Consider the following 144179-nt stretch of genomic DNA (forward strand, 5'->3'; position numbering starts at 1 on the left):
GAATCAGGCGCAGGACAAAGGAGAGGAGAAAAGGGCTTCACATCAGCGACTTAAACCTGCTGGTCCTCGACCTGAAGCCACTGACGTCTGAAAGCAGAGAGAAGACTTAAAACGGCAAATAAACTCAAACGCCTGTCGTTATAAATGGCTAACATTGAACGCATTGAAAGCACTGCTGATATGCAGTGTAATTCACATTCAGCTGATGGCCACTCAGTCTCTAATTTTGTCATGCAGTAAGTCTTATTTTCCGCCATCCATCTGAATTTAAATTAATTTACTTCAAAATTTCAAGCATGTGAATTTATTACTTCTCTCTGGTGTTGAACTGAGGATGCATTTTAAACCTCAGTTCTGTTGCTGAATTTGAAGTGAGTTTGTAGCTTGAATGGAATCAACAATCAATTAATTGAATGTAATAAAAAGTGATTAAAGCATAAAATGATGACAGAACAATAAAGAGACAGAATGATATATAGAATAGACTGAACAATAGATAAAAAGAACAATAGAACAACAATCAACATAGAACAATGACCAAGATGTCAACAATCTCTTTGTTTGGGTCTTTTTTTGTTTGTTTCCTAAATACCTGGCATCCCACAACGGTTCTCATTGTGAATCCCCCAATGAGTGAACATCATAGTTGAGGTCATCTGATAGAGTAGACATGAATAACAAAAACCCCAGCTCTTCACTGATTAAAATGTGATTTTAAAAGTATGTATTTTTTGGTTTTTAATATGGTTAGTTGGACTTGTTTTATCTAAAAAGAAAAGAAAAAAGCCTACCTGTTACCATGTCAATGCATAACATATATGCGATCTGATTTCTGATTTCATTTTAAACATTAGGCTGCTTAATAAAAGCAGCTTTTATTAAAAGTATTAATAAAAATATTGACAGACCTGTGTTACGCATCATTAGTCCATTGTCTGTTCTTCCTTGGGTCTGCCGCAAACGCACAACTTGATTGGATTTTTATTATGTCAGGAATCGTTCATCCATACAGACAGACAGAGATACCTGCTTTTAATAGAGATGAGAACAGGGCTCGCAAAACTACAAGCCAAACGTCCTAGGGCTATTATGTTTTTCCAGTCAGGGTACTACAAATTGTTCCACTTTGCCTGTTGGGCTATCTTAATGAGAGGAAAAATATTGCCTATTTCAATAACTTTGCATCCTCTCAGAAATTGGGTAACTGTGTTGTATAAAATTTTTATGTTTAAGGAGCCTTTAATATATGTCTGAATTTGAGTTAACTGTTGTTGTCAAAAGAACTGGTACAAAGTTGATAAATGTAAATAAATCAATACAATAAAGGTAGGCTTTAAATGAAAAATGCTAAAAAAAATTATAAATAAAATAAAATGATAATTAAATAAATGTATAAATATAAAGCAATTAAAATAAATAAGTAAATGTAGGCTATTTTTTTACAAAATAAAAAAATATAACCAACAATGAATGCTATTATAACTTTTTAATTCTGTAAATGTATTTCTTTTTAGTAAGTAAATAATGTATTTTCTATTCGGGGCACTTGAATTTATTTAGGGCTACCAAAAGCTTAAACAAGCCTGCCCAAAAGCCTACCAGGGATTTAGAAATGTTACAAGCCCTGAAAATATTCAGACCCTTTCCAAGCTTAGAATAATCACTATTGATTACTACACTGCAAAATTGCTTTTCTAACTTAGATTTTTTGTCTTGTTTCTAGTCCAAATATCAAAAAATTCTTAGATCAAGAAGAATTCTGTAGACAAGCAAAACATATTGTCTTGTTTTAAAAAATAATATGCCAAAATGAAGTGAGTTTTTTCCTTGACACAAGCTAAATAATCTGTCAATGGGGTAAGCTTAATAATCTTATGTAAAAAGGAAAAACACGATTATTTTGCTTGTATTAAGGAAAAGCTCACTTAATTTTGGCGTATTATTTCTGAAAACAAGACGATATGTTTTACTTGCCTAAAAAATGCTCCTTGATATAAGAAGTTTTAGATATTTAGACTAGAATTAAATATATATATATATATATATATATATATATATATATATATATATATATATATATATATATATATATATATATATATATATATATATATATTTGGACCACCCCTATGGTTTTCACTGCTCAAGTCATTGAAACAGGTTAGATCTGAGGGAGGTTGACAAAGTTCATATAGTCAGCACTATTTGATTTTGAAAAGAAGCAACAAAAAGCAGCCAGAAGGAGAAAGACAGAAATCCCAGTGATTACAGTAAATCACAAGCAGCCTTTCTTCCTCTGGAGAACAATGGAACATCAACAAAACCAAAATTTCCAGACTCTCCTCTGCTGTCCTCTTGTTCAGACGGTGAGCGGTTTCTCAGTAATGAGGCTCATTTACATGGCAGTCACAGCAGCCCCAGAGGACCCATACCACACACACACACACGCACAAGGTCTCTCCTATGATTGTGCCCTTTGAGTTCTCTCATAAATGAGTTAAAAGGACACCGAAAGGAATCAGATTGTACTGTACAGTCAGTATAATAACGCCTCCTGAATTTGTACTTTTCAAATGATCAAATGATGGTCAGATCTCCGCCATCTAAATGCTGGTATTTTTAACTCTGTCTGAAAAATGATTGATTATAACATTCAAAATTCAATATCATGATATGCATCCAAGTCAAATATGGATTCATGTCATTATAATGTATGTATATAATGTATACAACACAAACTAGGGGGGGGAAACACCTGATTTTCCCAGATGTTTGTCCTGCTGTAACCTCACCTCTACTTGTCCAGCTCTACCATTTCATTCCCATCAGCCCTTGGGAAGGATAGTCAATCCTTCACTGTTAAAGTAACAACTTGACAAGGTCAGATTTCTTTCCTCTGTCATGGTTTCCCATTAAATCTGGAAGTTGGGGCAAAACATTTTGACAGACGAATCATCAAAAGTTTTTGTTCAGTTTTCTCAACTGTGAATTTTAAAAGTGTAAATGTGCTCCGAAATAATCTTGCTAATGTATGAGCGCACTAGCATACAAATTAACTTAAATAAAATGGATTCAATTACAACCAAAAAGAGTTCTGACACCCATCTATGTATTAGTGCTAAAAAGACATTACTTGCACCAAATGAGCACGTGTGAATATAAAAGCCTAATTGTCAATAGTGTCCATACCTGTGTAACTGTAACTGTACTGATAGTAGTTCGGCTTTTAAATTAATAATAAATTAATAATAAATATATAATATAATATAATATAATATAATATAATATAATATAATATAATATAATATAATATAAAATATTTCCCAGAGATGGGTTGCGGCTGGAAGGGCATCCATGGCATAAAAACGTGCTGGATAAGTTGGCGGTTCATTCCGCTATGGCAACCCCAGTCTAATAAAGGGACCAAGCCGAAAAGAAAATGAATGAATGAATAATATAATATACTATAATATTGTATAATATAAAATAATATATAATATAATATAATATAATATAATATAATATAATATAATATAATATAATATAATATAATATAATATAATATAATATAAAATAAAAGGTAGACGCTTCATGCAAATGTTCAACTTAGCAGAATAAACACAAAACATACATACAGCAGGGTTGCACGATATCGAAAAAATAGAACATTGCCATAGTTTGTTATTCTGTGATATATATATTGCCATATGAATACAAATGATGACTTGAATATCTCTATTTGGAAATAATTTATAATTTTAGATGCATAAATTGGCGGTTCATACCACTGTGTTGACCCCTGATTGATAAAGAGACTATGCAAAAGGAAAATTAATGAATAAATGAATGAAAGATTGCATAGATTATAATAAACAGTCTACAAGCATGAATAAATACAATTTAAAAAATCTAAACTTAACACACAATGTTCTGTTGCAAAACCGCCCAGATTTTCTATACCCGCCTATGTCATTTAATACCCGCACAATCGTGTTCAAAACTGCCCAATTTTGTGGGAAACTGCACAATCTGGCAACACTGCTTAACCCTTGGTTTCGAGTGTGGTCCTGAAAAATCTTTGTTCAAAGGGGTTTTCTACCCCTTCCCCATAGCCCTACACCTTCAAGCTAAAGAAAATTGGGACACCCCAACCCCTTTATGGGAATGCACAAAACGAGGGATAGGGCTAATGGGAAGGGCTAAGGGGTAGAATTGGGATTGGGCCTAATAAGTATTTTACTAGATCATTTTCAAGACACTTCTGTACAGCTTAAAGTGGCATTTAAAGGCTTAACTAGTTTAATTAGGTTAACTGGGCAGGTTAGGGTAAGTTATTGTATAATGAGGGTTTGTTCTGTAGACTATCGAAAAAAATATATAGCTTAAAGGGGCTAATAATTTTGACCTTAATAAATTTTTTTTTTATTATAAACTGCTTTTATTCTAACCGAAATAAAACAAATAAGACTCTCCAGAAGAACAAATATTATCAGACCTACTGTGAAAATTTCCTTGCTCTGTTAAACATCATTTGGGAAATATTTTAAAAAGAAAAAAAAAATGGGAGGCAAATATTTCTGCCTTCAGCTGAATATATATACACATGCAATGTTAATGTGTTAATATTAATTTACCAAAAATAAATCATTTGATAAGGATTGACCCCAACTTCTTGCCATCATCATAATATGTGATAATATAATGCCAGTAATATTATCGATAAAGACAACTCCTAATGTGCTGAATATTTTTTGTCATAAAAAGCTTCCAGATGGACATTTGTGTGCACTTCTCTTAGTGATGAACTGAAGTACAAGTTTGAAGTGGCATCTTCGAGCCAAACATATTATTGCAGATGTATCAGCAAAGACACCAGTGACAAACCATCCCAAATGGCACCCACCCAACACACACACACAAACCCACATCACACCCGCATCACTAAAGAACCATAATATTGTTCTTCATTAAAAGGTTCTTTGCCTTCTTCAATCAAGCAGCCAAGTGAATGAAAAAGCATTGCTAAGGCCAAAGCATTGCATTAGCCAAGCCTACACAGATTTCACAACGACCTTTAAAACGACCACTAATTTCAGGCTTTAGACTGTTACTGGAACAGAAAGTCTTCTGAAATGTGTGTGTGTGTGTGTGTGTGTGTGTGTGTGTGTGTGTGTGTGTGTGTGTGTGTGTGTGTGTGTGTGTGTGTGTGTGTGTGTGTGTGTTTAAAATATGTCTCTCTGTGCTAGATCCTCAGGAAACCTACAGTTTAAAGCTTTTAAACCGTGGACTCAAGACTACCTGTCATCTCTCGCCCTGACAGACTGATGGAGCTTGTGGAGTTATTACACAAACTCACACCACACACACTTCCGAGTACACAACTACAGAGATAATTAAGGCTGAGCGATGTGACGTATATATCGCACAACAGCAGGAATGTGTGGCTATACCATTTACTTGCTGTATACATTAAGGTGGCAGTGTTTATTGTTGTATTTTTGCTAGAATGCTACACAAGAACCATTTTTGGTTCCCCCAAATAAGCATTTGTAAAAATGTTCTTCAACACTCAAAAAATGACTATTGCTACTTATTCAAGCTACTTAATTAATATGAGATGAACCAACACAATTCTTAAGGTTTGTTTGGGACAACTTCATTGTTTTATGTTCAATCCACTTTAATCTGTAATAAACAAAATAAACACTGTGGAACCCAGCATTTTTAAGAACCACCAAAGAACATTTAAAGAATCTTTTTCCACTAAAATAACCTTTTGTTGAATGAGGGGTTCTTTGGCTGTGAACGAATCTTTGTGGAACCTTCAATGACAATAAAGAACATCTTTTTTAAGAATACATATTAATTAAAGATTAATTTACAATTATTTAATTCAATTCAATTCAGCTTTATTTGTATAGCACTTTTACAATGTAGATTGTGTCAAAGCAGCTTCACATAAATGGTCATAGTAACTGGAACAGTGTAGTTCAGTTTTTAGTGTTTAAGTTCAGTTCAGTTCAGTTTAGCTCAGTTCAGTGTGATTTAATCATTACTGAGAGTTCAAACACTGAAGAGCAAATTCATCGATGCGTAGCTCTACCAATCCTGAACCATGTGAGCCAGTGGCGACAGCGGAGAGGGAAAAAAAACTTCCCCTGATGGGAGTGAAGAAAAAAAACCTTGAGAGAACCAGACTCAGTTGGGCACGACCATTTTAATTTCTCCGCTGGCCAAAAGTCTTGTGCAGAGCTTCAGTCACCGCGGTGGTATTTACGCGGTGGTATTGACACATAACTAAAAAATGACACAGGAGTTGATTTACAACTGGTTTGTGCATTCAGAATTAAATTGAGAATAAATATTGCTCCTCTTATGCTTTTTCAAATAATACCTTTTAGGGCTTAAAAAACATATCGTTTGAGCATTAATATCGCAATGTGTGTATTCGCAACAGTCACATTGCAGGTTTCGATTAAAGATTCAAAAAATAAAAATATTGTAATATATGTTTTTAAACTATTTATACAATGATGATCATGTTATTTTACATTTGATTGTTCAATTTATGTACTTGAATACTGTTAGACTCCGAATAAAACCATAAAGCACTGTTTACTTCACTTTTTTTTTAGTTCTTTCATATTTATTTGCTTGTTGTTTATTATGTTTTATCCAGATGCACTACATAGAAAAAGACTTGACCATCCCAGTTGACCTAAATGAATGAAATCATCCCAAAAAGAGCTATTCAGATCATCTATTATATTCGTATTGCTATATATCTCTACAAAACAAAATAACATAATGTCAGATTTTTCCAATATAAAGCAGCCCTAATAGCTTTCTTGCAGTGGGTAATGCAGATGTCTTTCTGCAAAGTAAAACAATAAATAAATAAATAAATCAATTGTAAGTTTTACACAACAAAGTTATTGTCTCCTGAAGTGAAGTTTTACAAACTAATTCCGAGAGGAGCACGTGATATGATTGATCGCAGCTGGTCTCTCATCCATTCTCTCTCATTGCATCAGATTGATGCAAGCCTACAATAAATAGACCGATTTCACCCTACTGCCTTTCTTCATTTTGGAAGAATCCCCCCTTCCGCCCCATCTCCTCCTTTTCCACCAAGGGGAGCTCTCAAGACCAGATCTCAGACCGACTTATACGCTTATTGACGAGGTGGGAATCCTGGGCTAAATTATCTCCGAGCTCAGGGTTCTATACCAGGACAGCATGCCAAAACCAGCTAATAACTTCAAATCTTATCTAAGTGTGAACTCTTGAAATAAATAATTAATTCTAAACTGTCAAAAAAGTTGTGAGCAATTACAGTAGTTTCATTCTTTAACTGATCTACATAGATCTGTAACATATTAGCACAATGCCAGCCTAGTCTTCACTGGCTGCTCATGAACACCTACTCAAACACTTCAGCTGTCCAGAAGATGAATTTACTGTCAGGGTAAAACATTTATTCTAGTGTGACTTATGCACCTAAAAAGTCCTTGTTGTTTATAACGAGAGAAACTCTGGCATTTTATGATTGGCCGTTACATTCATAAGCTCTACAGAAACATGTAATTGGTTATTATTCGCAGCCCTAGAAGAAATATGTGCAATTTTTACCTTTCACTTTAATCACAACAGTCATGATACATATCTTTAATTGCACAGAGACATGTTTGCCCTTTATCCTACAGCAGGTTATTTTCGTTTTAGTGGCATTTTTTATTCAGTAACTCTGATTCTGTTCATTTTCAATACTGATAATCATTCCTTTATAGCAGGGGTTCTCAACTGGTTTGGCCATGGGACCCACAATTTTACATGGTCATCAAGCCGCGACCTACATTTTTAGGAACTATAATACAATTTTAGGAATTATACTTAATTTGTATTTATTTGTTAACATACACAAGTAGTGACAGATACATCATAAGAAATTCACCAAGACTTACAAGTAAACACAATTTTATTGCTGTCATTTAACAAAAAGGATCAAATTATAGAAATATTACAAAGTAAAAATGACAAATACTGTTAATTATAAACTTAATAAAACATGTTTTCTGGTTTCTAAATGTCGTTTTAATTTAGAGAGTTTAATGCTCTTATGAGAGCACCTCAGTACATATGACACTGAGGCTTTAAGTCTTTTTTGTCTTCAATACTGTATATATATATATATATATATATATATATATATATATATATATATATATATATATATATATATATATATATATATATATATATATGTATATATATCCATACTTTACATATTAGGAGTCATACTTGCGCGTTGACATATTTGTTGCAATAATTAGATGAAATTTCACATGTCAAACAGTAGGGTTGTTGCACGCATTTCAAAATAAAAGTCCGGTACAAGCAAAATAAGTAAAAAACATAACTTATGTTGTTTTTTTGACCACACACTCCGTGAACCACTTAAAATGTTCCAGTGGGTCGCGACCCACCAGTTGAGAAACACTGCTTTATAGTGTATGTAGAGGAATTGCACATACCTTATAAGTTATAAACATTTTATTTCCAAGAATCCCATTACTTGTTGAATTACTTTATATATTAGTGATTATTTTAATTCACTGAATTCCATTTCCCATTCAATGTTTCCTACAATGTTGCCGTTTCAATTCAAACTCCAACTCGAATAAATTTTAATGTTCATTATTTTTCACCTGCTGATAATTTAATCAGTTTTTTCAACCTATTTTTTGCTCTCATACTACTTAAATTATGATTAATCTAATATTTATCAGCACTTCCTCGTCCTCCAAATAAAAAGATAAAAAGACATGAAGTGTTTTTCATTTTCATGTACAGCCTTGTCTAAAAATACCATTGCCAGATAGTTATTTAATATACAAAACATTTGCATTGAATTTCCAGTCAAAATGACAACATTGTGACCTATACACATACCAAGACGCAAGATGTCGGTCACTCTGCCCACGCCTAATGATTTTTTCCAGAATTGGCGGTTGTTCAGATAGAACCATACGAGCGTGTGTGTTCGTTTATGTGCTAATGTCCTTGTCACCTTCCCTTTCAATGCTTCTCCTACTGCATCAGCATTCATAATATCACCTCTCATTAACACAGAAAAATTACTGACAGAGAGAAAGAGAGCGAGAAAGGTACAGAAAAAGAACGAGAGGAAAGAGAGATGCATAGCGAAAGAGAGAAGGACCGAGAGGCATGAAGAGACTCTTCATCTTCACCTCCTGCAATCACTTCATCCATATAAAGAGCCTCCGATCCCACTCTCATCTAGATCCCACAGCTGAGACCCTCTGAACTTATAGACAGGTGCTTCATTTCGAGATCTCAATCTCTCCATTGCGGATTACACAACACGTGTACAAGACCACACACACGCTGCATCCCAATTGGCTTACTTTGACTGCATACTAAAACTATGCACATTATTAAAGTCAGTATGGCAACTTTTGGGAGAAACCACAACTGTAATGGAATATTCTGGATTTAGGAGTCAATTGTGCTTGTTTAAAAATGAGCTAAACTATCTAAACATCAAATTTCTCTATATTTAAGGCAATATTTCACCATAAAATAAAAATGTGCTCTTGAAACTCTTGATCTTCAGAGTTTGTTTCTTTAGCAGAACAATATAGATTTTGAGCTCATTCACAATAGTATGGAGTGATTCATAATGCTGTGCACGTGTGCAAACTCGCACACAAGCTGTTACTATTTGTTTACAACTTTAATAAAGGTTGCAGCTTCCGCGATAAACAAAAGTTTACTTGAGTCCCATACAATCATTACACAACAGTAAGCTTGTGCTCAAGACTTGTGAATGCTCTCAGGACTGTGCGGATTACTATTAATATTTGTGTTTAGCTTTTTGCACAGATTAACTGTTTCAAGTATTTAAGATCTCAAAGTATCATTAGGAGCAACTGGCATCCATTTTGTAAAAAAAAAAAAAAAAGCTAAATTACCTAAGATTAGATAATTTATCATGAAATATTGATGTTTTGGTGAACTATAATTTTAAGGGTATTATGACAATGGTAATAAATAAATAAATAAATAAATAAATAAATAAACAACTTAATACCAATAACTTTAAATTCTGAAGTGAGCAATTCCATGCAAATGTCAACCTTTGTCAAACCGTTTCTGCATTTTTTTGTGCAAGCAAGTATTTTACAGTGCTTTAAAATGCTCAAAAATGTCTCCGTTAATGTTTTCAAACAACTATATTTGATTTACCAAAAGTTCCACATCGGTCACATCCTTAACGGAGCTTTTTCCTCTTAATGCAAAACATGTCAAATAAACTAAAATCAATCATTTTGGTTCTATAGTGAACCATCTCTTTTCCTTTTGATAAGCATTATTTATTTCGGGTTGTGCAGTTGAATTCACAGAATTTCTACAAAGTCTGTTGTATACTGTAAACTCGCAGACATCTTTCTGATCCCATACTTCTTTGGTTAGTTGTTTTGAAAACTATAAACAGATGTTTGAATATAAATATTAACAAATACTTTCTCTGTGAATTTATGTTTTGAGATTTTACTGTAAATGTCACATCCATAACGCTGGAAGAGCTCAAATGTGTTGCCATTTTTTCAGCATTATTTCTAAAATAACTTTAAGGCATCATGTACTGTAATTATAGATGCACTGATCATATGTGGAATGGATTGAGGTAAAGTTGGTTTATATTCACACATTCATTTATTCATTTTAACTCCATGCTGTTTACAATGCTACTTTAAATATTCAACCTGAAATCTTATGTAATTGTGACTTTGAAACAACATTAGCTCTATTCAAATGACTGTAAACAATGTTGTACTTTAACAGTCATCGGCTGCTAACGATTTCCTTTTTCAGAATTTGCAAAGAATACTTTTCTGAAATAATATTATTAAGGAGAAAGTCAGAATGTGCGAATATAAGACCATATTTACCTCAATTATATAGTATATGAACACTAAATTAATAAAAAAAAACAGCCACATACAAGCTCATGAATATATCCATTGAGGTATTATAAAGACTAATTAACTACTAACACTAAATTATACCTTTTAAGATGTTATATTTTTAATGAATACATTATTTAATGAAGCTTTTATATCATAGGAAAGGCAACAAAAGAAGCTCCATGCAGCTTTTGGTGTTCTTCAGAGGATACTTAGGGAACTCCCAAGGAGGCTAACAAAACAAAGACCTTCCTCTGACTTTTTATGCTAAATGAAGCTAATTAAAATGACTACAGACCTTTGAGGGAACATTTGGTCCTTATGAGGAAAGCCAAAACCTGCCTCACACACACACACATTGCGTCCCAGCAGCAAAAGAAAAGAGTGCAAAACTCACGTCGCGGAATTTGTTCCAGTATTTGCTCTTGTCGTACTGGGACACGGTGCTCATCCACTTATCATTGTCCAGCGGGTTCCCGTCACTGCTGCCGGTAACGGACACCGTCAAACCCACCAGAGACACGAACAAACCTAGACTCAACATCATCTGAGAAAGACAGAGAGAGGACAGCGGGTAAAATTAGACAGACAGGGCGCCTGAGGTAAAGACGCCAACAACCCTTTCGAGACGACTTCCGTTTAAACACGCCCAATAATATTAAATATTAAAAAGCTCACGTTAGTTCTTATCCAATAAACAACTCCAAAGCGTCACGGGCACAGGGTGAGGATTATTGCTGGATTATAAATCCGCTGAATATGTTTATCTGATATAATTAATCGTCCCCGAGGAGAAAATCCTGAGGCTGACTGACAACAAGCGAATAATAATAACGGACTTTAACGGCCACTCTCCTCGGGCACGAGCTGGCGTCTGCTTTAATTAGCTTCGACTGTTTGTTTGCTTCACTCACCTTAAAACGTGGGAGAGTCCTCGGTTCCAAACGGAACGAGTGATTGGAGCTCCGTCTGTGGGACCGTAAAGTATCCGAGACACGGGAGAGTACCGAGAGTTTCCTCAGATCCTGCTGCACTGAGCGCGACCGGGAGAAACGGAGCCGTGTAATTGAACGGTGCGCGTGTCCGCCCACTCTCAACCGTAACTCCGCCCACTTCCCTCGATTTCTCTCTCCCTCTCCTTTTCAAGTGACGAAATATTAAACTGTTTATATATATATATATATATTTGATCACATGATGTAAGTTAACTAAACAAACCAAAGCACAACCGAAGTTTATTTATATTTTTAGATGTCTATTATAACCTGAGCTTGTAGTTTTGCTTTCGCTCGCATCACACACACTTTTTCCACTCAGAACAAAGGGAGTGGTGGTGCATTCACTGGGGGATAAACGGTGTGCTGGAGGTGATACGCAGGTGTTGACTTTAAGCTGTAAAACATCCTGTGCGGTGCGGAGGGAATCAATACCGGGCCCTCACTCCCCCTGATCACTCCTAACAAATTAAAAGCAGCCCCGGTTTTCATTTGGAATCAGCCTGTAATGGCTCTAAACTGCCGGCTGTCCACTGCGGTGATTTCAGCTGCAGGGGGAGACTGATGGGAATATCGGCTCATTTTTAATTAAACGGAATAAATAAGTCAATAGATTAACTTCATTAGTAAACATAGCGCGGAGGAAGCATATTTGTAAGGTGTTCTCTCTCTGTGTGTGTAGTGCAGTGGTTCAGGACCTGTGTGTGTGGGGAGGGGGAGCTGTCCGTTCAGCACCACACACGCAACGCCTCTTTACATTGCACATAAGAAGTCGCTTGAGATGTGTACACGCCACAAATATGAGTCTAGACATGCTTTTAAATGCTGCAAAGGCGGCATAATTGCATTTATGAAGACATTATATGGCAGGAATAACGTTGTGAGACTCATTGCACAAAGCGAGAGACCAATATGAACAAATAAAGTGCTGTAAAATACAGCATAATATAATAGTGATGAAAAGAATACGCACGTGCTCGTCCTTGAAGAGTTCACAGTCTGAAAGGAGTGTTATTAATGTTATTACAGTTTGTTTAACACACACACACACACACACACACACACACACACACACACACACACACACACACACACACACACACACACACACACACACACACACAATAGTTAACATTTAAAGCAGATTAAACACCCATTCTTGTCTTCATTTTGTCTTAATCAATTTTTTTCATCTACACTTACTGGCCTCTTTGTTAGGTACACCTGTCCAACTGTTCTTTAACGCAAATTTCTAATCAGCCAATCACATGGCAGCATTTCAATGCATTTAGGAATGTAAACATGGTCAAGACCATCTGCTGCAGTTCAAACCGAGCATCAGAATGGGGAAGAAAGGGGATCTAAGTGACTTTGAACCTGGCATGGTTGTTGGTGCCAGAAGGGCTGGTCTGAGTATTTCAGTAATTGCTGATCTGCTGGAATTTTCCACGCACAACCATTTCTAGGGTTTACAGAGAATGATTCGAAAATGAAAAGGTAATATCCAGTGAGTGGCAGTTCAGTGGGCGCAAATGCCTTGTTGATGAGGTCAGAGGAGAATGGCCTGACTGGTTCCAGCTAATAGAAAGGTAAAAGTAACTCAAATAAGCGCTTGTTACAACTGAGGTCTGCAGAAGAGCATCTCTAAACACACAACACGTCCAACCTTGAAGCAGATGGGCTACAGCAGCAGAAGACCACACCGGGTGCCACTCCTGTCAGCTAAAAACAGGAAAATGAGGCTACAATTCACACAGGCTCACCAAAACTGGACAATAGAAGATTGGAGAAATGTTACCTGGTCTGATGAGTCTCCATTTCTGCTGTGACATTCGGATGTTCGGGTCAGAATTTGGCGTTAACAACATGAAAGCATGGATCCATCCTGCCTTGTATCAATGGCTTTGGCTGGTGATGGTGTCATGGTGTGAGGGCATTTTCTTTGCACACTTTGGGCCCATTAGTACCAATTGATCATCATGTCAACGCCACAACCTACCTGAGTATTGTTGCTGACCATGTCCATCCCTTTATGACCACAGTGTCTCCATCTTCCGATGGCTACTTCCAGCAGGAAAACGCACCATGTCAAAAAGCGAAAATCATCTCAGACTGGTTTCTTAAACATGACAAGGAGTTCACTGTACCTAAATGGCCTCCACACTGACTAGAACTCAATCCAAGAGAGCACCTTTGAGATGTGGTGGAACGGGAGATTGGCATCATGGATGTGCAGCCGACAAATCTGCAGCAACTGCGTGGTGCTATCATGTCAATATGGAGCAAAATCTCTGAGGAATATTTCCAGTATCTTCTTGAATCTATGCCATGAAGGATTAAGGCAGTTCTGAGAGCAAAAACGGGGTCCAACCTGGTACTTGCATGGTATACCTAATAAAGTGGCCGGTGAGTGTACTTTAAATGTTGACTACTGTATGCGTGTAACCCAGTATAATACATTCTACAGGTATATTAATCTTGTGAAATTATCTTAAGGTTATTTATTTAGTTATTTATTTTACTTCTAAAACAGAATTAAATCTAAAATGAGATTTGTGTCCATTTGTGAATGAATATGTTAAATAAATATGTCAAGTTTTTCCCAATCTTTACATTTCTATTCTAATCAAATCCATTGTATTTTCTGATTTATCTAAGAATTCATTTCTGGTAATTTATTCAAACTTGGGAAAGATTTATATTCAGATTTACCTTATTTTAACAGAGAATAACCTCACTGAATTATATCAGAGGGGCCTACCTCAGCATATCTGTGGGCATTTATTTTATTGAACCTGAATCGTAAACTTAATACACATAGGTTGCACAACATGAGGTTTACAGGGACACAAAGTTGTATAATGACATGGGTATGAACTAGTTGCACTCTATTAAGGTGGTTTACAGGGTCACACTTCATGTCCCTGCAATTCAACTCCTTAAAACTCATACTTAAAGCATTCTTTTGAAAATAAAATAAAGCAGTTTTACAGAATTAAACATATAACACCTAAGAAGTGTCCCCGTCAACCATGTCTTCTAGTGTGTGTATGTAATTGCATTATGAAAATAGGCTTAACATGTATACCTGAGAAATAAAATCATAAAGTCTTACTAGGTTGAAATACTAGCTCTCATTTACATTTTTGTTACATAAGATGCATGTTCATACATATAAATACACTAATGTTAAGATCCAATCACAAGTTGCAACAGCCTAAAAGTCATTCTAGAGAGAAAAAAAAGGAAAGAAAATGAAGTGACACACAAAACAAACATTAATAATAATAATGAAATTAAAATGAAACTGTATTACTGATAAGCCAAACAGCATCAGAGTCTGACACTACATGTAGGTGGGTCAGGATTCTGCTTTTATGCAGCCTCGATATATAACAGCTTTGACTCAATTGTGTAAAGACACCTTTAGAGAGGTCCACATTAATGCATTACGGCAGACGTTTTAAACTACTTAATGTAACAGTTTATCACTAGATGCATTGAAATGGAACTAATGCCCTTGGTGCATCATGCTTTATCAGCGGAGTCACAGTTCTGTGTGCATTAATGCATCTACAGCGAAGTCACAGGAACTGAAAGTGACTTTAATGTAGAGTCATGTTGACCCGGTGTGACTCAATGGTTAAATATTTGTGCTGGTGGCAGACTACAGAGCATCCGCGAGTCAAATTCAACACTTTTAAAGACCATTGTGAATTCAATTTTAGACTTATACAAGGCTAAACACTCAGCGTAGAACATATTTTACTTGCCCCATCAACAAAATTTAAATTAGTTTGTTTCCTAGCCACATATTTTAAATAATGTCTCAAAACATGCAAACTCCGGTTGTATATACCGGCCACTTTATTAGGTACACCTGTCCAACTGCTCATTAATGCAAAATTTTTAATCAGCCAATCACATCTCAATGCATTTAGGCATGAAGACATGGTCAAGACAATAAGGGATATTCTTCGGCGCACTTTGGGCTTATTAGTACCAATTGAGCATCGTATCAACACCACGGCCTATCTGAGTATTGTTGCTGACCATGTGCATCCCTTTATGACCACGGTGTACCCATCTTCTGATGTCATACAGTGTGAATCATCTCAGACTGGTTTCTTGAACATGACAATGAGTTCACTGTACTTAAATGGCCTCCACAGTCACCAGAACTCAATCCAATAGAGCACCTTTGGGATGTGGTGGAAGGGGGGATTCGCATTATGGGTGTGCAGCCTTCATGCAGCAACTGCATGATGCTATCATGTCAAATTAGAACAAAACCTCAGAGGAATATTTCCAGTATATTGTTAAAACTATGCCATGAAGGATTAAGGCAGTTCTGAAGGAAAAAGTGGGTCCAACCTGGTTCCAATAAGGTGTACCTAATAAACTGGCCTGTGAGTATACATGATCTGGCAAATCTACTATTATTCATTCATTTTCTTTTCAGCTTAGTCCCATTATTAATCTAGGGTTGCCACAGCAGAATGAACCGCCAACTTATCCAGCATATGTTTTACGTAGCGGATGCCCTTCCAGCCACAACCCAACACTGGGAAACATCCATACACACTCATTCCCACTCATACACCATGCACAATTTAGCCTACCCAAATCACCTGTACCACATGTACCAGAGCACTTGGAGGAAACCCACACGAACGCAGGGAGAACATGCAAACTCCACACAGAAATGCCAACTGACCCAGCCGTGGCTTGAACCAGCGACCTTCTTGCTTTGAAGCGACAGCACTACCTACTGCACCACTGCGTTGCCCAAATCTACTATCTATAAAAGTTTATTTATTTACATATAGATATGTATACATAAAGATATATCCATGTGTACGCATACATATATACTTGTTTTTATATCCTCCTGGGGACTTAAAACTGAATTAAGGCAGTTCTGAAGACAAAATGGTCCAACCTGGTATTACTTAGGTGTACCTAATAAAGTGACCGGTTAGTGTGTATGTGTGTATATATATATATATATATATATATATATATATATATATATATATATATATATATATATATATATATATATATATATATATATATATATATATATATATATATATATATATATGTGTGTGTGTGTGTGTGTGTGTGTGTGTGTGTGTGTGTGTATTTAGTTATTCATAATATTATTATTATTATTTTATTAATTCTGTCTAGGTCAGTGTCCTCAACAGGTACCTATAAACACAATAACATTTTAAACAAATGTTATTTTAAGCAAGAAATTAAAACCATATTAACATGGTAAATAACTAATAAATGAATAAAAGTTAATGAATTGAGATGTATTATTGGTGATTGGATGGATTTTGTCTCGATTTACCATGAACATGGGAAAGTTAAGACCTGTTTAAAATTAATTAAGGGTGAATTTAATACTTTTATGACCTAAAATTCTGTTTTTGTAATGTAAGACCCCACAGACATCCTAGATTAAAAGTAGACAGTTCTAACTATGCGATGGCTGATTAATCACCATTAAAACACTGAACTTCTAGCTACAAGGCACAAGACATGAAGCAAACGCTATAGACATCCATCATGCTCTGTGTGCAGCAACAGTTTCTCACTGGCAGGTAGTCTTGTATATGAAGGTGTGTGTGTGTGTGTGTGAGTGTGTGCGTTGTTGGTTTGCGTGTTTCATTTATTTGGTTCCACTCCATTGGCTTAATGCTGTTAATGTTGAGTGGCAATATTTTACCGTGGGTAATGCAGGTCAATGCGGTTTCTGATTATGTGCTGTTAACATTTTACTCTTTCAGAGTGTGGAAATTCCCATCAGCCAGAGCCCCAGATATTGACACAGCTAAAATCCGCATGATGTATTCCCGAAATCCGTCTGAATGACATGCATATGAGAGATGCATTAAAGTGTAAATGAGGCAAACGCTGAGCACACTCAGAACAGATAATTTTAATTGAAAACTTTGGCTTGTGCGCTGGGGTGAAACGACAAAAATATTGAGAGCCGTTTCATATTTTTCTCTGCTGAATAAAAGCAGCTAATTATTCATTTAGCACACAATATATTTATTTAACAAGGAGCTGTGCGGGGCTGGTAATTTTCAAGGCTATGAAATTACATCATTTGTTCATTTTCCAGGAAAAAATTATTCCAAGAAAGTCTTTCAATGCACAAACTTAAAGCTCTCATACAGGCACACACAGTGACAGGTCGCCCCCTATTGGATAAAGGTGTTGTGCCTTTCCTACTACGTACAGTTGAAGTCAGAATTATTAGCCTTCTTGAATTATGAGCCCCCTGTACAGTATAACTTTCTCCAATTTCTGTTTAACAGAGAATTTTTCAGCACATTTTTAAACATAATAGTTTTAATAACTCATTTCTAATTTATAACTGATTTATTTTATCTTTGCCATGATGACAGTAAATAATATTTAACTAGAATTTTTTTTAAGATGCTAGTATTCAGCTTAAAGTGACATTTAAAGTCTTAACTAGGTTAATTAGAGCAATTAGGCAAGTCATTTTATAACAGTGGTTTGTTTAGTAGACTATAGAAAACAGATGTTGCTTAAGGGGCTAATAATATTGACCTTAAAATGATTTTTTAAAAACTGTATTTTAGCCAAAATAAAACAAATAAGGCTTTCAGAAAAAACTATATATTATTATATATTATAGGAAATACTGTGGAAAGTTTCTTGCTTTGTTAATCATTGTTTGGGAAATATAAAAAGTGCTAATGATTTTGATACAACTGTATTTTATATTTAATTATTATATCTTATTACTTATTATGCTGCATTTCTTAATTATCAGTTAGGTTAAAGTAAATATTTATAATTTAATAAAAGCATGCTTATAGCAATTAAATATTTGTTGTTTGTATTTTAATTATTGGTTATGGATATCAGGATTTTTGATAGACTGGACTTGTGCACATAAAGCTGTAAACAAAAATGCATGTATTATTAGATTATTGGTGTACAAAACCCTATTTTAGTACAAATTTAAATCTGTTAAATATTATTAAATTTAACCAATTTTATACTTATTTCTTTCTAATTGTTTAATTGTTATTTTTTATTATTATTTTATCACAAAAAAAATTCTTGTTTCTAGTCCAAATATCTAACAATTCTTACATTAAGAAGCATTTTCTAGACCAGCAAAAAGTACGGTCTTGTTTTTTTTAGAAATAGTGAGTCAAAATTAAGTCAGTTTCTTCTTAAAATATGCAAAATAATCTGCCAGCAGGGTAAAGTAAAATCATTTACTTTAAACTTTAATTACATTGTTCCATTAAAATATATTTACTATTAATAACAGCACGTTTTTTAAATAATAGTTTTAATAACTCATTTCTAATAACTGACTTCTTTTATCTTTGCCGTGATGACAGTAAATAATATTTGACTAGATATTTTTAAGATGCTAGTATTCAGCTTAAAGTGACATTTATAGGCTTAAATTGGTTAATTAGGGTAATTAGGCAAGTAATTTTATAACAGTGGTTAACAAATATTGCTTAAGGGGGCTAATAATATTGACCTTAAAATGTTTTTTTAAAAGAAAATGTATTCTAGCTGAAATAAAACAAATGAAACTGTCTTCAGAAAAACAATATATTATAGGAAATACTGTAAAAAAGTTTCTTGCTTTGTTAATCATTGTTTGGGAAATATAAAAAGTCCTAATGATTTTGACTTCAACTGTATTTTATATTTATTTCTTATATCTTATTACTTATTATGCTGCATTTCTTAATTATTAGTTAGGTTAAAGTAAATAATTTGATAAAAGCATGCTTATAGCAATTAAATATTTGATGTTTTTATTTTAATTGTTATTGATGGATATCTGGATTTTTGATAGACTGGACTTGTGTCCACTCTAAATTATGATTTTGCACATGAAGCTGTAAACAAAAATGCATGTATTATTAGATTATTGGTGTACAAAACCCTATTTTAGTACACATTTAAATCTGTTACTTATTTCTTTCTTACTTTAACCTAACTAATAATTAAGTAATGCAGCAAAATAAGTAATAAGATATAATAATTAAATATAAAATACAGTTGAAGTCAAAATCTTTAGCACTTTTTAGATTTGCCAAACAATGATTAACAAAGCAAGAAACTTTTCACAGTATTTCCTATAATATATAGTTTTTCTGAAGAAAGTCTTATTTGTTTTATTTCAGCTAGAATACATTTTCTTTAAAAAAAAACATTTTAAGGTCTATATTATTAGCCCCCTTAATAAATATTTGTTAACCACTGTTATAAAATGACTTGCCTAATTACCCTAATTAACCTGGTTAAGCCTTTAAATGTCACTTTAAGCTGAATACTAGCATCTTAAAAATATCTATTCAAATATTATTTACTGTCATCATGGCAAAGATAAAAGAAATCAGTCTAAATATCTAACAAGTCTTACATTAAGAAGCATTTTCTAGACCAGCAAAAAATACGGTCTTGTTTTCAGAAATAATGAGTCAAAATTAAGTCAGTTTCTTCTTAAAATATACAAAATAATCTGCCAAGGTAGTAAGCAAAATCATTTACTTTAAACTTTACTTATATTGTTCTATTAAAATATATTTACTATTAATATATATAATTTTGTGGCTCAGAAGTATCGGTTTAGGCACCGGTACTGTTTTAAAATATCGATTTAGCACCGGTATCGAAATAACCCCAAACGATACCCAACCCTAGTGTGTGTATATGTGTGTAATAAGCAATTAAGCAATGCACCACAACTGTTATGTAACGTGAATAAAAGCAAAGTGTTTCTCATTTAATAGAAGATCTGAAGTGTAACTGACGTTTCAACAAAGTCTGAAAGCTTTCTCATATTTGAACATCACACAAAAAGAGAGAAAAACTTATAGAACAGAGGCAGACAGAGAAACGGAGGTAGAGACAGTCGGAGAGACAGACTTGCATACTAAGTGTTGCTGCCGGACAGCCAGTGGGTTCACGCTGAAGGTCACGCTTCTCTGCATGTTTCCTCTGAGAGTCACAGCACATCTGTCCTCTCTGTCTTATATGGAAATCATCTATCATGTCATACTTTGATTGGTCCCTGAGGGCCACATGACAGGAAGCACAGCCTGGCCCCGGGTGCCTTATAGGATATAACAAAGGAGTGTTTGCAGTCATGTCTCATCACCAGCGGTTGCTTTTTGCAGCCACGTCCTCGTCCATGATTCGTGGAAGCCGGCCGCTGGCTCCGCCCTCCAGGTATCCGGACTTCACAACAAACGCTTCTGGAATTTTCCTCTTTTTACTTAAATCTGATATGAGGGAAAGAGTTTCAAAAGAAAAAGGCGTCAAGCGTTTAGATTTATACACCATATGTCGGAATATTTTCATGCATGGTTTGTTCAGCGAATAAAAGTGACCTGCGATGGCGAGAAGCATCTTCCGGCGAGCTCCAAATGTGCTCACACCCACTTCCTTCAAATCCTCATCCGAGAGCGTGAGGAACGTCTGATAATCGATCTGACAGATGGGAGAACATGATTAATCTGTCTTTTAGGTGGGAAATAGATAGCTTCATCCAAATTATATAAAATAATACCAACAACAGTGTTAGTTATAAATAAATCGAGACCGATAATTCTAAAGAAACGCATCTTTGTTGATATTAAAGGAGTTATGAATATATGAGTTATACCTGTTTAAAATATATAAGGTCACTGTGCTGTTCACCTTATGTTTCGAGTTAAAGAACTATTCAAAATAACTTGTAAATTAGTATTGAACAAGTCACCATTTTTCTCAGAAAACATTTCTGAAGGTGCTGTTGACTTGAAATTCAACATACATCGGATGTTGGTAACAACCAAAGAAATCCATATATGCAAAGAAAACAAATCTAATTAGTTTAGAAATTAGGTTATGTGTAATAAAATGAAATGACACAGGGAAAAAGTATTGAACACATGAAGAAAGGAAGGTGTAGTTTGACAGAGAAAGCCCAGACAGCAGCTGAAATCTCTCAGTAGTTCTTCAGCAACCCTCTGCCCTTCCTCAGTGTAAATGAATATCAGCTGCTTCAGTCCAACATCTACATTAGCAGGAGGATGAAGATGAAACCAGGGTGGACATTTCAGCAAGACAATGATCCAAAACACAGCCGAGGAATCTCTCAGATGCTTTCAGAGAAAGAAAATCAAGCTGTGGAATGGCCCAGCCAATCACCTGACTTAAATCCAATAGGAAACACAAAATAAAGCTCAAATTTGATATGCCAGACCCACAGAATCATCAAGATTTTGACACTCTGTTGAAGTCTGAAAATCTCACACCTGGGGTCCGTTCTTCGTACCTCGCTTAAATGATCTAAGATGATTTGGCAGATCCTGGATCTTTTAATCTTGATAACTGATCTCTCGCTAATTTGGTTCTCCAAACAAGTTCGCGAATCAGATTAGAATGTCTGGATGAACTGATCTGAGATCACTGCGTGTGTTGTGGACAGATCTATCAATCCTCGAAATCATGATCAGCAATGCAACGATTGGCTGACGGCACAGCTGCGTAATGACATCATCTGATTAATATTCAATTATCCATGTGAGCAAAATTACATCAAATTAGCAGTAAACGGCTTGTTAAATATGACACGCAATAACTTTCCACATTTGTTGTGAGCTGCAGGCTTTACACTTTCATTTGTCAAGACAAGAGTATTCATCATGTATTTCAATGCAAATCAGTGTATTTAGTTCTACATTTAGAAAAGATTTTCTTTATTATTGTAGCCGTTTTTTAATCGGTGTAAAGAATAACTGGTTGTTTACAAAAGCATTTTCATATTGGTAAAGGTGTCTGCAACTTTTGTGAAGCATCAAATCACCGGCATATTAACTATCAAAACATGTTTATGACTACATAAATGTATTATTGCTTTAAAAAAAGTCACATATTGTGCATTTCTATTATTATTAATTTGTACTAAAGCGATCTAAAAAGTTCATGTCAATAAGTTTTCTCTTTGCACCAGATGGCAGTCTTTGTACTTTCATTTTGAGAGTGCAGATTGTATACGTTTTATTAATATGTATAACTTTATTTATTTTATTAATGACTATAACTTTATATATATAGTTAAAAAATATGTACCATTTTCCCAAGTGTATATAACTACTACTGTAAGAAAATATCAGAATTCGGAACATACTTTCTGTATTATCTTTGCTTGAACTGAGCTGATCTAATCCTGTTTATATGAATTGAACCTGCTCCCGATCAGGTTTGACCTAGCAGAACTGTTGCCATGACAACAACTCTCGGATCAGCTTTGAAGAACGAAACGATCCTGGATCGTGTCAAATCGTCAACATCCAAATCCAGCTAACTGAGTAATCCACGTACGAAGAACGGACCCCAGAGCAACACATGTGACTTTATTTATTTGTTATTTATTTTTAATTATTTTAATAGAAAAACAAGAAAATAAAGTGGGACACATGTTTTAGTCTTTTTCATTATTTTCAATCATTTTTATTTTAATTACTACACTTACAATTGACTTATTTTTATTTACTTGCAAGTAAATGTACGTTAATTTAAGAATGTTTAGGTATTTTAAAAACAAAACATAAATACTCAGGAAAAAAACTCTGTCATTGCACATAGTTATTTAGTTTAAAAAAAAAGAAACAGTTCTGCACAAAGAAATCTAAGTTTCTTGCTAAATTTCAAAGATCTGATGCCAGCTTTGCCTAATCCAGTTGACTAGTAGGCATAAGCCAGTATAAGATTCTGACATTATGATAACTGTGGATAAAAATATCTCAGTTTCACAGTATTGTGGTTACTGCTCTAAAATGGAGCAGTGCCAATAAGTTTAGGGTGTAAGTTTGTCATTTCCAATGGAGGCATGCGACTTGCACGATGACCACATGGTGTGCAAGCTGCGTACACGTGACACATGTGTATTTTCCAGGTGCACCTAGTTGAAAAACATCTGAACTTTTCCAAATATTGCCAGTGCAACATGATTCATGTAGGGAGAACTAACCAATCTGCTTCACACATTGTATGGAATATAAATATTTCAGTAATGACGGCAGACTAATTACCTCAGACAAACACAGCGCATCCAAACACTGCAATGCTTTTTACTTTTCTCCATGAACTTTAGCTGCAGCAATTGTTTGTCCGTTTGTCATCCTCTAAAAGAATGGTTGAGGATCGCCTGGTTATGAAAAACACCAGGCACGAGGGCAAAGCCCATTTAAAATGGTGAAGGAAACCACATGCTCGCGCTTGTCACTTCAGGTCAAAATAACAACATGTGAAAATGAGTGCGTGTGAGGAGGTTGCAAATAAAAAAGGATGTGAGGATGTTGCCAGAGCCACAAGTTTTCTTGTGCATCCCAGCCACTAGCTTCCCATCTGAAAGATTGTTAAGCATCCCACGTCAACACGTGGAGAACATGCAAACTACACACAGAAATGCCAACTGACCCAGTCGAGGCTCGAACCAGCGACCTTTTTGCTTTAAGGTGAATGTCCTACCCACTGCACCACTGCGTCGCCTATTTGCCTTAGTAATGTTGGTAAATCAAATTTTACATTTAAAAATCCTATTATTCCTAAATGTATTGTTAAAAATATTCAATAATTAACAATACCGCATTATATGAAACATGATTTTGTGATAATTTTTTTGGCAATATCGCCCAGCCATAACAGTATACATAATAGTTGGCGGTTCATTCCGCTGTAGCAAACCCTGATAAATAAGTAACTAAGCCAAAGGAAAATGAATAATTGAACCAATAATATTTGATTTTTTCTTTTATTTACAAGAAAATAAAGTGAGTCACAGATATCCAGACCTTTTTTAAATTAATTTCTGAATACTAATATTTTCATTTATTTGCAAGTAAATGTATGTTGATTTACGAATGTTTAGATTTTTTATTTAAAAACTGTAATACTAAGTGTCTCTCAACTCTTTCGATGCACTTTAAAAACCAACTCTTCGTTTAAAAGAAACAGTTCTGCACAAAGAAATCTAGGTTTCTCGCTAGCAGCTAACTTTCAAAGAGCTGATGCCAACTTTGACAAATCCAGTTGACTAGTTCAATCTCAAACTTTTAAGCCGTGCCTTTGTTGCCAGGGAGACTAAAATACTTCAGTTCATCCTCATTCCTAAAGGTGCTCAGAAGCGTTCGGATCCAGCAGGTTTGTGTGTAATCAGACAATAGCGCTGCGTGTGTGGGTGTGTATGTGTGGGTGTGCCGTCTGGGACGTGTGTGTGTGTGTGTGTGGGCAGTGTATTTACCTCCTGTTGTTGGAAAATATCGATGTATTTCTCCAGCCCCAGCTGTGCCAGTAACTCAATAAGATCGTCAGCGTGGGCGGGACTGGGAGACCTGCCAATCAAATGTCTGGATACCGTAGCCCCGCCCTCGGTCAGAAAGACATCCGCTGCAAAAGGTCAAAGGTCACAAATTAGACGCTCATAACGCAGGTGTGACGGTTTAATTTCCCAGAAGGATCCGGATCACCTCTACAGGCATAAGTGATTGTTTCACCTTGAAATGAAGCTGCTGGCTGAATGAAATTGCGTAATGAGCAGCTAAACTAATTTAATTGTTACTGTTAATTAAACAAGGTATGCCAGGGCCTGTGTAATTAGGGAGTTGAGCAGCACACGTACATGATCGGGATGCTGACAAACTGTAGGAGGAGGAGGAAGGAGGAGGAGATGAAGATGCAGATCCACGTCTTTCTCTCCAGTTCTCAGAGTCGCTTCCGGTCCAGCCGTGTTCCTTCCCACTCCACGACTACAAGACAAATGTTAAAGTTAAAGTTCTCATATTCATGACGCACACTGAATTGAAAGAGTACTGAAATGTGATTAAAATGTAGGGTGGTGCATGATTTTATTCTCATCTTGTTTAAAAATATAATGATTATTTGCAATATTACTGTCTAACTTTGCAATATTATTACACTAACCGGCCTCTATATTAGGTACACCTGTCCAACTGCTCGCAAATTCAAATCACATGGCAGCATCTTCATGCATTTAGGCATGTAGACATGATCAAGACGAGCTGCTGCAGTTCAAACTGAGCATCAGAATGGGAAAGAAAGGGGATTTAAGTGGCTGTGAACGTGGCATGGTTGTTGGTGCCAGACGGGCTGAGTATTTCAGAAACTGCTGATCTACTGGGATTTTCATGCACAACCATCTCTAGGGTTTACAGAGAATGGCCCGAAAAAAAAAGAAATATACAGTTCTATGGGAGCAAATGCTTTGTTGATGCCAGAGGTCAGAGGAGAATGGCCAGACTGGTTCCACCTGATAGAAAGGTAACAGTAACTCAAATAAGCGCTTGTTACAACTGAAGTCTGCAGAAGAGCATCTCTGAACACACAGCACGTCCAGCCTTGAAGCAGATGGGCTACAGCAGCAGAAGACTACACCGGGTGCCCCTCCTGTCAGCTAAAAACAGGAAACTGAGGCTACAATTCACACAGGCTCAGCAAAACTGGACAATAGAAGATTGGGGAAACGTTGCCTGGTCTGATGAGTCTCCATTTCTGCTGCAACATTCGGATGGTCGGGTCAGAATTTGGCGTTAACAAAATATAAGCATGGATCCATCCTGCCTAGTATCAACAGTTTAGGCTGCTGGTGGTGGTGTAATGGTGTGGGGGAGATTTTCTTGGCACACTTTGGGCCCATTAGTACCAATTGATCATCATGTCAACGCCACAGCCTACCTGAGTATTGTTGCTAACCATGTTCATCCCTTTATGAGCACAGTGTCTCCATCTTCTGATGGCTACTTCCAGCAGGATAACGCGCCATGTCAAAAAGCGCCAATCATCTCAGACTGGTTTCCTGAACATATCAATGAGTTCACTGTACTCAAATGGCCTCCACAGTCACCAGATCGCAATCCAATAGAGCACCTTTGGGATGTGGTGGAACGGGAGATTCGCATAGTGGATGCGCAGCCGACAAATCTGGAGCAACTGCGTGATGCTATCAAGTCAACATGGAGCAAAATCTCTGAGGATTATGTCCAGTATCTTGTTGAATCTATGCCACAAAGGATTAAGGCAAAAGGGGGTACTAGTAAGGTGTACCTAATAAAGTGGCCATTGAGTGTATAATACATTTACTTGAATTAAAAAGTAGCATTTTTATCAAATAAATGCATTCTTGGTAAACATAAGAGACTTATTTTTTTCTATAATACAGAAAGCAGCAGCATGAACATTCAGCAAAACGTCTGCTTTTGTGCTCTACAGAAAAAAAAAGAGAAATCCTGGAGGTTTGAATGATGACAAAAGTTTCATTTTAGACTGAACCACCGCTGAAGAAGCGAAGTGGGAGAAACACAAACAGATTTCAATAACTTTTCAATTTGAATCCTTCACGGGGGTTTCACTTATTCTCAGAAATAATGCGATTCGAACAGCAGTAACAATCAAAAACAGATTCAATCAGTGCTGCAGAGCGGCGCTAAACTGCTTCCATTGAGCTCTTTAATTGAGAGAGTCTCATTATCCCAGCGGAGAGGAAATGAGGGAGGAAGTGAAGGAAACGGTGATGTGCGGCTCACCGTGTGCTCAAACACTTCTCTGATTGGAGCTCCGAGTCTTTTCTCTATGATTACACCGCTTTGAATGAAAGGCCCACTGTATTCAACACATCACAAATCAATCCCTTTAGAAAGCCTCGCACTCTAGTTTCCAAACACAGGTGGGGGATTGTGTGGTCTGTCAGTCAGAAAACACACATCTGGGTTTAATATGTTTACAATCAGCACATTAGCATACGCTCAGGTGAATGCAACCTGATGAATTTATTTCAATGCTGCATTGACAACATTAAAATGACTGTTTAATAGTTTGGGGTTGCTGAGAAGAAGACATATATTCTGTTTACTAAAGCTGCATTTATTTTATTAAGAATACAGCGTAAATATGTAAATTGCAATGTGTAAAATATGTACAAATGTATTTTAATATAGATGCAAAGCTGAATATTCAGCATCAATACTCCAGTCTAAAGTGACTTCATATTGCGATTTGATGCGCAAGAAGCATTAGACATTAGAACTACCAGAATTCTATACTAATTACCATACACTCTCAGAAAAAATTTTACATGATGGTACAAATAATGTTGCTTAAGTAACAGTTTTGTACTTCTGTAAAAGTTGTACCTTATATGTTGCAGAAAGACCTCTTATGATACTGTTCTGTACCTTTTATGGTACAATTGAAATGAAGGTGCACAATTGCTCTAAAAAAAAAGTGACTACGTGTTAGACAGCTCCTTGTTTGGGAACAGAGATGAGGTTCTCAAGGTGAATGCGTACCTTGGCTCTAAAGGTCAAACGACAAAAAATAAGGTCAAGAATCTTGGTGTGACTCTGGAGTCAGATCTGAGTTTCAACAGTCATGTCAAAGCAGTCAGTAAATCAGCACACTATCATCTCAAAAATATTGCAAGAATCAGATGCTTTGTTTCCAGTGAAGACTTAGAGAAACTTGTTCATGCTTTTATCAGCAGCAGGGTGGATTACTGTAATGGACTCCTCACTGGCCTTCCCAAAAAGACAGTCAGACACTTGCAGCTCATCCAGAATGCTGCAGCCAGAATTCTGACCAGAAGCAGGAAATCAGAGCACATCACACCTGTCCTCAGGTCTCTACACTGGCTGCCAGTTACATTCAGAATAGATTTTAAAGTATTATTACTGGTCTATAAATCACTAAATGGCCAAGGACCTCAATACATTACAGATATGCTGACTGAATACAAACCTAACAGATCACTCAGATCTTTAGGATCATATAAACTAGAAGTTCCAAGAGCTCAATCAAAGCAGGGTAAATCTGCCTTCAGCCACTATGCCCCTCGCTGCTGGAATCAGCTTCCAGAAATGATCAGATGTGCTCCAACATTAGGCACATTCAAATCAAGACTGAAAACACATCTGTTTAGCTGTGCCTTTACTGAATGAGCACTGCTACTGTACGTCCAACAGATCGCACTATTATGTTTTTCGTTTTCTTTTTCATTCTTTTATAACCTATTTTAACTCATTTTAATTTGTTTTTATCTGTTTTTATTAATTTTTATTGCCTGCATTTTATTTTCCTAAACTTGTCTTTTTTATTCCTGTTTATGTAAAGCACTTTGAATTGCCACTGTGTATGAAATGTGCTATATAAATAAACTTGCCTTGCCTTGCCTTGCCTTGCCTTCTTTATTACAATATCTATGAAATTAAATATTACTGGAAAGGCAAAGTGATTTGTGAATAATATCCATGCTAAAACAGATCATTTAAAAGCATGTTTAAAGAAACTCATAAACATTAATTATTAGGTTTATAATACAAAACAACTGGTAATACAAAGCTATAGGTTTAAACTTCACATTTAAGGCATTTTTGGTAAGCTTGGTAAGCATCTTTTGATAAATACAGCTTCATTATTGATATCTGCACCTTTTGGCATTTGCTTTCCACTTCGCACATGAGTAGGGTTGTAACAATATACCGGTATGACGGTTTACCACGATTTGAACGTGCACGATTATCATACCATGAACAATTGCATATCAACGGTTTTAACCCTTAAAGACAGAGACAGCCGCCTGCGGCTAAAAATAAGTATTGCTCTTAAATGTTTAATAACTTTTGATCCGCTGATCCGATTCATACAATTCAAAGATTGGCATAAAGAAGAGAATCTCAGCTTTCCAGTGCTGTATCACATAACATTCGCGGACTTTCAGAGGCTCTGGAATCAGTGCGGTTACATCATCAAAATTTGACCACGCTGATTTGACAAAGAAACGCTCGTCACTGTGTCTCCGGACAAATCAGACATGATACATTGATGCATTGTCCCTACTCCATGCCCAGATTGGTTCAAACTCGCTATATCACAACCAATAAGCATAGGTTTCGCTTTTGTTTGTGGACCAAGCTTTTTGAACAACACGGAATGAGAGATAGGCATACATTTATGCGCGGCTAAATAAAACGCAAAAAAAAAGTTTTGCATGAAATTATTCTCATACTAAGTACTTTTGCATGCACAGCAGCACAGAAACATGACAAAACAGTGACACAGCAAAGACGAACTGCTGCTCTTGCTGTTTTCAAAAGACGCAAATGAAGATGCAGCTGTTTGTCTGCATTGCAGACAACCATATCCTTGCTGGCACATAAAATCTAGGGATGTTCCATATTGAATCTAGTTTCGTTATGTAACTATTTATAGTATAGTAAATATTTATATCTATTTTTTACTGAGGATTTGCACCATGTTTATTTGGACTTTATTTGGACTTTGACACATTATTTATTATTTTTCTTTTTTTTATTTGTTCATTGTAAGTGGTGTTGTTTATAGTAACTAAAAATATATTATTTGGAAAAAGTCAAATTTGCTTCACTGTTCTATTATTTTGTAACATACCGTATACCGCGAAACCGTCAAACCGTGGTATTGTTTTAGACGATTATCATACCGTGAAAAATTCATACCGTTACAACCCTACACATGAGCTTGCAAAAGTCCTGCATGTGTGAACGGTTCATGAAGACATTTTAATATTGTAAAACTAATCAAACATTGTGCATATCTCATTACAATATTTATTTATTTATTTATTTATTTATTTATTTATTTATTTATTTATTTGACATGAACATCACAATTACACTGGACAACCACATGCATTTGTTTAAAAGTTATAGTAAACTTGCTAATTCTCAACACCAGTCCACAGGAGGCTTGAAAAAAAAGGACAAAATGGAAATATAATAAATACATATGCACAACATTATAATTCTTTATATAAAATTACTGAAGGCAAAAGCAAAGGCGGCATTTTCCATCAAAATAATAGTAGATTATTTGTGCAAACACTGTTGTTTTGTTTTCAACCACTTTTTAGGAACACTACTAAAAATATTTATATTGCTTTCTGATTTTAGGCTTCAGAAAGCCTAAATAATTCCTGCATAAAGCCTGCATAATTCTATTTCTATTTTAAAAATGAAGCAAATTAAATAAACATTTAAGTGATTACAAAAATATTGTGTGAAAACTAAAGAAAAAAAAATGTGTTAGATTTTAGATGGGAGAATGAAGTTCTGTAACATTTTTGTGAAAGTGTTGTGAAATGTGTAGCCAAAAAAATAGATCTTTTGATTTATGTTAAAGCATTTTTTTTATTCTTTATTGTAAATAAAGGTGCATTTACACAAAAATAAACTTTAAAAATGTCTTTGATGTTTTATATTTACTAAAAATAAATTGACCCATTTTGAATAAAGCAAAATGCCTTTAAATAGTTCTTGATGGAACACATTTGACACTGTTAAGGTACAAAGTGTCTTTTTTGATTTGCACCTTTGATGAAGGTATAATATTGTATCTGCAGGTTTTAAAAACCAAAGGTTTTTCATGTCCTTAAAGATTAAAACTGCAAAGTTTTAAGGTACAATTCTGTTCCATAAAAAGGTACTGCCCCAGTGACAATGGGTTGTACCTTCTTTCGTATAACATTGTATGATTTTTTTCTGAGAGTGTAGTGACCATTCTTATAAAAGATGCCATAATGTCACGTCATATTTACATTAAAAGTTTCTATTGAGATACAGCAGGACTTTCAGAGGCTCTGGAATCAGTGCGGTTACATCATCAAAATTTGACCACGCTGATTTGACAAAGAAACGCTCGTCACTGTGTCTCCGGACAAATCAGACATGATACATTGATGCATTGTCCCTACTCCATGCCCAGATTGGTTCAAACTCGCTATATCACAACCAATAAGCATAGGTTTCGCTTTTGTTTGTGGACCAAGCTTTTTGAATAACACGGATTGAGAGATAGGCATACATTTATGCGCGGCTAAATAAAACGCAAAAAAAAAGTTTTGCATGAAATTATTCTCATACTAAGTACTTTTGCATGCACAGCAGCACAGAAACATGACAAAACAGTGACACAGCAAAGACGAACTGCTGCTCTTGCTGTTTTCAAAAGACGCAAATGAAGATGCAGCTGTTTGTCTGCATTGCAGACAACCATATCCTTGCTGGCACATAAAATCTAGGGATGTTCCATATTGAATCTAGTTTCGTTATGTAACTATTTATAGTATAGTAAATATTTATATCTATTTTTTACTGAGGATTTGCACCATGTTTATTTGGACTTTATTTGGACTTTGACACATTATTTATTATTTTTCTTTTTTTTATTTGTTCATTGTAAGTGGTGTTGTTTATAGTAACTAAAAATATATTATTTGGAAAAAGTCAAATTTGCTTCACTGTTCTATTATTTTGTAACATACCGTATACCGCGAAACCGTCAAACCGTGGTATTGTTTTAGACGATTATCATACCGTGAAAAATTCATACCGTTACAACCCTACACATGAGCTTGCAAAAGTCCTGCATGTGTGAACGGTTCATAAAGACATTTTAATATTGTAAAACTAATCAAACATTGTGCATATCTCATTACAATATTTATTTATTTATTTATTTATTTATTTATTTATTTATTTATTTGACATGAACATCACAATTACACTGGACAACCACATGCATTTGTTTAAAAGTTATAGTAAACTTGCTAATTCTCAACACCAGTCCACAGGAGGCTTGAAAAAAAAGGACAAAATGGAAATATAATAAATACATATGCACAACATTATAATTCTTTATATAAAATTACTGAAGGCAAAAGCAAAGGCGGCATTTTCCATCAAAATAATAGTAGATTATTTGTGCAAACACTGTTGTTTTGTTTTCAACCACTTTTTAGGAACACTACTAAAAATATTTATATTGCTTTCTGATTTTAGGCTTCAGAAAGCCTAAATAATTCCTGCATACAGTCTGCATAATTCTATTTCTATTTTAAAAATGAAGCAAATAAAATGAACATTTAAGTGATTACAAAAATATTGTGTGAAAACTAAAGAAAAAAAAATGTGTTAGATTTTAGATGGGAGAATGAATTTCTGTAACATTTTTGTGAAAGTGTTGTGAAATGTGTAGCCAAAAAAATAGATCTTTTGATTTATGTTAAAGCATTTTTTTTATTCTTTATTGTAAATAAAGGTGCATTTACACAAAAATAAACTTTAAAAATGTCTTTGATGTTTTATATTTACTAAAAATAAATTGACCCATTTTGAATAAAGCAAAATGCCTTTAAATAGTTCTTGATGGAACACATTTGACACTGTTAAGGTACAAAGTGTCTTTTTTGATTTGCACCTTTGATGAAGGTATAATATTGTATCTGCAGGTTTTAAAAACCAAAGGTTTTTCATGTCCTTAAAGATTAAAACTGCAAAGTTTTAAGGTACAATTCTGTTCCATAAAAAGGTACTGCCCCAGTGACAATGGGTTGTACCTTCTTTCGTATAACATTGTATGATTTTTTTCTGAGAGTGTAGTGACCATTCTTATAAAAGATGCCATAATGTCACGTCATATTTACATTAAAAGTTTCTATTGAGATACAGCAGGGAAAATAAGTATCGAACACGTCAACATTTTTCTCAAAAAACATATTTTTAAAGGTGCTGTTGATATTTATTTATTTATTATAATTTTTAATTATTATTATTTATTTATTTATTTTATTTTATTATTATTGTATTTGTTTTATTATTTATTTTCTTTTTGAATTGTTTTTTTTTGTAATAATCTATTATCACTATACTTCTGTATGGATTGTTTGTATATTGCATGTTAAATTGTCAATTGTGGTGTGAATGTTTGTTAAACTAGATTTGTAAGTCGTTGTATTTAAATTTCTAAAAAAAAAAAAAATTGAGAAAGTTTAAAAAATAAATAAAGGAAGGTGCTGTGACTTAAAATTTTCCCTGGATGTTGGTAACAACCAAAGAAATCCATAAATGCAAAGAAAACAAAACTAATTAATTTACAAATCAAGTTATGAGTAATGAAATTAAAAATAATACAGGGAAAAATATCGAACACATAAAGAACTGAAGGTGTAGTTTGGCAGTGAAAGCCCAGACAGCAGCTGAAATCTCTCAGTAGTCCTCAGTGTATAATAATATAACTTAAATTAATATACATAATGTATTTCTTATCGAAATAGCTTTAATTTTCTCAGAGAAAAACATGTGTAGTGTTTGTTCCTGCAAAACTCATTTTCATGATGCTGCAGTGTCTGTCGCTGAACTTTGATTTGAGCTTTAGAAAGTCTCCAGATTAGCAGTGTTGGATGTGTGCGAGCACCTGCTGCTGCTGCTGGCTGTGGTGGTTGTTGTTGTTGTTATTGTTGCTGTTGTTGTAGGGTCTGTAACAGCGCCGGCTCACGGCTCGCAGCTCTTTCACAGCGTCAGTAGGCATCGATTTAGAGAAACCCAGACCACTCCAGGTGTCTGTAGGGGTTCGAACCTCCGTCACCACGGGCTTCTGCTGCATAGCTGAAACACACACATTTACACAGATTAAATCGCACACAGGCCCGTCTGCACGCCTGGAACATATACTCAGAACCAGCTCCAGATTTACACTGGCACACAACTGCCGCTCTAATTAAACTCTGTCTGTGTGTGCCTATGTGTGTGTGTATTTGAGTCCTCCTGCATTATTAAACACCTGCCACCTAATTAAACAACTTAATCAAGAGCAGTCATGCAGAAGAATATGCTGCTACTTTCACATCTCTTTCTCTCCGTGTGAAGGAAGTACATTAAATGGTTGTGTCTTTTAAAGTCTATTAAAGTCTATTGGATTTCCCCAATATACTTTATGGTGTCGATATAATTTTAATAGCATCATATTTAGGGGTGTGTGATATTTATAATCAACAATAATTTTGTAATTGTTGTGACTGAGCACACATTATACATTATACACCTTGCAATAAACAAACAGAAACCCAAGTCAGAGTCCAGAACTATTGACTGTTTGAGGCCTATTAGAATATTATTTGTTCATTCATTTATTTTTCTTAGGCTTATTCCCTTATTTATCAGGCAACCCAGGCTCATTGTGGATACGTAGCCCCGCGGACGTTTCTGGAAACCGCGAAATACGTCACGGGAGGTACATATTTGAGCAGTTTTTGTTTTTGCGCGAATCCGCGAGAGGCCGCTGTGCGTGCTTTTTCGCGTCTCGAACGCCTCTCGTTCGCGCGCTGTTCTCGCGTGAAAAGCCGCCGGAGGCCGCTGTGGAGCGACCGTCTGTCCGGCTGACTGGCTAAATGACTGAATGATCGACTGGGCGGCCGATTGGCCGACCCAGCAGCCGCCCTCCTCCTCCTTCCCTAAACCCAAGCGATTTGCAAAAGCCGTCCAGAAAAAAAAAAGGAAAAGCCCTCGTCCGATTTTGACCGCGTTTTCGGATCTTATCCCGTCGCAACTCGTTCGCTTTTATTTTTTGGATTCTGTTTTTCATCTTACAAGATTTCAGGAACCTCTCTTCCCCGGACTCGATCCCGGTCGTCGCTGTGGCCGGCTCCTCCTCCTCCGGGCCTCCGCTCCGCCGACTAAACACTGCGAGCTAAGCGGACAAACTGGTTACGGCGGGAAAGCCCTGGAGGTGAGCCGGCGAGCGCGAAGAGGAGGAGCGGCGTCACACCGCCCCGTAGCGTTCGCTCGATAAAAAACAAAATGCGGCCATACGTACCTCCGGCCACGTAAATTGTGGACTCCAGAAACATCCGCGAGGTTACGTTTCCAGAATGAGCTTGGGTTGTTATCAGGGGTCCCTACAGTGGAATGAACTCCCAACTATTATGGCATGTGTTTTACGCAGCGGATGCCCTTCCAGCCACAACCCAGTACTGGAAAACACCCATACACACTCATTCACACACACACTCATACACTATGGGCAGTTTAGCTTATCCAATTCACCTATAGCGCATGTGTTTGGACTGTGGGGGAAACTGGAGCACCCGGAGGAAACCCACACCAACACGTTGTGAAAATGGAAACTGGCAGAAATGCCAAATGTCCCAGCCGGGACTCGAACCAGTGACCTTCTTGCAGTGAGGCGACAGTGCTAACCACTAAGCCACCCCCATATTATCATTTATTTAAGCCAAAAAAGTCCCTGCATGGGTTTGTGCTTTTTATATTATAAGATAAGATGTATTTCAGCAATACCACATAAGAAAATTGCTGTCTTGCTGAATATCAGCATGAGAGTACGGTCAAGAATGAAATATCAATATTACACAAAAGTGCAACAAACAAGTTCATATTGAGTGAGCTCCATTTCAGACACAACACCGTCTGGGTTTTTTGGGGCCAACGAGAATTGTTTCAAACAAACTGAAGCAGAACATTAGAGCATAAACAATAAGTACTCCTGAATTAATCAGGGACCATTCAAATCAAATAATCAAATCAAATATAAAATATACATAAATAATGCAGTGATAATAAAAAAAAAAATAATGGCATATAATGAATTTTACAAGAAAGTTTATCTACTTCAAAGTTTTATGTTTCAACCTGTTGCTCTTTATTTTGTAATTATTAATGAAATTTACTTGTATTTTTATTGCATAATGTTTAAATGTTGCCTAATATTTGTAATTATTAGTAAATTTGTTAAACCATACATCTTTGAAAAGCCCCTATTATGCATTTAAAAAGGTCATATTTTGGTTTTAGGGGTCTCCAACAGGTCAAAAAACACTTTCATTGTCTTATAATATGCATTCATTTTTATCGAATTATTCCAACGATTCCCATATGATTCGTTAAGCGATTCATTTGTTTCCAAACCTCTCTTTAACTGTTCTTATCATTTTGGTACGGTCTGTAAAACTCTCAGGTCACCAACATTGGAGTAGGATCTGATCGCAGCGGCGGCCTGAAACACGCTTCATACTAGTTATAACACCACAGTACCTGGTTCTCAGCAGTGTTATTCAGACACCTCACCCCCGAACCTGTTATTCTAAACACCCCCCAGCATTTTCCCTGGTTTATCACAGCGGAATGAACCGAACTGCATGGTTGGTGGTTTGTGTAATGTGTTTTATGTTTGGTAAAACAATTTCTAATGGCATCTTCATTTTCAACTAATTACATTGTCTTGTTCCAATAGGTGGATTTAGAGGGTTTTGAATAAAAAGCAGATGTGGATTTAGTTGGTTTTGAAGCAAAACAAAATACATCTAAAAAACAAAGTATTGTCTAAAGTGACATGTAAAAAAAAAAAAAAAAAAAAAAGGTATTTTACTCGCTAGCTAATAACCTTATCATTACCTATAAAATAAAACTTCTGAACCTAATCAGAGGAGACGGACAGAAAAAGCTCATTTACAAGAAAAGGGGTTTGATGGATTAAGAGGGTTTTGCATCTGAACTCTTCATATACAGCTAACCAGACACACTACATGCGATTACAAGTAACAAAACACATTTAAATACATAATTTACAAGCTAGAGAAAACAAGGAGGCAGCCATTTTAATCGCACTTACTAACACTTGTGAAATGGAAGAAGAAACTGATCTATGACCTGCACTCTAAAAAATATTGTTTAGACAAAACAAAAAAAATTAACGCAACAGTTTGCATTAATATATTCAAGTTACGACAACATCTGATAAAATGAGGTTCAGACAACAAACTTTATTTTGTTAGCCAAATCTTTTCCTCTTCAATCAGAGGCATTTTTACTTAGCATAAACTCCATTTTTTTAAGTTGAGAACTCAAAAAAATAAGTTGTTTCAAATAGTTTTTTCAAATTAAAATTGAAAACAAATCCAGTGTTATGTGCGTAATTGCATTTTTTTAAGTTTAGAACCTTAAATAAATTAAGTAGCTGTAATTGTTTAATTTTATTTTATTTTTTTGGCAAATTTACTGTTCATGCTTGTATGAAATACATTTCACAACAGGATTTTTGTTTTTCAGTATTTTTTTTTTTTAAACAGGTTTTTATTGTTTTACAAAACAAAAACATGTAGTGTTCCATATTATCAGTATAAAAACAGCAAAAAACATCAGTGTGTGGAAAAATACAAAACAACTCCATTAACGTGGAAAAATTGAGTTATCAACCCAATTTCTTTGGGTTGCTACAAGTTAAATATTGTTTAAAAGTAATTGACATTTTTGTTTACTTTTAAAATAGCCGAATTTTTAAATTGATGTAATTTTCAATATTTTCCTGTTTTGAAAACTTAATAAAAATATTCTGGCAATTTAAAAGTTTTAATTTAATCAGCATTTTAGAATTTTTAAAGTTACAATAATGTATTAAACTATGTAGTGGTAACAGACCTCTTGAGTTATTTTTCAGAGTGTGTGTACTGAAAAGTTCCTGTCGAGCTCGGCAACGTCCCTTACATCAATAGTCTTTTCTAAACATTCCTTTAACAAACAGCCGACGAATGCCGTGTTGTAAGCGTGTAGATTCCAGAAGCACTCGTCAGAAAAAATGAGGGGAACACAGCACAAGGCTGGGGCTATAATGCTGAGGTATTTGTGCAATAATAAACCTCAACCACTGACTCTTCACAGCTTCATCTTTGGGGTAGAGAAAATAACTCTTTCCCCCCACACTTCCAATAATATCCAGCTGAGCACAGCGTCTTCATAAGTTGATTTAACCAGGATCTCCTACAATGCTTGTCTTCCTCTTTTTCTTAGCCACTGTGTTTTTGGGCGGGGCTGGGGGTTTCAATTGTCCCGGGTTTGACCGTGCAACAATTGGGCGGAGCTTAAGTTTTGTATCGACGTCACGCCAAAACGGCTAAAGACTCGTTATCAAGACGATTCATTTGAAGCACTATGAGTTGACTCTTTTATAGATGAATCAATAGTTTTAAACACTGTGCACTTTCAGACTTAAGCCTTAGCTGGATATTTCACTTCACTTAGAGCTGCGTTGCACACTACATAGAAGATCCTTTTCAAAAACCCATAATAGGGGCTCTCCTTGAAAATATTTCTTCATCTTGTATTAAATAATATATTGACACAACTCTAATAAATATGAATAAGCAATTAAAATAATAATGCTAAGCTATGGATAAAAGGTCAACCAGGTGGTTATGATGCCTGTTAAAAGGTTAATTAAGCCCAGTACATGTAAAACTGTAGTAGAATTAAAGTAGAAATCTTTGTTTATCACTTAGCATGAGCTAATGAGAGAGTTTCAGAACAGATGAATGTAAACGTCACACCTCATAACTCCATGTGTCTATATGACTGTGTATGTGTGTGTGTTCATTTGCATATTCAGTGGGTGGAGTGGCTTCAGTCCATTATAAATCTGGCAGCGTGTTACCCTGAAATGGCTCCCCTCTATCACCCTCCCTGGCACTGCGTAACGCTTAAATGGCTCCCCTATATCACCTCTCTGGCACACTCAAGCTCTTTAATCCATTTTGAGCTTTATACAGCATGATGAATGCCAAATAGATGGAGCCGGCGGCGGGTCGTCACACAGAGCACGAGTCCATCCAGCCGCGGCCCAGAATAACAATCTCAACCTCCACTGGCACACACAGGCGACTGCTAATCCACACTTTTGATCACACTATGAGAGACGCTGCGAATATGTCAGTCGAGTCTTGCTCTAGAGTAAATATGAGAGCAAAGGACTCTGAAATAGTGTCCATATTGGACAAAAACATTTCCATCACAGAATCCTCAGTCGCACCGCCATCTGCATCATGTTCAGCTATAGTAAGAATTATTACCCGGTTAAATGTATTATTTTATATATTTTTTCCACACAATTAGTTAGTTTCTTCAACACATTTTTAAACATAATAGTTTTAATAACTCATTTTTAATCACTGATATCTTTTAGGTTAATTAGGATAAAGTTGGGGTAATTAGGCAATTCGTTGTATGACTGTGGTTTGTTCTGTAGAAAATCGAAACAAATATTGTTTAAGGGGGCTAATAATATTGACCTTAAAATTGTTTTCAAAAAATTAAAATTGCTTTTATTCTAGCCGAATTAAAACAAGCAAGACTTTCTCCAGAAGATAAAATATTATCAGAAATACTGTGAAAAATTCCTTAATCCTTTAAATTGAAAAAGAATTAATATTGCACAGGACGCCTCAACTGTATATCAGCCACATCAGTCGCTGGTCTTATTGAATGAAACCAAACAGTAATTTAAAATTAAATAAAATATAATAGGTAAATTATTACAAAACTATTATTATTGTTGTTATTATTATTATTAGCAATTATAAGAAAAACACTACCGGTCAAACGTTTGGGGTTAGTAGGATTTTTAAATGTTTTAAAATAAGCTTCTCCTGCTCGCCAAGACTGCATTTATTTCATCTAAAAATACAGTAAACTTGAAAAAATGTGAAATTTTATTGTACCATAAAATAACTGTTCAAAAGTAGTTTAGAATTTAATTTAATCAGTGATTCCAGATATTTAAATGATGCATTTTCAGCTTTATTACTCCAGTCTTCAGTCACATGATTCTTCAGAAATCCCTCTAATATTAGTTGTTGTTATTATTATTATTATTATTATTATTAAGATTAATAAGGGTAATAGTAATAAAAGCAATAATGACTAGAGTAATAATTTCATTGTTGACAAAATTCCTACATACAAAATTCCTACATACAAAATTAACTACATACAATAGGAATTAATTACAATTTTAATAAATATTTAATGTTTTTTTTTTCATTTAATAAATGCCACCTTGATGAACAGAATAATTTTCTTTTAAAAAAAAAGGAAAAAAAAAAAACTGACCCCAAACTTTTGACCGGTAGAGTATATGTATAAAAAAATAAATAAATAAACTACTTTTCTAAACTTTACTTTCAGTGTTTAAAAACAAACACACTTTTTTCTTTTTTTTCCCATCACAACCCATCACACGGTACATACACATTTTTTTCAATTTAATAATAATAATAATAATATTTAAAAGCAGTATATTATATTAATAATATAGTTTCAGACACTTATTTCTCTTAAGTTAAAAATTTAGATAAATACCACAATATCTAAAAACATACAAAAAATCAGAAAGAAACCTAATTTTCTATGAACAACATATATAATATTTTATATATTACATACATACTGGATTTTAACATTGTTTGGATTATGGGGTAAATTATGAAAAATAAAATAAAATAAAATAAAATAAAATAAAATAAAATAAAATAAAATAAAATAAAATAAAATAAAATAAGATAAAATAAAATAAAATAACATAAAATAAAATAAAATAAAATAAACAAACCTTGATTGGCCAGTAGCTTCTTTCTTTCATACTCATGATCCTGTTCAAATAAACAGCAAAAAAATTAGGTTTTAATAAAACAGTGAGAGAAATGATTTCAGATGTCTAAAACTAAGAGAAAAAATATGAGGTGATGTACCTCATTATTAATGTCCATGGAGGGGAATATTCTCAGACTACAGCGTCTGTCTCTATTCAGATAAACACTCTCCACATCCGCTCTCACTAACCTGAAACACACACTTTTACTCCTTCAATCCATTAAACATTTTAGATCTTCTACATTCCAGACTGTAAACCACAGCCTATTCTGAATGTACAGTTGAAGTCAGAATTATTAGCCCTCCTGAATTATTAGCCCTCCTGTATTTTTTCCCCTAATTTCTGTTTAACTGAGAGCAGATTTGTTCAACACATTTCTAAACATAATAGTTTTGTTAACTCATTTCTAATTATTTATTTTGTCTTTGCCATGATGACAGTAAATAATATTTAACTAGATATTTTTAAGATACTACTATTCAGCTTAAAGTGACATTTAAAGGCTTAACTGGGTTAATTAAGCAAGTCATTGTATAACAGTGATTTGTTCTGTAGACTATAAAACACAAATATAGCTTAAAGGGGCTAATAATATTAACTTTAAAATGGTTTAAAAAAAAATTTTAAACTGCTTTTCTTCTTACCGAAATAAAACAAATAAGACTTTCTCCAGAAGAAAAAACATTATCAGACATACTGTGAAAATTACATTGCTGTGTTAAACATCAATAGGGAAATATTTGAATAAGAAAAATCAATTCACAGGAGGGTGAATCAATTTGACCTCAACTGTATGTCTAAATGCGTGTCTCGGTCCAGGTTTTACCTCTCGGACGTGATTGGCTGGTTGAACTCCCTCGAGGACTCTGATTGGCTGCCTCTCCTTGATGATGGTGTTGGCTTGACAATGACTTCTCTGACGTCGGTCACCTCTGAATGTGACATGCTACAGGTCTCAGACTCTGCTTGTGTCTGCTGATCCTCGTTCTCCAGAATCTGATTTAATTAAATTAATAGAGTTTTTAAAGTTTGTTTACGCAAAAATATGTTTACAGTCAGGCGGCAGAGTGGCTCAGTGGGTAGCACAGTCGCCTCACAGCAAGGAGGTCGCTGGTTCGAGTTCAACTTAGTCAGTTGGCATTTCTGTGTGGAGTTTGCTTGTTCTGCCCGTGTTGGTGTGGGTTTCCTCCGGGTGCTCCGGTTTCCCCAAAGTCCAAACACATGCGGTACAGGTGAATTGAATAAACTAGATTGGCCACAGTGTACGAGTGTGTGTGTGTGAATGTGAGAGTGTATGGGTGTTTCTCAGTACTGGGTTGCAGCTGGAAGGGCATCCGCTGTGGTATACATATGCTGGAATAGTTGGCAGTTCATTCCGCCATGGTGACCCCTGATGAATAAGGGACTAAGCCAAAGGAAAATGAATGAAGGAACTTACTGATGTGTTAAATGAATACTTATGCATATTATAATATCACATTATAAAACACTTCATGATGCATAAAATTACTTCTAAAAAAAAACTTATTTATGATACCTGTTTTCGGGATCATTGAATTTTATCCATTGTGACATTATTTTCATAGTATTGATTCATTTATTTTCTTTTCGGCCTAGTCCCTTTATTAATCAGGGGTCGCCACAGTGGAATAAACCGCCAACTTATCCAGTATATGTTTTGAGCAGAGCATGCCCTTCCACCTGCAACCTATCACAGGGAAACACCCATGCACTCTAATTCACATTCACACACTACGGACAATTTAGCCTACCCAATTCACCTATACCACATGTGTTTAGACTTCTGGGGGAAACCGGAGCACCCAGAGAAAACCCACGCCAACACGGGAAGAACATGCAAACTCCACACTGAAATGCAAACTGACACAGCCGAGGCTTGAACCAGCAACCTGCATAATGCAGTTGGAAATCATAAGTTTACTGAACTTTTGGGGTGTAAATTCAATCAATAAAGGTAAAAATACACTGCAGAATTCTTTTTGCTAACACTTTAGTTTAGGTCACAACTCATGCTATTAACTACTGGCTTATTACCTAACTATTAATAAGATAATAACTGTTCATTAGTAGCTATAAAGTATGATCTTATTCTGCATTCCTAATCCTACCCAAAACCTAAACCCAACTTCTACCTTACTAAATATTAATAAACAGTAAATTAGTAGTTTATTAAGCTAGTAGTGCTCGTTGGTTTGTTAATTCTGTTAATTGTGACCTAAACTGAAGTGTTACCCTCTTTTTTGATTGAAATCAGCATTAAAATTAAAGGCACCATAAGAAATACATACATTTATTTTGATTATGGGTTGTGAGATACAGTACATACAGTAGATTCAGTACTAAGTAAAAGAATATATCCCAAACATGATAATTCAGATCATTCAAACCTTCTCTAACTTAGACTCCACTCCTTTGAGTCCAATTCGTCCATCCTCTGAGGAAACAGCTAATCCGGGTGGGGGTGGAGGAGTGGGGCGGGGCTTCCCAGACAGAGAGCCAATCACTGCATCCGGAATGGACACAGAACCTAAGAAGGGACATATAATCACTATTCATTAGCACCACAGGTGAGCATCAGGGAATATACAATATACTCAATATACAATATAACATATAAAGTTGAAGTTAAAAGGATTCAAAAAAGTTAATGTTAAGCCCTGTATGTGTGTGTGTATATATATATATATATATATATATATATATATATATATATATATATATATATATATATATATATATATATATATATATATATATATATATATATATATATATATATATATATATATAATAAAAAATTCTGAGTCCAACTGTATATAAAGCACTGGCATATGCAAACACACACACACACACACACCTGTGTCAGTGAGGCGCAGTTGTTGCATGAGCACATTGAGCCAGTAGCCTGTGATGCCGTTATTGGCCAGCAGAGGGTCCACTGAATGTTTGCTCATCACTGAGACCTCACACACGCTCTTGGTGGACACAGAGACCTCCGTGGAGTCCAGGCCGAGCAGCAGACGTCTGGCCTCATACACATTGACAATATTTCTCTCCAAACCTTTCACCACCACTGACTTAAAAACACAAAATAAAGATAAAAACACAACACAGTTACTCTGTAACAATATTACGGAGATTCCCAAACTAGGGCCTGTGGGTCAAAGTTGCCCCATGGTGATCTTTGATTTGGCCGGCTATCCCATCTGAGAAGAGGGAGAATTATGGGGATTGTTTAGATGGGGTCTGTCAATTCAAATTTAATGTAACACTTTATTTATTTTTTTTTTGTTAAACTCCAAACACATGTGCTAGACGATAGCTGAATAAGCTAAATTGTCCATAGTGTCTGTGTGTGAATGAGAGTGTATGGGTGTTTCCCAGTGATGGGTTGTGGCTGGAAGGGCATCCGCTGCTTAAAACATGTGCTGGAATAGTTAGCAGTTCATTCAGTTGGTGATTAATAGACTAAGCCGAAAGTCAGTGAATGAATGAATGAATTGAGGATGGACAGTACGAGAATTGAGATGCAGCATGTGAGTTTGCAAGTGTGTGTGAGAGGTGCGTGCAGTACCTTTGCTGTCTGCTTGACCTTGGGTTTGACGCTGATGAAAACGCCCAGGTTCTGCATCATCTGGGTAAATCTGCGAGGGTCCGACTCTCCCTCGTCCTTCAAATCAAACATCAGGCAGACGGGCAGACAGTCCTGTACCACAGACAGACAATCAGAGAGACGAGACCAGCTTACGGATATCATCACAATCCACATTCATTAGCATCTGAGTCATTATGCTTTCTCTCAGATGTTGTTTGATGATTATTTCATGCATACTACAAATACTGAGCAGCCCATATGTTGCGAACGGTGTGTTTATGCATCAGTTTGCATATCAAATAATGATCTGAAACTTCCAAATGCAGCGTATGACATGTATGTGTACAATGACTGAATGTGAATTGTAAGCATTTCAGTAAGAAGTGATGTGGTAATATGATTTTGTTTGGCTTATTATTGGACAAAATGCATTTGAATTGAAATGAATAAAATTTCTGAATGTGAAATAGGAAATTCGGGAGAAATAAACATTTAATTATGACTACAAACTGGCTCTGTTTATTTGAATATCCTCAATATCAAATATTACTGAAATTTCTCCATTCATTTTCTTTTCGGCTTAGTCCCTTTATTAATCTGGGGTCGCCACAGCGGAATGAACCACTGACTTATCCAGCACATGTTTTACGCAGCGGATGACCTTTCAGCTGCAACCCATCACTGGGAAACACCCATTTACACTCTTCCACACACATACACTACAGACAATTTAGCTTACTCAATTCACTTATAGCGCATGTATTTAGACTGTAGGGAAACCAGAGCACATGGAGGAAACCCACGCCAACACGGGGAGAACAAACAGTAAACAAATATTTTAATGAAATGCTAACAGTAAATCACCCTACTGTTATTTTATGATTTTAAAAGGTGCAGTACATTCAGAGAGGCCTCACTGACGTACTACAAGTGAGGTTTTACCCATATTATCATTCATATTTGTACAGTACACAAATATTTTGAAGTAATATTTACAGTAAATCACCCTAATTTTAGGTTTTTAAAGGGTGTAATACATTCCCAAAGACTTCACTGACCACAGGTATGATTTTACCTAGATTTTCATTCATATTTTTACCGTACATAAATATTGATAAATAATGTTTACAGTAAATCAACGTACTGTAATTTTATGATTTTAAAGGTTTTGACACTCTTACAGTAGTCAAGTAGATAAATAAAAACACTACTGTACTTCACCAAAGACTTTTATTCATATTTTAAAGGTAATAACTTCACAGAGACCAGACCAACTTACTAAGTGTGATATTTTGTCCAAACCCCCTTTACTGTACATACAGTATTAAATAGATAGATAAATAGATAAATAAAGATAAATAAAAACACTACTGTACTTCATTAAAGATTTTTATTCATATTTTGAAGATTTTAGTAACTTTACGGAGACCAGACCAACTTACTACAGGTGACATTTTGTCAAAACCACCCTTACTGTACATACAGTAGAAACTAGATATTTAAAAACACTACTGTACTTCACTAAAGATTTTTATTCATATTTTGAAGGTTGTAGTAACTTTAAGGAGACCAGACCAACTTGTTACATGTGATATTTTGTCAAAACCGGCCTTACTGTACATACAGTAGTCAAATAGATAAATAAAAACACTACTGTACTTCATTAAAGACTTTTATTCATATTTTGAAGGTTGTAGTAACTTTACGGAGACCAGACCAACTTGCTACAGGGGATATTTTGTCAAAACCACCCTTACTGTACATACAGTAGTCAAATAGATAAATAAAAACACTACTGTACTTCATTAAAGACTTTTATTCATATTTTGAAGGTTGTAGTAACTTTACGGAGACCAGACCAACTTGCTACAGGGGATATTTTGTCAAAACCACCCTTACTGTACATACAGTGGTCAAATTGATAAAAAAAACACTACTGTACTTCATTAAAAAATTTACGTTTTTTGAAGGTTGTAATAACTATACAGAGACCAGAACAAGTTGCTACAGGAGATTATTTGTCAATATTTTCATTCATGTTTGTACAGTACACAAATATTTCAAATAAATATTCACAGTAAATCACCCTACTGCAATTTTATGATTTTAAAAGGTGTAATGCATTCAGAGAGGCCTCTCTGACTTACTACAGGTGAGGTTTTACACATATTTCATTCATAATTGTACAGTACACAACATTTTTTAAAGAAATGTTTACAGTAAATCACCCTACTGTAATTTTATGATTTTAAAGGGTGTAGTACATTCAGAGAGGCCTCACTGACTTACTACAAGTGAGGTTTTACCCATATCTTCATTCATATTTGTGTTTCCTCCGGGTGCTCCAGTTTCCCTCACAGTACAAAGACACGTGGTTCAGGTGAATTGGGTAAGCTAAATTGTCCGTAGTATATGTGTGTGAATGAGTGTGTATAGATGTTTCCCAGAGATGGGTTGCAGCTGGAACGGCATCCGCTGTATAAAACATGTGCTGGATAAGTTGGCAGTTCATTCCACTGTGGCAACCCCGAATTAATAAAGGGACTAAGCCGAAAAGAAAATGAATCAATTAATAAACAAATGTTTTAGTTTTACTTTAATTAATTGTATTAATTATTGTCATTTAATCATTTTGCTCAATTATTATAAATATTTTACTTTAATTAATTGTAATAATTATTGTGACTTTTGATCATTTTGTTTCAATACCAAAAACCCAACAAGTCTAAACCATTACAAAAATTAAAATCAAATAAAAAATGCAATAAATATTTCAAAACGTGAATTTTAAAATTCAAAGACACGGGTAATGGGGTGACACAGTGGCACAGTGGTTAGCACTGTCGCCTCACAACAAGAAGGTAGCTGGTTCAAGTCCCGGCTGGGTCAGATGGCATTTCTGTGCGGAGTTTGCATGTTCTCCACCATGTTGGCGTGGGTTTCCTCTGTGTGCTCCAGTTTCCCCCACAAGTCCAAAACACAAGCGCTATAGGTGAATTGGATGAACTAAATAGGCTGTAGTGTACGAATGAGTGTGTATGCGTGTTTCCCAGTACTGGGTTGCAGCTGGAAGCGCATCCGCTGTGTAAAACATATGAGGGATAAGTTGGCGGTTCATTCCGCTGTATCGACCCCTGATGAATAAAGGGACTAAACCGAAGGAGAATGAATGAATGATTTAAAGACAGGTGTTTTTACCATGAGCTGCTGTCGCGCGAGACACACTCCGTCAGCCGTGCCCTGGATCAGCAGTGAGGGTGTGTGTTGCGGAGAGCTGAGGTCAGGCAGGATGATCTGTGTGTGTGTCTGGTGCATCACTGTCAGGAAATTTGCTCCGTTTTGCCCCAACAGGAACAAGTGTTGTTGAGAAGTAACATCCAGCTGTGTGCTCACCATCACCCCGTTCACTCCTGACCCCAGCAGCAGCTCCATCAGCACACAGATGGCCTTCTGCACAACATAAAACCATAACACAACACTGTTAACACTGCAAACACACTATTTGATTTAAAATACCTAATCATTTGGGCCGCTGAGTTTTTTAGCCATGCTAAAACTGTCTTACAAAATATTATGTAAATTTTTAGCTTTTTTGTTTTTGACTACCATTTATGAATTCAGTATGTGACTATGTGGGTGAATATGCCTTGTATTGTCTTTTAGGATATACAGTGCATCCGGAAAGTATTGATAGCGCTTCATTTTTTTCCACGTTACAGCCTTATTCCAAAATGGATTCAATTCTGTTTATTTCCTCAACATTCTACACACAATAATGACAATGTGACAAACAAGTTTTTGAAATTGTTGCAAATTTATTACAAAAAAAAAAGCTGAAAGCTCACATGTACATCGGTATTCACAGCCTTTGCAGTGAAGCTCTAGATTGAGCTCAGCTACATTCTGTTTCCACTGATCATTCTTGAGCTTCATTAGAGATCACCTGTGCTCAATTCAGCTGATTGGACATGATTTGAAAAGGCATACACCTGTCTATATAAGCTCCCAGTGCATGTCAAAGCACAAACCAAGCATGAAGACAAAGGAATTGTCTGTAGACCTCCGAGAAAGGATTGTCTCGAGGCACAAGGCTGGGGAAGGTTACAGAAAAAATTCTGCTGCACTGAAAGTTCCAATGTGCACAGCGGCCTCCATCATCCTTAAGTGGAAGATGTTTAACCACCAGGACTCTTCCTAGAGCTGGCCGGCCATCTAAGCTGAGTGATCGGGGGAGAAGGGCCTTAGTCAGGGAGGTGATCAATAACCTGATGGTCACTCTGTCTGAGCTCCAGCGTTCTTCTGTGGAGGGAGGAGAAACTTACAGAAGCACAACCATCTGTGCAGCAATCCACCAATCAGGCCTGTATGGTAGAGTGGCCAGACGGAAGCCACTCCAGCCTGGAGATTGCCAAAAGGCATCTGAAGGACTCTCAGACCATCAGAAACTAAATCCTCTGGTCTGTTGAGACTCAAATTGAACTCTTTGGAGTGAATGTCAACTGTTACGTTTGGAGAAAACCAGGCATCGGTGATCATCATGCTAACAGCATCTCTACAGTGAAGCATGGTGGTGTTGGCATCATGCTGTGGGGATGTTTTTCAGCAGCAGGAACTGGAAGACATGTCAGGATAGAGGGAAAGATGAATGCAGCAATGTGCAGAGACATCCTGAATGAAGACCTGCTTCAGAGTGCTCTTGACCTCAGACTGGGGCGATTGTTAATCTTCCAGCAGGACAATGACCCAAAGCACACTGCCAAAATATCAATGGAGTGGCTTCACAACAACTCGGTGATGTCTTTAAGTGGCCCAGCCAGAGCCCAGACCTAAATCCTATTGAACATCTCTGGAGAGATCTGAAAATAGCTGTACACCGTTGCTTCACATCCAACCTGATAGAGCATGAGAGGTACTGCAAGGAGGAATGGGCCAAAATTCCCAAAGACAGGTGTGCCAAGATTGTGGCATCATATTCAAAAAGACTTGAGGCTGTTATCGCTGCCAAAGGTGCATCAACAAAGTATTGAGGAAAGGCTGCGAATACTGATGTACATGTGATTTTTCAGTTTTTTGTTTTTTTTTTTTTTATAAATTTGCAACAATTACAAAAACTCTTTTTTCACATTGTCAGTATGGGGTATTGTGTGTAGAATGTTGAAGAAATAAATTAATTTAATCCATTGTGGAATAATAACAATTTAACAATAAATTCCAATAATTTTGGAATAATCCATTTTGGGCTCTAACATAAAAAATGTGGAAAAAATGAAGCGCTATGAATACTTTCTGGACCCACTGTAAATATCTATATAATATCCAGGCAATATTTTATTGAGTTATTATGTGTGCATAATTTTTATTTTGTGAAAAATGCATAAGATTATTGATTAACTTATTTTTAACAACACCGTCAAATAAAACATAATTTGATCAATTTGTAGATCATCAGACCGCAATGTAATTGAGGTTTTGGTTTGTGTGTGTGTGTGTGTGTGTCTGTGCATGTGTGTGTGCTGCATCACCTTGAGTGCAGCAGTGTTGGCTGTGACTCCTCTGACACTGCAGGTGCTGCAGTAGAGTTTGGGCTGTGTCCTGAAGCTCACGGTGACTCCAAACGCCTGCGCCACATGCTGGATCACCGGAGAGCTCGTATCTGCAACCACACCCCCCGCCAGTGTCACCGGGAGGTCAAAGGTCAGCACCAGGGGCTGCAGGTCCTGCGAGTCACAAACACAAATGACAACACAAACCTGTGAGAACTAGGGATGGGAAGATTAACCGATATGTATCGATACGCGGTCGTGCGCGTGCATGATGCGAGTGCATCGGTAGAGCAGCAGAGGATGAATGAAATTTTGGAAGCAAATCAAGATGCATCGGTTTTTGCGAGATGCATCGGTTTTTCCAAGATACAACTTATATTTTTAATATAGAATGTATTTTTTATTTATTAACAAGTGTTGTCAACCTGTTTTTGGCGCATAATTTTATCGACCTACATAAAGTATGCATTAGCAACGGACTTGCGGATGTGTACACTTACACTACAACTCAGTGTATCAGGTGTGCGGATGAAGCTAGTGGTGCGCCATAGATAGTGCTGAATTATCGCATTTTATCGTGATATGGGTGTGAATCATATAGTATTGCATCGCAATATGTCACAAATGTATCGTTAATATATCGAATCGTATTCTTTGAATCGAGATGCGTATCGGATCGGCATTATAGCTTAGATGCCCAACCCTAGTGAGAACACATTTAATCAGAGTATAACAGAACTGGATACAGTCAAAAATAATATTGATCCTATTTCTAATTGTTACAAGCACTCTGCTGGTCCTCATTATAATGATGTCATCACTGACCCGGATCTGTTTCCGTGCAGACTCCACCCCTTCAACCGGTCCAGCGATTGACACCTGCAGGTACATACACACATTTACTCACATTTTTACCTAAAAATCTTGTAGAAGTAACAGCAGTGCGTAAAAATGAACAGTGTGTTTTTCATCTCCATCACCTGGTTGCTCTTCTCTCCTGAACTGTTGCTCCGGTTGGAGTCTGGGAAGTGAATGTGACAGGAAGTTTCCTCCATGACCTTCTTAATGTTTCCTCCTCCTTTTCCAATGACATGCGAGTGCTCCGTGTGTGTGACATCCATCTTCAGCGTCACTTTATTTACCTTTTAACACCAATGATCAGATTTTAATAGGATTAAGACAATACTCTGATTAGGAGTCTACCATGTAAACAGCGATTTTTGATTACCTTAATCTGACTAAAGTCATAATCGAACTACATAGAAATTGGATTAAGACATGTGAAGTATTTCTATTTTAGTGGCATTACTGAAGTGCAGTACAAACAGGTTAACACCGCAATCAAACTATTACCATCGTGTAAGACGTTTCACTACATTTTACGACAGGACACAAGACGGCAGTTGTCAAACGTTTGACAACAAACAAAGGAGAATGGGCCCTATCATACACCCGGCGCAGTGTGGTGCAAGGCGTGACGCAGTAGTCTTTTGGTAGTTTAAGCTTGGCGCAAGAGTCGTTTTGAGGCGTTTCGCTACGCTGTTTAAATAGCAAATGCATTAGCGCTCATATGTGCGCCCATAGGTGTTCTGGTCTAAAAAGGAAGGCGTTCTGAGGCGGACCGCTGGCCCGTTGCTATTTTGAGAAACTATAATAGATTTTTCATTAAACCAAAACTAACCCGGTCTAAACTCCGGCGCAGAGTTGTGCCTCGCTTACACACTGCTTAATACACACAAGAGAGCAATAGGCAAATATCTTTACATGTGAAAAAATTTAAATATTAAGGATATATATAGGATATAATAAGAATAGATATAGGATATAAATATAAAGGATTAAAATATTACAAACAAATTATTTTCTAGCCTACATAAATATGAAAAATCACTGCTTTTATGTCTTCTTCATCTCGGGAGGCTTTTTCAGTTCATTCATAACAATTTGATTTTGAATAATATTATTATTATTAGCAGTATTATTTATTATATCCATATTTATATTTGTTTTATTAAAAATAAGCTTAGATTTGTCCACCTGTCAGGTTTTAGACCATATGAGGCACAGCATGTGTTTTAGGATATAACTCAGGTTTTTGAGCACATTTTGTTATTATTGTTCATTTATTCGTTTGCTGGAAATTAGAACTGAATTTAGAAATAGTTTTGAAACGAATATTTGCACTTAACAAACAAAAGTATTTATTTATAGACTAACTGATGTCTGTGCGTAAAGGTTTCCCTATCCAAAAGCGACAGTGAAAGTAGTTCCATTATCTCTCATTCTCACGCAGTAGATGCTCTGTTTAACTGTTTTCTGTTAAATAAACTGTTAACTGTTTGCTTGTGAAATGCTAATTTCTTTTTACTTAGACTTACTTTGCGTCCTGTAAATAGTGAATGCGCTCTTGGCGCGACGCAGCTGACTCTTAAAGGGAATGGGAGATGAGACTCTATTTGGTTTATTCTCAAAACACACCTATAACTCATTAAGAAAATAAACTCAACCCTTTTAGACCATGCGCCATGGCATTTCTACATTCCTACATTTCACTACTGGTCATACTTTGTATAACTATGTATGTATCTTGAACTTGAACTTGAAGCAGATTTCCCGTCCTTAAATTAGCAAAAACGCGTCCTGACACGCCCTGAAAGCGTTTACGCCCTGTGTTTTGCGCTCTGCGCATGGACCGTCAAACTAGAGCCCTAAATGGCTAAAGTCACATATAATACCGTGATGAACACCAACTGTTGTTGCATGAAAAGTTGAAGGAAACTAGCATTGAATGCTGACGCATTGACGTTAATCGAACAGTGTGACAACATGTAAAACAGTAACATGAAAGGAAACATTCACAAAGACACTCATGTAAACAACTAAATCACATTATTGTCTTATTTAGATTAAGGCAAATAATAAGATTAGTGATGTCCATGTAATTGTAGTCTATGAGAGATCTCCACAATACTGATCAAACAAGCAGATGTTGCAGGGTAAATTCTTACCTTAGTCTCTAAAAGCTCCAGAATCTTGCGTTTGGCCTCCAGAACGTTTGCTCTTTTTCCCTCCACTTTAACATGAGGATCTGGAAAGAAACACAGATTATTTCTGTAACGCCACATGCTTCACAAGTTACTAAACAAATGATTTGATAAAAATAATAACTTCAGTAATAACAATATTCTCGATTCAGCTCCCTCGATGCCTCGAGCGGCTGGGTTTCTTTATTTATTTTGGAGATAAGGTATACATATTTGTATTCACATATGAACACAACAGAAAAACATAAAACGTTACAAATTACGTTTCCCCTTTCGAAGGCTCAACACAATTTCATAAATCTAGATAAAATAGCGATATTGAAATCATTTAAAGATGTACAAATTTTGGATATAATAAAAACATTAAATAAACCAATCGAAAACAAACAAAAGCTATAACGATTTAGCAATATATATAGTATAATAATAATTAATTAAACCGTTTTAAGCCATTTTGAACGTTAATTTTACAAATGCCTATCTGAATTTTTTTTAGATATTTTCTAAAAACAATAAACAACTGAATTTATTATAATTTTATTATTTTAAAATAAATATTATTTATAAAGTATTCGGAACGAGGATATTAATCAAATCGTGCAAACAGAGCTTTTTTTTTTTCAACGAGGTGCTCTATTTGCACTTAGCCTAAATAAACACTCCAAAATCTGCATTTTTCCCCTCTCAGGTGCAAGGGCTATAATATATAGAACTATAATATGCCACTTTAATGAACTACAACTCCCAGAACTTTTTGCACACACACATCAGTTCCTGATTGCACCTGATTACACAAGCTGGAGGCTCATGATGGACTGATAACCAGGGCTATACACCCCACTCACAGACACACAATTTGCTGAGTCTTGTAAGCTAGAATTCAAAGTGTTCTCCTTGTTTAGTCTTGCTGTGCTTTTGACCCTTGCCTAGCTTATATTTTTCTGTTTTCTTGCCGTTCGCCTGTACTTTGACTATGCTTTTGGGTTTTCTGCATGCTTCTGTTTGTCCCTGTTTTGACCATTGCCTGCCTGACTATTGCCACTGTAAGAAAATATCAGCATTTAGTACATACTTTCAGTATTATCTTTGCTTGAACTGACCCGATCTAATCCTGTTTAAATGAAATAAGCCTGCTCTCTAGCAGGTATGAGCTACCAGAACTTTTGCTATGACAGCAACTCTCAGCTCAGTTTTGAAGAACGGAATGATCCTGGATCATGTCAAATCGTCAATAACCAAATCCAGCTAAGTAATCCACGCACGAAGAACGGACCCCAGGACACTACACAACAACTACAACAACAAAGCATATGGTTTTTCAATAATATTATTTGTGTGTTAAAAAGACATCTCTGTAAAACTTGCGTGTGAAGCATCATGACAGTGGCGGAAGCATGACTTTCCTCACCTTTCTTTGATTTTGCGCCGATCTTCAGCTTGGACGGCCATTTCACCTGCGTGTTTGTTTCTCGCATCACCTGAAACAATGAGTGTGAGAGGAAGAGAAACTCGGCGCTCAAATGACACTCAATTTGCTTCTTCAGATCCTCCATTCATCAAACACAATGACTCATTAGCATCTCAAAGCTGCTCATTTCGCCTTCATAACGCCAAATCTGTCTGTGTGTTTGGGACAAAATCACTCTTTTCTCCTTAACAAAAAAGCAGGAACTGCGCTACATCAATGTCTTAACTTCATACTACAGAGGATCTAAACAGACCCACAAACATACACATTGGGCTTTCATGGTTTATGGTATGGTTTATTTTTATGGATTTAATTGTAATGACATTACTGGAGAACGCGAGCTGAAATGGCTGCTGGCGAGAGTGATTGCTTCTTCAGGTGGAAATACAGACAATACTTTGATTTCATTAAGCATAAAAACTAAAATATTGCTGTGAAATGCAGTCTATGTCCAGTCTCTAAAGAACTTTAGAACCATTCTATGACAATACTTAGAGTACCAAGGAGGACAACAGTGCACAAAAGTGCATATTGCATGCGCTCACATTTTCCAGGTGCTTCCACTTGAAAACCATGAGTCACATGACAAGAACTGACTACATTAGTAAGGTAATTAGATTACAATTTTCCAGTAGTAGTCAGGAATTTGTAATCTATTACTTTTTTAAAGTAACTTACAAACACTACATACTGTATATTCTGTCCTCTTTCCCAAACACAACCCTCATAAAAAACTGCAGTTTTACATTTTTAAAATACTTTATTCTGGATGATGAAGTTGTTTTTTCTCATAGGGACACACATATATGAAAATGTATATATATATATATATATATATATATATATATATATATATATATATATATATATATATATATATATATATATATATATATATATAGTTGAAGTCAGAATTATTTGCCCCCATGTTTATTTTTTCTCCATTTTATGTTAAACAGAGAGAAACTTTTTTCAGCACATTTCTATTCATAATAGTTTTAATAACTCATCTCTAATAATTGATTTATTTTCTCTTTGCCATGATGACAGTAAATAATATTTGACTAGATATTCTTCAAGACACTTCTAAACAGCTTAAAGTGACATTTAAAGGCTTAACTAGGTTAATTAGATTAACTAGGCAGGTTAGGGTAATTAGGCAAGTTATTGCATACCGATGGTTTGTTCTGTAGACAGTCTTACAAAATTTAGCTTAAAGGGGCCAATAATTTATTTTGTCCTTAAATTTTTTTTTTTTAAATATAATAACTGCTTTTATTCTAGCTGAAAATTCCAAGCGGGGCTAATAATTCTGACCTCAACATGTTTACATAAAATGTAAATATAATGTAAATATCAGGCATTGTTAAAAATTTATGTTAGATGTGTAAAGTGAACTTTTTACCTTCTCAAAGAACTCCTCGCCTGACAGTCCAGAAGCTTCTGTGGGAGCTAAAGACAGACACACATTTAAACACAATATTGTACAATACAATTTCATATATTATACAATATATATATATATATATATATATATATATATATATATATATATATATATATATATATATATATATATATATATATATATATTTAGCCCCACTGTTTATTCTCTTCAACAGTTTCTATTTAACGGAGAGCAGATTTTTTTCAACACATTTCTAATTATAATTGTATTAATAACTCATCTCTAATAACTGATTTATTTTATCTTTGCCATGATGACAGATAATAATATTTTACTAGATATTCTTCAAGACACTCCTATACAGCTTAAAGTGACATTTAAAGGTTTAACTAGGTTAATTAGGTTAACTAGGCAGGTTAAGGTAATTAGGCAAATCATTGTATAACAATGGTTTGTTCTGTTGAAAAAATATAGCTTAAAAGGGCTAATAATTCTGTCCTTAAAATAGTGTTTAGAAAAATTAAAAAAAAATTTATTTTAGCCAAAATAAAACAAATAAGACTTTCTCCAGAAGAAAAAATATTATCAGACATACTGTGAAAATTGCCCTGCTCTGTTAAACATCGTTTGTGAAATATTTGAAAAAGAATAAAATATTCTAAGGGGGGTTTATAATTCTGACTTCAACTGTATATATATATATATATATATATATATATATATATATATATATATATATATATATATATATATATATATATATATATATATATATATATATATATATATAAACATATAAACATACACATAGAGTTTTTGTATGTTTATGTTTTATGTCCATTGTTAAGAAATGAGGACTCTTGACTGCAAATCCAATATACCTTTGGGTATAAATAAAGTAACCTAACCTAACGTGTGTGTGTGTGTGTGTGTGTGTGTGTGTGTGTGTGTGTGTGTGTGTGTATGTGTGTGTGTGTGTGTTTGTGTGTGTGTGCGCGTGCGTGCATGCGCATGTGTGTGTGTACAACTTTCCCAGACAGATTGAAGCACAGATGAATAGATAGATGCTACACTGTGTGTTTTTGGATTATTGAAAAGTTTGTGTCTGTCTGAGAGTTCTCTAAGGAAAATCCACCACACAAACAACATCTAAAGATTTCACCAGTGTTCAAACATGTAACAGCAGTGTGTGTGTGTGTGTGTGTGAGGGGGTGGTAAAGTCAAACACATTTGGCCCAGAGTGACATTTACAGGGTTTGAGTGAACATCCCTCCTTTCTTTACTGCTCCTCATCACCACGGGTTACACTGCGCTGCAACCAGGAATGAGTGTGTGTGTGTGCGTGTGTGTGTGTTTGTGTGTACGTGTGTGTGTGTGCGCGAAATAAAAAGAGCCCAAAGTCACTTCTGAGAAACGGCATGAAGCAGGAAAGTTATGTTCGGGTAAACGACGCTGACGCAAAACTAATTCAGCTCCTGTGAAAGAAGCAAACAAACACACACACCACGGTAGAGCAGACACAATGAGCAGACACTAGAGCACACACACACACACAGACGAGACAAAACACACTCTAGAAAGAATCCTGAGTGTTTAAGTGCAGTGTTTCAGTCCTTAGATCATGTGTGTGTTGGCCTGCATGAGAAAACACTAGAGATTGATGGTAAACACTGCAGTGTTTGGAACTATTCTACAGTAAAGTATTTGAATGAATTTGTTGTGGTAATATAGTTATAGTAACACAACAACTGTAGTAAAATAATATAGTAATATAGTAAAAAATTTAAATAAACTAACCAATACACTATCATTTCGACATTTATTCATTCATTTTCTTTTTGGCTCAGTCCCTTTAACTATCTGGGTTCGCCACAACTGAATGAACTGCCAACTTATCCAGCATATGTTTTACACAGCGGAAGCTCTTCCGGCAGCAACCCAACACTGGGAAACACCCACACACTCTTGCACACACTCACATACACTACGGCCAATTTGGCTTATTCAGTTCATCTGTACCGCATGTGTTTGGACTGTGGGGAAAACCGGAGCACCCAGAGGAAACCCACGCCAACACCAGTAGAACATACACACTCCGCTCAGAAATGCCAACTGAACCAGCCGGGACTCGAACCAGTGACTTTCGCGCACCAGTGCACTGTCGCCTCGTAATTGTAGTTTGTTCATTATTAATATCAGTACTAGTAGTTGTAGTAGAGGGCGATAGGGTGGCGCAGTGGGTAGCACTGTCGCCTCACAGAAAGAAGGTCGCTGATTCGAGCCCCGGCTGAGTCAGTAGGCATTTCTGTGTGGAGTTTGCATGTTCTCCCTGTGTTTGCATGGGTGTCCTCTATTTTTTTGAAGAATCCTCCTTCCACCCCCCTTTACCAGGGGGAGCTCTCGAGAACTACCTGACATGCTCTCTTACATGCTCATTGACCAGGCGAGAGCCCTGGGCTGAATTATCTTCGAGCTCAGGGTTCTCTCCCGGGACAGCATGCCAAACCTCCAACTAATATCAGGCAATATCTAAGTGTGAACTCTTGAAATAATATTCTTTAAAGCATCTTGCGTGTTTGAACAGTGTCAGATAAGTTAAACTGTGCCTTACGCTTAACAGGTGTTGACATTTACAATAAAAGTCTATTCTATTCTATCCTATAGCACAGTTAGGCAGAATTTGCATTTAAATATCAGTTTCAAGAGTTCAAGAGTCCCCCCCCCCCCCCCCCCCTTCACAGGGCGAGGGGAAATTGAGCTCTGAACTTCCGGAGAGTAAGACATTAGAAAAAAGATTTAGGCTTATTTTATCTATAACATAGAGCACATTTGGACTGTGGGAGGAAACTGGGGAACCCGGGGGAAACCCACGCGGACATGAGGAGAACATGCAAACTCTGCACAGAAATACCAGATGGCCCAGCGAGGACCCGACGCCATTAGTATTCTTGCTGTGAGGCAACAGTGCTAGTCACTGGGCCACCGTGCCGCCCAGTCTGGATAAAGGTGGAAGAAGGGGAGGAAAGGGGTTTCTACCAGACGAAGATAGTTGTAGAAAGGAAATGAGGATATATACTTGCTGTTTCTCAATTCCAAGAACGCAAAGAACAGACTTGTGTCCTTGTGGAGACCGGTCTTGCCAGGTGTCCTCGGAAGAACGAACTCAGGAGACCGCAAGGGCAGAGAATGCGTCCTTTAAGAATTGAGATGCTGCGTTCTTCCTGATGGTCATGTGACCTTCACGCGTTTTAAATGGTCAATTATTTAAAGATTACAGCATTCATACAACGATTTATTGTTTCCCCCCTCTTCAAAATATATACTTTGCATAAAAACATTATAAATATACTCTGCACAATATAAATAAAACAAATTTTAATATGAATTTCAGCAAACAAACACCCTTAATGTGTTTATTCCTTTATTAAGATATCCATGTTAATGTTTACTTTCACCGTTTCATTTAGGGAAACTCCTGAGGTAAATAAGTGATATCTCTGAACTTTAATAATAAATCTAAATAAAATGCTGCGCTTCCCACCTCCAGTCGCAATGACTTCTGGGACTTCCAGAGCGAGTTCAGTGCTCAAGTCTGCATTGTTGCGTCCTCGATATCAAGATCACATCCGGGAAGTTTCACGCGTCCTCCGTACTTGCGGTCTTGAGTATTGGAACTGAACTTAGGCAGCTGATGATGACGTTGCACGAGAACACGAGGACGCAAGACTGCTGAAGAACGCATATTGAGAAACAGCCATAGTGACTTGGAATCCTTTGATTGGAAGATCATGATTAGCTAATGTGGGCCAGCTGGGTCAATCATGAATGAGCACGTGCTCCTCTCGAAATTAGTTTACAATTAAACTTCACTTAAAAATTGCAGACATTAGTCAATTCCTCCAGGACTTTGTGAGTACAATTATACTTGAGATTTTTGTGAAGTTTCACAGCAAAACCCAAGAAATGAAGCAAATAACGTCATAGATTTTGAGAAAAGCCATTTTAGGCTATATTTTTTTATCTATATTTTCAGGCAAAACCCCAGAGGAATCCACAGCAAGACTTGATAAAAAAAAATAGAAATACTTTTTATTCAGTTAAAATAAAAAATAGCCACAATTCATGACATTAAGCATTACATCGCTAATAAGGTCTGCATTTTTCAGATAGAGAAACTCTAACTGAAAGCTTAAAGTTATCTGTATATTTATTAAACTGTGAAAATCATGCTTTCCCAGTACAAGGTTGCAGCTGGAAGGGCATCCGCTGTGTAAAACATATGCTAGATACAACCCAAGCTCATTCTGGAAACGTAGCCCCGCGGACGTTTCTGGAGACCACGATTTACGTGGCTGGAGGTACGTAAAGGCCGCGTTTGTTTTTTGTCGAGCGAACGCTGCGGGGCGGTGTGGCGCCGCTTCGCCCCTCCTATTCGCGCTCGCCGGCCGACGGCTCGCCACCGAGTGGAGGGCTTTCCCGATGCAATCAGTTTGTCCGCTTAGCTCTCAACGTTGCGTCGGCGGAGCGGAGGCCCCAGAGGAGGAGCCGGAGCTGGCCGCGGTGGACGACGACCGGGATCGAATCCGGGGAACAGCAGGTTCCGGAAATCTGGTAAGACGAAAAATGGAATCCGAAAAATAAGGGCGAGAACGCGGCGGGATCCGAAAACGCGGTCGAAATTGAAGACGAGGGCTTTTGTTTTTTTTTGTTTTTTTTTCAATCCGGCGGCTTTTCGCGCGAGAACGTCGCACAGCGGCCTCTCGCGGATCCGCGAAAACAAAAAACGCTCGAATACATACCTCCCGGGACGTCCGCGGGGCTACGTTTCCACAATGAGCCCGGGTTGGCTAGATAAGTAGGTGGTTCATTCCGCTGTGGCGACTGCTAATAAATACAGGGACTAAGCCGAAGAAAAATGAACGAATGAACGAACGAAAATCATGCAAGCAGCCAACAGAACATTGCAACTACTCGCTACTATATACAATACCCTAGTAACCATGCAAAACACCCTAGAAACCACTCCGAAAATGTCAGAGAATACTCCAATCATCATAAGATCTGTGCAAATTCAAGAAACAATATTTTAATTTCCAATTTTAGGTGAAACATCTAAGCTAAACAATGTAAACTTCTCCATTGGGACTCTACAAGAGAAACAGTGATTGGTGTGAGCGCATGATCAACACAAACACACTGGCTTCTCTCTGACACACTCGATCTGTCAGTCGCTCTTCTCTCTGAGGGATCTGAATGTTAACTCCAGCTCGGCGTTGATGAATCGCAGAGCGCTCGACTCCAGAATCGTCCTGGACAGCTCATGATAACACACCATTAAACCTGTTCATCACAGCAGAGGCGGCACACAAACGCCCTCATCCATCTAACTCTCGTCACATCTCGCAGCTTTCAGAAGGACATTTGCTGGAAATCCTGACAGCTGGGTTTTTGAACGCCTTTCATACCGATGTGCGGAACGACACGCTGATTAATCAAGCTTCTGGGATAAATGCACAGGAAAGCTTAAAGGGATAGTTCACCCAAAACTTTAAATTAAGTCTGTCATCATTTACTCACCATTCAATTGTTTTAAACCACTTTGAGTTTTTTTTTTTTTTTTGGTTTGTTAAATACAAAAGAAGATATTTTGAAGAATGTTGGAACCCCCTGCAACCACCGACTTCCATAGTATTAGTTTGTCCTACTACAGATATCAGTGGTTATAGGTTTCTAACATTACATATACAACAGTTCTGTTTGGTTATCGAATCTGATTGGCTGACAGCTGTGCAATATTCCGCAATAACAGCACTCTTGCAGCCTCTTCACCCTTGTGTATTACTCCGCCCACATAGAGTGACAGCAGATCAATAAATTCACTACAGTTTGACAAATATTGCAGCTGTTGGACAACCTAATGTACTTTTGGCGCTTTTTTAGTCAAGAATGTAGTTGTTTAGATTGCAACCATGCAGTTTATTTATCAGGATAGTGCCTATTTTAAATATTTATAATTTTGGAGATTTAGCGCATCGGTGTCCATCAGCCTGTCATTGAGCAGAGCAAAGATGATTGACATTCCCCACACAAGATGGCGACAGATACCACATAATAAGTCCTCAACGGAGAAAAACACAGTGTTTTGTTTTTGTATTTCAAACTACAGCTGATCAAATCATTGTAAAACAGATAAGGCACAGTCTTAGTTGATCTCTCTCTCTTTTGCATGTTGTAGTGCTGTATTTATAGCATAGTAATCTACTAGTGTTTGCTTTGCTTTGGCTTAATTATTGTAATCTCCTGATTGCAACAGAGAAACACTGGAAAATCTCTGTAGACTGATGGCATTTCATGCTGTTCAGCTTTATAATCTTAAAATGCCAGCAAAATCAACTGTTCTGTCATCACTTTAGACATTACGCTAGAGAATCATTCAAATACTAGCTCTAAAGTGAAGTTGGTGAAGTAGTAACGGTTTCTGCTGTTCTGACGTCAGCTTCAGATGTTAATGAATGGCGGAAGAAAATAGTTCCTCATACTAATGGAATTTTTAAACTCTCCCTGTTTGATTTTCTTTTTTATATTCATAATTATGCCGTCGAACTGTTGTATAAAAACAAATAAGACTATACATACAGTTGGAGTCAGAATAATTAGCCCCCCTTTTTTTTCTTTATATTTCCCAAATGATGTTTAACAGAGCAAGGAAATTTTCACAGTATGTCTTATAATATTTTTCCTTCTGGAGAAAGTCTTATTTGTTTTATTTTGGCTAGAATAAAAGCAAGTTTTTATTTTTTTTAGAATTGTTAGCCCCTTTAAGCCAATTTGTTTCGATCGTCTACAGAACAAACCACTGTTATACAATAACTTAGCTAATTACCCCAACCTGCCTAGTTATTAACCTAGTTAAGCCTGTAAATGTCACTTTAAGCTGTATAGAAGTGTCTTGAAGAATATCTAGTCAAATATTATTCACTGTCATCATGACAAAAATAAAATAAATCAGTTATTAGAAATGAGTTATTAAAACTATTATGTTTTGAAACGTGTTGAAATGTGTTGAAAAAAAGCTTCTCTCTGCTAAACAGAAATTGGGAGAAAAAATAAACAGGGGGCCTAAAATTTAGGGGGGCTAATAATTCTGACTTTAACTATATATATATATATATATATATATATATATATATATATATATATATATATATATATATATATATATATATATATATATATATATATATATATATATATAAATTAATAAAAAATAAAAATAAATTAAAGCACAGATTAAAACAACGGAACTAAAATAAAAGCACTTTATGGTTATCACTGGATTCCTGAGCTCCACTGAAACAATATTGAGGTACAGAAATTCAATCATCAAATGTTAAATAACATGGTATAAAATAACTAAACAGGAGTAGTCTTTGTTAAAGTGCCAAAATGAAAAAGAAATATTGTGTCCAAATGGTTTAAATTAATTTTAAATCACTTGTCATCCTGCAATGTGATGACTGCAGATTGACACATTGCAATATCGATGCTGAAACAATATATTGTGCAGCCCTACCTCAAAATATGTTCAGTCAACCCAAAAATCCCCAAACTGTGTAAGAATAAGTGTAGGGTGAGTAAACGATGACAGCATTTTTCAGTTTTGGGTGACCTGCCCCTTTAAGAGATGAGTGTCATGGAAACATGCAAGAAAGCTCAATGGCAAATAATAAATACACGGCTGAAACTGCTACACTATAAGTGGTTGATGCGGATCCACATAACTCCAGTGGTATTGCATTAAAATAATGAAAACTTTCCAGACACCTGCATACGATGCAATGAGTTTAACGGTCAATATCATTGCATACAAGAGCATGTAAATCTTAGACATTTTTGGAAAGAAGTGAAAGGGATAGTAATAACTTTGTGTTATTATTCCACTGATTTTTCATTTCATTTACACCCTACGGAGATCGAGATTATAAAGACAGAATGTATATTTATAAATGTATGTATTCTTCAAGCTGAACGGATTATTTCTTAGGGTGTTGGCTGAAAGACATGGTTACAAACATGACAATAGAAAATCAAACATACTGTATATATTAAGAGCTAAATACAAGGTCTTTGAGAAACTTTGGGGACCTTTCAACTTGTTCCCAAAATGTGGTGGAGTCAGAAATGTGCACTCACCATACAGCATGATCTCCAGCTTCTTGCGGTCGATCCTAAATCTCTCCTCCACAGAGTCCGGGTCTGAAGGCTCCTGCTGCTGGGCTTCAGATGCTTCATCCTCCTCGTCCTCCTCGTCCTGGTTCAGTTCTGCTTGTGTTGTGTCGCAGGGCTCCGGTTCTGGAGACTCAGGCACTGTGCTGCTCGTCTCTGAGGCCGCCATAGCAAGACTGTGTGTGTCTGTGTCCGGCGGTGTGACCAAGGAAACAAGAAAAAGTGGGGTCCGAAAACACCCCCACCCTAAACACACACACACACACACATACAAAGAGAGAGAAAGAGAGACCTCAGAACAGGGCAATATACCATATCACACTTCACTAATAGAGAACATGAACAGAGGACAATCACATTGAGAACTCTTGTGAACTCTTAAGTGCTATCATTGTTTTTCTAAAGAAAAACCGGTAACACTTTATAATAACTACACACTATAAATCATTTATTAAGCATTAGTAAATAGTGAGTTCATTATCTGTTGAGCATTAACTCTACATTAATAAACGTTAGTAAGCAGTTTATAACTGCAGCTACAAATGCTCTATTCTTGACTTATAAGCAGCTATATAATGTGTTTAATGAGTGTACTTTTATACTTAGTTAATGATTTATTTTTCATTACTAAATTAAGTATCGCATTATTTACAAACCATTTGTATGTAAGAGTAGTTGAGGGTTTTTAGGATAATAAACTACTGAAATCAACGTTTATATGTCTTATTATTCATTTATGATTACTATGTATATTAATAAATGCTCTATTAACTCAACTTCATCTAGTTTTGTGACCTAATCTAAAGTGAGGACTATTTTTGCTTTATAAATCCCTTATAAATGACAATTAAAAGCTCAGTTAAATTCTAAACGGGAAAAATGACATTAGTCATACCTATTCATTTAAAGATACACAAATGAAACTGTACTTCAAATGAAAAATAAATCTTTGCAACCTGATCTAAAATAAAATCACTGTAGAGTTTAAACATTGCATCTTATTATAATCTTAAATTATTATATTGTTGCTGTTTTATCCAGTTTTATGTCATATTTTGACACTTCTGTTATTTGGCATTGTTTAAACTTTACAGTCATTTTACTTTTTAGAAAAGATTGCAAATATTATTGTTCATTCGATTCTTAGCCTTTAATAGTCATTTATAAGGGATTTATAAAGCATGAATAGTCCTCACTTTAGATTAGGTCACAAAACTGCATGAAGTTGAGTTAATAAACCATTTATTAACATACAAATTAACTATTAATATATGCCAGAATAATAAGACATATAAACATTGATTTTAATGGTTTATTAATCATTTACTAACTCATTTTGAATGATTCAAAAAACCCTCAACTACTGATAAATACAACTGGTTTGTAAATAATGCGATACTTAATTTAGTAATGAAAAAGAAATCATTAACTAAGTATGAAAATACAATTATTAAACACATTATATTGGTGCTTATAAGTCAAGAATAGAGCATTTGCAGTTATAAACTGCTTACTAACACTTATTAATGTACAGTTAATGCTTAACAAATAATGAATTCACTAGATACTAATGCTTAGTAAATGATTCTTAGTGTGTAGTTATTATAGTGTTACCGAAAAACCTTTTAAGAGTAAGGGTTTTTTACCCTTAGTTTTTTTCTAAATAGTTTAATATATAGCTCTAAAAATATGTAGCTTATAATATTGACCTTAAAATGGCTTTTAAAAAATTTAAACTGCTTTTATTTTAGACAAAATAAAACATATAAGTCTTTCTCCAGAAGATAAAATAATATAAGAAATACTGTAAAAAATTATTGATGATGATGTTTGTTATAAACAATGTATCTGTATGATTTTGTAAAAATTTATTTGCCTTCATAATCTTTAATCACATATCATAACCTTCTCTTTCTCAAAACCACTTTACTTCAGGTCACATGGAATGTCTTTAGGGTGGGGCCATAAGTATTTTAAGGCTGGGATTTCAGTCATGTAGGGCGGAGCTATCATTGCAGTCTCGTTTCTGCACTGCCTTTGCAAGAGGCAGTGGCTCGAACCAATATGATACGATTCGGTTTGTAAAATGCACATACAGTTAGGTCCATAAATATTTGGACATCGACACAATTCTAACATTTTTGGCTCTATCAGGGCCGGATTAACCAATGGACATTATGGCCACAGGCCCAGGCGCACATGGGGCCCCTGCAAAGGCAGAAAAATGCCTATTTTGGAGTGTCTATTTAGGCTAAGTGCAAATAGCGCACCTCGTTGGAATAAGCTGGTTAAGTGATTCCCGCCCATCACCATTTGATTGACAGAGACAACATAACTAAAGAGCTCGATAGTCAGCAGCATGAGTGGCGTAGCTCATAAAGCGCACGGAAACATATTATGACCCAATCGATCATGAACCCGGTTCAAATCCAGCGTCTGATGAACACGTTCATCTTTTTCCCCCACTACATATCAGATTTTGCCTACTCTTCATTACGAGGAGGACAAGTAGGAATCATTAATAATTGTGTGTATTATGGAGGACTCAGATTAAAACTGGATTGGAGAGGTGTTATAACCAAATCATATACATTATTTTAGTTCGGATTTAGTTTGTAGAAGTTATACATTAAAAATACCCTTAAATATAAATTTTTAGTACTGCTTCAGTGTATTTGAACAAGTATATTTAAAATCTATTCATTTTCACTAGTTGTATTAGTAATTTTTTTTCAAAGTGTGCTTTAAATGCTTTTAAAATAAGTTAAATCTTTGCAGACTATTAATATATGTACTGTATTTCATTTATTTAAAAAATGTGGGAAATACATTATAGATTAGTTTTATTAAAAAAAAATATATATATATATATAAATATATACAAATATATATATATATATATATATATATATATATATATATATATATATATATATATATATATATATATTAATCTTATTTTTTTTATTAACTATAGGGGACACTGTGCCCTGGGGCCTCTGAATTCTTAATCCGGGCCTGGGCTCTATACAACAACACAATCGATTTAAAATAAAACAAAATTTCAAGATGTGCTTTAACTGCAGACTGTCAGCTTTCATTTGAGAGAATTTACAAACAAATCAGATGAACGCTGTAGGAATTGCACCAGTTTGCATATGTGCCTCCTATTTGTTAAGGGTCCAAAAGTAATTGGACAGAAAAGTAATCATAAATCAAACTTTCACTTTCTAATACTTAGTTGCAAATCCTTTGCAGTCAACTACAGCCTGAAGTCTGGAACACAGACATCAACAGACACTGGGTTTCATCCCTGGTGGTGATCTACCAGGCCTTTACAGCAACTGCCTCCAGTTCCTGCTTGTTTCTGGAGTGTTTCCCATCAGTTTTGTCCTCAGCAAGTGAAATGCATGCTCAATCGGATTCAGATCAGGTGATTGACTTGGCCATTGCATAACATTCAACTTCTTTCCCTTTAAAAACTCTTTGGTTGCTTTTGCAGTGTGCTTTGAGTCATTCTCCATCTGCACTGTGAAGCGCCGTCCAATGAGTTCTAAAGCATTCGGCTTAATATGAGCAGAAAAAAATTGTCTGAGACGCTTCAGAATTCATCCTGCTGCTTTTGCCAGCAGTCACATCTTCAATAAATACAACAGAACCAGTTCCACTGACAGCCATACAAGCCCACGCCATGTCAATACTAATACAATGCTTCACTGCTTAGGATCATGAGCAGTTCCTTTCCTTCTCCATACTCTTCTCTTCCCATCACTCTGGTATAAGTTGATCTTGATCTCATCTTTCCGTGTTGTTCCAGCACTGTGAAGGCTTTTTTAGAATTCTAATCTGATGAAAGACACTCATAAAGGTTTTGAACAAGAGTGAGAACATGTTTTGGGGTTGCAGCTGGAACGGCATCCGCTGTGTAAAACATATTCTGGATAAGTTGGTGGTTCATTCCGCTGTGGCGAGCCCTGAGGAATAGAGACTAAGCCGAAGGAAAATGAGAAAAAGAATGAATGAAAATAAAGCAATTAAGTTATCCCCAAAAACCTAGGAATTGTGTTGATTTAGCTCATTTTAAATATTTTGAGCAAGCAAGCAAAAGTCATTTTGAGTGCTTATGATTTTTTTTTTATGATTACATGGTAAAAAAAATAATATCTGAAAGAGCCTAAACATTTCAGCAGAAACATTTCTGATTCTTCTAGAAATTTTTTTGTGACTATTTCCAAATGACAACATATTTTAGTAATTCTGCACATTCCTTTAGGACTGTCTGTAGGAATGTGCAGTTTGATGGTTCCTGTAACAGTGTGCAGTGTTTTCCTCTGCTTCAGGGGGAGGGGAGAGTCTGAGGAACAATACTGAACAATACCAGCACGGACCCTCCTTTAACAACCTCCTCCTCCTGCAAACACATTCATTTACAGTCAGTGCTTAATTTGTAAATGAATAATTTCGGAACAATGCCAGGAAATAAAAGTCACTGTGATCGACGTCCATCAGTTTCAGTTTTCCAGGAACATAACATCACTAAGCGGTGATAACGATAAAAAAAGACATTTCAGAACAGTCTATCATTATTTTTTTGCGGATAAAAAAACAAACAAACCGATATCCCCACCCACTCACTTCCCTAAACCCAACCACTAGTGTTTTAAAAAGCAATCCAGAAAAAAAACCTGATTTTGACCACATTCTCACCCTGTTATTTACTCGCTTATTTTATTTTCTGGCTTGTTTTTATCTTACCTGCTTCCTGGAACTGTTCTTCACCAGATTCAAACTCTGTCTTCGTGCTCCTCTCTGCGTCTCAAGTCCGCAGACGTATTGTACATGGTGAGCTACTGGACAAACTAGTAACATCGGGAAAACAGTCCATACAGAGGTAAGCGAGTCAACTAGTAAGCACGAAAAGAAATGGCGTCATACCACCCCATAGCGTTCGTTTTAAAGATGTGTCTCTGGCTACATAATTCGCGATCTCCAGAAATGTATATAAGGCTACATTTTCAGAATAAGCCTTTTTTGGAGTTTTGGATTATCTATGCTGTAGCACCATTTCAATTTAAAAATGCAAGAAAGAAAGAAAGAAAGAAAGAAAGAAATGTGTGCACAAACATTAGAAATTATGCTTTACAGGGATAAATAAAAAAAATAATTTTAATATATATATATATATATATATATATATATATATATATATATATATATATATATATATATATATACATATATGTATGTATATATATATATATATACATACATACATACAGACATACATATATATATATATATATATATACATATATATATATATATATATATATATATATATATATATATATATATATATATATATATATATATATATATATATATATATATATATTGGGGTCAACACGGTGGCTCATTGGCTCTGGTTTCCCCCACAGTCCAAAGACATGGGCTATAACTGTAGGTGAATTGAATAAACGAAATAGTGTATATTTCCATTGCCATAGTGTATGTGTCTGCAATGTTTCCAATAGTGACCAGAAAAGTATCAATCTGTGAACATCCCTAAATGCAACCAATAGTGTTTTCGAAAGTTCCGATTGACCCGTTCACCCCCTTCTCTAAACCTAACTGACAGTTTTAAAAAGCAATCCAGAAAAAGAAAAACCCTCGCCTGATTTTTACCACGTTACCACATTCTCACCCTGTTATTTTTCTTAATTTAATATTTTTCTAATTTTGCTTTTTCTTTTCTTGTTTTTGTCTTACCTGCTTTCCGAAATCTTTCTTGATCAGAATCGAACACTGTCATCGTGGTCAACTTCTCTCTGTGTTCCAAGTCTGCCAACTTATGTTGAGTCACTGGACAAACTGGTAACAGAGGAAAAGTCGTCCATATGGAAGTAAGCAGTCAGCTGGTAAGTGCAAAAAGGAACTGCGTCATATCGCCCCGTAGCATTCGTTTTAAAGATACGTACCTCTGGCTACATAATACATGATCTCAAGAAATGTATCTAGGGCTACAGTTTCAGAATGAGCCTATTTTGGAATTTTGGAAAAAAAAAACAGAAAGAAAGAAAGAAAGAAAGAAAGAAAGATAAAGAAATGTGTGCACAAATATTAGAAATTATGCTTTACAGGGTTACATTTTTGTTGAATTATGTGATTTTTTACACTAAAGATGAGCAAAAGAAACTATTTCCCTGCGGTTGGAACTTGTAATAAAAAATCTAATGATGCCTGACATCTGTTTTCCAGTCTGTCCATCTGTCCTTCAACATTCTCCTCAGCTCCGCTCAATCTCTCTTCTGCTCAACAATTCAATCCACATAAGAGCTGCGTGTCCTTCAAACTTTCTCAACTTCTTCAAACTTTCCTTAAAGGCTGACAAACCTAAATTTACATTTTTTTCTCAGCAAATTCTTCTCTAGTTTTAAAATAATGCTTGTGCATTGATGCTTTGAGATTATAAACAGATACAGAATTTGAAATATATATATATATATATATATATATATATATATATATATATATATATATATATATATATATATATATATATATATATATATATATTAAAAATTGGGGGCAACGTGGTGGCTCAATGTCTCCGGTTTCCCCCACAGTCCAAAGACATGCGCTATACTGCAGGTGAGTTATATAAACTAAATTGTCCATAGTGTATGTTTCTGGGATTTTTCCAATACGGACATGAAAAATATCAATCTGTAAACATGTTTTGCATGTTAAATGAGAAAAATAAACATGCCTTATGGATGTTATGGATGTGACCAAAAAAGTTATACAACATACTTAAAAAATTCTGTGAATTAAACTGCACAACCTAAAAGAAATAATGCTAATCAAAATGATATGAGTTTGCTCACTGTAGAACAAACGTGATTGATTTTATCTTATTTAAGATTTTTGCATTTATTTTATTATCTCTTCATTATGGATTATTTAAAGTTGATTTCAGGAGACCAACAAGAAAGCTTTAAAAACTGTCAAAACATGCTCTGTTTTAATATCTTTGCATAAGTAATCTTAAATTAACCCCTGTAATTGCAAAAACCTTTAATGCTTTATATTTCTCTTATGGTGTTATTATTTCCATTGTTCCATGTACTTTACGTTTTGTCAATGTCACTTAGTGATTGATATTGTATTTTATGTTTGATGTATTGCTATGTATATTCCTGGATTCAGCAATAAAATTTAATAAAAACAATAATATTAAAGAATTAAATTCTGATAGCCTGTAATATCATATATTTTTAAAGCAGTATAGCATGTTTTCAAATGATATAAATGTATATGACAGTTAACAGCATCACATCAACTTACCAAGGGAAAGAGCAGCATTTGTTTTCATTCCTAAACTGTGTATAATGTTAGTAACTCACTGTAATGTAATCTGAGCTGAAGACAGCAAACATGATCCAAACTCAACTAAAAAAGAACAACGTTTGAAACGTGGAGCAAGTTAGTACATTTTGATGGAGGAAAAGTAATATTAATCCACTCACTATAATTCCACCGGTAGACCAACAGGAACTTCAAAAAAGTGTAAGAAAAAATGGCTGCCAATGTCAACAACATCATCTCACTATAACGTCATCTACCGCCTCAAATTTTCGCGCTTTTTAACGTAAGAAGTTTCTGATTGGATGTCAATACTTACACGTTCAAAAAACAAAACAAAACATAATTTCAACATTAAAGTCGTGTTTCCAAACATATTGTTCTGTCTCGGTATCTATACCAACATAATTAGGACAATTAATCCTGTTCATTGCAATTTATAGTCGAGAAACGAGTTTTCTTCACTGCAGAGGTTGTCAAATAAAGGTTCATGACAAAAAAGCTTCTGGCGCCATCGTGTGGATTGACATATCTACTACATCATGTGTATATCAATATTATCTGAAATATAAACGAGCAGTTTTTTTTTAACTAGCGCAGAACTTCCAGAAATCCACTTAATAACTCTTATATTAAAACTCACATTAATAACCTGAAACTCCCTTGAGCGTTTCAACCCAAAACACAATATGAATGTAATTAAACTCATAAAGAACGAGGAAGTGTGTAGCCATAGCAACAACGTTTGAAGCTTCTCTCTCTCTCTCTCTCTCTCTCACAAACACACACACACACACACACACACAGACACACACACACACACACACACACACACACACACACACACACACACACACACACAACCACAAATCTCCAGCATTAGTAACGGAGTGATTTATTCCTCATCTGCATCTGTTTGATCAGGTCAGACATCAAACAAAGAAGAAATCAGGAAAATTAATTCATGAATCATGTAGTGTGAGGCCTTTCAATCTACTTACACATGTTCATAATTACCATATTAACAACCAGACATTTTGGCAATACAAAGTTTGTTGTGCATTATCGTAGCAATACAGTAATAAACATGACTGTATCTGATAGCTGATTTTCCTGTGGAAGACAAGTCAGTGATTTCCCCCTTCATCATCTGGCCAATAGTAAATTACAATTTCACTTTCATGCATGACAGAAATCCACACCGGTTCTACAGAACAGATGGCAGCTGACCTTTATGTGGAAAACCAACTTAATAAATACATTACAAAAAGGCAGAAAACAGCGAAATGTTATTATGCGATGCATGAAAGCCTGAAAAGGTGCATTTGTGAAGAACTGCAGCACAAATCTCACATAACTTCAGAAAACAGACTTAAAGGTGCAGTAGGTGACCTGCCGAAATGCTAACCGTTAGCATAATAGCTTTGAATACACAGTTCCTCCCCTGCAGTCCAAAGCCATGCCTACTGATATCATGAATAGAAAATAAAGATGACTCAACAGCATGTCATTCACCAGAAAATTTGATAGTCCTTTATAATACTACAATTTTGAATGAAAAACTTTATCATATTTAGCACGTTTTCAGTTGTGTAGCAAGCAAAACGTGTCATAATGTCCAATATATTTCATGCATGCAAGAATTGCTGGTCTCACTCTCTCACGCACTTTGTCAAAACCGACTATGCTTAGTGTTTGGCCAGCTTAGCCATACTTGCATGCTATTTCAGAGCGAATATTTCAGAGTAGCATGGCAAACAATATAGGGAGTGCATCACAGGTTGTCATTGTTCAAAAATTAACCAATGTGAATGTAAAAGCAATTTCACCTCAGTAAAGTAGGCCAGGCAGAATAGCGCTCTTTACTGATGTTTTGTTGTTAATCTAAATGAAATCTACATTATCAATTATGTAAAAGGACCTTATGAAAGTGAAAATAGTCACATCAATCATTCGCCGGAAGATTTCAGGGGCTGAACAACACTTCTGTGCATATAACCCATTCATAACAACACAATCTACATCAGCTCTGCGTGACTAATATGGTTTTATAACAGAACATTACCTGTCTAACAGAAATACTTCAGCCATGGTGTCGTCTTTCCTCCAGTGTGCAAAACTATCTCCAATATTGATTGAGGATTTAAAAAAGTTTTGATTAAGGATTTGTTTTTGACCGCTGTCACTGTCTTGGCGGATCTGTCTGCTTGAACAGGGGTGCGCAGATCTACACATTTGTTTGACACACATTTTGGGCTACTTATCAGAATTTTAATTGGACAAACATTTCTTTTAGTTTTATGCCTCACTCAGAATATAAAATTACATATAAATACATTTAGATCATTTACTTTAATCATTACTATTGGAATGTGAAGAGACTTTCAACCAGCACAACAACAAATGCTTCTGAAGACAATCACCTACTGCACCTTTGGTAACACTTTACAATAAGGTTCATTAGTTAATGCATTTACTAACATTGACTAATCATGAAAAACACATGTACAGCATTTATTAATCATAATTGAACATTTACTAATGCATTATTAACATTCAAGTCCATGCTTGTTAACATTAATGCACCATGAGTTATCATGAACTAACAATGAACTACTGTCTTTTCATTAACTAACGTTAACCAACATGAACAAATACAGTAGTAGATGTATTGTCCATTATTTGTTCATGTTAGTAAATGCATTAATTAACATTAACTAATGAACCTTATTGTAAAGTGTGACCGCACCTTTAATACAACATCACTGAAGCCATACAGGTTCGTTTTCAGGTGAAATACTGCTTTAATAAACATCTTCCCTAAAAAAATCCCCACACTTGTGTTTCAAAAATAATGAGAAAATAAACCAACACAGATCTCATGAAAACAGGATGCTTTAACACTTAATCATCACTTTAAATCGTAAATTAATATTATAAAAGCCTCGGTACAGTAGAAAAGAGTCTGTACTAGTGTAAACACTAAAGATTTCTGTATTGTTAGCTTGTGAGCTGCAACTTTTAAGAGATCATTTAGCTAAAAACAATAATTTACTCACATTTATAATCGTATTGTGTAAACCTGCATCTGACACATTGAAAGCGAAACAAAGCACTATTTCAATCAGAATTAAATTACATTTCAATCAGTTTGTCTCTCAAAGCATCACAGAAGGCCTGGAATAAAGGATATGTTCAACATCGGCTCATTCTGAAAACGTAGCCCTATATATATTTCTGGAGATCGCAAATTATGTAGCCAGAAATACGTATGGCTGCATTTCATCTTTAAAACGAATGCTACGGGGTGGTATAACATCATTTCGCGCTTACTAGTTGACCGCTTACCTCCATATTAAGACGATGGGGTTTGAGTCTGGCAAAGAACGGTTCCAGAAAGCAGGTAAGATAAAAAAACAAAAGCCAAAAAAATAAAATAATCAAGTAAATAGCAGGGTGAGAATGTGGTAAAATCTGAAAATGTGGTAAAAATCAAGCGAGGGCTTTTCTTTTTCTGGATGCTTTTGAAAACACTGTTGGTTGGGTTTAGGGAAGGAGGAGAGTGGGTCAGTCCACCAGTCAGTCAGTCAAACCGTTAGTCAACAGCGGCCTCTGGTGGATTTACGTGAGAACAGCAGGCATGAATGGCACTTGCCAGAGAAATTTAAGATCTCAAAAAGTGTACACAGCGGCCCTGGTGGATTCACGAAAACAAAAACTGCAAAAGACATACCTCCTGGGACGTATTTGGCGCTCTCCAGAAATGTATACAGGACTACGTTTTCAGAATGAGCCAGGGTTGGATACGTTGATTGTATTTTTAATGAATTCTTGGAGCTCGACAAAGAAAGTCCTTCAGTTTACGATGAAATGTAAAAAAACGTAGGAATAAGGCAGCTGTGAAAAAAAAATGCAGATGTCCATAGCAGACCTTTATAAAATCAAAGACGGTCTGTATCAAATTCAGTTTGATTTAAAAGGTCTTTCATTTAAGTTTGGAGTGTCACAATCACTCGTGTCTTCATCACAGCAGGACGATCTTCAAGTTCATATTCTGATCCAGCGTCTATAGAAAACAGAATCTGCTCATAAATACTGGCCTTTAAATACGTACAGAATTGTACTAGCAAGTTAAAGACCACCGTCATGACAGACTCTGTTATCTAGTGTGGAGAAGCTCCTGTCTGAGCCAGCCGGGCACCGTCTGACCCATTTTATACAGCAGTTTCGACAGCTCAATATTGCCATCGCTGTAGTAGTTCCTCAAAAACACCTGAGACTGACAGAGACACAGACAGTCAATGAGAATGTTCACAGTTGTCACGATTATTCTACATTCATTAATTTCCAAAACACTACTGTGTTGTACCTGTGTGTCCATGTCTGGATACCTCTGTCTTTTACTCCTCCCTAAACACTTGGTCTTTCCTCCATCCAGCAGCTGACACCAAAAGCCTTTCTTTGGGTTAAACCTACAAAAGATTTAGTTAATTAAAAAAACAGGACACATATACTGTATGAAATGTAAGGAGGACATTAATACATCCCATATTCTTTCATTCATTCATTTTCTTTTCGGCTTAGTCCCTTTATTAATCTGGGGTCGCCACAACGGAATGAACCGCCAACTTATCCAGCATATTTTTTATGCAGTGGATGCCCTTCCCGCTGCAACCCATCACAGGAAAACATCCATACACTCTCATTCAGACACATACATCACGGTGAATTTAGCTTAGCCAGTTCACCTATACCACATGTTTTTGGACTTGTGGGTGAAACCGGAGCACCCGGAAGAAACTTACACGAACACAGAGAACATGCAAACTCCACACAGAAACGCCAATTGACCATTCATTTAGTTGCTCAAGCGTTAATCGAGATAAAAAGTCGTTCACTCACACGCGCCCGTCAGGATTAGCAGGCTAGCACAGAAGCTCTATTGAATATACTGGGGTAAAATAAATGTTCATATTTTAAAGACATGGTGGTGAAAAATGTAGTTTAATGCAGTGCTTCTTGCACATTCGGAGACCCACTTTATATCGGATATCACTCAGCCAGTGGAGATCGCTGATTTGTAAAGAAAACAGAGCTTAAACGTGCAGATTTTGTAACTGAATACAATTCACCAGAAGTGTTTGACCTAGGTTACTGACAAATTAAAAGTCCTTTCGCATACTTCTGCATATACTCTATTTTGAGAGGAGCACATGATATAATTGATCGCAGCTTGTTTATGTGTATATGTGTGTGTATATATATATATATATATATATATATATATATATATATATATATATATATATATACACATATATATATATATATATATATATACACACAGTTGAAGTCAGAACTATTCGCCCCCTTCGAACTTTTATTTTCTTTTTAAAATATTTTCAAAATGATGTTTAACAGAGCAAGGAAATTTTCACTGTATGTCTGATAATATTTTTACTTCTGGAGAAAGTCTTATTTGTTTTATTTCGGCTAGAATAAAAGCAGTGTTTAATTTTTTAAACACCATTTTAGGGACAAAATGATTAGCCCCTTTAAGCTATATTTTTTTCTAGATAATCTACTAAACAAACCACTGTTATACAATACTTACCTAATTACCCTAGCCTGCCTAGTTAGCCTAATTAACCTAGTTAAGCCTTTAAATGTCACTTTAAGCTGTATAGAAGTGTCTTAAAAATATCTAGTCTAATATTATTTACTGTCATCATGGCAAAGATAAAATAAATCAGTTATTAGAGATGAGTTATTTAAACTATTATGTTTAGAAATGTGTTGAAAAATCTGCTCTCCGTTAAACATAAATTGGAGAAAAAATAAACAAGCAGTGTAATAATTCAGGGGAGCTAATACTTCTGACTTCAACTGTATATTTCCTCAGATTGTGTATTAATTTTATATGCATTTCATGAAAAGTCTCCACTGCTAATTCCAAAATATCATTGTTTAAACCTTTCCTATTATGAATATTTAACTTCTTACTGTGTCAAATTTAGGGTTGGGTACCGAAACCCAGTGCCATTATGGTACCGGTACCTTTGGAACAGGTATGCACCGGACCGAATCAGCATATGAATTTCGGTGCCTAATTCCGGTTCCACTGGTGCTGCGTCAGGAACGTAAAGCAGGTTGCACACCAGAAGCACCATTCGGCGATGCATTTCAGAATTCGCAAGTCGGCTGTGACTTCTGACTTCAACTGTATTTGCATGCGTTAACTAAAAGTAGAAAAATGACTCCATTCAATTAGGAGAAAATGATACACTCGACTTTACGCCACATCGGCAGCCCAGATGTGAATTAATTTCTATTAATTAAATTCAACAGCCACCAATGACTTATTACATTTCATATCAAACTCACGCCAGTATCTTGTGGTAGTCGACTCGATTCTCCAACCCCAGAAAGGTCTGGATTTTGTCCAGGACTGAAGCAGGATCGGTTTTCAGCGTCTGACCGTCCACAACCAGAATCTGTGATGATGAAACAGATTAAATGCGATCTAGAAAGATGTGCTCATAAAAACACACGGTCCCACTTTATTTTAAGTGTCCCTAACTACTATGTACTTACATTAATAAATAAATACAATGTACTTACTGTGTTTATAATGTATTTGAGAACACTTGTGGTGCTTTTGAGTTGGGATAGAGGTTGGGTTATGGATAGGTTTGGTGGTTTGGGTAGATTTAAGTGTGGGTTAAGGTGTAAGGGATTGTCAACAGTGTATTTACAAATGTAGTTACAAAAGTTAATTACAGATGTAATTACATACATGTATTTAATCAAGCATAAGTACACAGTAAATACATGTATTTACACAATAAGTACATTTTAACAAACTATTAATTCCTATGTAAGTACATATTAGTTAAGGCCACTTAATATAAAGTGGGACCAAACACACACACACACACACACACACACACACACACACACACACACACACACACACACACACACACACCTGGCTGTGGTGGAAGTGCTGGATCCAGCGTGTCAAGTGTTTGCTGTAAAAGCCTGGAAGCAGACTTCGCTTCTGCAGGGTTTGCAGCCTCACTGGTGCATTGTGGGATGCAGTGATGACGTCATGGAAAGAGTATTTCAGAGCCACAGGGTCACCATGAGCTCTCTGATGCTGCAGTGGGCGGTAAATGTAAACAATTAATACATCATTTTTAAATATTAAAAGAATAGAGCACTTTCATTTCACAGTTTTTATTTAAATGCTTATTTTTTGACATTGAGGAAGGCTGCTCGATTTTGGGAAAAATCAAAATCATGATTATTTTGGTCATAATTATAATCACGATTATTCAAAACGATTACTGTTAAAGTCAAAACAGTATTTTAACAGTATTTCCTCTAATATTTTTTTTCTTCTGGAGAAAGGCTTTTTTTATTTTTATTTTGGCTGGAATAAAAGCAGGTTTAAATATTTTGAAACCCATTTTAAAGTCTATATTATTAGCCCCCTTAAGCACTATATTTTTTGATTGTCTGCAGAAGAAACTACTGTTATACAATGACCTGCCTAATTACACTAATTAAGCCTTTAAATCGCTCTTTGAATCTAAATGCATGTATTTTGAAAAATCAAGTCAAATATTATGTGATGTCATCATGACAAAGATAAAATAAATCAGTTATTAGAAATGAGTTATTAAAACTATTATGTTCAGAAATCTTCTTTCCATGAAACAGAAATTGGGGAGGAAAAGGGTTGCTAATATTCAGGAGGGCTAATTTTAGCTGTGCCTTTACTGTATGAGCATTATGTTACGTCCGACAGATTGCACTATTATGTTTTTCGTTTTCTTTTTCATTCTTTTGTAACCTATTTTAACACATTTTAAATTGTTTTTATCTGTTTTTAATCAATTGTCTGCATTTTATGTCCTAAACTTGTCTTGCTTATTTATGAATAAATACAATAGAATAAAAATATAAAACAAACTGTGCTTTAAGCATCTTCACTGTAAGAAAAGCATTTTAGCTACAAAAGTCCTTCAGTCAAGAGCAGAGAGGCAGATTCTCCATTTGCTGTTTGATTAATATTCATAAAAACAGGCAGCAGCAGGATTATCACATATATAAAATCGAAATCGGATTTTCGATTAAATGCACATCCCTACATTGAGGTATAATTACTGTGGTAAAAGCATGGTAAATGAGTTGTTCTTGTGCATGTGGCTGTACCTGGTACCAGGCGTAGGCTCTGTCCACAGGATCACTCAACACCGTGATGATTTTAGCTCTGGGCAGCAGCGCCGCGGCCCGAAGCGCAGCTACGTCTGAATCGAAATAATTGGCACTCTTTTCAAAATAATACTCCGAGCTGCTGTTTGACGGAAGGGGGAAATACTCCATATACCTGCAGGAGAGAGAAAAATATTGAGAAATATTTACGGATGGGTGCTGAGTGCGATGTTTACGGCTCTAAAACACTCACCAGTCGATGCCGCGCTGATAGTTGTAGCCACTGAAGAACTGGATCTCCTCAAAGGTCTCCTTACTGGGGTAATTACTGGTCAGGTCTGGATGCATGCCTAGAAATAAATAAAGAGCCGTCGTTCCTGAAACACACAGAGGAAATGAGAGGAACATGGGGATAATATGTTTATTTTAATATACACTTGAAGTCAAAATTAATAGTAATCCGTCGATTTTTTTTTTTTTTTTTTTTTTCAAATATTACCCAAATGATGTTTTACAGAGCCAGGAATTTTCCACAGTATTTCCTATAATATTTTTTCTTCTGGAGAAAGTCTTATTTGTTTTATTTCAGACTATTTCACAAACTGTAAAGATGAAATTGGTACTCTGCTTCACTGTATGTGGGATTGTGGAGAGCTGCAGTTGTTTTGGAAGGAGGTGCTTGGTGTGGTCTGTGAAATTGTTGGTGAATGTGTTCCTTTGTTACCAAAACTTTGTTTATTACATATATATCCTGAAAATTTGTCAGTGAATGCAAACAAAAATATATATATATAGATTTCAGCTTTATACAAGCTAAACGTGTTATAGCTTTGGTATGGAAAAACACCCAAAGACCTGTTCTTGCACAATGGATAAAGGAAATGTCTAATAATCTTGCTCTTGAAAAATTAACATACGTGATCAGAGGTAAAGCAGAGACTTTTAAAAAAGTGTGGTCCCCTTTCAGTTGCTTTATAAATGGATAGAAAAAAAAGGATGTCTCTGGAAAGATGACTGTTATTTAAAATTTAATGTAATAGTTTTTTTATTTTTATTTTATTTATTTTGTTATTGTTTATATATATATATATATATATATATATATATATATATATATATATATATATATATATATATATATATATATATATATATATGTGTGTATATATATATATATATATATATATATATATATATATACACATAATTTTTTAAATATGTTTTTTTATTTTATTTTATAATTTATTTTTGTATTTTTTTAAAGTATTGTATATTATTTTATGTTATAATTTATTTTAAATGTTATTTTAATTTAACAAATGTTGGGGTGGGAAAGTAGACTCTGAAATATCATAAGTTAACATTCTGTACTGTACTGTATGTTGGGTTTTGTATTATAATTAAAATCAATAAAAACAAAGTTGAAAAAAGCAGTTGTAATATTTAAAAATATTTTGAGGTCAATATTATTAGCCCCCTTAAGCAATATGTTTTTTTTATTGATTGTCTACAGAAAAACCATCGTTATACAATAACCTAAATACTAGGCTCAAACGAAATCTGTGTGCGCCGAAATCTGCAGATTTTTAGCCCGTCGTTGAGTCTGTATTTACTTGTGCAAATGTGTGTAAATTTATATTTATTGACTTATTATGTTTGTTTAAATTAATTTCACTAATATTATTATGATATAATATTAGTAATATTAAAATGTTAATATAATTTATGTACAGTACAGTTTGTAAAGTAATATTTTGTCTTTTAGTGGCGATATTATACAAGAGACTTGCTTTGTTTACCAAATAAGTGGATCTAATTGGATTTGCATTGTAAACATTAAATAAAAGTTAAAAAGTTATTACTTTTTATTTCATATATGTTTAATAAGTTTTTAGTTATAATACTCCTAAAATCATTCCGCATTAATCCACAGACTTTTTACAAAACTCTTAGCAGAAATAGCAAAAAATGATTCTGTCTGGGCCTACTAATTACTCTAACTTGCCTAATTAACCTAGTTAAACCTTTAAATGTAAGCTGGATACTAGTATTTTAATTTCCCCTAAGTCTTACGCCCAATTCACACAGGGCTTCAGTGTCAACGCTTGACGGAGAGTGTGTCTGAAGTTGGGGTTGATCATCATAGCAGTGTCAGCCAATGAAACAAGTCCACAATCGGCTACTGTCTAAGCTGGTGTATTTGCATAGTGATCTGATTGGCTGATGCTTCCATTGGCGCTTGAAAGTTGAGCAATGCCACTGAAGCAGCGCCGGCGGACCAACATTTCAGTTTGGCAATGCTTGATGTCACCCATTCAAGTGGATGGACATCGTTGACACTGTTGCCCCATGTGAATGGAGCGGTAGTACACAATGTACTTACAGACTTTAAACAAAAGATCAAAACTCATTTTGAGTGTAATGCTAATGGTCTAATCCGATTCAATCATCTATGCTAAGCTAAGCTAAAAGTGCTCAAACTAGATGCAGAGATCGGCTAAATGGATTAAAGTGGATTAAGTGTCTAACTTCAGGAATACGTTGCTTTTTTAGGGTTCATATGAAGAATTCTGATGCAAAATCCTCTACGTGCCATCTGAACTTCTGTTCTGAAATTAGCATTTTTCTCAGGCTCCTATTTCTTGATTTAGTCATTTCATTTTTATGGCAAAGAATATTTATTTTTTCAGTTATTTTCATTGCTTATAACATGACATAACTGTATGTAAACATAAGAAGCTAAGAGAAATGCTCACTGTAGGTTTTTGCATCTGAACTTTATGCACTTTCAAATTTTTCACGAAGTTGCAAATTAATTTCCGTCATTTTGACTTTTTTAGGTTTAATTATTTCAGTCAATAATATTATTATTATCACTCATAGTTATATTACTATGTCCAAACTAAATGGAAAAATGTTGCATCTAGTTTAAATTAAATGTAAGTTTTTCCACTCGTGGAGTTTTGTGTTTGGTGTTAAAACTTACAAAAAATAAAAATAAGTATAAATAATTTAATAAATAAATTCTAAATAGAATATACAAATACATTTTGTGTGCTTAGTTCAGTTTAATCTATAGGGCATCTCCATCTGGCTGTGTGTGTGTAGTATTGAAGGTGTCCATCAGGTGGTGCTGCGGCTCCTCACCAGTTTTCTGAGGGCCGATGAGCAGCAGTTTTGGGAAGCGATCGCAGGTCTTCTCTTTGGACCAGATGTCCCTGTGTCGTTTATCCTCACAAGGGTCCTAAAGATAACATCACACATATCTTCATTTGCGCTTTTCAGAAACCTATGGGTGACATTATGGACACTACATCCATATTTTGTACAGTCTATGGAAACACCACATGATAGAGACACTTGCTTGTCAAAATGTGTAAATGCAACAAAAATACGGGCAAAAAAATGCATGCTTTGTAATGTGCACCCTACTGAAAAATCCAGCTTAAACCAGCCTAGGATGGTTGGTTGGTTTTAGCTGGTCGACCAGCCCGGTTTTAGAGGGGTTTTGGCCACTTCCAGCCTGGTTTTAGCTGGACAGGCTGGGAGATGACCAGCTAAAACCAGCTTTACCAGCCTGGGAGGCCAGCCAAAACCAGCTATGTCTAGCTTAAAACAGGATGGCTGGTTTTAGATGGTTTTAGCTGGTCACTTTCCAGCCTGACCAGCTAAGACCAGACTGGAAATGGCTGGAAACCAGCCTGGAAGTGGCCAAAACCCCTCTAAAACCAGGCTGGTCGACCAGCTAAAACCAGCCAATTATCCTAGGCTGGTTTAAGCTGGATTTTTCAGCAGAACATTTGTTCATTCGACTTTATTTCAACTAAAAAGATAGAGCAGGACATAGAGTAGCTCCTCCCATTTAAAAAACAGCCAATAGCGTATTGTTTTAGTCATAACTCAGCCAGTGAGAGTGGTTGAGCTCAAGCACATTCAATGAAAAGCATTCTGAAACTGTATTGACATAATAAAACCCCGTTTATTACAATCACATGACCTTGCGATTTCGATTCGCGCTCCGAAACCACTGAATCAAAACAAAAGATTCATAAAGCTTCTCCAAGCATCGTTTCCAAAGCAGTCATCACTAGTTTGAATATGCTGAATATTTATGGAAAGCTTCATAATGTCTGGTGTTTGTCCAAGCATGACAGTACACCATTACAACTATCTTCATGAATAAACATTATGTTAAACATATATACAGTTCCAACATTCCATATGCAAATGCAGTCTCAAATACAGCAGCTTCATTGGCTGCTACACTTTAAGACCCAATCAAACCAAACTGCATGTGTTTTGTTTAATGACTTGTGTCCCTAATTGCCTTCCATACTCTCTGTCATGTTGTGTAGATTATGAATGAAGCTGACGCAGACCTGCCAGAGCGGCTCCGTGTCCGATGGAAACATGTGGAAGTATTTCTCGGCGAGCTGCAGAGGGGGAAGAGTCTGCAGTTTCAGATGAGTCCACGTTTGGAGAAAGTCAAGCAGCCGTTTGAAGGTGAACAATCCCAGACGGTCATTTCCATAGTTTGACATGTGCGTCATGAATATGCTGATCTGAGGAACAAGCACACTTTAGACAATCAAACACACTTTAAAGGGCACCTATTCCACTAAAATCACTTTTATAAGGGGTTTAAACACAGATGTGTGGTGACAGTGAGTGGATATAATGGTAAAAATTAATTAAAGGGGTGGTCCACTACGATATCATATTTAAAATTTCAGTTGATGTGTAATGTAGCTGTGTGAACATAAACAACATCTCTGAATGTAAGATGCTCAAAGTTCAATGCAAAGGGAGACATTGGCTTTTAAAGAGTTAGCTTAGCAAAGCAGCGAACAAAGTTATGGGACTACAAAAATAATACATCAATGTTAGTGAGATGCTTCAGGTTACGCGCATTTACCGCACGCAGTACACACACATTTACACTCTACGCAGCGATGGGGCGTGGCCAGAGGCGCTGAAATGTTATAGCAGAGAAAGCTAAAATGGCGTCCAAACGCTGCTATTTTCACAGAACTTCTTCTTTTTCTGTATTTGGGCTGCCAAAAGACACGGCACAAAGACAGAAGTGCTTACAGTTTGACTTTAATTATGTTCCAGAGAATTATAAAAAATATATAGCTAGCATTTGACAAAGGAGAACTTCCAGAATCTCTCCCAGTTCAGTGCTGGATTCGGTTAAAACTTCACCAACAGACTGAGTTAAGTGAGACTGTAAGTATTTTTGTCTGTTGAAATTGATCGACTACATGCACAATGTCTAGCATTAACAATATGTTGTAGCCAGGACGTAAACAAGGATGTAAACAATGCTGTTTGGCACTGCTAACAAATTTAGCTACAAGTCATATTTATTAGTCAAACTGCTGTAAACACAATCTTCAGCAGCGCTGCAGTGTCTCTCTATGCAGCCGCTGTCCCTGCGTTCTGCATGTCAAAATAACTCACAAAAGATATGTGAAGGCTTTATATTAATTATACAAGCTTATTCCAAATGTATACGAAAGACTCTTGTCAGATTTTATTTTAGAGAGCAAGTGTGAGGGTTACCTGTGTGCTCTTCATTTTTCTGTCTGATTCAGGGAGCTAGCCAACCCGGGCTCATTGTGGAAACGTAGCACCGCGGACGTTTCTGCGGACCGCGATTTACGTCCCGGGAGGTACGTATTCGAGCGTTTTTTTGTTTTCGTGGATCCGCGAGAGGCCGCTGTGCGCGCTTTTTCGTGTCTCGGGCGGGCGCCTCTCGGGAGCGTGCGGCGTTCGCGCCGTTCTCACGCGAAAAGCCGCCGGATCGGGAAAAAAAAAAAAAAAAGCAAAAGCCCTCGTCTTCGATTTCGATCGCGTTTTCGGATCCTGCCGCGTTCTCGCCCTCATTTTTCGGATTCCGTTTTTCGTCTCACCTGACTTCCGGAACCTGCTGTTCCCCGGACTCGATCCCGGTCGTCGTCCATCGCGGCCGGCTCCTCCTCCTCCTCCTCGTCCGGGGCCTCCGCTCTGCCGACGCAACGCTGTGAGCTAGGCGGACAAACTGATTGCGTCGGGAAAGCCCTCCACTCAGAGGCGAGCCGTTCGCTCGAAAAAAAAAACCAAACGCTGCCTTTACGTACCTCCGGCCACGTAAATCGCGGTCTCCAGAAACGTCCGCGGGGCTACGTTTCCAGAATGAGCTTGGGTTGGAGCTAGCGCTGCTAACAGCTGCTCTGACTGAACCTGTTTACACAGCGCAAAAGCATGTGCTTGTAGGGGCGTGACGTCGTGATGTGGAGCCAATCTGCGAATCACAGCACATTATGTTAGCTGACCAATCAGAGCCTCTTGAGGGTGGGCCTTTTTAGAGAAACTAGGAAATATGTCGTTTTCATGTTTCATGTTAGTCGAGTAGCCTCAAAATAACCTGATTTTCTACAAGTGAAGCATGAGCACACATTGCTTTGCATCTTATAAACACAGCCAAGTCTTAAAAATACACTCTGAACCAACCCTTTAATTTTATTTATATAATCACACTTGATAAAAACCGTCTGCAGAAACACTTTGATTGACATTTTCCCTTTGTTTGTGTCAACAGAAGGGGAAAGTCCTGCCCACTAGTGACCATCGCTCCCTCATTAGCATGAGACTTTTTTTTAAAAACAAAAGTTTTTAAAAATTCCAGTGTACATGTGAACATGGCCTTGATTGATTTAAACATGCATGAATTGTGTGGAACTCTGCATTTTTTACAGTGTGTGTGCGTGTGTTTGTGTAGAAACTGACAGGGTTGAGCAGGACAGTAAGGAACAGTTCTCCTCCATGGATGAGGTGCTCGAGCTCCTGTGGACCGCCTGGATACTCCTCATGAAAGATAGTGTGAGTGAACAGACCACACGTCTGACGGGGCAGAACCTGACGAAACACACACACACACACACACACACACACACACGCACGCACACACACGCACGCACACACACACACACAATTAGACCTGGACTCACATACACACTCCTGCAGCAACACACATACAGAAACATAGATTGACACACAAACGCAGATACTCATGCACACACACACACACACACACACACACACACACACTCACTCTAATGCCACGGTGGATGAATCCGCGTCTGAATCGCGCGGGTTTGAGGTGTGGATACTCCTCAGTGCTGGTCACTCTAATGTCCCACACACGCTTCCAGGCCTCGTACAGCTGGATGTGGACAGGATACACACCCGAGTGATGAGGAGCCACCGCATAACCCAGATGAGTCGGGATAGAGTGATCCTACAGGACAAAACACATTTCTTAAATTTTGTTTTTGGACAACTTAATTGTTTTTTTCAATCTACTTAAATTAGTAAAAACTAATGTGTTGACTTAATTCCACCATGTTGTCCCAACGCAAAATTCATTATATGTATACAGTATAAAAACAGTGAAAACCCACAGACTGTTCCAATAATTTACAAAAAACAAATGTGTGTGTGTCTGACTTCAGCGAAACGTCTGTTCAGGATCATCTGCTCCGCCAACACACTCTGGTTATGAAAGCGGTGCGGCTGCATGTGACTCCACATATGAGGAAACCACCAGAACTCATCAACATACGTCAGCAGAAGATCATCACCCTGATCCTCCTCATCAGTACCTGAAACACACACACACACACACACACACACACACTATTAGACCTGGACTCACATACACACTCCTGCAGCACCAAGAAAATTTTGGCAGTTTTAAAACCTTGATCGAGGTAAATCTTGAAACCAGTTATCATCCCATGCCAGAAACACAACACAACAGACACACAACAGACACATACACAGACACACAGTGAAACAAACACACACATACAGAGAGAGAGAAACACAGACAGACAGACAGACAGACACACTAACACAAAGTGAGACACACACACACAAAGACAGGCAAATGCACAAACATTCACACAACAACAACAACAACAACAACAATAATAACAATAATAATAATAATAATAATAATAATAATAATAATAATAAAATAATAATAATAATAATACATGATGATAATAATAATAATAATGATGATCATAATAATAATAATAAGAAGACGAAGAAGACGAAGAAGAACAATAATAATAAGAAGAAGAATAATGATAATAATTATAATAATAATAATAATTATTATTATTCCTATTTGTTGAGCAGCAAATCAGTGTATTAGAATGGTTTCTGAAGGAACATGTAAAGCAGGCAGACTGGAGAAATTATGCTTAAAAATTATGCATTGCATAACAAGAATAAACGGTGCAATAAATGATACATAGAAGGAAAATTATTAATTTAAATGGCTAATAATATTTCTCGTTACTATTTTAATGTATGTTTTTTTAATAGACATAAAAAGAAATGTATCAAAATTATCAAAATTTGATGTTGATACTATTTCTCGTTACAATACTAATTGTTTATTTTGACATGGGAAATGAGGATGTATTATAAATATGTATTTTGTATATAAAACACATACATTAATAAAAACAAAATATGCTAAATATATAATATAGCTAAAACGTTTTTGCACAGATATTTAAATGTATGTATAATGTGTATCATATATATATATATATATATATATATATATATATATATATATATATATATATATATATATATATATATATATATATATATATAATATTTGCATAATAAATATACAAAGTACAGACACACATATATAAGTCCAAATAAACGTGATTTATTTTTGTCAAGCACTAATATTAATGTATATTTAATTCAATATTTTATAAAATCTCAAATTAAAATTATATTATAAATTAAAAATCCATTTATAATAAATAACTATTTAATCAAATATACATTCATATTATTTTTTGACGATTATAAAAAGCTGAATTTGTGCCGTTTTTATTAACCTGCATGGAAGAATTTCCCTGAGAAGCCCAGGTTAAAGGTAAAGCCTGGAATCGACCTCCGCAGCTCATTCTGAGTTTCCAGCAATGCCTGAAAACATAAACACATTTTTATTATTCAGATATCTAAACATAATTCATCAACACATGAAATAATAAAATGTTTTTCAAATGAAGACATGCAAAAGTGTCTTTAAAAGAAAGCACTGTTTGATTTCTCTAAACCTCTGAAGATGACTTTGCGCACACCCACACACCCAGATCATTTTATCAGGTGTGTGTGTAAATCAGTGTGTTTTCGTGTGGTTATTTTGTGTTCACCATCAGATGTTTGTTTCTGCACTGTGTGCACTTGCTCTCATCTTCATCACATTCATCTACACACATCAAACACACTATTACAACCACAAACAGCATGTTTATGTGGAAAGTAAATAAAACGACTTCATTAAACTTTTGCGCCACATGAACACACTGTACTGTTTTACTACAGCTTCAGCTTTCATTTAAACTGACTAATAAAAGTGAATTAAAGCTTTGGCTGGAGGGTGTACGTTATTTCCGCTGAAACACACAGGTAGTTCCAATCAGTTTTGATTTCAGTTTGAAATAAATGTGCTCCCCCCATTTCTAGTAACTATGGCAACTGCTATGAGTGACAGCTGCTAGAGTCTTCAGTTCTCTGTAGTGGAAAACACCTGTTCAGCAGCAGCTAAACAAACGACAGAATGATTGAATGACAGAATGAATGACCGATAGAATGAATGAACAAACAAATGATAGAATGAACAAACAATAGAACAAACAACAAAACGACAGAATGAACAAAGAAATGACAGAACAAACGATAGAACGAACAAACAAATGATAGACCGAACAATAAAACAATAGAATGAACAAAAAATAGAGTGAACAAACAAGCAAATAAACAATAGAATAACCAAAAGATAGAATGAGCAATAGCCTGGATGATAGAGCGAACGTACAAACAACAGAACGAACAATATAGCAAACGATAGAACAAACAAAAAAATGAATGCTAGATTGAACAAACAAACAATAGAACGAACAATAAATGATAGAATGAACAAACAACAACGAACGATAGAACAAACAAACAATAGAACGTAAGATAGAACAAACAAACAAACAAAAGAAAAATAGATAGAAAGAATGATAGAACAAACGATAGAATGAACAATAGAACAAACAAACGATAGAACAAGCAAACAAAAAATAGAACAAACGAACGAACAATAGAGCAAACGTTAGAACAAACGAACAATAGAACGAACGAACAAACAACGATAGAATGAACAAACGGCAGAACGAACAAACGGTACAACGAATGATAGGACAAACAAATAATAGAGCAAACGATAGAACAAAAGAACCATAGAATGAATGGGCGATAGAACGAACGAAAGATTGAACGATAAAATGAGCAATAGAATAAACGATAGTTAGAATGATAGAACAAACGAATGATGGGATGGATGGATGGATGGATGGATGGATGGATGGATGGATGGATGGATGGATGGATGGATGGATGGATGGATGGATGGATGGATGGATGGATGGATGGATGGATGGATGGATGGATGGATGGATGGATGGATGGATGGATGGATGGATGGATGGATGGATGGATGGATGGATGGATGGATGGATGGATGGATGGATGGATGGATGGATGGATGGATGGATGGATAGATAGATAGATAGATAGATAGATAGATAGATAGATAGATAGATAGATAGATAGATAAAACGATAGACAGAGAGACTAGATAGATAGATAGATAGATAGATAGATAGATAGATAGATAGATAGATAGATAGATAGATAGATAGATAGATAGATAGATAGATAGATAGATAGATAGATAGATAGATAGATAGATAGATAGATAGATAGATAGATAGATAGATAGATAGATAGATAGATAGATAGATAGATAGATAGATAGATAGATAGATAGATAGATAGATAGATAGATAGATAGATAGATAGATATGCACCTCCACATCGGCGACCTTCATACGAGTCCCTTCCTTTCCTACAAATATATCGTCAATGTCCACCAGGATGAAGCGCTCCAGGGACAGAGACAGTCGTTTAGCGGTCAGAAAGGAGACGGCGTCCACAAACACCAGCTTGTGTATCCAGAAAGAGAGGTTGTGTCCGAATAAGACCCTCTGGATGCCGTCGTGGAGCCCCAGATCCTGGAGCACAGTGGTGTGCAGAGGGGAGTCCGCTGAGAGCGCTTTGGCTAGTACGACCGGCTCATAGCTGGAGTGATTGGACTGAAAGACGGTCCAGTCGTCTCCGGGAAGAGGACCACTGACCTGTTAAACGTATAATATAGAAAACCTATCAAAATTTCACTGGATGGCTATACAATATGGATATAACTTATTAGCCGTCCTAATATTCCCAAAGTGACTTTTAATTGCCCAAAAATATTTTTCCACAGTATTTCCTATTATATTTTTAAAGTCACTGACATTTTTGAGTTATACGAAAAGCTGAAAAAATAAGCCATAGATTGATGTTTTCTTTGTTATTATAGACAATATTAGGCTGAAATACAACTTTTTGAATATCAGGAATCTGAGGAAAAAAAATAACTAACTATTAAATAAATCTACATATAAGTTGTCTAAATGAAGTGATGTGTTTTGATTTATTTACAGAAAGAAATAACAAACTATATTTATGGAAGATGATCTTTGCTTAATATTCGAATAAAATTTTGCCATTCAAAAATTAAATGAACATATTTTGACTAAAACAATGCAACATAAGGCTAATTTCGGTAGTACAGGATCACAAATATAAAGTTATGATTGTTAAGTATAAGTAAGTAAATTATACTAATTGTCAGGTCTAACCAACAATTAATAATGAATGAATAAACAATGAATAAACAAATGAAAGGCTGAACAAACAAATGAACGAATGAACATTTAAATGAACAATAGAATGATAGAACAAACAAACGAACAAGCAAACAATTTTACTAAAAAATAATGAACAGTAAAATGAACAAACTAATGGTAGAACGCATAAATGAACAAACGGTAGAAAAACCGAACAAATAGTAGAACGAAAGGTAGAATGAACAAAAGGTAGAACGAACAAACAAATTAACATTAAATCAAACAAACAAACGTTAGATTAAACGACAGAACAAACGAATGAACAAACAAACAAACAATTTAACTTACTAGCTAACTACCAACAGAACAAGCAAATGGCTGAACAAATTCTAGAATGAACAAACAAAATATTGTTGAAAATAAAATAAAATGTGATAAAATGATGTGTTAAAACATTAACATGATGGATTACACTCTGAAAATAAAGTCTGGCTGCTATTCTGACCTGCTGTGCTCGTGTGATGTGCAGCAGTGGGGATTTGGGGTTGATGCTGCAGTCCTTCAGTCCCAGGTTGGAGCGCAGGAACAGAGGGAAGCCTTTCAGCTGTGCGCTCGACAGACTGTTCTCATTGGCCTAGCCACAGACAGGAAGTGACATCAGACAACATGCTAAAAACGTACAACCTTTACTGGTATTATGGTCATTAGGGAGAAAAAAGTAAATAATAAAACATTAACTAAAACTAAATACTCTGGTTTATAATTAATATCACAAATGCAGTCATGCTATTTACAACAAAATCATTTGTTGTGTATTTACGAATCATGTTTTGAATTTACGTATTGTATTTGTGAAATTACGAATCGTGCGTTGAATTTACGAATTGTATTTTTGTATTTAAGAATCGTGTTTTGAAATTCCGAATTGTATTTGTGTATTTATGAATCGTGTTTTGAATTTACGAATTGGATTTGTGTATTTACGAATTGTGTTTTGAATTTTTTTAATTGTATTTGTGTAATTACGAAGTGTTTTGTATTTACGTATTGCATTTGTGTATTAACGAATCTTGTTTTGAATTTACGAATTGTATTTGTGTAGTTACGAATCATGTTTGGAATTTACGTATTTTATTTGTATAATTACAAATCGTGTTTTGAATTTACAAATTGTATTTGTGGATTGACGAATCATGTTTTGAATTTACGAATTGTGTGTGACTATTTACGAATCCTGTTTTAATTTTTTTGAATTCTATTTGTGTAGTTACGAATCGTTTTTTGAATTTATAAATTGTATTTGTGTAATTACGAATTGTGTTTTAAATTTACAGATTGTATTTATGCATTTACGAATCGTGTTTTGAATTTACGAACTGTGTTTGTGTATTTACGAATCGTGTTTTGAATTTACAAATTGTATTTGTGTAATTAGGAATCATGTTTTGAATTTCCGAATTGTATTTATGCATTTACGAATCGTGTTTTGAATTTACAAACTGTATTTGTGTATTCACGAATTGTGTTTTGAATTCATGAATTGTATTTGTATATTTACAAATCGTGTTTTGAATTCATGAATTGTATTTTTGTTATTATGAATCGTGTATTAAATTTACGAATTGTAATTTTGTAATTACGAATCCTGTTTTGAATTTATGACTTGTATTTGTGTATTTACGAATCGTTTTTTGAAATGAAGAATTGTATTTGGGTATTTGTAAATTGTGTTTTGAAATTAAGAATTGTGTTTGCGTAATTACGATTAATGTTTTGAATATATGAGCTGAATTTATTCACTGTGTTGTGGATGTCTGAACAAATTTTTCAGACTCATATTATTCCTTACCTTAAAGAAGCCGATAATTCCGACTCCAAACTCGATGCAGTATCTGTCCAGCAGCTCCCTGTTCCAGGCGTCCATGTTCACATACTTCAGGATGTTTTCATACACGATAAGAATAAAGCGTCCCCTCCGTCCCTCCATCAAAGTAGGCATGTCCCCTTTCCCCGGCGAAATCTCTGTCCGATAGCGGAACCGAGCCGACTCCAGGATGGCCACAATCTCCTGTCCCAGATGGGAATACTGGCTCTCCACGAACACCAGCACCACCGGATCCGTCCGTGAGCCATCAGAGGAAAAAGTCCCGCCCATAAAGGGGAGGGTTCGAGAAGGGGTCACGTAGAGGTCACCGGCAGCAGCATGTCCTCCTGTGGCTGATGGTTCGAGCTCTCGCTTGACGGCATACAGGAAATATGAGGAGAGGAAAACGCTGAGGACGCAGAGGAGGAAGAGAAAGAGGAAGCTGGTGTGTAGCGGCACCTGGCGAACAAGACGGCGCAGGCGGAAAACGCAGAGCATCACACTAATAAAGTAATAATCAAATGGTTAACGGGAAACGGGAAAACGATTAATCTACATGTTGACGATACAGGAATGTTTCTGTGCATTTATGTGACCATCGCTGAGGCGGAGAGGAGATGAGGCACTCTGAATTTGATTGGACGTCTCTGCTGTCTGTCATCAGACTGGCTCCGCCCTCTTGCTCACTTTGACGGGTCACATGCAGCTGCCAGGGCCGCGGTCTGCAGTGATTGACAGGTAATCATTGCGAAGGTTTCCCAGTGGATATCTGAAATGACACAAATATGAAGAGTCAGGAAAAACTGCTTACATGGAAGAATCAAAATAGTGTTGTGGAATTTGAAGCTATATTTAATTAGGGCTCAACAGTCAATCCAAAAAAAAATTGCTATTTAATTGCAGCTGCAGTCTGTATAATTTTTAAAGTACTGTAAAAATCAATACAATTATAAAATATTATTGGTGTTGGATATTCTTTATTTTACAGTAATTTATATTATATATATTATATTATATTGTGTATTTAACCTACTTATAATAACAGCATAATATAATCAGAAAAAAATTGTTTACAGAATGAAAGAATCAAAAATGAAATATGAAGCTGTTTTTAATTAAGGCTGAACATAACACCAAAATTATGGTTAATCTGTGATTTATTTGCAGCAGCGCAGTGAAGAGTTGTACTGCAAAATAAATACTTTTATTAAATATTATTAGTGTTAGATATTTTTTATTCAACAGTAAATTACAATAATATTATGCATTTAGTCTAATTATAACAGCAAACTATGTTTTTATTATATTTAATACAATTATTATTAATGTATAATAAATTATCTGTTATTATTATAATTACTATTATAATTATTTTATATTATCTTTTGTTTTTAGTAAACTTATATTTAAAATGGTAATCTTTATTGCTTTATAAAAATATATAAATATATATAAAATTACATCAACAACCCATTATTATAATAACAATTATTATTATTATTATTATTATTATTATTATTATTATTATTATCATTATTATTACTACTATCCATTTCATATTAAATTAAAATTATATTACAAGTGTTAATATTTATTTAAAAATTTTTTATACTAGTACCATTAATAATAATGATGATAATAATAATAATAATAATAATAATAAAAATAATAATACTTATAATAATAATAGCAATAACAATACTAATAATAACAACAATAACAATACTTCTAATAATAATAATAATAATAATAATAATATCAATAACAATACTACTACTACTACTACTACTACTAATAATAATAATAATAATAATAATAATGATAAATTGTTTTTATTAAACATTTGTTTTATTTTACAGTTGAATTATAATATTTACTTGTTCAAAATTTCTACTATTAATTATCCTTAATATGATAACTTTCAAATAATAAACTTACAACAAACAAAAAGTCTTATTTAAAACAAATCATTTACAATTTTATTCAAAAATTTATAAAGAAATAAAAGAAAACATGTTCTCCCCTCCAAATTGTGTATCATTGAAACACTTTCTCTGTAAATTGCAGCATTCGAAGGCCAGATATTTGTGTGTAACAATAACACTACGCAGCATCGCTGATCAATACTACAGCATGACAAAAATGAACGACTTCTTTTCCTTTTATAATGACAAACTGATCATCAATAAACCAAACACACAAGAATAAAAATAACAAGAAATTGGGTGTGATCAGTTTCTATACTGTAGAAGTAGAGAAATACAAGTAGAGAAATATAAGGTATGTTTGTGTGTGTGTGTGTGTGTGTGTGTGTGTGTGTGTGTGTGTGTGTGTGTGTGTGTGTGTGTGTGTGTGTGCCTGTGAAAAGATGAAGGACCTGTGGTGAACAGATGAAGGACATATCACAGTCAGATCATTGGCTCTGTAATTCAGAAACACACAGCAGGACAGAAGCGTCTCTGGATTCGCAGGTCGCCTCTCACAGCGTCTAACAACAATTTGGGCTGAATTTGCATAGATTTCACACTGTCTTTTGGATTAGACGTGATTCAAGAGAGCCGTGAAATTGAGTCCTGATACAGTCCTGCACATCACACGATACAAAAAACACATTAGAATTATGCACTAATTGAGAGGTTTTTTTATGGAGCCATATCAGTCTCATAAATAACACATTTCCAAATAGAATTTATACAGTCAAAACTCAATTCACATTTACACAATCCAGTTTGTGAATTCAAACATGACTCATAAACACACAAATCCAATTTCTAAGTTTAAAACAGTTTGTAAATACACAAATCCAATTCGTAAGTTTAAAACCCGATTCGTAAACACACAAATCCAATTTGTAAATTAAAAAAACATGATTTAAAAACACACAAATCTAATTTGTAAGTTCAAAACCTAATTCGTAAACACACACATCCAATTAGTGAATACAAAGCACAATTCGTAAATACACAAATCCAATTCGTAACTTCAAAACACAATTTAAAAACACACAAATATAATTCGTAACTTCAAAACACAATTTAAAATCACACAAATCCAATTTGTAACTTCAAAACACGATTTAAAAACAAACAAATCCAATTCGTAACTTCAAAACACGATTTAGAAACACACAAATCCAATTCGTAACTTCAAAACACGATTTAAAAAAAAACACACAAATCCAATTCGTAAGTTTAAAACCCGATTCGTAAACACACACATCCAATTTGTAAATTCTAAACACGATTTAAAAACACGCAAATTCAATTAGTAAACTAAAAAAACATTCTTAAACACACAAATCCAATTAGGGAATACAAAACACAATTCGTAAATACACAAATCCAATTCGTGACTTCAAAATACAATTTGAAAACACACTAATTAAATTTGTAAATTTAAAAAATGATTCTTAAACACACAAATCCAAATAGGGAATACAAAACACAATTCGTAAATACACAAATCCAATACGTGACTTCAAAACACGATTTAAAAATACACAAATCCAATTAATAAATTTTAAAAGACAATTTAAAAACACACAAATCCAATTCGTAAGTTCAAAACCCAATTCGTTAACACACAAATCCAATTTGTAAATTCAAAACACGATTCGTAAATCCACAAATCCGATTTGTAAGTTTAAAACACAGTTTAATAATACACAAATCCAATTGGTAAAGTCAAAACATGATTCAAAAATACACAAATCAAATGCGTAAATTCAAAACCTGATTTGTAAGTACACAAACCAACTCGTAATTTAAAAACACGATTTATAAATACACAAAACGATAGTGAATTCAACACACAATTCGTAAATACACAAATACATTTCGTAAGTTCAAAAAAAAATCATAATACACAAATTCAACTCATAGCTTAAAAACACAATTTATAAATACACAAATCCAATTTTTTAAAGTTCAAAACACGATTTAAAAATACATCAATTCGTAAGTTATGGTACAAAAAGTAAACGGTCATCACAATATAATACTCCATTTAAAAAATTCCTTTTTTTTTTACTGTAAGTTTTCAACATTAAAAGTTGTTGAAGCAGAGACTGATGTCCATAAATAAAGCATAAATGGAAAACATCCATCAACCACAAACTATAGGAATCTGTTAATTAGCGCATACTTTTTACACTGTAAATTACACAGGAAGATTAATACTTTTTGTCACATACGACAAGAAACAAGCACACACACACACACACACACACACACACACACACACACACACACACACACACACACACACACACACACACAAACACACACAAACACACACACACACACACACAGACAAAGTGAGAAAAATTGGATGAGAGCAGAAGTGTTTTGGGGTTTGTTCTCATCTTGCTGAACTCACAGAACTGCGCTGGCTCTTTGATGTGAGTGTTTGAGAGTCATTGTTGGAGCCGCTGGCAACAGAAAGCGTTTGATATATGAGTGCAGCAACAAAAGCAGTGCTGGGACTCTGGAACGGGTCGGCCCATTGTGAGAGGGGGCCGGCCCAACCCTTGGGGTCACCAGGAATCCTCAGGCAGTCCCTCAATGACACTAACAAACGATGCTGCGCAGCAACCGCTCACTCTTCATAGAAATGCTGTGAGAGAATGAGACACTCAGCCGGCCCACATTCAGACGCTGCGGGACTCTGACTAAACCTGAGCAGAAAACTGAACACTGTGGAGGGGGAGGAACTCCTGATGAGAACTCTGATACTCGCAATGTAAATTATAGATCTTGATTAAAATTTTAAGACTGTGAATGAGAATTCTACATTAACTTCAAGGACTGGAGACAGGTCTATATGCTGTATACAGTATGTATCATATACAAACCATTGAAATGAATAGGTTTTATAGCACAGTGCTTTCTGCGTCCAGTGTGAAAGCTGCTTCAGATGACACAGTGATTGTGACTGGAGGGAGAGTGAACACAGTGCTGGTCATTTTTCACTTTCATCCAATTGCATTTTCTGCTTATTTTCAGTGGCCAAAAATGATGACCATTCCACCACCACACTGCAAAAATAAATAAATTAGAACAAATATTATTTCTTTTAACTTTGCGGTCACTGCTTAGTACTAATTGAAGATAAGTATCGTTTATGAGTTACATTTTTTTCTGAAGCGCACTATAAAAAAGCCTGTAAATTATAGGGGTGTCACGATTTCGATTTTTAATCGAAATCGGTCGAAATTTATGCTCAATTTCGATTATCGAATCAAAAAATAGAATCGTCAATGCTGCCATGCACCCATGTCACGTCAGCTTGGCTTGCCAAGCGGGAAAAAAACATGCATGTTGAAGTGCTTGTTAAACTGCAGAAGCAGGAGACCCGTCGACAGAGCTTAAACCCTCTCCTCTTTCAATGAAGTCGCCGGTGTGGAAGCATTTTGGATTTCCAGTGAGTTATGTTGACAACGTTCGTGTTGTCGACAAAAAAAAAAACACAGTTTTGCAAGCTCTGCTATGTAAGTATTACGTACGGTTCGTCCGATAGACAACACCGGCATCGCGATCCTCCGCCCGCCCCTGTTGCAAATCCGCTCGCAAAAAGTACACACTCAGGCCCTGTTTACACTGTCTTTGTTTTTAAATGGCATTTTAGAACGACAACGATTTGACATCCACAGTGGCGTGTAGCATTTCTGAGCAGCCCTCCTTCCTCTCTACCTCTGAAAATGCACATCACATGACCACAAACACACAGACGCACTCACAGCCATGCGCTCGAGAGAGCAGGTCCAGGCAGTCAGAGGACTGCTTCAATCTTTCACTCACTTGTACTTGGTCATTTTAGCGAACACCTCAGATATTGTTGGCTGGTTCCTGTTGGTTGTGCGTTATTTTTTACCGACGCCTTTATAACGACACAGATCACTGCCTATTCACGAGTCCCGCAGAAAAAGTGATTGACAGGTGGTAATTATGTGTGTATCTTGCCTTTATTCATTTACTGTATGATTTGTTTATGGGTAAAACAAAGACCATCCAGGTCAGGTAGTTTAAACGGTAGGCTACAAATAATTAATTGGTCATTAATTAATTAATTATTCATAATCGAAAATCGAATCGAATCGTGCCTTTAGAATCGAAAATGAAATCGAATCGAGGATTTGGAGGATCGTGACACCCTTAGTAAATTATATATTTAAACAATCACAATCAAAATTGGATCAGACTTTGAGCTTCGTCGCAGTTATTTTCTTCGACACTGTAGGATAGACCACTTTATGACCACAGTGTACCCATCTTCTGATGGCTACTTCCAGCACGATAACGCAACATGTTTCTTGAACATGACAATGAGTTCACTATACTTAAACGGCCTCCACAGTCGCCAGATCTCAATCCAATAGAGCACCTTTGAGATGTGATGGAACGGGAGATTCACATCATGGATGCGCAGCCGACAAATCTGCAGCTACTGCGTGATGCTATCATGTCAATATGGAGCAAAATCTCTGTGTACATGTTGAATCAATGCCACAAAGGCAGTTCTGAAGGAAAAAGTGGGTGCAACCTTTTACTAATAAGGTGTACCATAATATATTGTACCTAATAAAGTGGCCAAAGAGTGTAGATGTAATTCCATTGGTTGAAAATTTTGAAATATTTGTTGTATATATTTGTTGCATATAACTTGCATGTCATATATGTCATTTGCATATCATATATCAGATTTCTACATGGAACAGATACATGAGTCATGACAGATTGAATGACATTGATTTCAGAAGCTCCTTCTGTGTGAAAACACACACAAAAAAATGAAAATAGCAATGCAGAGTCCTAATAAACCTAATTTGGGCTTTAGTCATTGCTCTTCTGTTCTCAAATATGCTTAATTTAAAGCAACAACAGGGTTCAACTCTACAGACTTTTTCTCCTGGTCCGATCGGGCAAGTGGTTTAGATTTTTACTTGCCCTGCCAAAATTTTAACTGGCCCCACCAAGAAAAAAAAAAAAAAAAAAAGGAGGTTAATAGCTATTTTTTTAGCCACATATTTTAAATAGTGTGTCAAAAATAAAGTCTGTGAATCTAGAATTTTAATACTTAAAAAAAACTGTAAATAAATGTGTTATGCAAACAGAAAGAGCCGTATGGAAAATGTGGAGGTATTTTATTGCGGTTTGAAATTATTTAACAAAAGGTGGCTGACTTGTCAAACTGATGGCAAACTCGCTCACTTAATTTTTATTTTGTTGTGTTGTTCCCATGTAAATGTCTACTGCCAAGACGTTAGAAACAGACATTTTCTTTTAGCCTTATAATTTGATATTGCTGCTATGTTGCTGTTTCTACGCTGTACTGGTTGTTACCAGGTTACAAAAAAAATAGCATGGTCAAATTAATCAGATAAGAGGAACCGGAAAGTAATAGGTTGTTTATGACATCACAGAGAAGGTACCGTGTAAAGACCTAAAAGCACAAACTTAAAATGCACACAACTGACAAATAGTCACAGACAAGTTAAATGTTAGTGGCAAGGCAGCACTGTTCCAATCGGGCCAGTAATGATGCGGTCTACTGTCCCACATGTCTCTCACGCTAGCCCTGAGCCACCGGGCAGTCCTTATTGTTGAGCCCTGAACAACGTTCCTTTCCTTTTTGTACAGTGATTTATAAGTAACCCATATCCCGCCTCATGACCTGATTCTGGGAACACCGTTCTGACTGTGACAGGTTCATCACTTAAAAGCCTTTTATGATGAAGTCTGAAGTGTAAAAAAGACTAAACCCGAGAGGACGAGGTCATCAGACATCAGCGGGAAACACAATCACCACTGACAGATCCATGATGAGAAAATTAACAGCAACACCTCAGGCCATGTACAACACACCTCACGCACGAACCATCGACCCTCATTACACCAACACACACACAGGGTTATTTCATTGGATGTGTTAGAGGACCAAACAGCGCAGACTCCCCGGAGTGGCAGATGAGAGACCTGAACTCATTTATCACGTTTTGGCAGCTTTGGGGTTTGAGGGTTTGCTCTGAACACAAAAGAGAGGGAGAGAGGAATCGTTCAGGGCAGCGTTTAGCAGCAATCGCGATCGAGACTTCAATCGCAATCAAAACTGAGAGACAAAGTCGATAATCACTTCAGTTGCTCTGAGAAGGTGCTATTCCTGCGGGGCTGGAATTTGATTCTCACCCTCCTGTTAAATTTGAGCTCTTTTATATTTGTGTTACATGAAGAGAAGATTTTTTTCAACACATTTCTAATCATAATAGTTTTAATAAATCATTTCTAATGATTAAATGATGACAGTAAATAATATTTGACTAAATATTTTTCAAGATACTAGTATTCAGCTTAAAGTGATATTTTTTTATTTTTTTTAAAATTTATTTTTGGCCTTTTTGCCTTTATTATTAGATTGGACAGATTTTAGACAGGAAGCGAAGTGGGAGAGAGAGACAGGGGGTAGGGAAATGTCATCAAGCCGGGATTCGAACTCGCAACGCCCTGACGTGCTATTGCACCATATGTCAGCACGCTAACCACTAGGCTATTGCGCTGACTAAAGTGACATTTAAAGGCTTAACTAGTAGGGCTTGGCGATTAATCGGACAGTAATCGACATTTGGAATCTATCAGAATCGATCAAGTTTTTCCAGGACGATTTTTTTAATTACTTTCCCGACCGCGTGTGGAGTCACATGACCCCGCTCTGTTAAAGGCTGAGACTGGTTTATACTTCTGTCGCCACTTTGCAGCAACATTTAATCTCAGGGTCAAGTAGGACCCATTCTCGAGTCTTACTTTTGCAGTCATTGACGACGACTGGAAGCTGAGATGCCTTGAGACGGCATATTTTCCATTACACTAAAATGATTATTTAAAATAAATATTCATTGTTTCAATAAATGCACAGTTTAATATATTATTATGTTATTTAGAAGAGATACTTTTAATATGATAAACATTAAAAATTATTTATTTTGTTTTCAAAAGTTATTTATTTTCATTTTTTATAAGGAAACAAGCGACTGTTTGTTTTAGGCAATGTGTGCTTTAATTTCAGCTGTTCAATGTTAAAATGTTCAATTAATCGAGATTTTAGGTCAAATCACTCAGCACTATTAACTAGGTTGATTCGGTTAATTGGGTTGATTAAGCAAATCGTTGTATAACAGTGGTATGTTCAACAATCCAAAACAAATTTTGCTTAAGGGTGCTAATAATATTGACCTTAAATGGTTTAAAAAATTAAAATAAAAACTGCTTTTATGCAAGCCAAAATAAAACAAATAAGACTTTCTCCAGAGGAGAAAAATATTATTGGAAATACTGTGAAATTTTCTTGGTTTTGTTAAACATCATTTGGGAAATATTTGATTTTTTTTTTTCTTTTAAACTCACAGGGGGCTAATAATTTTGCCCTCAATTGTATATTTAGTCCTTGTTACAGTCATACAGACTAGGACTAGGAAAAAAATCATAATAACACTCATTTGGGTAAATATACGAATGACGATTTAAACCGTTTGTGCGTGAGCCATATGACCAAAACATTTTTGATTGATTGATTGATTGATTGATTGATTGATTGATGGGTGACGCAGTGGCGCAGTAGGTAGTGCTGTCGTTTCACAGCAAAAAAGGTCGCTGGGTTGAACCTTGGCTCAGTTGGCGTTTCTATGTGGAGTTTGCATGTTCCTGTGGGTTTTCTCCTGGTGCTTCGGTTTCCCCCACAGTCCAAAGACATGCGGTACAGGTGAATTGGGTAGGCTAAATTGTCCGTAGTGTATGAGTTTGTGTGTGTGTGTGGATGTTTCCCAAAGATGGGTTGCGGCTGGAAGGGCATCTGCTGCGTAAAAACGTCCTGGATAAGTTGGCAGTTCATTCCACTGTGGCGACCCCGGATTAATAAAGGGACTAAGCCGACAAGAAAATGAATAAATGATTGATTGATTGATTGATTGATTGATTGATTGATTGATTGATTGATTGATTGATATATTAAATATGTTTATCTGTTCCCAAAAATTACAAAAGTACAAAACAAAAGTTAAAAATATACAAATGAAACCATCTGTGCGCTGGAATAAAGAACGAGCCTCCTCCATTTGGCTTCTTTGGTCCACAAAATGGCACAAATGGAAAACAATGTGGTGCAAAAAGTGAAAATTTAAGTTGTGCTGGTCTGAAAATTGCCAAAAAAAATTTGCCTTATTGTGCCAGGTGTATTGTAGGGCCTATAGTCTTCACTGTAAAAACCATGGAGTAAAGTGAAAGTTAATTATTCCAACTATTCAGACATGATCATATTTTATTCTGGTGAAATAAGCGTATTCTAGAGGCCTTTGCCTTTCATATAAGCCACTTCTGATACCAAATGATCAATTAGATGTCAAGTTATTATTCGTTGTTCCTAAATCCTGGATAGACCACAAGACTTTGCTCAGGTAGTGTTTGATCAATCCACTTAAATTTGTAAAAACTAATAAGTTAACTTCATGTTTTCCCAGTGCACATCAATTGTGTGGAACCCTGCATTTTTACACAGTGCAGTCGGGTCAACCAAGATCATACAGTATATACACTGCACACACATACTGTAGATGCATGCGTTTTTATCTATGCAATTAAACAGCCACCCAAGGAATCAGTCAATCTCTCCTATAAAGTCGAACCCTCAACGAAGCATATGAGGGCTATTAAAGCCAGAGCTCCAGTGTAATGACCAGAGCTGTTTAATATAAGATAATGAGTCCCGCTGAGACGAACGAACGCTTAATCACATGTGCTGACTGTAAATGATTGATTTCACCCTCGTTACCAGCAGAAGCTCTGCGTTTGAGCTGAACAGCAGCTTGGTGGACATAATTAGCTGCTGAAAACCGAATAGCCGAGATGCAAAAAAAAAAAAAAAAAGAGCTAGAAGTGAAAACTCCACACCATTACTGAACAACTCTGAAGCGAAACACTCGGCACCGCGTAAACACAAGGGTGCAATTTACTGCAGGTCAACTGAACATGCCGGATGGAGAGAGAAGGTGTTGTAATATTGCTCATCTATTATTCAAAGAGCTCAATTATACATGAAAGTCTACAAGAGCAACTACAAACAAACTCAAACCACTGCAAACGCTTCAGAGACTTTCATTATAGCTGAATTGTTGCATCTTTCTAGATAAACCTTTCACAAACTTGAATGAATAAGTTTTGAATAATAACACTAATTAAATCAAGTTATATTTCAATAACACTGTATGTGTATTTAGCGACATTTTGACCGTCTCCGCAAATTAAATTATATATTTAGCTTTAATTATTATGACAATATTAGGTCTAATTGTCATTTTTTGTGTGTGAAAAAGCATGTACAAAGAGATAGTAACAAAAGCAAGTCACACTCACTAAAAAAAAACATTAGACAAGTATTAAATTTATTTATTTATTTATTTTATTTATACAGGGACAATGTACAACATGACATGTTGTGCCAGAGTTAGCTATAAAGCTAATTTACATCTGTAGTCCCTGGGCAGGAAGTAACAAATTTAACAGTTATACACTTACAGTACAATAAAAACAATACATCATTTGTCAATAAAATGAAATCAAATCAGTGGCTGCATATTTGATTTTGTTTTAGCCAAATTTTAAGAACAGTTTTAAAATGATTAAAAGTGCTGCTCTCTCTGATATACACTGGTAATTTATTCCATCTTTCTGCTGCTTTAACTGAAAAAAGTGATTGTCCAAAAGCTGTTCTCTTAAGTTTAACTGAACAATCACCTCTAACAGATGACCTAGTCTGTCTAATATTGTCCTTGCCGACGATCACACATTGTTTGAGGGATGGTGGTGCAAGATCGCGCAGTAGGTAGTGCTGTCGCCTCACAGCAAGAAAGTCGCTGGGTCGCTGGTTCGAACCTCGGCTCAGTTGGTGTTTCTGTGTGGAGTTTGCATGTTCTCCCTGCCTTCGTGTGGGTTTCCTCCGGGTGCTCCGGTTTCCCCCACAGTCGTGAATTGGATAGGCTAAATTGTCCGTAGTGTATGAGCGTGTGTGGATGTTTCCCAGAGATGGGTTGCGGCTGGAAAGGCTTGCTAGATAAGTTGGCGGTTCATTCCGCTGTGGCGACCCCGGATTAATAAAGAGACTAAGCCGACAAGAAAATGAATGAATGAATGAGAGCTACGCATTGATGGGTTTGCTGCTCAGTGTTTAGGCCCTAAATAGTGACTAATAAACCACACTGAACTGAGCTGAACTTAAACACTAAATACTGAACTGACACTGTTTTAATTTTCTATGATCTTTTATGTGAAGCTGCTTTGATAAAATCTACATTGTAAAAGCGCTATACAAATAAAGATGAATTGAATTGAACTTGTGTAGAAGCTCCAGGACCAGGATTGAAAACCAATAATTCAGATGTCTCTGGTCTGTGCTGCTGTGACGACCCCAGGATTTCAGTTTGGATGTGGCAGATCCTGATTGGGTGCCTGGTTGCTCACTAATTGGCTCAAACCATATCCGCTTGTTAAGTGTGACGTCATGCGAAGCGGCTTCCGGGTCCAAGCGCTCTATTCAACTGAATAGGGAGACTCATGATAATAATAATAAACGTTTACAAAGCGATTTAAGGCTTTCGAAAATCACGATCGCAATATACATGTCCATGCCTAATATCCGATGGCCAGAAAGTGATTAATTTTTTTATAAATTGTTAAATGTTTGGTATTTGTTATGCAGCAAGCCCAGAGATTGTTGTGTACACAATGATTTTATATAAAATTAACTTTAATGTGTGATAGGAATAAAACGTGATCATAAACGAATGATTTCTCCACTCAAATGAATGGCGGCTTGGAACCGGAAACAGTATTACATACGTCACAAACACGTCACCACTTAACAAGCGGATAAAAGCGAGTGTGTGTGCTAGCTTCTGAAGGACGGTGTGGCTACGGGCCGTCCTCGTGTCAAGACCATCTCTTGATTTCTGCAACCTTATGTTTTTGTTTAGCATTATTTATTTGTGTAGTAAAAGTAGTTATTTTCTTTATTTTCCCCTAGACATTTGTTTCTTTGTTGATTTCTTGTTTTATATAGTATAATAAATAAGTTGCATATACATTCTTTTGTTGTCCGAACTCTTTTATGTTGCGACTCGAACGAGGGGGTCGTAACAGCTGCATTCATATTCCAGTCAAACTGCAGCAATATGAGTTTGCTTTTTAGACCCCGTTTACACTAGTGCGTTTTAGTTTTAAAACGGCGTTTTAAAATGAAAACGATCTGCGACCACACTTGCGTTTTACCCAGCGTTTCTAAACTGCTCTCCGTCCAAAACAAAACGCTGAAAACGCACATCACATGACCACACACACACACACACACACTCTCGGGCAAGCGCTGCAGCATTTCTACCCAGATGAGAGCTCTGCTAGTCGGACTGCTCATCAAGCATCTCCCGCTGGATCTAATCTCACTATATTTGCTAAACGGGATATTTCATTCATGTTGTTGTCTTTATCTAACGACATATTCCCTGACTTTGGTCATTGCAATCTTGTTCACAGGTAATGTGTTTTGGTTAAGCGCAAAGATAAGTTAATGATTAATCCAGGTACATTGACTGATCGCTTGCCTTTATTTCCTACAATGTATAAACTTATTGTATGTTATACTTTTATAATGGCCATTATGGATGATTAAAACTGATATTCAGCAAAAGAGAGGGTGTGTTTCGTATTTTCACTGACATTGAAAGGAGGCAGTTGTTATCGGCTCCGTTTTGTTATAAATATCCACACAGTGAAGATGACGCTCAAGCACGACGCCTCAACATATCTGCTGTCTGTTAAGTTGCTAATATTAACATGAAAATAGGCAGTTCCTTAAATCATGTTTACATTTTATTGTTGAGAAAGTGAAACAACGTAGGATGATGTGAATGAAGTTATAAAGTACACTGTTCCCTTTGAAGATTTACCCGTGTCCTCGGTATGTTTTCCATATCAAACTGAGAAGGGGGAGACTGCAGACTTGATCAAACTTGCGAAGTCTGAACTTACAAGAAGAGGATGCGAGACTGAACTGTGTGTGTGGGCTACTTAATATTGAGGAAAAGCCCCAATCAGATAGGCGAACGTTTGCAGCCCCGCCTCCGTTTTCAGATGTCTCCGTCTTTCCCCATCCAGACTGAGACGGAACAGCAGTGTTTTAGAATGAAAACGGCCTCTCCAGTGTGTCCAAAACGCTCCGTTTTCGGCGCTCGAGAACTCCGGCGTAGTGTGGACGGATGCCGTAACCGTAGCAAAACTTATGCGTTTTAAAACGAAAACGCATTAGTGTAAACAGGGCCTTAGGCCATGTCCACACTAATGCGTTTTCATTTGAAAACGCATATTTTTGTCTCCGTTTTGCCCTTCCATCCACACTGAGACGCGTTTTTAGGAAACAAAAACGTATCTTTTTGAAAACGCTCTCCAAAGTGGATACATTTGAAAACGCCTTTTTCGTGTCGTAGTGTAGACTGTGAAAACGGAGTCTTTCGAAAACGATCATGTTACTAGTGTAACAGTCATGTTACATGTAACAGTCATGTTACTAATTCGTTTACTTTATTTTCGTTGTGATTATGATTTTAGTGATGTCGTCCTTACTGTGAGGGTAAGCAGCGTCATCAGCAGGATACTGTTCTTTAAAGCGGTCCAGTATATCGGCGTATTTGTTTTGGCACGTCTCCCAGTCTACGTTTTCACTCTCTTTTGCAACTTTGTGTTCATGTGTTACTCGAAGCAGCAACTCTACTTCATTGTCAGTCCATTTAAAAAACTCTGTGCTTTTCCTTGACATTTTGCCGCAACGTTTCAAAGAGCCGGAAAGAAAATAAACGTCAGCCGGAAATGACGCGTGACGAAGCGTCTTACGTTTCACGCATGCGCAGTACAGGTTGAAAGCATTGGTAGTCGTTTCAGTGTGGATGACAAAGTTTTGGAAAACGAATAGAAACGACAGTGTGGACGTGAAGCGTTTTTAGAGGAAAACTCAGTTTTCAAATTTATCCGGATTAGTGTAGACATGGCCTTAGTCTTAACTATTTAAATGGACAGAGACCAATTTTTTCAATGCAATACACACTGACAGAACAAGCACACCAGTTTGTTTAATTCAAATCAAACCTTTATAGCAAATTTAGGAGTAATCCTGGACTAAGTTGATTTGATAAAACAAAACAGATCTAACTTTCGTTTTCTAGCAATCACTCAATTTTATTTTTTTTTTGCGATCTCAGTGAGGTTAAAAATATTGTAAACAAAACAAAAAGTGTGTGTCGTGTGTTTTACTATTTGTCTTTCTACTCTAAAAACTCCCTGTCAATCTTAGTTTTTTAATTTATAAGTGATTGCATTGAAAAATGTCTCAAAGTAAACCCCGCACTAAAGTTTTATCCGTGCAGCACCAATAAAAGCTGGAGGCTCATGCTGACATTTACTGCAGCTCAGCAGGAGCGATGAACCTCTTTAAATCACAGCGAAGGTGTGCGTTTCACGGGCTCGTGCGTTACGAGATCGACACACACACTGACTCTGACCCCTCACCTAAATATAAAAGCTCGTAACGGGTCAGATGATGTAACACGATCCCGAAAACGCCAGTGTGGTCTGACACCTCTGAGAGCAGGACCGACACAAACACACGAGCACAGTCTCGTGGAAAAAGCTGCTTTATTTGCTTCACAACTATTCGTCCACTGAAGAGGAAACACACGAGCACTGATCATTGATCATAATAATTTTACATTCGAGCCATTTTAACCTAATTATATCAAGATTTCCGGTAGAGCTGTGCAAATAAGGTAATATAAAGTGCTCAGAATAAATAAGTACACATCATTTTGAAAATAAATATGTTTATCCAAGGGTGGCGCAGTAGGAAGTGCTGTCACCTCACAGTAAGAAGGTCGCTGGTTCGAGCCTCGGCTGAGTCAGTTGGAGTTTCTCTGTAGAGTTTGCATGTTCTCCCTGCGTTCGCGTGGGTTTCCCCTACATTCCAAAGACAAACGGTACAGGTGAAGTAAGTAGGCTAAAATGTCTGTAGTGTATGAGTGTGAGTGAGTGTGTATGGATGTTTCCCAGAGATTGTTTGCAGCTGGAAGGGCATCCGCTGCGTAAAACATATACTGGATAAGTTGGCGGTTCATTCCCCTGTGGTGACCCCTGATTAATAAAGGGACTAAGCTGAAAAGAAAATGAATGAATGAATATGTTTATCCATTTCTCAGTGAATATAGGTCATATATTGTAGTGCATTTAAACAAAACAGATTAATTAAACAGATATATTTATTAAAATAATATTTTAGTCATTAAACATCTTTAGAAATTCATGCTAAATAATGGCGGGAAAAAAATACAAAACTACAAAAACTCAACCAAATTGCAAAGATTTTTTGTTTCTCCTGAATTTTGCTCTAATTAATTTTTTTATTTATTATTATTCTCTAACATATAAATGTGGCTGTCCTAATATTACCGTTTTTTACATCCTACATCGAGTCCTAAATCAAGACAAGAGCTTACTCCCGCATTACATTCATTCTTTCTCTTTTCAGCTTAGTCCCTTTATTAATCTGCTGTCGCCACAGTGAAATGAACCGCCAACTTGTCCAGCAGGTTTTTACACAACGGATGCCCTTCCAGCTGCAACCTATCTCTGGGAAACATCCATACACTCTCATTCACTAGGGACATTTTAGCCTACTTAATTCACCTGTACCGTATGTCTCTGGACTGTGGGGGAAACCGGAGCACCCAGAGGAAACCCATGCGAACGCAGCTGATGCTCGAAGCAGCGACCTTCTTGCTGCGAGGAGACAGCACTACCTACTTCGCCACTGCATCACCCACCTTGGTGTAGTATGTAAATGTAAATACTATTGGCCTGAGGCTTTTGCAGTGCACTAGTAAGACTGAAATATAAGATATGAACGAGTGGGAAGAAAGACATCAGCGGTGTGTGTGTGTGTAAGCGAGCGTGAAACGTCTTGCTCTCTGATGTGAGACGCTCAACACACGCTGACCTGACTCTTCCCATCAGGCACTGCATGATGAATGAGCATCTCCCACGATTCCCTCTCCTTCAGTTCCTCTCGCTCCACCTGCGCGACACAATGATTAATGTCTATTCTGTGCTGCTTCGACACAAAGAAACACACACACACACACACACACACCAGCTCGGTGATCCGTCTTATTTTTCATTCATTCATTTTCTTGTCAGCTTAGTCCTTTTAATAATCCGGGGTCGCCACAGCAGAATGAACCACCAACTTATCCAGCAAGTTTTTACGCAGCAGATGCCCTTCCAGCCGCAACCCATCTCTGGGAAACATCCATACACACATTCAAACACACACTCATACACTACGGACAATTTAGCCTATCCAGTTCACCTGTACTGCATGTCTTTAGACTGTGGGGGAAACCGGAGCACCCGGAGGAAACCCCCGCGAATGCAGGGAGAACATGCAAACTCCACACAGAAACGCCAACTGAGCCGAGGCTCGAACCAGCGACCTTCTTGCTACCAACTGTGCCATTGCCTCGCCCTTCCGTCTTATTTTACTTGTACAAATATCTAATTAGTCCTAAATCAAGACACATTTACATGCATTTAATATATTAAGTTATTACCATGTTTACAAATCAAAAACTGTCTGACAATGGTTGAATTATTTTTTAGTCACTTTGATTCTCAAGTAAATGCATTTTCATTGATAACAGGGTTCACTCAAAAATGTAGGAAACCAGTAACCATCGACTTGCATGGTATTTGTTTTTCCTACTATTGAAGTCAATGGTTACAGGTTCCCAGCATTCTTCAAAATATCTTCTTTTGTGTTCAACAGAAGAAACTCAAAAAGCTTCTAAAAGGACATTGATTAATTTAGATTACTGAATTTAGTTTATAATAAAATACTATTCTTATATTTTAAATTATAGTCTTAATAGTTTAATATTTTACATGTAATTCAGTGTTTTACTAGCCATTCGCTTGTTATCAATTGAGAATTGTACTAGCAGAAAATGAAATCATTCATTAATTTTCTTTTCGGCTTAGTCCCTTTATTAATCAGGGGTCGCCACAGTGGAATGAACCGCCAACTTATCCAGCATACGTTCAATGCAGCGGATGCTTTCCAGCTGCAACCCATTACTGGGAAACACCCATACACTCTCATCCACTATGGACAATTTAGCTTACCCAATTCACCAATACCACATGTCTTTTGGACTTGTGGGGAACCCGGAGGAAACCCACGCCAACACAGGGAGAACATGCAAAATCCACACAGAAATGCCAACAGGCCCAGCTGGGGATCAAACCTGCAACCTTCTTGCTGTAAGGCAACTGTGCTACCCACTGCGCCACCGTGACGCCTGAAAATTAAATCTTACACTTTATTTGGAGTTTGCATGTGTGTGTGTGTGTGTGTGTGTCATGTGTCGTGTTTCCTTCTGTTCACCTTGAGGGCAAGCGGTTTGAGCGATGACATCTTCCAAAATGAGACTCCAGTGAACAGATGAAGATTTCAGAGTCAAATTACCCACAATCCATCACTCTCTGCCAAATGACAGCTGCCAACCTGCTTCTCCTCATGACTAAATAAATAAAAGGTTTGCAGTTCTCTGACAAATGACGGTGGATGTTGTATTTCTACTCAGACAGTGTTCCTCATTACGCAGCAGTGGATTTGGAGAGTAAAGAAGCTCACGGTCTGTCAGGAGGATTATAATCCTGCTTCAATGAATCTCCACCTCAGTGTTTGGAGAGAAAAAAAACCTGCCGTCAATCTAAAATAGCACACTTTCCCTAAGATATAAGCTTAAATACGAGCTGAACACACACATGTAAAGTCATCTTTTTGCTCGAGCATGTGCCTAAATGCTCAAATGCATGCAAACAATGTGTATACGTGTACATAAAGCCTCCTTTGTTAAAGAGCCCATATTATACATGAAATAGGGTCATATCTTGGTTGTAAGGGTCTCCAACAACAGTTTAATATGCATACAAGGTCAAAAAAACACTTTCATGGTCTTATAATCTGCATTTATTTTTACCTAATTATCCCAGCGACTCCCGTATGAATCGTCCAGTGATTCATTTGTCTGTTGCGATTGGTCGACTGCCTTCAGTCAGAGAGTGAAAAGCCAAACAGCTAATCAGCAATATAAAAGTAATCGCAGTTCATGCACGCTCGATGGTGTAGGCGTGGATTTTAGCTGCCAGTGGGTCAATGTAAATACAGACTATGGACTTGAAAATTCAGACGACTAACTATTTTATTGAGCAAAAACTCCAAAAACAGTTGAGGAGATCTCCTAGCTTCTCACTCTGCTCTTTTCACAGACACACACACACATATTGCACACACACACACACACACACACGCACTTAACCCTGCTCCGGACGACAACGCGCGCGCGCACACACACATACACACACACACACCTCCGGACGACAGCGCGCACACACGCACACACAGACGCACACACTTCTCGTCCACGGAGCTCCGTTAACAAAGCAGCACGCGTCGCGTGTTTAACGTGACTTTGCACGCGATGAGAGAATATAGCCAGTTAACCTGATACAGTACACGCGGTTACAAGTAACAAAACACAACTAAATACATTTGCAAGCTAGAGTAAACGAGGCAACTTTAATCGCACGCACTTACACTTGAGAAATGGAGGAAGAAACCCATCCTGACGTCCAGCTGTAAGTTACTCTTTACTGATCCTTCCTTTAACAAACGCTGATGAAGTATTCTTTGTAGCATGTAGCTTCCAGAAGTTTCCAGTAGTTTCCAACTGCTTGGCTATAATGCTGAGGTTTCATCTTTGGGTAGAGACTCAATATATCCATCTGCAGTGTGACTTCAATCCACCGGCATGTTTGTGTGTGTGTGTGTGTGTGTGTGTGTGTGTGTGTGTGTGTGTGTGCGTGTGTTTGTGGGTGTGTGTCTGGGTTTCTGCGTCAGAGGGCGGGGCCTCAGGTTTGAAATCTCCCGGGTTTGCGCGTGCACGTGAATAACTTGGTTTCGTTCGTACGTCATGGCGAAACACCTAATAAATCGGTATCAAGGCGACTCGTTTGAAGCACTATGAGTCGACTCTTTTATAGATGAATCAACAGTTTTAAACACTGTATTCTTACAGATTTGAGCCTTAACTGGATACTTTACTTCACTTAGAGCTGTGTTACACACTACATGGAGGGGAATTTTCAAAAACCCATAATATGGGCTCTTTAAAGTAATAAATGAACATAAAGGCCTCTATTTTGACGGTCCATGCGCAGAGCGCAAAACGCAGGGCGCAAACGCTTTCAGGGCGTGTCAGAACGCATTTTTGCTAATTTAAGGACGGGAAAATCCGCTTTGCGCCGTGGCGCATGATCTGAAAGGGTTGAGTTTATTTTCTTAATGAGTTATAGGTGTGTTTTGAGAATAAACCAATTAGAGTCTCATCACCCATTCCCTTTAAGAGTCAGCTGTGTCGCGCCAAGAGCGCATTCGCTATTTACAGGACACAAAGTAAGTCTAAGTGGAAAAACTGAGCATTTCACAAGCAAACAACTAACTGTTAACAGTTTATTAACAGAAAACTGCTAAACAGAACATCTACTGCGTGAGAATGAGAGATAAATGATCTACTATCACTTTCGCTCTTGGATAGGGAAACCTTTACGCACAGACATCAATTAGTCTATAAACAATTAATTTAGTTTGTTAAGCACAAATATTCGTTTCAAAACTATTTCTAAATTCAGTTCTAATTTCCAGCAAACGAATAAATGAACAATAATAACAAAATGAGCTCAAAAACCTGAGTAATATCCTAAAACACATGCTGTGCCCCATATGGTCTAAAACCTGACAGGTGGGCAAATCTAAGCTTGTTTTTAATAAAACAAATATAAATATGGATATAATAAACAATACTGCTAATAATAATAACATTATACAGAAGCAAATTGTTATGAATGAACTGAAAAAGCCTCCCGAGATGAAGAAGACATAAAAGCAGTGATTTTTCATATTTATGTAGGCTAGAAAATAATATGTTTTGTAATATTTGAATCCTTTATATTTATATCCTATATCTATTCTTATTATATCCTATATATATCCTTAATATTAAATTTTTTTATATGTAAAGATATTTGACTATTGCTCTCTTGTGTGTATTAAGCAGTGTGTAAGCGAGGCGCAACTCTGTGCTGGAGTTTAGACCGGGTTTGTTATGGTCTAATGAAAAATCTATTATAGTTTCTCAAAATAGCAACGCGCCAGCGGTCCGCCTCAGAACACCTTCCTTTGGGCGCACAAATGAGCGCTAATGTATTTGCTATTTAAACAGAGTATCGCAACGCCTCAAAACGACTCTTGCGCCAAGCTGAAACTAGCAAAAGACTATTGCGCCGCGCCTTGCGCCGGGTGTATGATTGGGCCCATTGAGTTCAGAATGTGCAGCTCTTAAAGTGACAGTGTGCTATATTCCTGCTGCAGACTGTGTTAAATATTATTATTATTATTATTATTATTAATCAATTAACAAAGGATGATGAGAAAATCACTCAAAGCTCTTGACTGAGCAGCTTTTGCAGCTTTAATAGAAATTAAATCAAGTTTAATTCTAACAGTAAAGACTACGCATAAAGCAGTTTGTTTCATTTGTGTATATATATTTTTTTATTTTGTTTTTTTCTCTTCTTTTTCATAGTTTTGACAACTTTTTGTTAGTTACTTTTTCTTTTGTCCCATAAATATATATAATATTTTAATTCTTTTTCATATGTAAAGATATTTGTGTATTGCTCTACATCTTGTGTGTGTTAAGCAGCATTTAAGCATGGCATATAACTAACGGGCTCTGCGCTGGACAATAGACCGTCTTTGTTTTGGTCTATTGAAAAATCTATTATAGTGTCTCAAAATAGCAACGCGCCAGCAATGCGCCTCAACACGGCTTCCCTTTTAGACCAGAACGCCTATGGGCGCACATATGAGCGCAAATGCATTTGCTATTTAAACAGCGTGGCGCAAAACGTCAAAACGAATCTTCCGCCAAGCTGAAACTAGCAAACAACTATTGTGTCGCGCCTTGTGCCACATAGCGCCTGGTGTATGATAGGGCCCATAATCTTTCTGATTGTGATAAAACAAAACTAATAAATTAGGACTTCCGTACAATCAATAAATCCCTCATAGCAGCTGTAAAGACTCTTGAAAAGCAAGAAAACACACAGGCGTCAGTCCAGCTAAAAATAAACGTATACTCTACATGACAGCTGTGGAGTGGATAGAGTTCACGGGTCACGTGCAAACACACACACACATACACACACACACACACACACACATAATGAGGATACTCAGAGGTTCATGGTTTTTATGCAAAGATAATATTTGCCAAACTTTATAACCTACTTCGGTATACAATCGTCATACGAAACCGCTGATATTAGTAGACATAAAACCAGCTGGTTCATTTTTTTAAACACACTTCCACACCTTTCAATGTCCATTCATTCAGTCTCTATTTCAGGGGTCACCACAGCAGGATGAACCACCAACTATTCCGGCATATGTTTTACGCAGCGGATGCTCTTCCAGCCGCAACCCAGTACTGGGAAACACCCATACACACTCATTTACATACACATATGGCCAATTTAGTTTATTCAATTCAGCTATAGCAAGTCTTTAGACTGTAGGGGAAACCGGAGCACCAGGAGGAAACCCGCGCCAACATGGGGAGAACATGCAAACTCCACACAGAAATGCCAACTGGCCAGGCTGGGACTCGAACCAGCGACCTTCTTGCTGTGAGGCGACAGTGTTCAAATATCTTAATTTGTGTTCAACAGAAAAAAAGTAGCTATAAATCTTTATGATTGCCTTTTTTGCTGATTACTAAAGAAGATATTCTGAAGAATGTTGAAAAACGGTAACCATTGACTTCCATAGTAGGAAACACAAATGCTATGGAAGTCAATAGTTAATTTCTTCTTTTGTAATCAACAGAAAAAAATTGTTATAAATATTTATGATTGCCTTTTTTTTTTTTTTTGCTGACGACAAAAGAAAATATTCTGAAGAATGTTTGAAAACCGGTAACCATTGACTTTTATAGTAGGAAACACAAATGCTATGGAAGTCAATGGTTAATATCTACTTTTATGTTCAATTGAAAAAAAAAAGTTGTTTTAAATATTTATGATTGCCTTTTTTTTTTTTTTTGGTGATGACAAAATTTTGTGTTTAACAGTAAAAAAATAGTTTTATATATATATATATATATATATATATATATATATATATATATATATATATATATATATATATATATATATTATTATTATTTTTTTATATATATATATATATATTTTTTTTTTTTTTTTTTTTTTTTGCTGACGACAAAAGAAGATATTCTGAAGAATGGTGAAAACCGGTAACCATTGACTTCCACTGTAGGAAACACAAATGCTATGGAAGTCAATGGTTAATATCTTCTTTTGAGTTCAACAGAAAAAAAGTAGTTATAAACCTTTATGATTGTCTTTTTGTTTAGTTTTTTGGGGATGATAAAAGAAGATATTCTGAAGAATGTTAAAAACCGGTAACCATTGACTTCCATTGTAGTAAAACAAATGAATGAGTGCATAATAGATCCTAAAGATGTATGTATCAAACCACAATTGACCAAAAGTGACAGATAAAATACACCTTCACAATTGAAACCCTAAAGTTTCACAAACAATTAGTACAATATAATAATGAATGGGTACAAAAGTAGATTTTATATTCACACATATTTATTCTCCTAAATAATATAACATCAGAAAAGTATTCTTTGCTAATCTAAATAGAGAAATCACATTAGCAGTCAGATGACTATTAGAATACATTGTTCACAGTCAATTAAATAGTGCTAATGTTGTATTAAAGTCATATTTAGATGCGATTTTAGACAGAATATTCAAAGTACAGCACGGTAAACAATAAAGGGACCATTTAAATGAACGAATGTGCTAACATAAAACCAACTTACCCCTATAGTATGATGAATTCAATAAAAAACCAAAGACACCAGCTGATAAACAGTCAATTAGCAAAATAACAACAACAACAACATGTTTAAACACTAATTTACACACTGCCAACAACAACAGGAGGATATCAGATACAATCACTACAATCAATTGGTACATAATAAGAACACTGTAATACTAAAATCACTGTAGTAATAATTATAATGGTTTAGTGTGAGAATATGCAGCAGATTTTCGCCTACCTGATTCCTCCTTCACATTGAATATATTATCCGGACGCTGCGTCACTCCTTCATCGGTCACCCGGAGAAACGCGCATATCCTGGGACGTCTTACCGACGGTGTCCCGGTAAATCCGCTGTCTGTTCTCCTCCAGTGGACGTGTGTTTGTGTGTGTGTGATTCTCGTGCTGAGAGAAACATGTGCGCTGAAGTGACGCGTTTTTGAGCGCTCGCCGACAGAGGGCGACAGACTCACAAACACCAAAGGTATTGGCAATTATTAACGGTGCTTTAGAGCGACGGCTAGCGGACAGAAGGCGACAGTACAATCTACTGCCAAACCACCAACGCCTGTTGAAGTCAAACCAAAAGTAGGCTACAGCATTTAGCCAAAAATAAATCAAGTATATTCTGAGGGCTTGATGTAGAATAGATTATTTTACGAGCAGTTTTTTTCCAAAACACGTTCAGCAGAAATTAACTCAATTCAATTTATTTTTTTTTGTAAACAGACTTTCCAATGTTACTCCAACTTACAGTAATTTAAACTATGTTAATTTCACTATATGTTAAGTACATTCAGTGTTACATTATCTACATTATAACAACTTTAACTGTCAATTAACTAGCATAGCTAAACGCACAAGTGCCATTATAAATAAATAACACTGAGAAATCTGACTTTTTTTTCCATTTCTCATCTAATTTTCTATATTCTTCCAAAGAATCTGTAAAATATTGTGACTTAAGGCTTCTGCTTAAATATTTTAAATTAATCTGGCTGACAATACTGTGAAAAAGGAGTTAATAAGTCGACAATTGTGACTGCTAAAACTAAAATGTGTTAAAAAATAAATAAATCAGTTTAATCATGAACATATACAAGCAACATGTAATTAATGTAATTTATTTTATTATTTTAAAATTATTTTACATTATCTTACATGTATTTTTTTCAGACTTTTTTATCCAAAATACATGGCTAAGTGTTTATTTTATAATACGTAAAAAATGCATATTCATATATACATACTGTATATACATACATACATACACACATATATATATATATATATAGATAGATAGATAGATAGATAGATAGATAGACAGACAGACAGACAGACAGACAGACAGACAGACAGACAGACAGACAGACAGACAGACAGACAGACAGACAGACAGACAGACAGACAGACAGACAGATAGATAGATAGATAGATAGATAGATAGATAGATAGATAGATAGATAGATAGATAGATAGATAGATAGATAGATAGATAGATGGATAGATAGATTATTTAAAATAATCAATCATTACATTATATTGTTTATTAATACAGTTTCCCCCGTATATTTATTTTATTAATAATATAATATAGTAATATTTTTTTTTTTTTTACCTGTAGTTTTTTTTTTTTTTTTTTTGTCTTGCATATCTGTTAGTTTGTTAGTTTTTTAAGGGGGGATCCACATTACTTACCATTTGTATACATACATCTTTACTTAAAGAAACAGTTCACCTTTTTTTTTTTTGAAAAAGGCTGATTTTACAAGTCTGCTAGAGTTAAATAATTGGCTTAAATCATTTTTAAATCCATTCAGTCGATTTATTTTTCTGCCGGTCTTTTAGCCTGGCTTAGTATGATGAATTGAAAGGGATTTGAGCATTAGCATGTCGTTAAAAAAGATTTTTTGATTTAAAATTTTTATATATATATATATATATATATATATATATATATATATATATATATATATATATATATATATATATATATATATATATATATATATATATATATGCATACAGTTGAAGTCAGAATTATTAGCCCCCCTTTGAATTTTTTTTATATTCATAATTGTGTTTAAAAAAAAAAAATATATATATATATATATATATATATATATATATATATATATATATATATATATATATATATATATATTTTTTTTTTTTTTTTTTTTTGTAATGTTTTGTTTTTATCTACAGTATATGTGTGTCTTTGTACATGTATACATAAATATGCACAGTACACGTGTATAAATTATGTAAACAAACTTTTATCTTGGGTGCGATTAATCGCGATTAATCATTTGACAATACTAATTCCAATTTTAAGCCAGTTTTATTCTTAAAAAATTGCAAAAAAAAAAAATAACATGACACATACTTTCACATTACTTTCCTAAAAAAATAACTAAGTAACACATTTAGTTTATTTTTCAAGATTGCGATATATTACTTTTTACCCAACACTTATTGCACTAAGATATTGGGCATCCCTAAAATCTCATTTAAAATGACGTCACTTCTGTTTTTCATATCTGTCCAACACTAAACATATTTCCCCTAAAAAAGGGTAATTTATGTCAGTTTGTGTGTGTAATTCATTGTAAACTGAGAAAATCAGACAGAAATGAGGAAGAACAGATCAGGAAGTCTGCAGGGAAAGTTCAAGGCGGTGATTCCCGTGTCTGATGCAAGAATATGAGGATTTAAGTTTAGTATCTTCATCATTACTGTAATTTCAGTATAATGCAGATAACACTATCAAAAGAAATGACTGAGCAGACTGAAAGACACTGAATGATTATTTGTATGAGTGAGACAGAATGTGTTTATGCAGATTATACAGTTTAAGAGCAGGATCATCTACTGTTTGTACAGTAACAGCTGGATTACAACACATTTAATTAGATTTAAAGTTATTAAATGTTTCTGAATTTAGCCTGTTATTGTCTTTTGACATCAGCAAATCTGAATTCAAGTTGAATAATGTGTATACTGTACAATTTCAGATTAATACAGAGATCTAAATTCATTTTTAGATGACACGAGTATATAACAAACATCAGTTTTAGGTAGAATTTGTCTTACCGGAGCCCTGCGATCGCATGGGTTTCCTCCAGGTGCTCCGGTTTCCCCCACAGTTCATAGACATGCGGTACAGGTGAATTGGGTAGGTTAAATTGTCCGTAGTGTATGAATGTGTGTGTGAATGTGTGTGTGGATGTTTCCCAGAGATGGGTTGCGGCTGGAAGGGCATCCGCTTTGTAAAAATGTGCTGGATAAGTTGGCGGTTCATTCCGCTGTGGTGACCCCATATTAATAAAGGGACTGAGCCGACAAGAAAATAAATGATTTAAGTGTGTGTACTGTTATATTTATTACGTATTTATGCATATATTTGAGGAAATGTTTATATTTAGATATGAAATATTTGTATATGATACCAATTTATATGTACATTTAAATATCTATGTAACAAAATTGCTTTGTATAGCTTTGTTTCCGTGTTTGTGTGTGCATGTGTGTGTGTGTATGTATACATAATAAATCACATATAATAAATAGAAACACACACAGAAACAAAACAAACATTTTATTTTGGATGTGATTAATCATGATCAATCTTTGCCCATCTGTAAAATAAAAAAAATAAAAAAATTATATATATATATAGTTGAAGTCAGAATTATTAGCCCCCTTTTGATTTTTTTCTTCTTTTTTTAATGTTTCCCAAATGATTTTTTACAGACCAAGGAAATTTTCACAGTATGTCTGATAATATTTTGTCTTCTGGAAAAAGTATTTTTTGTTTTACTTTGGCTAGAATAAAAACAGTTTTTAATTTTTTTTAAAAACATCTTTGGGACAAAATTATTAGCCCCTTTAAGCGATTTTTTTTTCGATAGAATACATAACAAACCATCGTTTTACAATAACTTTCCTAATTCCCTAACCTGCGTAGTTTACCTAATTAACCTAGTGAAGCCTTTAAATGTCACTTTAAGGTGCATAGAAGTGTCTTGAAAAATATCAAATAAAATATTATTTACTGTCACCATGGCAAAGATAAAATAAATTAGTTATTAGAAATAAGTTTTTAAAACTATTATGTTTAGAAATGTGTTGAAACAATCTTTCCTCCATTAAACAGAAATTGGGGAAAAAAATAAACAGGGGCGCAAATAATTCAGGGGGGCAAATAAATCTGACTTTAACTGTAGATATATATATATATAAAATAAGGCATTATGATCAGATTTATTATATTCTATATGATTAAAACCCTTTTGTGTTGACAAATACATTTAATTTAAGAATAGAAAGAATATCAACAAAGTAAAACCATTTAAAATGATGATTAAATAATATATTGTTGCTCCACTGTCATCCATTAGTCTTTTGATATGCGGTCATATGATTCTTGTTGTATAATATCTAATGTTAATCATGCTATTTTCTGTTAAACACAATTATATTATTATACATCCAGAAAAGAAGTTTTTATAATAATAACCCACTTTTATAGCTTTCATGCTTGAAAAAGTTTGATTTGAGAACATATATGAAATCATTTTAATACTGGTAATGGTTTTACAAGCATAAACAGAAAATACTTTGGAAATTCTTTGCATTTGTTCTGATATTCAAGTGTTTTTTTTTATTTTTTTTATTGTGCATCGTTCATTCATTCATTCATTTTCTCTTCAACTTAGTCCCTTTATTAATCCGGGATCGCCACAGCGGAATGAACCGCCAACTTATCCAGCACGTTTTGAAATGCCAACTGACCCAGCCGGGACTCAAACCAGCAACCTTCCTGCTGTGAGGTGATTGTGCTACCCACTGCGCCCTCGTGCTGCCTATTGTGCATTAATAAACTACAATTCCAAGAAAAACAGACATCAAAAACAAAACTCATTCATTAATTCATTCGTTCATTTTCCTTCGGCTTAGTCCCTTTATCATCAGGGGTCACCACAGCGGGATGCCCCGCCAACTACTCCAGCATGTTTTATGCAGCGGATGCCCTTCCAGCTGCGCATGTGTTTGTACTGTGGGGCAAACCAGAGCATCCAGAGGAAACCCACGCAGGGGTGGACTGACCATCTATGCCAGAAGGGCCGGACCATTTTTTAAATGTGGGCCGGTCAGTTTTTTTTTATAAATTTTTTTATATGTATTGTTTTTACATGCAGGCAGCGTTTATCTCTTGCAAGATGTGAATATTATGAGGATGATGATGACGATGATGATGATAATAGTAATAATAATAATAAATGTTAAGCATTGGCCCAATCGGCAACAACCGCATGGTTTTGAAATGGGCCGACCCAATCAGAGGTAAACCGGACCTAATCAAAAACCTGGCCAGAATGTTAAATAAAGCTGCAAACAAGCTAATTGTCAAAGATGGACCATAAAAAATTAAAGGCAGTGCCAAAAAGCTCAGAGAAAACAAAAAAAAAGTCAAAATGCCAAATGCATAAAATTAAATGAAATAGTCTTAAAAGGGGGTAGTGCATGGCGCAAGAAGATCGCTATTTCGAGCCTCGGCTGGGTCAGTTGGTGTTTCTTTGTGGAGTTTGCATGTTCGCGAAGGTTTCCTCCTGGTTTCCCTCTCAAGTCCAAACACATGTGCTATAGGTGAATTGGGTAGGCTTAATTGTCCGTAGTGCATGTTTGTGAATGTGTATGCATAGAGGTTTCCAAGTGATGGGTTGCAGCTTGGAGGGCATCCGCTGCGTAAAACATATGCTGGATAAGTTGGCGGTTCATTCCGCTGTGATGACCCCAGATTAATAAAGGGACAAAGCCGAAAAGAAAATGAATGAATGAACTGATTGCATATATAAATTTGTTATAAATGGGTTGTTTTTGTTACAGTCACATACATTAAATGTTTAGATATCTATTACATACAACACAATCTCACGACAATTCGTAACTTTTTCATTTAGTGGCTAATTCGTATGAATTCGTACGATCTAATTCGTACTATTTAGTACGATTTGCTTATCCCCCAATGACGGTTGGGGTTAGGGGTGGGGTTAGGTGCCACGCCTCCTTTTTAAAATCGTACCATTTCGTACGACTGAACTCGTACGAATTTGTACGAATTAGCCACTAAACTGGCAAAACGTAAAATACTGTATGGTACTGCTTATATTATTTCACCATCTGTACACCAATCTAAGTAGTGAATGTGGGCGTCCGTGCATGGGGGTGTGTCAGTGTGGTAATGTGGGCTGGTGTGGTTACAGTGCCAGGGCTGATTTTTAGTCCCAGTCCGCCCCTGAACCCACGCCAACATAGGGTGAACATGCAAACACCACAGAAATGCCAACTGACCCAACCTGGACTCGAACCAGTGACCTTATTGCTGAGCCACCGTGTCGCCTCAAAAAAATTCCAAAGATAACTAAAATTCAAATAAAAAGGAAAACAAAACAAAACAAAATGGGAGGCATTCACAAGACGCCAAATACAGCTTCCTACAATAGATAGCCAATGCTTTGAGAGACTTAAAAGTGTAAATTTGTTAATAAAAACCTTATAAAAGGAGGGTGATTTTGAAAGTCTGCATTTCTGGATAAAGAATTTATCATTTAAAATGATAAAATCAAACTAGATTGTTAATGTTTTAGCATATTTTTCAAAAATAACAGATAATTTTACCACAACTGGCTTCAAAACACAACATATCTTCTGATAAAACTGATGTTTTGTTTCCGGAAATCAGGTCAGTGGTCCATATAGATGAAAATTTCACTTCACCTTTGATATTTGGAAGTGACGGTGTGTCACAGTGGAGTTTTGCGAACTTGATTCTTTTTTCAGTTCTGTGTTTTAGGAAGAACAACATGTTTCTTTAAAAGGAATAAGTTTTCTCTGTGGTGTCCAATCAGAGAGCACGAATCATTGGTTTCTTGGCAGAACTTGCGCTAATTTACTCATATTTTATCATGTTTATGTTTTTAACTCCACATAATGTCACTTACAATCATTACCAATGCTATAATGTAAAACGTTATAACCTTATTAGACTGTTAAAGTTATAAGAAATATAATGCACATTTAAAAAGGCATGACACAAAACAGAGATATCACTTTCACTTACATCCTGAATGCATAATGCCTATGTTTATAACTAATTAATACCCTTTTTAATGTCATCATGTTACTTACAAAGATCTTAATAGCTATTTAGTGAAATTTATATTAATATTATGCATGTAAAGTTTAATATAAAATATACATTTAACAAGATAAGACTCAAACTTTCACTTAAATTACCTCAGGAATGCAAAATGCCTGTACTTATAGCTAATTAATACCCTTTTTATAACATCATGTTACTTGCAACCATTTAAATAGCTATTGTGTACAAGTTTAAAGTCCTATTATGTACATAAAGTGTAATACTGTATTACTAATGTACATTTAAAAGATAAAACACAAGCTTTCACTTAAATTACCTCACGAATGCATAACAAATGCCTATATGTGTATAGCGATTTAATTCACGTTTATAAGGAGCATTTATATGAATATATTCGACATATTTGTGTAGATATTTCCTATTTTTGTTTAAAATTAAAGGATTAATTGTGATATTTACTTCCCCTCTGTTCAGTGAACCACTTTCGATAGTAACACGATGGTCGAAGTTTGGGTCTCTCCATCAACTGATGACGTTTTACTCGCCAGCCAATCAGATTTGAGAAATGCAGACGCGAGAGACTGAGGTTCAGCTTCTAGAATCTGAAAACTGGGGGCTTTCCGTCACAGACATCCTGAAAAACGGGTTTGGGAGGCGAATAAAACCTTTGGAGAATCACAGAGACGGTCATTCAGTGTTAAAGGACGTAAACACGCACTTTTTTTTAGTCACACACTCACACACAGCAGTGATGGAGCCAGACCACCAGAACGAGTCTCTGATTCAGCGCGTCCCCAGTGCAGAGACCATCCTGGGTCGAGGTGATGCAAGGTGATTGAGTAGATTTACTTTAAAGTTTGTACCTCATGATTAAAATAGCTAAATTATATTACAATATATTATTAAACAGCATTAAAGCATATCAAATGAGTACAAATCATGATTTTAAAGAACTTGTTGGTGCTCAGTGATGTATAAATGTGTGCATAACATCATTATTTATGTATTTGAATGTGTGTAACTCATGATAAAATAGCTAAATGATATTACAATATAATATTTGTAGCATTAGAGCATTTCTAAGGAGTTCAAATCATGATTTTAAAGAACTTTTTGGTACTCAATGATGTATAAATGTGTGTATAAAAGCATTATTTATGTCTTGCAATGTGTGTAGCTCATAATAAAATAGCTAAATGATTCACTATATATTTTTACACAGCATTAGAGCATTTCTAAGGAGATTTTAAAGAACTTTTTGGTACTTAATGACATTTAAATGCATGTATAAAATCATTATTAATGCATTTGCAATGCGTGTAGCTCATGAAAAAAATAGCTAAATTATTCACTATATATTATTACACAGCATTAGAGCATTTCTAAGGACATTTTAAAGAATTTTTTGGTACCTACTGACGTATATATGTGTGTAAAAAATCTATTTATGTATTGCAATGTGTGTAGCTCATGATGAAATCGTTAATTGATTTAATATTACTGCATATTAGTGCATTATAGTGATTATAGTATAGCATTTCTGATGGTAAGGGTTCAAGTCTGCGTGATTTTAAATAACTTTTTGGTATCCATTGACAGCATTGTGCGGATAAACACTATTTATGTGTGTAGCTCATGATGAAATCAGTCAATATTATTGCATATTAGTGCATTATAGTAATTAAAGTATAGCATTTCTGATGGTAAATGTTCGTCTATGCATGACTTTAAATAACTTTTTGGTATATATCCAATGACAGCATTGTGCGTATGAAAACATTATTTATGTATTGCAAATGTTTTAGTGCATGATGAAATCGTTAAATGAGTCAATTTTATTGCATATTGAAGGATTATTGCTGTATAGTATAGCATTTCTTATGGTAAATGTGCATAACTTAAAGATTTTGGTACTCAAGGATAGTTTTTAACATTGTTTATGCATTGCAATGTTTGTAACTTATAATAAATAGTTGATTGTTTCAGTATGTGCTATTATTAGATGGCATTATTACATGAAAATAGCAACAATATATTTCTGAGGGTTATTTATCAAGATAGCATTATCTAAATTTATCAAAGTGATTGGAAGAAAAGGGCCTCTTTTACAGGACAGTATTGTGCATATAAATATTAATAATAACAGCTTAATAAATCCTTATTAACGTAGTGTTATTGTACAGCTTGCGTTGTAGAATTAAAAACAGAAGTAAATCGGTGAGGATGAAAACAAACTCTGCATAGCTACCCGTGACGTCAGAGGCGCTGAAGTTAAGGATTGGTTGTTTTCATGAAATGGACGATAGCTGATTTGTTTTTTTATTCCTTTTCCTCGGTTGTAAAACATTAAAGATTTGATAGATTTCATAAATAAATGACAATTATTTAGAGCTTAACATTGACATTTTTATCATAATTCTTGTGTGTGTTTGTTCTAGGCCTATTTCTGAAATGAATTATAAATGTTTCACACTACTTTTTAGGAAGTATTTTAGATTTTCTTTACATTTTTACTTGGCCACTACTTAATTTGCTGTTTGCTGTATAACAAGTACATATTTTAAACAAAAAAATATTTCATGTGCTTAAAATGAGGATGTATTTCATATATGAAATTAATTATTAAACAATCCACATAAGGTCATAAAACTAATAATAATCATTGTGCTAGAACTAAATCATAAAAGAAATGGTACTAAATATCAAATGTTTAAAATTGGATCTGTGTTATTTTAGTATAATTAAAACATTATTATTGTTTATATTTTTTTATGCTTTTTTATTTGTTTTAGTTGTAATCGCTTTAGTACACGAAGTGAAACCTAACACATTAAAAATAGCTGAAATATTTATTTTATTTTATATTCATAGATAGTTAAAAGGTTTTCATTCTAGTGATCATTCTCAGCATTTATCAAATTCCAAACCATCCAACATAATCTTTATTTACATATTATTTGATTTTGTGTTTTAGCTTGCATTTTTATCTAAAGAAAGTTACAAAAGAAGATTAATTTCTATTCTGCATTAATCCTGATTTCCTTTTCTTTATTTCTTTCTTATTCCTCTCTTTTTGTTCTATACGCTTGTTATACTACTAGGAAAAAAACTGTTGCAAATCTTTAATACGGGCTGAATTTAAACAAACAAATTGAGTAATTTTCAACCTAATTTGTTTTAAATAAATAAACCAACAACCAATTAACTAAACAAAAAATTCATCATCTTTGAATATTGTTTTTCAGTGTATATTAAATATAATTTAAATATTTCCCTTATTGTAAAAAAATAGAAATAATCTCTGTATGGTTTGTACTATACTTTAGTCTGTTTTTAATTGTAATTTCTTTGTTGTAATTGCAATAAAAAAAGATCCTTTAAGCAACACCAGGTTCATTTAAAAGATCCTTAAATCTATTTTCTCAAATTAACAGAGAATATCAAACATTTAAAAATTCCATTTAACGCAGAGGGGAAAACACTTGTTGGTGGACAATCATTTATTAAAAAAACTCAACGCCCACTGCTGCAAACATTAGCAGTGACCTTCAGTCTGGAAACTCCCTCATAGTGCAGAAAGTCCAGATTTTTATATTTATTACTTTTTTATTATTATTAATGCAAATAGAATACAGAGTTGACATGCAAACAATATGTATAAACAATACACGAAATACCAATTACATACATTGTCAATGAGAAAAAGGTACAAAGAGAGAGTAAGAAAGAAAAATAACTAGGACTAGTTTGCAAAAGTAGGTTTCAAACAAATCTCGATTTAGTCGAGAAATGGTGCATTGTAGAGCCAAAAGTGCGACTTTTGCTCTGGTTAATCCAAGGATTCAAAAAATGTAAAGTTGTTGAGTCTACAACAAACGGTCTATAAAATGGCTGCCAGAAATGTCTGAACTGTTGCCACATTGCCACCTTTGGTCAGATTTGGCGGATTTTTTGACGAGCATGTAGTATACCCGAGTACTACCATCTTACTAAGTTATAGCTCTCTAGGTCTTACGGTTTGGTTTGGCCAAAACAAACTTCGGCAGAATAATAATAATAATAATAATCTTTACAGAAACAATAAGGTTTCAGCGATTTGCATTTGAACCCCTAATAATAAAGAACATGAATATGATCTCGAGGGTAAGACCTTTAAGGCTATGTTCTCACTGCAAGGCTTAGTGCTCCAACCTCAATTTTTTTCTCATATCTGATTTGCTTGCATATACTGTACGTGTCCAGTATCAGATTTCCAGTGTGAACAGATCATGATCCTAAATAGACCCACATGCACAAAAGCCTAATTAAGCACATAGTTTGTAGGTCTATGTTAAATGAAGTGGATAAAACGTGTTGTCAGATTCTGTTTAATGTGGTTATTGGCATTTTCACAGACATGTTATGAAGTGTAATTGGTTGTTTTGCAGGTACACTGTAAAACCCAACATTCAGCTTTATCAAATGAAATGAGTGTAGTTAACTCAAAATCGACTGAATGTTAATTCTACTCATTTAAAAAGAGTTTTGACCTGAAGTGTTGAAGGTTATGAGGTAATTAAACACCTCATTACTTAATGGAGTAAGTTTACAGTACTCATATAGATTAACTCAATGGTTTGTAGCAATCGGTTTCCTTAAATGGTTGGAGTTCTCTTCATTTATTGGGTTTTCAATCATTCATTCATTTTCTTGTCGTCTTAGTCCCTTTATTAATCCGGGGTCGCCACAGCGGAATGAACCGCCAACTTATCCAGCAAGTTTTTACACCGCGGATGCCCTTCCAGCCGCAACCCATCTCTGGGAAATTATTGGGTTTTACTGCGCTCAAATTGCTTCATTTACTCAAATGGATTAGGTTTTTAATGTTAAATCTAACATATGTTTTTAAGGGTTAATTTTTAATAATCGGTTAACAAGCCAAGTTCAAATGTATATTTTTCTGGTGAAGTATTTGTCCTGTGTGCTATTGTACTAAGAGGTAAAGGATGTTTGCAGCAATTAACGATGCCGCAGGTCGATCGAAACTTCATGAATTCCAAAAACATGATCGTTCATACTGCAGTCAGACTGCAACACATCAGATTTGTGTCTGATTTAATATCACATATGAAAGTGGCACAAATCGAAATCAAAAAGAAACGATCAGATTTCATGCGGTTTGGGCTGTTCACACTGTCATGACAAAAACAGATGTGAGTCACATGTGGGCAAAACAAATCAGATTATGGTCACATTTGCCTGCAGTGAACGTCAGTTACAGTATATAAGTCATTACTAAACATTAAAGTTAGACATAGTTTTGCTTGCTTTATTATTTTCAGATCATGAAATTGTATTTAAATAATGACTAAAGAAAGTCCAGAGTATTTTTTTTTAATAGAAGACTGGAAAACTAAACTAACATTTATTTGTGATTATTTTCCAAAGCTTTAACAAAATATTTTGTACAATTTAGGTTGCAATTTTCCCCCCCTTTTTTGAACCTTGCCGCCGAAATGAATGCACAAACAAATAAAATTAAAATACAACTACAACAGGGATAGATAAAAAATATAGCAAAATGGGGAAAAAAATAAAATAAATAATAAATACAAAAAGAAAAAAATAGAGATTTTTTAAAAATAAAATAAAAAATAAACTTTACAGTATTGTATATATGTACAATTATACAATATCAAATATGAAAATAATTCAAATAAATAATTACCTACGGTACATGATAATACAAATCAATAATATTTATAGGGGTCTTCTACATGAAACCAAACCATATTGGTGATCACCTTTAAACCTAGGTTTAGAAAGTCCAGAGGTTTAACAGTGTTTTTGTCATTGTCGTGTGGCGCCATCTGCAGGAACAGCAATACCAAGGCCCTGAAGATCACCGGACTGACCGTCCTGGCCTGTCTTCTGCTGGCAGGACAGGCGCTGACCGCATACATGGTATGGGGCCAAAAGCAGCACATCAACGCTCTGACCAGCGGACAGGAGAAACTCAAGGCTGAGCTCACCAGGAAGATGTCAGGTGCGTAAACACACAAAACAAAATCTGCAAAATGCACACTCTTTCAACATTCTGACACTTTAACCAACACCTGTCACACACAAGTGAGTGGGCTTGACAAACCACCTGCAGAAACACTCTCTGTATTTACAGTTGAAGTCAGAATTATTAGCCCCCCTCTATATCTTTTCCCCAATTTCTGTTTAACGGAGAGTTATTTTAACACATTTCTAATCATAATAGTTTTAATAACTCATCTCTAATAACTGATTTATTTTATCTTTGCCATGATGACAGTAAATAATATTTGACTAGATATTTTTCAAGATACTAGTATTCAGCTTAGTGACATTTAAAGGCTTAACTAGGTTAATTAGGGTAATTAGGCAAGTCATTGTATTTCTCCAGAAGAAAACATATAGCAAATACTGTGAAAAATTCCTTGCTCTGTATACGAGCGTATGGGACACTCGATGGGTTCAGGTGTCGTGCACACAAGGTGATAGTGGTAGTTCCCGGTAAGAGAACAGGAGAAGGATTCCCAGTTGTAAGTTTAATCATGCTGGAATGTCATTTCACACATGTGGTCTATAAGACAGAAAAATACAAAGAGGAACAATTGCTAATGCTAATGTCAGTAAATTATACAAATTACACAAACTTATTAATTATGATGCAAATAAACATACATCGAGTAATTGTGGATTATAATGATAATGATGACGTAAATATACTGTTGTAAGCAATTGGAATGACCATTCAGTATTATTGTACAGGCTAAATCTACCCAAAAGTGAAAATTATTGACTGAATCAGGTGATATATATTAAACAGATACATTAAATAGGTTGTATTAAACTATGGATCAAAGTGAATTTCCAGTTCAAAGTCCGAAATGAGATCGTTGGGTTTGATAACATCTACTTTCACTTATGACGCACGTGGAAATCGCGAGACATACAGTGTGATATACAAGAAAATAACAACATTAATCTGGATCAAAAAGGATAGCAAACAAGGGGACTCGCCCATAATTAATTACACACTGGTGTAAAACATGTGCAAATCGATTGCACAGTCTAGCCAGCCCGATCTGTAGGCCGTGCCTCTCCAGCCGACATGACTGGCTTTTGTCACTGAACTCCTTCTCACGCAACCTTCCTCTAGTGGTCGTTATAAGGCTTTCTCACACTCTGTTAAACATCATTTGGGAAAACAAAACATATATTTTGAATAATTTTGACTTCAACTGTATATATTTTTGAAAGTTATAGAGCAAAGTGAAACCTGTTCATCGTGTTTGTTTACTTCCGTCTTTCAGCTGGAGCTCCAAAGGCCATGTCTCTGCCCATGAACAGCATGCCACTCCTGAAGGATTACTCTGACCCCACTTCTGACCAGACCGCCGTCAAGAGCAAGAGCGTTCCCCTCACGGTTAGAAACAGACCATAAAAACACTCAATATTGTTGTATAACGTTCTGACTTATTCAATTCTGAATATCTGATTCTCATTTTAGAAACTGCGCCCCATTTACTCCAACCAGAGAGAGGGAAGCGGACAAGTAGATGGTACAGCCAGCAAACATACAAAACACAGAGACATTTGACATTAATTAGATCATAAATATCATAACAATATACATAATATAAATATCATTTCAAAATGAACTACAATCATAAATAAAATAAAAAAATAAAAACAATCATAAATATAACAATATACATAACATAAATATCACACATATCTTAACAATCATAAGTCAAATAAATCATGAAAAAACTAAATATAGATTCAATTCTTTCACCTTTACTCCATTTCGACTTGTTCATAAGCACAAAACAATCATAACAATATACATAACATAAATACATGTACATAAATATCATGACAAATATCATAACAACAGAATATTGATTAAATTGTAGAAACTTTTGTCACGTTCAACTTGGTTTCTACTTGTTCCTTACAAAAAACAATCAAAAATATCATAACAATGTACATAAAACAAATACATACATAAATATCATAAATCATAAAAACAGAATATATGTTAAATAGTTCACCCATTTCCACTTGTTCCAAACCTGTTTGATCTGTTCTGCTGAACACAATAGAAGATATTTTGAAAAATGTTAAAAACTGTTAGCCATTAACTTCCATAGTATTTATAGTCTTACTTTAGTAGTGAATGGCTAATGTTTTCAGCAGACAAAAATTATTTAGCGAAGCTAAATCACTTGGTGTTTAGTAAAGTGTGAATAAATTAAATTTTTGGGTGAACTATCCCTTTAAATAGTTTCGCCGATACAAAAACGGATATATTAAATATAAAAACTATTTATATTCAATTGTAGTTCATTTAAAAAATTTTATTCTGTCATACTTCCCGCTTATTCCCATCCTGTTTGATCTGTTCTGTTGAAAACAATAGAAGATAATTTGAAGAATGTTGAAAACCGGTAACCAATGACTTCTATAGTATTTTTTTATTCGTACTTTAGAAATCAATGGCTAATGACCTCTAAAATTCTACAAAATATCTTCTTTATTTTGTTCAGCAGAAACAAAAAAAAAATCCTGTAAAGCCTCGGAATCACTTAATGTTGACTAAAGCACGAGTAAAAAATTATTTTTGGGTGAACAATCCCTTTAAATCATTTTTATACAAACTGATAAATCAGATATATATTTTAAAAAAAGATATTTTGAAGAATGTTGAAAACCGGTAACCATTGACTTTCAAAGTAATTATAGTCTTACTTTAGGTGTCAATGGCTAATGTTTTCAGCAGAAAAAAAAAATTTGCGAAGCCAAATCTCTTGATGTTAAGTCAAGTGTGAGTAAAATTGTCATTTTTGGGTGAACTATCCCTTCAAATTGTTTTGATAATTGATAAACAAACTGATATATTGAATATAAAAACTAAATATAGATTAAATTTCAGCTTTCCACTTATTCAAAACCTGTTTGATCTGTTCTGCTTAACACAATTGAAGATATTTTGAAGAATGTTGAAAACTGGTAACCATTGACTTCCATAGTATTTTTATACCTACTTTAGTTGTTAACGGCTAATGATTTCTTAACTTCTACAAAATTTTTTTATTTTGCTCAGCAAAAAATAAAAATCCTTTAAAACCTTGGATAAACTTAATGTTGATTAAAGCAATTAAAAATTCATTTTTGGGTGGACTACACCTTTAAATAAATCTGTTGGTCAATATACAAACTGATATATGGAATTTAAAAATATATATACATATATTCAATTGTAGTTCACTGAACAATTTTAATTGTCATTTTTACTCACTTTCCACTTATTCCCATCCTGTTTGATCTGTTCTGTTGAACACAATAGAAGATAATTTGAAGAATGTTGAAAAACGGTAACCATTGACTTCCATAGTATTTTTATTCCTACTTCAGTAGTCAATGGCTATAGATTTGTAAAATTCTTCATTTATCATCTTTTTTTGTACAGCAGAAAAAAGGAATCTCGTAAAGCTTTGCAATCACGATGTTGAGTAAAGTGAAATAAAGTAAATTTCATTTTTTAGAGAACTATCCCTAATAAATGACATATTCAATACACAATCTGATTAAAAAGTAAACACTGTAATAAATGAAGACCTTGTCATGAACACATTCTCAACACATCACAAGCTCTTGTCCACTGTTGTTAATCTACATCTCCATGTTCTGTCGCAAGGTTCTAGACTGATGCCGAAGATGATGCATCTGCCCATGAGGAGTATGCCACTGCTGGTGAACGCAGATGAGGACGTGAAGAGCTCACCAGAGTCAGGTGAGACACACACACACACACTTCTATATATAGTTCACGAGGACCCTCCATAGGCATAATGTATTTTACACTGTAAAAATCGCTTGTTATATGGCCTTACTACACCTCTACTCTTAAATTTTGAATTTTTACTGTCATCATTAACACACACATACATTCACTGGTCAGATCTGCCCCTTCAGATGTCTCTATATAACACATTCACACATGTGTCTCTGTGCAGTTGTTGAACTGGAGACTAAGTGTAAGCTGGAGTCTGAGCGTGAGGTGAGGCCTGGGTTCTTCAAGCCTGCATGCGATGAGGAGGGCAACTATATGCCTATGCAGTGCTGGCACAGCACCGGGTACTGCTGGTGTGTGACTAAAGACGGCACTGAGATCGAGGGCACACGCATCCGCGGCAGACCCCAGTGTGAATCAGGTGTGTTTCAGCTGTAAATGTGCTAGTGCTAGCTCATCAGGAAATGAAAACTCACTCAATTTTTTCCAAACCTTTATGAGTTTCTTTCTTCTGTTGAAAACAAAAGAAGATATTTCGATGAACTTTGGAAACTATTAAGTTCCATATTATTTGTCAGTGTTGGGTAGTAGCGTTGCTACAAGTAGACACTACTAGCTTAACTGCATTTCTCAGCAGCGTCGCTAAATCTAATAGCTTTTCAGTAGTGAAGCTAATATTTTAAGCAAGCAGCGCAGTAGCGTCCACACAAGCTACATTTATCGATCATGGATCATTAAGTGACACCACCGACATTCATGGAGCTGTGAAGCTGATGTCTGGCCGATGAAGGTAAATCCATATGATAGTAAGAATAGCGAAATCTTCTTTGGGCCCTATCATACACCCGGCGCAGTGTGGCGCAAGGCGTGACGCAGTAGTCTTTTGGTAGTTTAAGCTTGGTGCAAGAGTGGTTTTGAGGCGTTGCGCTACACTGTTTAAATAGCAAATGCATTAGCGCTCATTTGTGCGCCCATAGGCGTTCTGGTCTAAAAAGGAAGGCGTTCTGAGGCGGACCGCTGGCGCGTTGCTATTTTGAGAAACTATAATAGATTTTTCATTAGACTAAAACAAACCCGGTCTAAACTCCGGCGCAGAGTTGCGCCTCGCTTACACACTGCTTAATACACACAAGAGAGCAATAGGCAAACATCTTTACATATGAAAAATTTTAAATATTAAGGCTATAAATATAGGATGTAATAAGAATAGATATAGGATATAAATATAAAGGATTAAAATATTACAAAACATATTATTTTCTAGCCTACATAAATATGAAAAATCACTGCTTTTATGTTTTCTTCATCTCGGGAGGCTTTTTCAGTTCATTCATAACAATTTGCTTCTGTATAATGTTATTATTATTAGCAGTATTATTTATTATATCCATATTTATATTTGTTTTATTAAAAACAAGCTTAGATTTGCCCACCTGTCAGGTTTTAGACCATATGGGGCACAGCATGTGTTTTAGGATATAACTCAGGTTTCTGAACACACTTCATTATTATTGTTCATTTATTCGTTTGCTGGAGATTGGAACTGAATTTAGAAATAGTTTTGAAATGAATATTTGCGCTTAACAAACAAAAGTATTTATTTATAGACTAACTGATGTCTGTGCGTAAAGGTTTCCCTATCCAAGAGTGAAAGTGATCCATTATCTCTCATTCTCACGCAGTAGATGCTCTGTTTAACTGTTTTCTGTTAAATAAACTGTTAACTGTTTGCTTGTGAAATGCTCATTTTTTCCACTTAGACTTACTTTGCGTCCTGTAAATAGCGAATGCGCTCTTGTCGCGACGCAGCTGGCTCTTAAAGGGAATGGGTGATGAGACTCTAATTGGTTTATTCTCAAAACACACCTATAACTCATTAAGAAAATAAACTCAACCCTTTTAGACCATGTGCCACGGCGCAAAGCGGATTTTCCCGTCCTTAAATGAGCAAAAATGGGTTCTGACACGCCCTAAAAGTGCTTGCGTCCTGCGTTTTGCGCTCTGAGCACGGACCGTCAAAATGGAGCCCTTTGTGTTTTACGATGGTCGAAAAACAAACTTTTTGTTGAGTTACTGCCACCTCTCACTCCAGTCGGTGATGTTGCCAATCAGTTTTGTATCATTTGGCTGACACAGAAACTTGCTTGAGGGAAAGATGACTGTAGAGGAATTATGTCTGAAGCAGGACCATACCTCAAAGTACATGTCTTAAAGTTAATCCTGATGATGTGCTCTTGTTAGAAATGAATTGGTTTTACATTTATTCACTGTTTGTTCCACAGATGTGCGCATATGCATTTACATGAAAAAATAAATAAATAAATATATATATATATATATATATATATATATATATATATATATATATATATATATATATATATATATATATATATTTTATTTTATTTTTTTCATGTAAATGCACATGGGCACATCTGCAGAACAAACAGTGAATATATATATATATATATATATATATATATATATATATATATATATATATTACATAGTTTTATGTAAATACAGTTTTTAAATTATTTAAAATACTATAGTGTTTTTGAACAATACTATATGTAAGAAATTGAATTAATTTGCTGTGGCACTTTCACAGTTGCAATGCAACAACTATGGTTGCAACAATAGTATAGTTGCTTCGATTTTCATTCATTCATTCATTTTCTTTTCGGCTTAGTCCCTTTATTAATTCGGGGCCGCCACAGCGGAGTGAACCGCTGGCCACTGTGTCGCCTATTTACTTTGATTTTAAAAAGGAAAAAATAAATAAATATATATATATTAAAAAAAATAGCTTAGATGTTGCTATCAGTGACTTGGCCGAGAGCTTTTTTTGCGGGAGGAGGGGGGGTGTCAAATTGACATTGTACACTAATGTCGTTGGTTGTTGCATTTTGGGTGAAAATGAAAATCAAGTTAACATCAGAACCCAACATCAGTGTCCAACGTCAGACAGAAACAACCAAAAACAACCAAAAATCAACGTCTAATGATGTTACAGCTTGACGTTGTGTGGATGTTCCAACTTTCCATCTTTCAAACGTTGGATTTTGGTTGCCATACCTGACAAATAAATGTCATTATTTGACGTCAATATGACGTTGGTTTAAGATGTTGGCTCAACCTAAAAACAACCAAACATCAACATCATTTGACATCATTATTGGACATCAAAATAACGTGCATTGAATTTTGGTAACCTGACATCACAACCTAAATCTAACCTAATATTAACGTCTTATATTGTTTTGTGTCTGCCCTTTAAGTGCACTAAATTCGACTAATATTCAACGCAGTAAATGAAAAAACATTTATGCACATACTCAAACTGTAATAATGATTAGATGCAACTTGTAAATGTTATTGTTTTTTTATGCTGGTAAAAGATTAATCAAAATTAATCATATATATATATATATATATATATATATATATATATATATATATATATATATATATATATATATATATATATATACATATACATGTATATATACATTTTTTTAATTATTATTTATTTATTTATTTATTTTTTCGTAATAATTGTGTGTATATTATATATATATATATATATATATATATATATATATATATATATATATATATATATATATATTTATTTTGTATATGTGATACACAAACATACATAGAAACAAAACTGTACAAAACAATTATTTACAGATATTTAAATGTATGTCTTTGTATCATATACATATATTATATCTAAATACAAATAAACATGTTCTCAAATGTATGCACGCATGTGTGTATTTATATAAACAAACTAAATATACATAGTTAACACACTTAAATTATGTCAAAACAAACTTTGTAGGTGATTAATCGTGATTTATAATTAATCGTAATACATTTTTTTATGCATTTCTCTGATGATGAACCATCACCGATGTTCCTGATGTGTTTTTAACCATTAGTTAAACATAGATTAGTCTGCTTTTATTTCGAAAACAACATTCATGTGCTGATAATGTGCAGAAACGCAGAACTAACGTCCATCTTTTTCTGTTTTTCTCCAGTGTGAATGTAGATCCACATCAAGATCATCTTCACCATCAACAAAAAAAATAACAACTCAAATCTGTCGACTAACTGTGTCTCCTGAGGATCAAATCTATCCATCTGGACGCTGTTTGATGGGAATAACTCAATAACCTTTTTACTTTAGACCTCTTGTTATGATCTGTGTTCAGTAGAGATAAGCACGCATACTTTTCTAGCAGATGTTACAGCATATAGTCTAACCCTTATTCTAATAATATCTATATAATATGTCTTCAGTGTGATGTAATTCCTTTATTTTAATTTTAATTTGATTTCAAGGCATGTTGTTTGGGATGGTATGAATATGAGAGTGACTATGATTGTATATATATATGAGGCCTGTAATAAACACATGCTGTCTCCAAATGAGTGTGCGTAATGCGTGAAAGTGTGAAATTAAACACAGATGCACTGGCAGATGAGATACACATGCAAATATGATCAGAAATAAGTTTTCTACATCTTCTCTGACTCATGCACTTCCTCTTTCAGATCATTTTTTACTCATATAGATGTTCTTTCTTAGAGATCAGTGGTGGAGAGTACTGAAAAATCCTACTTGAGTAGAAATACCCAAAATTTAGTGCAAGTAGAATAAAAGTATGAGTAAAAAGTAGCCCTTTTAAAAGTGCTCGAGTAGTGAGTATTATGCTGTAAATAGCTGATGCTTTTACATGTAATATTGTGGATTTGTGTGCAAACGTAACATTCTGTAGTGCATTTACACTCACCGGCCACTTTATTAGGTACACCTTACTAGTACCGGGTTGGACTCCCGTTTGCCTTCAGAACTTCTTTAATCCTTAATGGCATAGATTCAACAAGGTACTGGAAGTATTCCTCAGAGATTTTGCTCCACGCAGCATCACGCAGTTGCTGCAGATTTGTTGGCTGCACATTCATGATGCGAATCTCCCGTTCCACCACATCCCAAAGGTGCTCTATTGGATAGAGAGCTGGTGACTGTGGAGGCCATTTGAGTACAGTGAACTCATTGTCATGTTCAGGAAACCCAGTCTGAGATGATTCACGCTTTATGACATGGTGCGTTATCCTGCTGGAAGTAGCCATCAGAAGATAGGTACACTGTGGTCATAAAGGGATGCACATGGTCAGCAACAATACTCAGGTAGGCTGTGGTGTTGACACGATGCTCAATTGGTACTAATGAGCCCAAAGTGTGCCAAGACAACATCCCCCACACCATTACACCCCCATCACCAGCCTGAACCATTCATATAAGGCAGGATGGGTCCATGCTTTCATGTTGTTGACGCAAAATTCTGACCCGACCATCCGAATGTCACAGCAGAAATGAAGACTCATCAGACCAAGCAACATTTTTTCAATCGTCTATTGTTTTGGTGAGCCTGTGTGAATTGTAGCCTCAGTTTCCTGTTCTTAGCTGACAGGAGTGGCACCCGGTGTGGTCTTCTGCTGCTGTAGCCCATCTGTCTCAAGGTTGGACATGTTGTGTGTTATAGAGCAGAGCTGCTCTTCTGCATACCTCGGTTGTATCGAGTCATCCATAACAACGACCAACTCTACATGCCTAAATGCACTGAGTTGCTGCCATGTGATTGGCTGAAATTTGCGCTAATGTGCAGTTGGACAGGTGTACCTAATAAAGTGGCCGGTAAGTGTAGTTATTGTTTAAGGCCATTTCAGTCATCATACAGTAAAGATCCGCCATCTTCTTATCAGTGACATGCAGTCTAAACAGACTGGGTCAATGCATGTAAAGATTTTGGACACTTTTATTGCTTCCAAACAATTTGCTGCATTTATATTTCGCCCAGGTTATTCAGAATAATGCGATTTACTTTGTGTGTGTGATTTTGATTGGACAGGAATCGCAGGACTGATTTTTTTAATCCCCATAGACAGGAAAAATAAAGCAGTAAATCACAATTTCCAAAAAAGTACATGGGTAGCATATCAAATAAACACACACACGCACAAAAAAAAAATATATATATATGATGAAGTTTATCATTAACTGTACATTTTGATTTCATTTAATTTGTCAGATTTTTTATGTATGTTGTCGGACTCCTTAGAATCAATTTAAATATGTTAAAATATGTTAATAAACGTTAAAATATGTTAATCAGTTAATAATATGACTACAGTAAAAATATATATATCTGTAGAAAAAGCCATATCAAATTAAATAAATTCTATGATATTATATTATATATTCACTTAATATTCAGCGGCATAATTGATGCAACTCTATACTTAATACACACAACAGATTAAATCCAATGTGGCTTGATCGATAACATTCATCAGTCATTCGTTCATTTTCTTTTCGGCTTAGTCCCTTCATTAATCTGGGGTTGCCACAGCGGAATGAACTGCAAACTCATCCAGCATATTTTTTAATGCAGTGAATGCCCTTCCAGCTGCAACCCATCACTGGGAAACATCCATACACACGCAGTCACACACATCACATGCACTATGGACAGTTTAGCTTACCCAACTCACCGATACCACATGTGTTTGGACTGTGGGGGAAACTGGAGCACCCAGAGAAAACCCACACCAACACGGGGAGAACATGCAAACTCCACACAGAAAAGCCAACTGGGCATCCGCTGTGTAAAACATATGCTGGATAAGTTGGCAGTTCTTTCCGCTGTGGCGAACCCTGAATAATAAAAGGACTAAGCCGGAAATAAATGAGTGTATGAATATTTTTTTAAGGGCTGTAATCATTTTTGTTGTGTTGAAGATTTCCCCAATTTTTTAAAGTATATCCTTATTCTTTTCATTCTCCTTAAAGGGAATGAATGATTTTCGTTTGGATATGTTTAGTGATTTTAAATAGTCATGAAGTCAGTTCTCTATCAGATGAATCCATTGAAATTATGAAATGAATAGAGTTACACTGATTTGATGAATTGTTTGGTCTGTTTCTCCTAATATGTTTGTTGGAAATGGGTCTATTTCTTCTAAATGGTGTCAGCCCTGCTTCTCTTTTTCACCACAGAAATCCTGTTTCATTTCTTTATTCAATTTCACAATAACATGATAAAAAAAAGAGTGACTTCCTAAAAAGTTGCATTTGCATATGAGATATTATGATTAAAATGGTGCATGAAGGCAGTCGGATATTTTTAATTTCACTGGAGGATGCTTATTTAAAAGATTTTCCTTTATATTTTATAATTAATATTGTGAATTATTTTTTTCTGTTTAAATTTTTTTTAAAGGAATTTAATAGTTTAGTGTATTTTTAATTTAGATGAAGGTATTTAGTAATTTTGTTGTATATATATTTTTATAATTATGTTGTATATTTTTAATTTATTTAAAGGAATTTAATAATACTATTGTATTTTTTCATTAAATTTGAAGAAATGTAATAATTTTGTTGTATATTTTAATTTAATTTGAAGGAATTTAATAATTTGTTGTGTATTTTTAATTTTATTTAATGAAACGTAATCATTTTGTACGGTATTTTTTATTTAATTTGAAGGAATTTAACTATTTTTTGTGTAGTTTTAATTTTATTTAATGACATTTTATAATTTTGTAGTGTATTTTTTATTTAATTTGAAGGAGTTTAATACTTTTTTGTGTATTTTTTATTTTATTTAATGGAATTAAATTTTTTTTGTATGTTTTTAATTTAATTTGAAGGAATTGAATAATTTTGTCATTTATTTCAATTTTATTTATTGGAATTTAATAATTTTGTTCTATATTTTTTATTTAATTTAAAGGAATTGAATAATTTTGTTGTACATTTTTTATTTTATTTATTGTAATTGAATAATTTTCTTGCATATTTCAATTTAATTTGAAATAATTTAATAATTTTGTTGTATATTTTTAAATTTTTTTTGAAGGAATTTAATAATTTTGTAGTGTATTTTTGACAAATAAGAAATATTTACTTGGCAACTTTAAACATTTTTTTCTGAATTTATTTTTTTAATGAAATGTTTTATCATGAAATCCCACAAGCGGTTCATCATTTGTCTTTCCATCATCTATTATGGTATTTATTATTATTTTTAACTCTTTTTTTATGTCATGTTCACAGCTTTTGTTTTAATTGCAGATTCGTTTTTTTGCTTTTCAAGGTTTTAATTAGCTTTTTGTTTTTACTATTTAAAAAAATATATATTTCTAGTTTAAATTTTACATTTAGGGTTTACCTGTCTCTTTTCAATTTTATTTGTAATTTCAGTACTTTAGAAAACATCTCATTTTGAGCCCAAGAAGTTGATCTCAAACAGTTTTTTTAGTGATTAAATTATTTTTAAAAACATTTCAATTATTATTTTAAAATATTATTTCAATTCAACGTTTTGTTATACTGGAGTTAACCCACATCAAATATATAAACTAAATGAAATGCATTGCTCTGTCAGCTTTAAATAAAATCATTTAATGTTTTTTGAACTGTGTAGGTTTATTTTCGTTGCTGCTATTTTATTTCAGGTAACCAATTATTTAATTTGCAATAGATTCATATTATAAGTCTATAGCTGCAGTGCATTTAAACACACAGGTGAAAGTGAACACTGAGTAATGAATATTTCAAGAGAGTGAAACTCAAACTCCACACACACACACACACACGCATCGTTTTTTTTTTCATTTGAGAAGAGCTCGACAAAACCATGGACTCCTCTGTAAGTAACATAGTTAAACAATATGTATGTCTTAAGATGTGTCTAGTGAATATGAGTTTAAGTGAATCGTGTGTGTGTGTTGTAGGGTGAAGGAGCGAGGGCAGAAGTGTGTGAAACATCAGACAGGAAGAGAGACCTACAGCAGCTCCTCAGACAGGAAATGGAGATGCACATCACTGGTAGAAAAACACATTCTAATCAAGGCCATAGGTCAAATATTATTTATTTATTTAATCATTCATATATTTATTCATTCAAGGCCATAGGCTCTGTTTTAAATACTTGGCAAAGTCAAATATTATATAATTGTTTTAAATTTATTCATTCATTTTGTACAATTTTTTTTCATTATTTGTTATTTTAAATTATTTATTCATTTTTTTAATTCATTTAATTTATTATTTAAAATTCTTATTATTTAAAATCTTTTTACATGTATTTATTACATATGTGACACTCCTTTAATTAAAGTG

The 144179-nt window shown here is 35.3% G+C and overlaps 5 protein-coding genes across 15 annotated transcripts in view; 2 read left to right on the forward strand and 3 right to left on the reverse strand.

Annotated features, from left to right (window-relative positions):
* spock1 (SPARC (osteonectin), cwcv and kazal like domains proteoglycan 1) overlaps positions 1 to 12026 on the reverse strand; it is a 289085-nt gene extending 277059 nt beyond the window's left edge. For 2 of the 6 annotated variants that reach the window (XM_087281132.1, XM_087281136.1), the window contains exons 1-2: positions 11906 to 12026; positions 11389 to 11538 (exon numbers count right to left, since the gene is read on the reverse strand). In XM_087281132.1, the coding sequence (XP_087137258.1) occupies positions 11389 to 11538 (150 nt within the window). In that variant the 5' untranslated portion in view covers positions 11906 to 12026. The other 4 variants (XM_087281133.1, XM_087281137.1, XM_087281134.1 and 1 more) reach the window with 3 other exon arrangements.
* Positions 12027 to 20768: 8742 nt separating this feature from the next.
* Positions 20769 to 64823, reverse strand: bicc2 (bicaudal C homolog 2). Its single transcript, NM_203420.1, is given in 19 exon segments — positions 20769 to 21297; positions 21406 to 21505; positions 25305 to 25450; positions 25683 to 25809; positions 34304 to 34494; positions 41282 to 41321; positions 41421 to 41511; positions 42150 to 42319; positions 43732 to 43871; positions 44202 to 44421; positions 44919 to 45050; positions 48138 to 48389; positions 50462 to 50656; positions 51308 to 51361; positions 51463 to 51624; positions 53491 to 53570; positions 54935 to 55004; positions 56400 to 56446; positions 64596 to 64823. Coding segments are annotated over 19 exon segments (2547 nt in total). The 5' UTR covers positions 64798 to 64823; the 3' UTR covers positions 20769 to 21169.
* An 8049-nt stretch (positions 64824 to 72872) lies between these two features.
* Positions 72873 to 118445, reverse strand: ndst1a (N-deacetylase/N-sulfotransferase (heparan glucosaminyl) 1a). Of its 4 annotated transcripts, XR_015506588.1 has the most exons (18): positions 118234 to 118384; positions 93864 to 94647; positions 92520 to 92648; positions 91154 to 91480; positions 89132 to 89219; positions 87705 to 87859; positions 87310 to 87495; positions 86985 to 87113; positions 84593 to 84775; positions 83361 to 83457; positions 80467 to 80590; positions 80214 to 80388; positions 78982 to 79152; positions 78378 to 78487; positions 76363 to 76465; positions 76149 to 76272; positions 74743 to 76059; positions 72873 to 74436 (listed from the first exon to the last, which is right to left on the reverse strand). XR_015506588.1 is itself a non-coding variant. In XM_087280009.1 (17 exons), the coding sequence occupies exons 2-16, from the start codon at positions 94374 to 94376 to the stop codon at positions 76153 to 76155; spliced, it is 2610 nt and encodes an 869-aa protein (XP_087136135.1). In that variant the 5' UTR covers positions 94377 to 94647; positions 118234 to 118384; the 3' UTR covers positions 72873 to 76059; positions 76149 to 76152. The 4 variants fall into 4 exon arrangements, 2 of the variants coding, with proteins under 2 accessions (XP_087136135.1, NP_001311428.2); XR_015506587.1 differs by having other exon boundaries at positions 74743 to 76272; XM_087280009.1 differs by having other exon boundaries at positions 72873 to 76059.
* Positions 118446 to 125851: 7406 nt separating this feature from the next.
* cd74a (CD74 molecule, major histocompatibility complex, class II invariant chain a) lies at positions 125852 to 139417 on the forward strand. 3 transcript variants are annotated; one of them, XR_015506890.1, is made up of 7 exons: positions 125852 to 125994; positions 131019 to 131188; positions 132489 to 132601; positions 132686 to 132737; positions 134879 to 134974; positions 135198 to 135561; positions 138986 to 139417. XR_015506890.1 is itself a non-coding variant. In NM_131590.3 (7 exons), exons 1-7 carry the CDS (start codon positions 125915 to 125917, stop codon positions 139029 to 139031), a joined length of 714 nt encoding a protein of 237 aa, NP_571665.1. In that variant the 5' UTR covers positions 125867 to 125914; the 3' UTR covers positions 139032 to 139417. The 3 variants fall into 3 exon arrangements, 2 of the variants coding, with proteins under 2 accessions (XP_087136904.1, NP_571665.1); NM_131590.3 differs by having other exon boundaries at positions 125867 to 125994; positions 135198 to 135395; positions 139027 to 139417; XM_087280778.1 differs by lacking the exon at positions 135198 to 135561 and having other exon boundaries at positions 139027 to 139417.
* A 4192-nt stretch (positions 139418 to 143609) lies between these two features.
* Positions 143610 to 144179, forward strand: part of si:dkey-201i24.3 — a 4939-nt gene continuing 4369 nt past the window's right edge. Inside the window, exons 1-2 of the mRNA XM_087281218.1 lie at positions 143610 to 143706; positions 143792 to 143885. Of these exons, the coding sequence (XP_087137344.1) occupies positions 143695 to 143706; positions 143792 to 143885 (106 nt within the window). The 5' untranslated portion in view covers positions 143610 to 143694. The remainder of the gene's footprint in view (positions 143707 to 143791; positions 143886 to 144179) is intronic.

The sequence above is a fragment of the Danio rerio genome, chromosome 14 (genome assembly GCF_052040795.2).
Source record: "Danio rerio strain M-AB ecotype USA chromosome 14, GRCz13ab, whole genome shotgun sequence".
Classification (NCBI taxonomy): Eukaryota; Metazoa; Chordata; class Actinopteri; order Cypriniformes; family Danionidae; genus Danio; species Danio rerio.

Excerpts from the sequence above, each read along its gene's own strand:
- ndst1a (XM_087280009.1), bottom strand. The coding sequence starts at position 94,376 with ATGCTCTGCGTTTTCCGCCTGCGCCGTCTTGTTCGCCAGGTGCCGCTA. Across the intron at positions 79,153-80,213 it reads GAGCCTACGCCTGGTACCAG|CATCAGAGAGCTCATGGTGA; the intron begins GTACAGCCACAT and ends CGCCCACTGCAG. Across the intron at positions 76,273-76,362 it reads ATCCAGACATGGACACACAG|TCTCAGGTGTTTTTGAGGAA; the intron begins GTACAACACAGT and ends TGTCTCTGTCAG.
- cd74a (NM_131590.3), top strand. The coding sequence starts at position 125,915 with ATGGAGCCAGACCACCAGAACGAGTCTCTGATTCAGCGCGTCCCCAGT. Across the intron at positions 131,189-132,488 it reads GCTCACCAGGAAGATGTCAG|CTGGAGCTCCAAAGGCCATG; the intron begins GTGCGTAAACAC and ends TCCGTCTTTCAG. Across the intron at positions 132,602-132,685 it reads GCAAGAGCGTTCCCCTCACG|AAACTGCGCCCCATTTACTC; the intron begins GTTAGAAACAGA and ends TTCTCATTTTAG.